A 112,724-nucleotide genomic window follows, 5' to 3' on the forward strand; every position below is an offset into this window, starting at 1 on the left:
CCTCAGAGGACCTAGCTGGCTCAGTCCTACTCTTGATTTCAGCTCCAGTCATAATCTTGGGGTGGTGGTATCAGCCTGGGTAGGGCTCCCACTCAGCAGGGAGTCTGCTTCTCTCCCTTTCTTTCTCTCAGATAAATAAATAAATAAAATACCTCCTCATAAAAGGTATATGAAACTAAAATGCTAAAACTTGAGAAGGTCATATCCTTGTAAAGGGCTTGGTTAAAAGAAAAGGAAACTTAAAATATCAGATAAAAAGTCCCAGCAGATGGGAGAAGTTTTGGAAAATCCTGTAGGCAGGACAGATGAAGTCTGTCTAGGAGAAAGGACCCAATCCAAAAATGCTAGTCTGATTACTAATGTCTGCGGTGGAAGCAGTGTTGAACCTCAAACAAAGGCCTATTATCTGCTAATTCAGCATCTCTGTAATCTCAGCTGTTCGTTCCAAGGCGCCCCTCCGCCTCCTGGATTTGGTGAGTAAATCCTGTGAATTAACCAATTCAATATAACATATCTTCACTACTTGCTTTAGAAATGGGTGGTGGCTTGTTTTAATTTTGTGGAATCTGTAATTTGGTGGAATTTTTGCAAAGATTGAAAAGATTGAGTATTGGAATGCACATGTATGTACATATATGTCTGATTATATTTATTGAGTTAAAAATGTTCATTAGCTACATCTAAGTGGACACCCCAAAGGGAAGCTACTGAGTCCATCACAGGGACCTTTGGGGCCAAGAAAGATGCATTCTGGGTGCTGTTTTGCCTATAAGATACTGTTTTTTTTTCTCCTACAGGTATGAGGGCTTGTCCTTAACCATAGAGGTAGGTAAGAAAGAGGATCCTTGCCTCTGCAACCAATACTCCTGGCTAGTATTATGCAAGGTCAGAACACTGATGAGGCTGTGTATCACCAAAGTGATCAACATCAAAGGCTGCAGAGACCTGCCCACAAGGGATCCCCTGGAAGCAGTGTATCTTGCTGGAATGTCAGTTAGTTGGTTGGTAGGTTTTGTTACATTTCAAAAGGAAGCCATAAATTTTTGAATACCTCTTCTCTCTCACCTGATACTTCTGTACTCACTAGCATACCATCTACATAATTAGAATGAAATGTCCAATTAATAAGATTGGTTGCACCTACATTCTTTTCTATTGCGTGTACAATCACTATATTGTTGTCTTGGGAATAGATACATACGGCAGAACTAAACAACTGCACAACTAACGTCTTTCAGACTTCCCTTGAGCTCACCAGCTCTCACATCTCGAGAATATACTTTTATTTTAATGAACTTCCCTGCTTGCAGTGTCCCTCCACAGTGTCTGGTCTGTCCTCAAATTCTCTCTTGCAATGAGACCAGGAGCCCCCAGTGACATCCCTAGGATCTAGGGCGGGGTGGAGGTCTCAGGGCCCAGGGTCTCCCCAATTCACCTGGGAAAAAAAGATGCTGTATAACTCAAGACTGTTCAAGAAAGATTTCTCTAAGATGTATTTTGAGCTGCATCTTGAAGGAAGGGTGAAAAAAAAATGTAGACAAAGAGAAAGCAAGGCAGGTGGAGAGAATGAAGAAACAATGAGACCAAGAAAAGAGTAAAGGAATCTACTGGGGGTGGGTAAGAGGAGCTGCATCAGGGACTTATTATGGGATGCTGTTTTCCTTTACCCCCAACTGGGAAACATGAGGAATGTGTCTTTAAGAGCAGGCATTTGAGCCAGATGGCCTTGTAAAAAATAACCCATTCTATGCTTTGGAATGTTCTAAAGTGGAAACCCATACCCAAGAATGGATTATGAAAAACAGTATTTTGCTATTTTTAGAGGCTAACGCCCTCTTTCTCTGAGTAATAAGCCTAATGCTCAGACTTATGAGTCAAGAACCACAGGCAAATGAAAACTGTATCAGATTAATATTTCCAAAATATTGTTCCTATTGCATTCGAAGTTCTGCTCGGGATGACCTTGCCAAAAAGGACATTGTGAATCATAAGCACACGATTTCACTTGCTGGATTTAGCAAAGAAAGAGGAGCAAGGGCCTTGTGGGTGGTGATGAAGGTAGAGAGAGCTCGCCAGCTGCTGGGCCAAGCTCTTGCAGCTAGAGAACGACCTCTGAGGGCTGGTGCCAGACCCTTTGCTTCCCAAACACAGCAAGGACAGTGAGAGACCCCTGGGCTGCTTCAAGGACACCTGTGCCTCATGAAGGTCCTGAGGAGAATTCGGGGTGGTTATGGTGAAGGGTTTTTGCCCCCTCTTGTCCCACAGGGCTGCCCGATACCAGAAATTGCCACATTTTTAGAATGTCCACATGATCATACATCTGGCTCTTGAGGCAGCTAGATTCAGAATAAAGAGTTTGATGGGAAAAGACAATAAGAGAGCAGTAATACTAACGGGTGCCATTACTTAAGCACTCAATACCTGTGCTCTTGTGATACAATAAGAAATATGTATTTCTGGAAAAGAGCTCCTAAAAACTCTCGAAATTTCCTAAGTGGTAAGTGCTATAAAGGCTAGAGGGGAACTTTTTGTTATATATAACAAGCCCCTTTCAACCACATCTGAGTTTATGTTAATCAAGTGATTCTTGGAAAGCCCAAGAGAAGGGGGCCGGTTGCCAAGGAAACCAACCTTGTGATTAGAGGGTTGGAACTTTGAGCCCCACATGATCCCCCCACTTCCTAGAAGGGGAGAGGAGCTGGAGATTGAGCTTAATCACCAATGGCCGGCGATTTCACCAAGCCTGCCTGTGTAATGAAGCCTTTGTTAAAATCCCTAAAGTACAGGGTTCAGAGAGCTTCCAGTTTGCCGACCATGGAGGTGCTGGGAGGGTGGTGAGCCCTGAGTGCACGGAAGCTCCACAACCCTTCCCTCATACCCTACCCTGTGCATCCCTTCCATCTGCCTGAGTTATATGCTTCTATAATAAGCCAATAATCTAGTTTTTCTGAGTTCACTGAGCCACTCTAACAAATTATCAAATCCAAGAAGGCCATCATAGGACTCTCAGATTCATAGCAAAAAGGCACAGATGATAACCTGTGCTGGTGATTGGCATTCCAAGTGGAGGTTAGGGGCAGTCTTGTGGGACTGAGCCCTTCACCTGTGAGATCTGACGCTGTCTCCAGGTAGATAGTGCCAACAGACTGGAACTGAGTTAAATTTGTAGGACATCCAGGGGGTGTCCACTAAGAATTAGAGACTTGCTTGGTATGGGGTAGGGAGGGAACCACACTTAACGAAAAAATGAGCAAAGCTCTTTGCTCTCCAGTAGTACCCTTAGGCCACGGAAGAAGGTATTCCCAGTGTCTACCTCTCTGGGTAACTGGCAAAGGACCCATGCTGAGAAACCCTGTGTCATTAACCAGTGGAGAAATTCAAACTGTTGGTCCTCTAATATCCCTGGCTGAGAGGGTTCTCTTTGGTTGTTTATAAAGATGATTATAAATTGGGTTTCCTCAAGCAAGTACCCACCTACCCAGAACCATTCTGTTGTCTTCACTAGCAGCTATGTGCATTGGGGGATTCTGTGTAGAGCCCCTCCCTGACGTTGCCGTGGGATGGCGCTTACTCTGTGACCAGCCTATGTGACAAGGGTAGTAAGAGCCGATTTCATAGCAGATCTTGTTTATGAGCCACTATCTATGCATCCATATTAAGTCAGCACTCAGCAGAACCAGAGTTGTCAAAGACCTGATTGTCGAAGACCAGGTCGTCAGGGAGCTTCCAGTCCAGTAGAGACAGCCATTATGGCAGAGACTTCTGGTTGAAGTCCAGTATTCATTCTTCCCTCCTTGTAGAGAGAGAGAAGTTGTAAGTTGGTACATGACTACCAAGGTAAACACTATTTCTCAGTCTCCCCTGCAGCTAGAGATGGCCCTGTAACAAGGTTCTGACCAACAGGATATAAGAAATGATCTGTGCAACTTCCCTGTTGGGCCTTTAAAAAGAATCAATGTCCTCGCCCTTTCCCCTTCTCTTCCCTCCCACTGCTTGGAATGCAGACATGATGGCAGGAGTGGGAGGTGCCATCCAGAACCATGAGATGAAAGCCACATAGTAAGGATGACAGGGCAGGGGTGCCTGGCTGGCTCAGTTGGTGGAGCCTACATCTCTGGATCTCACTTTTGTGGATTTGAGTTCCACATTGGGTATAGAGATCACTTAAAAATGAAATCTTTGGGGGAAAAAAAGTATGGGAGAGCAACAGCGTAGGAGGACTTAAGACCCTAATGATTACTGAGCTGCCATACTAGCCTTGGACCATCTCCCTGAACTTTTACCCATAAGAGAAATCAACTTTTCATTTACATTGCTGTTATTTATGTCTCTTTGTGGAAGAGGCCAATTTTATTTCCCAGTGACTATAGGTATGAACACAAATACATGTAAGCCAGTGTCTAATAAGACAGTAGCCCCGTCTGTGTAATAGTAGGACCTCAGCAGGATGCTCTCCATTTACTCCTGGGAGGCCTCAGAAGGGCTTCACAGGGGACCTACAATCAATTTGTTGATATGCATCCGTGGTCTGCTCTTCCCTTTCTGCTCCCTGTCATCTACTCTGCCTTCTGGGAGGCAAGCCTTGCCACAGTCACAGCCCATCACAAGAAGGCCACCACCCAGGTCAAGAATAGTGTCTCATCCACTTCCAAACCCTTCAGGCCTCTGCGTGAAGAGAGGTCCAGAAGTTCTTTGCAGAGGCCAGAAGGGACTCTTATAATTCTGGCCACTCTGTGTCTCCTGGGAAGCTCCACCCAGAACCCCCTCCACACACTCATATTAGCTTTGGATCCTCCCTCTTCCCCATAGTGCACCCTCAGTCCACAGGGCCAGCCCTAGAGGAACAGATACCACAGTATCCTTTCCAAACTTCTCCTCCTCTTCTCCCTGCCCCCAGCAAGGCTCTTCCTCCTCCATTGCTCACCGACCAAAAGCTCACAACCATATGAATAAAGGCAAATAGACCCCATGATGCATTGAGGGTGTGTGTAGGGGAAACACTGACAATAGGCCGCTGAAGTGAAACCATATATAAAGCCAAGATGTGTGTGTATGTGTATGTGTATGTGCATGTGCGTGCGTGCGTGCGTGTGTGTGTGTGTGTGTGTGTGTGTGTGTTGGGGTTGGGGATTTTGTATCAACAGGAGTAATCATGGAAGGTTTCATGAAGGAAGCATCATTTCTGATTCAGGCCAGTAAAGGGGCCTCAGAAAAACTTCCAATTTCCATCCTCTCTAAATTGTTTTGTTTTTTTTTTTGTTTTGTTTTGTTTTGTTTTTAGATTTTATTTATTTATTTGAAAGAGGAAGAGAGTGAGAAAGAGCATGAGTAGGACAGAGAGGGAGAAACAGGCTCCTTGCTAAGCAGGGAGGCCAACGTGGGGCTTGATCCCAGGACCCTTAGACCATGATCCGAGCCAAAGGCAGATACTTAACTGACTGAGCCCCCCAGGAGCCCGATCCTCTCCAAATTTTTAACAGGTATCCAGGTAACAGAGCCAGTAGGTAAGTTGATGAACAAACTGAAGAGTCTGTGTTTCCTTAATCCAGTTGTTTTGGTTCATTTGTCACGAGTTCGTAAAATAAAAGTGTCTAGAGGCACCATAAAGAAAATGTCAATGAGTAAAACATAAAACTGGGACACATGTGTCCCACCCAAGGGGACACTGGATGCTCAAATCCTGCTATTACCATGTAGGAACGGGGAACCAGACCAGATTAAATCAGAGTTATCAAAGAAAATGACCAAGAAATCTTAGTTTTTCATGTGAAATAACCCAATTTTAAAAAATTGTCTGAAATATCCCAGTTTTTAAATGCTGATCATTAAAAAATAAATAAATAAATAAATAAATAAATGCTGATCATTAACTCAAATCTTTTTAAGTCACCAAGTGGGCAAATTAAATTCATCTTCGGGCTTTAATCAGCCTGCATTCTGAGCTGAGACCATGTTTATATCTGTATTTAATGTTTGCTAAATATTGTCTTGAGCAGGGCACTGTGTCAGCTCCAGGTTGCGTGTGTATCTATGTGTGTGGGGAGAGGTATAAAAACAAGGTCTCTGCTCTCAAGGAATTTATACTCTCTAGATGGTCATTTATCATCTATCAGGACAGACGTGAAGATGTGACACAGACCCATGGAATTGTGGGGAGGAGGAAGTCACATGGTATTTTGGGAAATCAGAGAGAGCTGCCGGGAGGAAGCTCCACTTCCAGGAAGGGAAGCCAGAAGAAGGAAGGCATTCCGAAAGGGTGAGGGGGGTCAGCAATACCAAATGTGGCCCAGAGATTAAGGAGGACAAATCAAGGAAGTGTATTGGCTTTGACAATCAGGAGACCGCAGGTCACCAAGAGTAGGCGTTTTTGGAGGGTAATAGGACCGAGGCGACACCACTTGTTGGAGAGACTCGAAGGCTACAGGAAGGAAAGAGGAAGGCAGCTCAGGGGCAGCAAGACCAGAAGAGACAGGAAGTCAGTGAGATTGTGGGAGGGGACACTGGAGAGGGAGTCACGGGTGGGGATGAACGGAAGACAAAGAGCGGACTCGAGGGGGACGAAGGAGAGGATGGAGCCAAGGGCATGGGAAGGGGGTTAACCTTGGTCCGAGGAAGAAAGCGTCTGTGAAAGGAAGGAGGCTTTGCTCCGGGGAAATCACAGATGGCGAGACAGTCCGCAAACGTCCCGTTTCTGAAAACCAATCAGAACAGAAATCCGTGCAGAAGAGTTGTAGAGAAGAAATGTGTGTGTGTGGGGGGGGGGGGCTTGAAATGATCTCCGCGGGGTTCAGTGAAAGCCTACATCTTTTTGATCGCAGGAAACATCCTTGAGAAAATGGAAACTCAGTGACCAGTTTCAAGCAGAGTCGGAGGCAACACAAGTAGAGACGCGAAAACTTGGGCTGGGCCGCAGGACAGGTGCGGAGCGTCGGGCAGGTGCGCGGACCGAGGCCCTGCTCAGGCCTGTGAACAGGGGGGCAGGCGGCGGAGGCCAGCGGCGGCTCTCGGGGTTCGGCCGGGCAAGCAGAGGGCCCAGGGCCTTAGGTCGCTTTCGAAAGATGCGCGGCCGCCCCTTGCCGTCCCCTGAGGCCCCTGCCTGGCCCTGGGCACTGGGCCACCTTCCCGGCCCCGGAGCCCCCGCAGGTCCCGGCGCTGTTTGCGACCTGATGCCCGGGCGAGGGTGGCCTGGCGAGCGGGGTGGGGGCACAGGCCTCCCCTGCCCTCCGCGGGCCCGGCCCTCGGCCTCCCTGCCCCTGGCGGTGGTGGCGCCGCGGGAAGGGCCCGGCCCCCTCTTCAGCTTCTTTCTCATCAAGTGCAAGAGTAACAAGAGTCCACGAGGGCCGCCGAGCGGCTGCAGGGAGCGTGCGTCTCCAGCGGGCTGGGCACAGCGTGTGGCGCGGGCGCCCGAGCCGTGTGGTGGCCCGGGTCGGGGTCTCCGGGTCATGGGCTGCACGCCGGGCTGGCAGTGGCTCAAGTTGCCGTCTCTCGCCGCTTGTTCACTCTCTTTCTCTCTTCAACGGATAAACTTTATTTTTTTTTTGATACTGTTTGGTGTGCAGGAAGCTGCCAGGAAGCGTTGGGGGTTGTTACTCCTGAGGAGGGGCCCTTATTAGCCCTCACTGCACCGTGACGAGCCCGAGGCGCGGCGCGGCCTGTGGCACTTCCTTGCCTGGCGTCCACGGGGCCAGCTGGTAGGTGGTGTCGCTGCGGGACGCTAGCGGGCCAGCAGCTGGCGGGCTCCGCGCGGGGGCAGCCAGGGGCCAGGCGCTCAGGCGTGTCTGTGGACGGCAGCCCCGACGGGAGGCCGAGGCCCGGTGCCCAGGGCGCCGCCAGGCCCAGGTGAGCGAGCGGGTGAGTAAGACGGGGGGGGGGGGGGGGAGGCCCGAGAGGAGGCCACCAAGTTCCAGTCACTCGGTATCAGCGGGGACGTCCACGCTGCAGCCGGCCACGGTCCCCAGGACGCTCGGGTGCGGGCCACACAGCCCCCGAGTGCCAGGAGCTGGGGGCACCCTCCCCACCCGGCGCCGCTCCTCCACAGACGCTGACGACCACCCTCCAGATGCCCGCGACCTAACCGGCCTGGCCTCCAAGGACCTGGCGACACCTTGTCAACGGCCCACTCCTCGTCCCGCCTCCCCCTCTAGGTCTCGTCAGCGCTGCCGTTGGCAGCCCGTGGTCGTGCTGGTGGGGCGGCCCCTCAGACCCTCTCACGGGTCCCTGCTCGGCGGCCACATGTCGGGCGCTGGCCTGTTCTCCTCACCGGTCACCGGGGCCTGCGTGTTGCCCAGGGGACGGTTCCCGAGCAGCCCCGGGTGTTCACACCTTCGCTGGCAGGAGGTTTGCAGGCTAAACGGCTCCGGCTCCGGCTCTGGCGGGCCCGGGTTCCCAGGGTGGCCCAGGCGGCCCCGCCCGGCTCCCGGGGCTCCACTTCGCGGCCGTGGGCCAAGACCCGCGGGAGCAGCTGGGGGAAGAACGGCCGCTCGGCTCGCTCTCCTCTTGCCCCTTGGCTTTTGGAACATACGAGGGAGTTTACAAGTTGGCGACGTTCGTCCTAAATCTGCGGCCGGAGCACGATTCCAGTCAGTGATCGCGGGCCTGGACCATGTCGGAGCTTCTTCCAGGGCTCGACGCTTGCCCGCCCCGTGGCTCCCGCACACGCTGGCCGGTCCCCCGGGCCGGAGCCTGGACTGAGTCTCTCTGGAAAACTCCACACATCGCCAAGGGGTTCACAGGCCTTTTGTTTTCTTCAGACATTTTCCACCTGCTCTTAGGATCGGGCCTGGTCATGGTAACGTCCCAGAGACGGACGTGATCCCGGGTGGGGAGACAGTCCCGCCAACAGCCGCTGAGTGATCATCTGGGGGGGGAGCCTGGGCCTGGAGTCAGGGCAACGTCCAACATTCCTTCTGAAGACCCGACGGGGTTCTGGGGAGCAAGAGGATTCATGGAGAGGAAGCCACCTGAGCCACGGCGGTGGTGGACGTTACCGCTACCTTCCGCCGGCTCCTTAGGAATCAAGAAATGAAAAAAAAAAAACAAAAACAAACAACAACAACAACAAGGAATCAAGAAATGACAAGTAGTCCTTTGTGAATGATTCATGAACCTGAAGAAGACGGTTCTTGGCTAAGGTGAGAGCGTCTCGATTCTGGAATAAACGTCCCGTCGGCCACCAAGCTGACGCCCCCTACAAGTGTCTCGTTAACACAGCAGGCTTTCCCGGGTAGGCCCAGGGTGGGCGCCCACTCGCCCTCCACACACGCCTTCCTCCTACTTCTCTCCCCCTCCCCCTGAGCATTTGCCGTGCTTCTTTCACACGCTGCACAGGATTTTATCTTCAAAGCTATGAGCATTACTAACGTTAAGTTGTTTTAAAGAGCTGGACGTATGTCAAGAAGAAAACTATTCGGGGGAAGGGTTCCAGAAAATACATACCCAAGTGATTTCATTCCTAGCTCCGTCACATGGTGTTGTCCTTGGCCGAAACGTGGCGATTAATATTCCTCTCGAATTCCGAAATAGCTAGAAGCTTCTCAAAGGGTTGAGGTTTGCGGCGAAGAGTTTTGCTTAGACTTTTTAAGTTGTTGTTCCATTATGGCAGAAAGTTATTTTTAGCTCATTCTTCTGTATTCTTGTTCAAGAACGTCTAACACTGAGCAAGGAGAGGTTCCCCCAAAGGAAGTCACAGGTCGGTTAAGGCTAAAATGAGATTTCTAGGCCCTTTAATAGTCTTTGACAAGGAGGACACGGACCTTGGTTTGTATGGTTAACTGGTGACAACCTTGGGCTCGGGTGAATTGAGGCAAATGGCTCTGCTGAAAAGAGCAGAGAACTAAACTTCCAGAAGGTTTTGGAACTCCTCAGTTTAATTCCACTTTTACCAAGAAGTTATTTGATTGAAGATTCTTTGCTATCAGCACGAATACGACAATAATAAGACACGGTCTGTTGCTCTAAAGGATGAGTGTGTGCTGGGTGGGGTGGGGTGGGGTGGGGTGGGGGGAGGCAAACACATGAGGCGATAATAAAAACAAGACTTGATACTCCAGAGACATCCTTCTGGGCAAGTAAGATAAACAGGCGTCTGCTGAGCATCAGGCAACAGTGTACATAAAATGGTAGCAAGTCTTTTTTTTAATTTTTATTTATTTTTATTTTTTAAGTCTTTTTTTAAAATTATACTTTCTCTTTATTTTTCCCTTTATTTTCACACATAATATCATAATCTTAAATCCACCTTACTTTTTCTATCGTTCCTTCTAGCTTCCATGAATTCTATCTATAGTCTTTTTTTTAAGTTTTTTAATTTTAATTCTAGTTAGTTTACGTACAGTGTTGTATTAATCCCAGGCGAACAGTGTAGTGACTCAGCACTTCCGTCCATCACCTGGCGCTCATCACAAGTGCCCCCCTCAGGCCCCATCGCCTGTCCCATCCATCCCCCACCCACCTCCGCCCTGGTGACCATCAGTTGGTTCTCTGTAGTTAAGAGTCTGTTTCTCAGTTTCCTTTTCTTTATCTTTTTTCCCTCCTTTGCTCATTTGTTTTGCTTCTTAAATTCCACAGATGAGTGAAGTCATATGGTATTTATCTTTCTCTGACTGCCTTATTTTGCTTAGCATCATACCCTCTACTTCATCCACATCTTTGCAAATGGCAAGATTTCATTCTTTTTCATGGCTGGTAAATATATATTTTTTGTCTTTATCCATTCATCAGTCAGTGGACACCTGGGCTGTTTCCTTAGTTTGGTTATTGTAGGTGTAATGCTGCTATAAACGTTAGGGTGCACGCATCCCTTTGAATTGATATTTTTGTATTCTTTGGGTAAAATACCTAGTAGTGCACTTGCTGGGTCACAAGATAGCTCTATTTTAACTTTCTGAGAAAACTCCACACTGTTTTCCAGAGTGGCTGCCCCACTTGCATTCCCACCAGCAGTGTACGAGGGCTCCCCTCTTTTTCCGCATCCTCGCCAACGCCTGTTCTTTCTGTGTTACTGATTTTAGCCATCCTGACGGATATGAGGGGACATCTTATTGTAGTTTGATTTGTATTTCTCCGATGATGAGTGATGATGAGCATCTTTTCATGTGTCTGGTGGCCACCTTGATGTCTTCTTTGGAAAAATGTCTATTCATGTCTTCTGCCCATTTTTAAAATTGGATTTTTGGGTGTTGAGTTTTATAAGTTCTTTATATATTTTGGATACTAGCCCTTTACCTGATATGTCATTTGCAAATGTCTCTCCCATTCTATAGGTTGCCTTTTGGTTTTGTTGACTGTTTCCTTCACTGTGCAAAAGCTTTTTATTTTGATGAGGTCCCAAGAGTTCATTTTTGCTTTTGTTTCCCTTGCCTCAGGAGCTAATATCTAGAAAGCAATTGCTACAGCCAATGTCAAAGTGGCTACTGCATGTGTTCTTCTCTAGGATTTTTACGGTTTCAGGTATCAAATGTAGGTCTTTAATCCATAAGATGGTAACGAATCTTGGCTTTAAAATGTATGGTATAAAAAATAAAATAAATGAATAAAATGTATGGTATGGAAATCAATGAAATTCAAAGTTCTGCAAGTATGTAATTCAGTGAGTGAATCAAATTATGTACTCTATTATATCTACGTGTGGGGAAAAAAACAACCAGGAATAGCTGACTGAAGACACTGCAGTTGGTGGGATCTAGCTCTACTTCTAAAATTCTCAAAAGAATTCTAAGATATGGGCATTTGAGGTCTTTTCTGGATACTGGGAATCATTTGGTCCATGACATACAGTAAAAATGAGGACTGCATTGATGATGGCTTCCCTAAAACATCCCCAATCCTAGGCTGAGAAGCCATATGAGAGTTCAGTCCCAATATTGTGTTCAGTCTCCCAAGGGATCCCACAAAACCCCAAGGAATGAAGCCTGGACAACTGGCCATTGGGGCCTTAGCCTGTGTTCCAATAAGTAGAAGAAAGCCCAAGGGGTAAGGAAAGCTAGGATGATTCCAGATACTGAAAATGAAGGTGTTGCAAACCTGCAGGGAAGAGAAAACTATTTTTTGTTCTCCCACAGACTGGATTTTCTCCCCTCCGTCCACGGGTATTTCCTCCGGGGCCATCCCTCGGTGTCCGAGTTCTGTCCATCTTGTTCGGTGCATACAGCAGTCCCTCCATTCCCTGGGCAGCTGAGCAGCCAACTCTCTTCTGTGTCCTAGACATAGATCTTGGTTCCACAATCAGATTCTGGGCTAAGCCATTCGTCCATTCAGCAATGGAGCTTCTCCTCAGTGCCGGGCATCATGCTGATGACACGCTGGGACACAGCAGCCAACAAGGTCTCTGCCTTAAAGGAGCAGGCCAATAAAGGACACAATTATTACACTATGAAAAGTGCCAGGAAGGAAACGAACAGGCGTCAGGATAGAAAGTAACGGGGAGGGCAGCTCAGAGGAGGCCATTTTTACGCTGCGAGCCTAGAGCAAGAGCAAAGGGCAGCCGCACAAAAGGGGCCGGGTGGGGGGTGGGAGAACATTCCAGACAGAGGCACAGGTAAAGGAACCAAAGTGGAAGGAGTGTGGCCTCCTCGAGGAAAGTGCAGATGGTCAGTGTGACCAAAGCATGGTGAGCAAGAGGGAGGAGGCAGGAGGTGAGGCAGGAGGTGAGGCTGGAGGCCGGCGGAGGCCAGATCCCACAGGCCTACAGATGGACCCGACGTTATATTCCATGCATTCAACGTTTAGTGCTCAGTCTAGGACTGCCTTCGGCGATCCCCTTATATCCAGCACAGACCTGGAGGTTCATCAAATACTCGACAGTTGACCACTGGGCCCAGGCAGGCGCTAGTGTACTCTCCAGGGACATTGAGGTCCTACTCTCTTAGCAAATTTCAATTATGCAGTACAGTCTTCTCAAACTCATTGGCTTCTCCGAGGTGGTCCAGCAGCGCGGTTACGGCCTCCGACCTGGGAGCCAGGCTGCCGCAGAGTCTTACCCTGGCTCATTATCCACAAGCCGTGTGCCAGGGGGAATCAGGTCACCTCCTGAGCCTCGGCCTCCTTTCCTGTAAAATGGGCCTATGGAGAGTGCTTTCTCCTGGAGTTTCTGTGAGGGTTGAATGGCACGATGCATGAAAAGCCCTTGGCACGGAGCCTGGCACGTGATGGGCACCTAATAAGTGATTAGCTCTTGTTATTTTATTATTAGCCTTAGCATTATCAACCACGGTCCTTAAAATACCCCCAAGTTTCCCCAATTCCATCCTTCCGTTTTCTATTTGGAGAAACCCGGGGACACAGCTGGGTGCCACTGCCCCTGTGATGGCTTCTCAGACGCCTCGGGCAGAAGCACATTGACTCACCCCTCTCCCTGCTGCTGCAGGGATTTGTGTGCCCTTCTTTGGTGACATGATACTATCACCACAGAGCGTGGCAATCATCTGTCTCCGCCTTGTGACTGTGGAGTCATGAGCACGGAGGCCATGGCTTTGTGTAATAACTGTCAATTTAAGGTTCACATATTTTTTCACATCTCTGGACTCGGGGGTGCATCTTACTAGTCATGTCGTGGCCCAGTTAACTGACGGTGCTTTTCTCTCTTAGCGTCACATAAGACAGTAGCGTGTCTTCCAATGGATGGCCCCTCACATTGGGTAGCTAGGCCAGCTTTGGGCCTGGAGGAAGACGGCAGGCGTCTCGTGTTTGGTATGTTGCCCGGCCCGAATCGCGGGGCCTTTCTCTGGCACAGTTTCTGATCCGTGCAAGAGGCGCAACAGTGGCCTCCCCGACCCGGTAGCTGCAAGGACTCGGTGCCGTAACCCTTGGCTAAGGCATCTTAGAAGAGCGCCTGGCCCATTCTAACGCTGGAGGAAGGTTAGCTACTGCCCTTGGTGTTCCTCGTGCTCGGCTCCGTAATCGGCCAGACTGGGGGGCCCCGTAAATATGTGACCAATATGTGAACTAGCCAAAGAGCAAACCAACCTTGATGGGCTCCGCTCTGCCGTTGAGAGGCTCCGGGGCCCCAACCTGTACCCCCCCGCCTCGAGATCACACCCCCAGAAGCGGCCGGGACAGCAGGGCTTCCCGGGCCAGCCTGGGCTCCGACAGATGGACAGGGTCACTCTGGAGCTCGACATGGGCCCCAGACACTCAGGCCTCCCAGCGCAGGACACTGACGTTCCGCCCACCTTCCCTCCTTCCTTCTCTTCCTCAAGAGCTCTCCAACCTGCAACCCTTGGGGTTCCCCTGCACACCCTGCCCCCCGGGGGCACAGCCTGGGCTGGCGTTCCAGGAGCATGCACAGGCCACATCTGCTCACTGAGAGCCCATCCCCACTTGGAGGCCCCAGGAAGGCTGGGACCCCACCGTCCAAAGCAAAACTGAGTGGGGAACCTCTGCCAACCCTCGCTCCTCAGGCCCTGCAGTGGGCCTGGGACCCTGGAGAGTATCTCCCTGACTCTTTGTGTCCTCCGCCAGCCAGGCCACGCCTCCCCTGGGTGGTGTCTGAGCAGGGCCACCAGAAATCCTGTCCTTGGGATCTGTCCTCGGCCACAAGCCCGACAGGCCCAGTCTTAGACGCTGTTCCCAGGAATGGATCTTGTCTCCTCCCTCTGCTTGATTCAGGAGCCCCTAACACGCCAGGTGAACAACGGCCCATTTTCACCCCACCTCCCAGGTGCATCCCCCACTTCCCAGCAGAGCTCTTCCCACCCTCCATCCCACGTCAGCCCCGCGGTTGTGATGGGAAACCTGAACACGCTTTCTCTCAATGAGGTGAGCATTGCCCCCACGGCCTGCGCCTCCTTCCCTTGTGCGTCCGTCTGTCTCCCCATCGCCTCCCTCAGGACGAGGACCGCGGCAACCAGGAGGCTTCAGCTCCTGCCCAGAGAGGCCAAGGGTGCGTCCACAGGTAGCTCACGAGGCCCCAGGGACGGGGTGGCCCTTCCCCGTCACAGGGGTCTACAGAGGCCTCCGAGCCTCCTTCAGAGCCCAGTGGCTTACAGAGGACTAGCGGGCACTCAGGACACTGTAGTCAAATGTCAAATGGAGCCTGCACCATGCGTGGGTAAAAACAGAAAACCAGGAAAATGGAAAGCAGTTGCTTGTATTATGAGAAATGTTCTTTGTTTTCTCACATGGTCAATATACTCTCTAAGTAGCCGACTTCCCAAGCACAGACGCAAGAGGGTCACTTCATGCAGACGCGCCTTTTTAGAGTAACTCCTGAGAGATGAATCCGTGGTGAAAGCGCAGCATTGGCACTTCTTGCCCAGCTCCGGCCTGCAGGCAGCGCCGCTCTCGGCCCCTGAACCCGCTCCTCCCCTCGGGCCCCGTGTGATGGTGGAGTGGCCCGGGTCTGGACCCACCAGGCTGTTCTTAGTTGAAGGTCCTGTGGGCCAAGGACCGGCTCTCCCGCCAGCACCAGGACCCCCTCCTCCCTGAGCTCTGGGTCAGGGTCCGTGTTTGCACTTGGGGAGGGGTCTCAGCAGAGCCGGTTAGGATTCAAGGTGCCCAGAATGTTGAAAGCAATGGGGAGCCAAGGTTCTGAAGGAGGACCCTGGTACTGACTGTGCCCCTGGGGATTGTCTGGAATAAGGGCTCTCAGCTGGGGTCACACATTAAGATTCACTCAGAGAGATTTTTTTTTTTAATGCAAAAGTTAGAGTCCTCTCTGCCCATTAATGCTAATTAATTTGGGAACAGGGCCCTGGAATGATATTTTTTCATTTAAATTCAATTAATCAATATATATAGTGTATTACTAGCTTCAGAGGTAGAGTTCAGTGATCCATCTGTTGCATAGAGCACCCAGTGCTCATCTCACGTGGCCTCCTTCATGCCCATCACCCACTTACCCCATCCTCCTACCCCCTCTCCTCTAGCAACCCTCAGTCTGTTTTCTATAGTAAAGAGTCTCTCAGTTTTCATCTTATTATATTTTTTCCTCCCTTCCCCATGATCCTCTGCTTTGTTTCTTAAATTCCACATATGACTCAGATCATATGATAATTGTCTTTGACTGACTGATTTCACCTAGTATAATACCCTCCAGTTCCATCCATGTCGTTGCAAATGGCAATATTTCACATTTTGATGACTGAGTAATATTCCATCGTATACACACATCTTCTTCACCCATTCATCTGTCGATGGACATCTGGACTCTTTCCATAGTTTGGCTACTGTGGACTTTGCTACATTGGGGTGCAGATGCCCCTTCTGGTTACTATGTTTGTAACCGCTGGGTGAATACCTAGTAGTGCAATTGCTGGGTCGTAGGGTAGCTCTATTTTTAACTTTTCAAGGAACCTCCATACTGTTTTCCAGCGTGGCTGCCCCAGCTTGCATTCCCACCAACAGTGTATGAGGGCTCCCCTTTCTCCGCATCCTCACCAACATCTGTCATTTCCTAACTTACTAATTTTAGCCACAGAGTGAGTATTTTTGTAAAACTGCCCCAGGTGATTTTAACCTGCACCCACTGAGAACCCCTTTAGTAGACAGCTGGTCATCCAACACCTGGCCATACTCCTCGGGACTCAGCCAGAATAAGACAGGCTTTTCCGAGGAGAAATTTAGGAGTGATGCCAGGGAGTGTGGTGTTTGGGGAGCAAACATATCCATGATCAATTGTATGGATATCTTCACATGTGTGCAAAATGTATATTTAAGTGTATACAATGTGTGTGACACATATGAATACAAGCAAAATAAAAAATAGCATTAGTTTTGAGATAGTCTTCTCCTGAGATAACTTCTAGGTTCAAACTCTGTTTTCTTTTTTTTCCCGGTTACTATATTAAAACATTGATATTATGGACAAACATGGTAGGATTCCATTTATATGAGGCCCCTAGAATAATCAAATTCAGAGACAGAAAGTTAGAATAGTGGCTACCAACAACTTGCAGGGAGGAGGGGAGTGGGGAGTTATTGTTCCATGGATAGAATTTCATTTGGGAGGATGAAAATGTCCTGGAGGTGGATGTTGGTGATGGTGGCACAACCATGTGGATTTACTTAGTGCAAGTGAATTATATACCTAAACACAATTCAGCCTATTTTTTAAAAGTTGAATTGTAAGATATTGTATCTTTTTGGATAACTTTTAAGATTCCAAGTTTAATAAGATCCCATGATGCATATAGCATTGCACAGAATCCTGGAAGTGCATCGGTTCCTTCTTGCATTAGCTACATCAGAGGTCATCTCAGCTTCCTGCCTGTGGGTTGTTTAGACCGTGAAGCAATACCCAGAGATCTCTGCTCTTAATTTACTGCTTCCCAGAAATCTCTGAGACATTCTACAGAGCTGCTTACAAAAGTTGCTACCCATTCCTCCCATCTCCACCACTGAGACCCTCAGTCTCACAGCTATTTCTTAACCATGCAGAGATTCTCAGGGTTTTTTTAATTCACAGACCAGCCAGCTCTGAGGACATCTGCATGGAGCATCGAGATTTGTATATAGGGGAACAACGGTGGTGTCTTTGAGGATACAGTAAGTGAACACAAAGAATGAATTCATTCCAATTTTGTCAAATAGGTGGCACTTGAGTGACAATAGCATAAGCGACCAAAATGAATCAACTATTTTACTTATGCATTTTTCAAAAAACTATGGAGGAGCCACTATGAGCCAAGACTTGTCATAGTGGTGTTGAAAGGATTCTGAGAAGTCCCAGCCTAGTTGCAGAGCTCATATGGGCTCTAATTGCAGAACATGAGAGGGACCATATGCAAAGTTCGAATACCACTCTTCTTGCAAGGGCCAGAAATCCATTGAGGTTTAGGTATTAAAAAAAAAAAAAGGAATGTACTGACTCACAAGATAGAAAAGTTCTGGGCAAGATTGCCTTCAAACACAGTTGAATCCTGGTATTCAACATGTTTCAAATTTTCTCCTCTTATCTCTTGACTGTCTGCGGTCCTCATTCAGGGGCAGGCTCACCTTTTGTGGTGCTCAGAATGCTCTAAGCTTACTTCCTACTGGGTTAGCAAATTCCATTTAAAGAGAGCCATTTTTTGAGAGTTTCAACTAGAATTCTAGAAGTCTTAGTGAGATAAAGTGCCTATCTCTAAAGCTGGGAAGGAAACTCAGGGGATTGGCTCTACCCAAACTATACAGGTAGGTGAGGGGTGGATGAAATGTTTCCCAGTGGAAATAGAACTACTCTAACCAGAAAAGGAAATGGATTCTGGCCAATTTTTTTCACCACAGCATGGCAGGTTAGATGAGGTAATGGCCTGGTCTCCTGTAGGAAATCAGAGATGATTTCCCAGACGGACCAGTATTTAAAGTGGTCTTTAAGATCTTAAGAATGGGTAGGTTCCAGATGTGGAAGGAAGAGAAAGTTGAGAGCAGGGGTCCACCCCAGGGGGAAACAACAAACAAAAAACAGCAAGAAAAGTAGGATACTAATTAATCAATGATTTTAGATGAGAGATTCTGTGTGATCAGTCTATTTAATACTGGGTGGTATAAGTTTGTCCAGAGAGAACAATACTGAATTGAAGCAGGATAGACCCTTGAACCCACCTCAGCAGCTTTGCCTTGGAACTGCTTTTATCTTTCAATAATGATAATAAGATTTCTTAAAACTAAGCAGGGTAAGCAGTGATACAGTTTTATGTGTATGTCACATCATAGTCACTCTTGCTCAAAAACACACAAGTAGGGGTGTGGAGGATGGCTCAGTCAACTCCTGGCTTCGGTTCAGGTCATGAACTCAAGGTCATGAGATCAAGCCCTGTGTTGGGCTCCATGCTCAGTGGGGATTCAACTTGGGATTCTCTCTCTCCCTCTTCTGCCTCCTCCCCCATGCATGTGCTCTCTCTCTCTTTCTCTCTCTCTCTCTAAAATAAATAAAGCTTGGGGAATCTGGGTGGCTCAGTCGGTTGGGGATCTGCCTTTGGCTCAGGTCATGATCTCAGGGTCCTGGGATTGATCAAGCCCTGCACTGGGCTCCCTGTTCAGCAAAAAGTCTGTTTCTCCCTCTTCCTCTGCCCCTCCCCTCTGCTCGTGCTCTCTCTCTCTCTCAAATAAATAAAATCTTTTAAAAAATCTTAAAAAAAGAACCACACAAGTAAAATATCTATAGAAGATACTGAAAAAGACTATGCTTTAGGTTGAGGTATAATTTGTGAAATAAATTTGCTTTTGGTACTCTTGGATTTTGTTTTATTTTGTCTTTTAATGTACAGTGAGACAGGGAGAACCTTACCCATTATGAGACTCTCAATGAGCCTCATGTAAAAAAATAGGAAAAAGAGTCTGAAGCACAAGATATTAGACAAGAAAGCAATACTGAGGTCTTAGAGTTTGTACATTTTCTTTTGTTTTACTTTTTCGCCTGTAAAAAATATAATGGAAGTCCACAAAAAGGATTATTTATGAAAAACAGAATACCAAAAAAAAAAAAAAAAAACAAAAGAAAAAAAGAAAAACAGAATACCATGGCCTGCTTCAGCTGCCATTGTAAGAGTACTTTTTCAGGTACAAGTTCTTTTCTTGAAAATTCTGGGAAGTTTTGTGATGCCAAGTGTTTTTAAAGCTCAAAGCATGAGCCAGACAATAGCTCCAGATTTAAAAATGCTTCCAAATATCTAAGGTTCTCTTATTTAAAATATCTGTCTTGAGCCCAACCCATGGTCCTGAAAGCAGTGAATTTTTATTTCATTGCAGACTCCTCCTTACAGACCAGTTCTACATGGGATGTAATTCTGACCAATGGTAAGTAACTATTGTTACCCATATCTTTGGTCAACAAATGCAAAGAACCAGGAAGCAGAGTCGAAGAGCCCAAGAAACCTTAAACCACAGGCAACACTTATTCTTGATTTTTGTCACTACTTCTTTCATGCATTATTTTCTTTCACTGTTAAATATACAGAAAGTGAAATAAGTCAATCGGAGAAAGACAATGGTCATATAGTTTTACTCATATGTGGAACATAATAGTACAGAGGACCATAAGAGAAGGGAGGGAAAACTGAATGGGAATAAATCAGAAAGGGAGACAAACCATGAGAAACTCTTAACTCTGGGAAACAAAATGAAGGTTTGCTGAAGGGGAGGTAGGTGGGGGGATAGGGTAATTGAGTGATGGACATTAAGGAGGGCACTGGGTAGTATTAGCAACTGATTAATTATTGAACACTACATCTGAAACTGATGATATGTTGGCTAATTGAATTTAAATTAAAAAAATACACATAAGGAAAACATGTGCAGAACATACTCATGGTAGGTAGAATCTGCTCAGTGGGTGGTTTCTGCACCAGGATTGATTAAAGTGGGCCTGTGTGGCCTGCAGTAGGCTTGTGCCATTTCCAAGTGGAAGACTCTCAAATGAAGAGCAATATGAGCCACCATGAGCTGAAGAAGGCTAATAGCACAAAAGAGTTTCTGTTCACACTAAGGGACAGGCTTCTATTTTATTTTTTTCCTGAGACTTCATTGTGTTCTTTTCTCCAACACATGTTTTAAAATTAGTGCAATACCAAATGAGACATGAGGAAGGAGACAGAGGATAGAATCAGAGTTATTATAAATGGCATCCAGGAAGCTCTGTGGTAGATGACTGATATATCTTGATAAGGAGAAAATGAACAGAATATTTCATAAGCCCATCTTTCCCTAGAGGGAAAAAACACACACATTTTTTGTTTTGGATAAATAGCTAAAGCTTTTGCAGAGGGGAAAGAGTCATGGGAAAATGAAAATGTCTCTATGTCTATAACACACAAAATATCAAAGTAATAAAATATTAAAGGGCAAGAGGGTATATCTGTAAAAAATCATGGTACATGTTGGATAAAAAAGTAAAATTATGGGATTAAATGGTTGCGTTACTGAAATAGCACTTGGTACATAAACTCAAGCATTCCTTTTCAAATTCAGTTTCTCAGAGGCTGGGCTTCACATGCCTGAGCAATTTCGACATTATCTTTGCCTTCATTCTTCTTTATTCGGATAAACACAACTGCTAAAATTATACCTAAAAGAGAAAACTCAGGGTCAGGGAGATGGAATCTTATAATGTATTATCACATTCGTTTATAAAGCAGTATTCTGGTAGGAAAAAATGACTCATGTGACTTCATTTCTTTTTGTGGTTCAACAAAGTTTTGTTGTCCTGGTGAATAAGGGATTCTAGGCTTTGGCTTTCTTGGATTCGTAAGCTTATCATTTATCTTGTTGTTGGTAAGTGTGTGTCAAGTCCCAAACCATATCTAAACTGGTGGCTGGGTCTTTACCAAGGAATAGAGGACATAATGCATGCTGAAGACTAAGTGTGTAAGCATCTGATAGAGCTCCTGACATTTGGACATATTCAATAAATGTCTATTCCAGTCCTTCCTCTTCTCTAGAGGAAATAGCCCGATCAGAACAACTAGAAAGCTGTCCTCTGACCCGTTCACCTACCTAAAGTTTAGATGTGTCCACACCAGATACCACATTTCCTTTGGTGCCTTCCTCATGGCTCCAGCTCTAGTAGACTCCCTAACCTTTCTGGTTTCTCTTATCTCTGAACTCCTGCAAAATTACCTTGTGGTTTTAGCTCTAATTGTGTACTATAAACCAAAGACCGATGTGGAAAAAGGGAGTTGTTTTAAGGAAATCAATCTGGCTGTAAATTTATGGGAGGACTCGTGGCAAAAAAGATCGGATGCTCAAAGACTGATTAAGCAGCCCGGGTGGCCCAGCGGTTTAGCGCCACCTTCAGCCCAGGGCATCATCCTGGAGACCGGGATCGAGTCCCACATCGGGCTCCTGGCATGGAGCCTGCTTCTCCCTCTGCCTGTGTCTATGCCTCTCTCTCTCTCTCTCTCTCTCTCTCTCTCTCATGAATAAATAAAAATCTTAAAAAAAAGAAAAAGAATCTTGCCCCAATGGGTGCCTGGATGGCTCAAATGGTTAAGCATCTGTTTTTGGCTCAGGTCATAATCTCCAGGTCCTGGGATGGAGTCCAACATCAAGCTACACATTGAGCTCCACATCAGACTCCTGGCTCAGCAAGGAGTCTGATTCTTCCTCTTTATCTGCCCCTCCCCCCAATCTTGCTCTTTCTCTGTCTCTCTCTTTTTCTCTCTCTCAAATGAATAAATAAAATCTTTAAATATATATATATATATATATATATATATATATATATATATATATATATAAAGAATCTTGCATGAATCTCAACCCTATTTTGAAAAAAGTAAGGGTATAAAACTATAAGATTCTGTTACTTCTATCTAGATATCCCCAAATTTACCCAATTTTTATCGTGTGGCAAAATTGTGGGATTAAATGGCCATGGAAGAAAACTGCTATTTGGTGCATAAACTCAAAAATCCTTTCAAGATGGGAGGGCGAATAGATTGAGAAAAGGCAAAGAAGCAGAAGGGAGATTGGTAAGTGAGTGAAAACTCAAAAGGCCAGCTCAATTAGTATAAAAGGTGTGTACCAGCAAGTGGTCAGGGAGAAAAGAGATCTCCGTGCACATGTGAAGATGGGTAATGGCTATGTGACAAACGTCCCTTTCTGTTGTGATAATGAGGAATTTGAAAGAAGTGGTATAAGGAAATGAGAACCCTTTTAGACCTCTGAATCAGAGTCCAGTGTGACAGACTGAGTCATGGCTGAAAAAACCAAATGCCAAGAGAACAATTAAGAATTCTTAGAAGAATCCCAGCCCTCCTTGTCAAAGAGAAAGGACGTGAGGTGGTGTAAACCCCTTTAGTCAGGTGGATCTGACTTGATGAAGGATCTAGCTCTAATATTTTTTTTTATTTTTTATAAATTAATTTTTATTGGTGTTCAATTTACCAACATACAGAATAACACCCAGTGCTCATCCCGTCAAGTGTCCCCCTCCGTGCCCGTCACCCATTCACCCCCACCCCCCGCCCTCCTCCCCTTCCACCACCCCTAGTTCATTTCCCAGAGTTAGAAGTCTTTATGTTCTGTAGCTCTAATATTTAACTTATGGTGAGGACAGCAGTTGAAAGAAGACAATTACCACAGCAAGCACTGAGCTTTCCACAAAAAAGAAGATGGCTACACGTGGGGACTCTGCTGTGGAGCCTGGTCAGGGGTGAAGGCACTATAAGGCCTGTGATAAGATCAAATTGTTCTGGGGTAATAAAGAATCAGAGTCTAGAGTCATGAAAATATGCAAAGGAAAGTTCGGCAACATTCCAGGTGTATGAGCATCTCCACTGGAAGACTGATTGTCCCTGTTCCAACGATGGTTGACTACCCTGTAAGCTCCGTGAGTGTGGGATCTGTGTGTCTTGCCCATCACTGTGTCCCCATATCGACCATAGTGCCCGGCACGTAGCAGGGCACATCTACTGCACTTCTTTCTCCTTCATCACAAAACCTTGGTAACTAGGCCCGAAGTATAACAATGTATGCTTTAAAGCCCCTTGTGTTATATTTCCCAACTAACCAACAAGGCAATGATAAGTAAAGGCTGGTACGAAGGCAGCAGCTCTCAACTAGGAGAGATGGTTTGCTAGTGATCTATCTTCCTGGCTATTGCGGAGATTGCCAAATGAGCAGCCACCAGCCCAGCCCTGAAGAGAGATCCTGAGGTAAGGGTTTCAAAGGTCCAGAGCGGGAACCCTCGAATCTGAGAAATTATACTCACCAATAACCAAAAAGGTGGTCAAAAGTATGCCAACTGCCATGCCCACAGTGGGCATCCCAGACTGGTGACCGGCTGGCCGGAAACAACTTCCTTCCACACACTTGCAGAAAGTAACTGAAAAGCAGAACCGTATTCGGTAAAATACATTTTCAAGAAAACCGTTGCAGAATTCCTTATCAAAGACAAGAATTCTCTCAAACTACCTATGGTGACAGACATTATTCCAAGTTGCCTGTGGGAAAATACCTACCTGGTAACGAGACTGTTCCCTTCAGTTCTGGCTCACCGCCATCACTGATGTGGATTGGGACGCTGTAAACTCTCTCCTCAAAGTTCGTGTGCTTGGTGGAGAGTTTGGCATGAGATCCTGTAGGGGAAAAAAAAATGAATGACATGAAAACACAACCTCAGAACCATATATCAGTAAGAATAAGGCTCGTCTTAGTATATACTAAGGTTGACCAAGAAATGATTATGAGTTAAACTTTCCAAAGCATCACCACTCTTCGTGTACCTTCCATGGTGTCAAAGAGGATGCCAAAGCATCCTGAGATTTCCCGATGGTGATTTCTCTGTAGAATGAACACTACTGAATATAGCTGGTAATCATTATTCCCTGTAGCTATGTCCTATAAAGTTAAACTGAATTAATACAGAAAGAAATTAATTAATCAGAAAGAGAAAAACTATTTGAAGAAATAATTGCTAATTGTTTTTCCAAATTTGATGAAAACTCTAAATCCTCAGATCCCAGAAGATTAGTAAAGCCCAGGAAAAAGAAAAGCAAATAAAACTACATTAAGGCACATAATAATCAAAATGCTTAAAACTAATGGAAAAAAATATCCTAAAAGCATCCAAAAGGGGAAAAATATGTTACATTTAAGGGAACAAAGAACAACGCAATCCGGAACACAGTAGAAAAAATATCTTTAAAGTACTGAGAGACCAAAGTCCCCACAAATTTAAAAGTATTCCAGTCAAATGCTCTCTGGTCACTATGAAATTAAGTTAGAAATCAATAATCAGAAAGCAGTGGGAAATCCCCATATACTTGGGCACTATATCATACACTTCTAAATAACCCATGGGTCACAGAAGAAGTGTAAAGGGAAATTAGAAAATATTTGGAACTGAATGAAAATGAAAACACACATCAACCAACATGACACCGAGAGAGAAATTTATTGCACCAAATGTCTGTGTTAACAAACCAAAAATTTCCAAATGAATTGCCTCAACTTCCACCTTAATAAAAATGGAACAACAAATTAAATACAACATAAGAAGAATGAAGGAAATAATAAAGATCTGAGCTTTGAAACACAAAACCAAAAAATAGAGAAAAGTCTATGAAATAAAAGCTGGTTCTTTGATATTATCAAAATTAATAACCTCTAGCCAGGCTGATCAGGGAAAAAAGAGATAATTTTTCAATAACAGAATGAGGTGATGATACCACTACATATTCTGTAGATATTAAGAGAATAATAAAATAATAAGGTAAATAACTTTGTGCCAATAAATTAGACAAATCAAATGAAATAGACAAATTATTTAAAAGATACAAACTAACAAGTTCAATCAACAAGAAATCTATAACTTAAATAGCCCTGTATCTACTAAATAAATTAAATTTTTAATTAAAAGTTCCTATAAAGACAGCTCTGGGTCCAGATGGCTTCACTGGTGAATTCTACCAAACTTTAAGAGAGAAATAAAAAACAATTTTACACAAAGCATTTCAGATAATTGAAGAAATAGAATACTTCCTAACTCAGATTATGAGGCCAGCATTACTCTGATACCAAAACCAGACAAAGGCATTAAAAGGAAAAGAAAAATATAAACCAATAGGCTCAAGAATGTAGATGGAGAAATCCTTAAAATTTTAGCAAAGCAAATTCAACAATATATAAGAGTATTAATATTTCACCACCAACTAGGCATTATACCAGGAAGGGGGTGGTTTAAGATCCAAAAGTTGATTTGATAGAATTTATCAGTCAACAGACTAGAAAAAAAAATCAACCATACAATCATCTCAACAGATTCAAAAAAGGCATGTGAGAATTTTAGTATCTGTCCCTAGTTAGCAAAAAGAAAGAAATGCCTCTCTGCGAGTTAGCAATAGAAGATAAATTCCTCGATCTGATAAAGGACATGTACAAAAACCTAGAGCAAACTTCATACTTAATGGTAGAAGACTGAATGCTTTCTCCCCATATTAGGGACACTACTTTCATTCAACACTCTACTGATAGTTTCAGCCAGTAATAAAACAAGATAAAGAAATAAAAGGCATCCAGTTTGGAAAAGATATTGAAGTGATACTATTCACAGACAACAGGATTGCCCATGGAGAAAATCTATGGAGTAATTAAAAAAGGAAGAGAGAGCACAGCAAAGTGAGGTCAGCAGTATCATAGGATATAAGATCAATACACAAAACCATCAATTATATTCCCTTATCCTGGAATTACTTAAAGATTAAATTTTTAAATACCACTTAAAATATCATCAAATATATGAGATGCTTAGGGGAAAATCTGCAAGAACTACACCCTGAAAATTAAAACACTTTGCTCAGAGAAATTAAGGAAGACCTAAATAAATGGATATATATCATCTTCATGGTTTACAAGATTCCATTTTTTGGTTAAGATGTCAATTCTTTCCCAAATGCAGGTAGAGATTCATATGATCCCAAATCACAATCCCCATAGACTTTTTTGGTACAAATGGATAAGCTACTGTCTAACATTTAGATGGAATGCAAAAGACCTAGAATAGATGAAAAAAAAAGCTTGAAAAAGAACACAGTTGGGAAAATTACATTACCTGATTTTAAGTTTTATTCTAGTGCAACAGTCATCAAAATAGTGTAATAGGGTGAGGGAGGGGCAAGATGGCGGAAGAGCAGGGTCCCCGAGTCACCTGTCCCCACCAAATTACCTAGATAACCTTCAAACCATCCTGAAAATCTACGAATTCGGCCTGAGATGTAAAGAGAGACCAGCTGGAATGCTACAGTGAGAAGAGTCCGCGCTTCTATCGAGGTAGGAAGACAGGGGAAAAAGAAATAAAGGAACAAAAGGCCTCCGAGGGGGAGGGGCCCCGCGAGGAGCCGGGCTGAGGCCGGGGCGAGTGTCCCCAGGACAGGAGAGCCCCGTCCCGGAGGAGCAGGAGCTGCACCAACCTTCCCGGGCGGGCGGAAAGGGGCTCGCAGGGAGTTGGAGCAGGACCCAGGAGGGCGGGGATGCCCTCGGGCTCCCGGGGACACTAACAGACACCTGCGCCCCGGGAGAGTGCGCCGAGCTCCCTAAGGGCTGCAGCGCGCACGGCGGGACCGGAGCAGCTCGGAGGGGCTCGGGAGCGGCTCCAGGGAGGGGGCTGCGGGGCGGGAGCGCGAATCCACCAGCGCAGGCCCCGGAGCACCGGGCGCCGGGACACAGCCCAGGATCCGGCCTCCCCCGGGACAGGCAGAGGCCGGGAGGGCCCAGGACAGCAAGGACGCTCCTGCCCCGAGCTGAGCAGATCAGCGGCCCCGCCCCGGAGCCTCCAGGCCCTGCGGACGGAGAGCCTCGAGCCTCGAGCCCCGTAGTTCCTGCGGAGGCTGAATCCAGGCTTCCAGAGTTGCCATAGCAACTGCGGCTGTTCCTCCTGGGGCCCCACGGGGTAAACAACCCCCGCTGAGCCCTGCAGCAGGCAGGGGCAGAGCAGCTCCCCCAAGTGCTAACACCTGAAAATCAGCGCAGCAGGCCCCTCCCCCAGAAGACCAGCTGGACGGACCAGTGATACTCCCCCGTGTTCCAATACAACTTGTTTTTGGCCACTCTGCACTGAGCAAAATGACTAGAAGGAAAACCTCACTTCAAAAGAAACAATCAGAAACAGCCCTCTCTCCCACAGAGTTACAAAATCTGGATTACACTTCAATGTCAGAAAGCCAATTCAGAAGCACTATTCTACAGCTACTGGTGGCTCTAGAAAAAAGCATTAAGGACTCACGAGACTTCATGACTGCAGAATTTAGATCCAATCAGGCAGAAATTAAAAATCAATTGAATGAGATGCAATCCAAACTAGAAGTCCTAACGACGAGGGTTAACGAGGTGGAAGAACGAGTGAGTGACATAGAAGACAAGTTAATGGCAAAGAGGGAAACTGAGGAAAAAAGAGACAATCAATTAAGGGACCATGAAGACAGATTAAGGCAAATAAATGACAGTCTGAGGAAGAAAAACCTACGTTTAATTGGGGTTCCCGAGGGCGCCGAAAGGGCCAGAGGGCCAGAATATGTATTTGAACAAATCCTAGCTGAAAACTTTCCCAATCTGGGAAGGGAAACAGGCATTCAGATCCAGGAAATAGAGAGATCCCCCCCTAAAATCAATAAAAACCGTTCAACACCTCGACATCTAATAGTGAAGCTTGCAAATTCCAAAGATAAAGAGAAGATCCTTAAAGCAGCAAGAGACAAGAAGTCCCTGACTTTCATGGGGAGGAATATTAGGGTAACAGCAGACCTCTCCACAGAGACCTGGCAGGCCAGAAAGGGCTGGCAGGATATATTCAGGGTCCTAAATGAGAAGAACATGCAACCAAGAATACTTTATCCAGCAAGGCTCTCATTCAAAATGGAAGGAGAGATAAAGAGCTTCCAAGACAGGCAGGAACTGAAAGAATATGTGACCTCCAAACCAGCTCTGCAAGAAATTTTAAGGGGGACTCTTAAAACTCCCCTTTAAGAAGAAGTTCAGTGGAACAATCCACAAAAACAAGGACTAAATAGATATCATGATGACACTAAACTCATATCTGTCAATAGTAACTCTGAACGTGAATGGGCTTAATGACCCCATCAAAAGGCGCAGGGTTTCAGACTGGATAAAAAAACAGGACCCATCTATTTGCTGTCTACAAGAGACTCATTTTAGACAGAAAGACACCTACAACCTGAAAATAAAAGGTTGGAGAACCATTTACCATTCAAATGGTTCTCAAAATATATCCTAAAAACTATAGAACACTTCTGAAATAAATTGAGGAAGACACAAAGAGATGGAAAAATATTCCATGCTCATGGATTGGCAGAATTAATATTGTGAAAATGTCAATGTTACCCAGGGCAATTTACACGTATAATGCAATCCCTATCAAAATACCATGGACTTTCTTCAGAGACTTAGAACAAATTATTTTAAGATTTGTGTGGAATCAGAAAATACCCCGAACAGCCAGGGGAATTTTAAAAAAGAAAACCATATCTGGGGGCATCACAATGCCAGATTTCAGGTTGTACTACAAAGCTGTGGTCATCAAGACAGTGTGGTACTGGCACAAAAACAGACATATAGATCAATGGAACAGAACAGAGAACCCAGAAGTGGACCCTGAACTTTATGGTCAACTAATATACGATAAAGGAGGAAAGACGATCCACTGGAAGAAAGACAGTCTCTTCAATAAATGGTGCTGGGAAAATTGGACATCCACATGCAGAAGAATGAAACTGGACCACTCTCTTGCACCATACACAAAGATAAACTCAAAATAGATGAAAGATCTAAATGTGAGACAAGATTCCATCAAAATCCCAGAGGAGAACTCAGGCAACACCCTTTTTGAACTTGGCCACAGTAACCGGAGAAGGACAAACAGTGTATGTTCTCATTAATTTGGGGAATATGAATAATAGTGAAAGGGAATATAAGGGAAGGGAGAAGAAATGTGTGAGAAATATCAGAAAGGGAGACAAAACATAAAGACTTCTAACTCTGGGAAATGAACTAGGAGTGGTGGAGGGGGAGGAGGGCGGGGGGTGGGGGTGAATGGGTGACGGGCACTGAGGGGGACACTTGACGGGATGAGCACTGGGTGTTATTCTGTATGTTGGTAAATTGAACACCAATAAAAATTAATTTATATATAAAAAAAATAAATAAAATCTTTAAAAAAAAATAGTGTAATAGTCTATAAAGGTAGGCAAACGGATGAATGAGACGGAAAAGTCTAGAAATGGATCCATATACATGTGGTCACTTGATCTTTGACAAAGCTGCCAAGACAATTCAATGTGAAAAGGATATTTCCACTGTATAGTGTCAGAACAATTAAATGGTCTTATTAAATATGATGAAACTTGACCTTAACCACATACTACATGCAAAACTTAACTTGAGGGGCACCTGGGTGGCTCAGTCGGTTAAGCATCAGCTCTTGATTTCCATTCAGGTCACCATCTCAGGGTCGTGAGACCCTACCCCACGGCAGGCTCCACACTCAGAGGGGAGTCTGCTTGAGATTCCCTCTCTCCCTCTCTCTCGGCCCCTCCCACTGCATGCTCTCTCTCTCTCTCTTTCTAAAAACAATAAATAAGTAAACTTTTTTTAAAAAATTAAGTTGAGAATGGATCATGGAGCTAAATGTAATAGCTAAAACCATAAAACCTTTGTGGGGGGGGAGAATTAGAAAATTTTAGCAACCTTGGGTTTTGCAAAAAATTCTTAAATATCACAACAAAAAAGTCACAAATTACAAAAATTCTAAAAATTGATAAACCAGATGCCATCAAAACCTTTCAATTTGTTCTTCAAAAGACAATGTTACAAAATGAAAATAGAAGCCATGGTCTATGACAAAATTTCTGTAAACATACCTGACAAAGAATTTGTTCCCAGACTATGGAAAGAATGCTAGGAGTCAACAGTGAAAGCCAGTAGCCAGATTTTTCAGATGGGCACAGAAGTTGATCAGACACTTCACCACTGAAGATACATGGATGGCAAATAAGCACATGGAAAGATGCTCAACACCGGTAGTCTTTAGGGGGAAGCATAAATCAAAACCATAATGAAATGCCACTGCACTCCCACTAGAATGGCTAAAATAAAAAAAAAGACTAAGTGTAACAAGAGATGGGGAGCATGTTGAGCAACTAGGCCTCTCATGCGCCAGTGGAATGTAAAATGTCACAACCTGGAAGACAGTTTGCCATTCTCTTAAAAAGTTAACCACGTGGCTACCATTGGATCCAGCCATTCCACTGCTAGGTATTCAACCAAGAAAAATGAAAGCAAAAGTCTTGCTCACAAATGCTCATAGCAGCCTTACTTGTAAGAGCAAAAACTGGAAGCGACCTACACGACAATCAGTATGTGAAAAGCTAACAGACCGTCAGAGCGGCTGATCACGGAATACTCCCCGGTAATAACCAGGAATGAGGTATTGAGATGCACAATAACGTGGATAAACCCCAAAATAAATATGCTCGGTGAAAGTAACCAAACAAAGAAGGGTACACACTGTATTACTGTATTTAGATAGGACTCTTGAAAATGCAAACTGATCTATAGGAACAGGAGGCAGATCGGTGGTTACCTGGGGATGGGGGATGGAGGATGGGCAGGTTGGGGTGGCAAACGGGATTTGCAACTGGAGTGTGAGAAATCTTGGAGGCCACTGAAACTGTTCTTGTCCCTCTTGTGCTGATGGCTTCAGTGATGCCTACATTTATCAATCTTTATAAAATTGTACACTTTAAATATCTGCTGTCTATTGTATGACAGCTGTATTTCAATGGGGCTGTTTTTTTTAAAAAAATTATGAAATCCATTTCTCAGCTACCATTGGAAATTTTGCAAATGCTGTCTACATTGTTCGATTATCCAATCGTCCGACGTGTACTAAGGGGGATGCCGTGTGGTCATCTTTCCTCCCTCCAAAGCCCAGGGCTTTCTCCCCTCTAAAGAGCTCTTCTCTACAAGTTTTCAAAGCACGAACTTCCTGCCTGCAGCCTGGGAGCCCTGGGTTGATGCTGCGAGCACACCACGGCCCATAAAATCTCACTGTAACTTCTCATTGGCCAGGGTTTGTTCTATGTCTTTGGACAACTCACCATTTTTTGTTTTTGTTTTCGTTTTTTGACAACTCACCGTTGATTCGCTTAACTTCCCAGTCATTTTCTAAGACTCTGCTGCCAAGAGAAAATGTAAACCGTGGACCCCGAAAAGACTGCTGATCGTCATCAGTGGCTTCGAAAATGACACTTCCAGGTGCTTGGAGGGGGTGGCACAAAAACAAGTGTGGGTGGTCCGTGGCTAGCCGAGGGGGGTTATCGTTCACATCGGACAGGGCCAGGTGGAAAGTGGCTACGGAGCTCAGGGAGGAGCCACCTAAGGAAGTGAGGGATTGAAACATGGTATCAGCGTTCTCATTTTCTTCTTAACGTGAAATAGAGACTTCCTTGTCTTAATATATATATATATATATATATATATATATACACACACACACACAAAATAAATATTTATATATATATACACAGACACATATGCTTCAGGAAGTTGGGTATGCTGAGGTAGTAGAAAGATAATAAGCTTTTAGAATCAGACTTGTTTTCACTTCCTGGTTAAAAAGTCTTAGTGATAACAATAATAATTAAGATTTACACACTAATTTTTTTAAATTTAAATTCAAGTTAGTTAACATATGGTGTAGTATTGGTTTCAGGAGTAGAATCTAGTGATCTATCACTTACGTCTAACACCCAGTGCTCGTCCCAACAAGGGCCCTTCTTCATACCCATCACCCATCTAGCCCATCCCCACCATATCTCCTCCAGCAACCCTCAGTTTGCTTCCTATAGTGAAGAATCTCTGATGGTTTACCTCGCTCTCTGTTTTTATCTTATTTTGTTTTTCCCTCCCTTCCTCTATGTTCACGTGTTTTGCTTCTAAAATTCCACATATGAGTGAAGTCTCATGTGTCTCTTACTGACTTATTTCATTTAGTATAATACCCTCTAGTTCCATCCACCTCGTTGCAAATGGCAAGATTTCGCTCCTTCTGATGGCTGAGGAATCTACCATTGTATATATATGTACACACCTCATCTTCTTTTTTCATTCCTCTGTGGTGGACATCCGGGCCCTTTCCATAATTTGGCTACTGTTGATAGCGCTGCTATAAACATCAGGGCGCATGTGTCCCTCTGAATCAGCATTTTCATGTCCTTTGGGTAAAGACCCAGTAGTACAATTGCTGGATTGTAGAAAAGTTCTATTCTTAACTTTTCGAGGACCTTCCATACTGTTTTCCAGAGTGGCTGCACCAGTTTGCAACCCCACCAACCCTGCAGAAAGATTCCCCTTTCTCAGCATCTTTGCCAACACCTGTCTCCTGTGTTGTTAAGTGTAGCCGTTCTGACAGGTGTGAGGTGATATCTCATTGTGGTTTTGAGCTGTATTTCCCTAATGATGAGTGACGTGGAGCATCTTCTCATGTGTCTGTTGGCCAATGTATGTCTTCTTTGGAAGAATGTTCATGTCTTCTGCCCATTTCTTAATTGGGTTATTTATTTTATGGGTGCATGCATTCTTTTGAATCAGTGCTTGTGTATCCTTTGGATAAACACCTAGTAGGGCGGGGATCCCTGGGTGGCTCAGTGGTTTAGCACCTGCCTTCTGCCCAGGGTGTGATCCTGGAGTCCTGGGTTCGAGTCCCACATCGGGCTCCCTGCACGGAGCCTGCTTCTCCCTCTGCCTATGTCTCTGCCTCTCTCTCTCTCTCTCTCTCTCTGTGTATGTGTCTCTCATGAATAAATAAAAAAATATTTAAAAAATACCTAGTAGGGCAATTGCAATTGATTTTGATGAGTTCCTCAAAGATTCTGGATCCTAGCCCTTTATCTGATACATCATTTGCAACTATCTTCTCCCATTCCGTATGTTGCCTTTTAGTTTTGTTGATTGTTTCCTTTGCTGTGCAGAAGCTTTTACCTTGATGAAGTCTCACGAGTTCATTTTTGCTTTTGTTTTCCTTGCCTCCAGTGATGTGTCTGGTAAGAAGTTGCTGCAGTCAAGGTCAAAGAGGTTGCTGCCTGTGTTCTCCTCTAGGATTTTGATGGATTCCTGTCTCACATTTACAACTTTCATCCATTCTGAGTCTATTTTTGTGTACAGAGTAAGAAAGTGGTCCAGTTTCATTCTTCTGCACGTGGCTGTCCAATTTTCCCAACACTATTTATTAAAGAGACTGTGTTTTTTCCAGTGGATAGTCTTTCCTGCTTTGTCGAAGATGAGTTGATCATAGAGTTGAGGCCCATTTCTGGGTTCTCTGTTCTGTTCCATTGACCTATGTGTGTGTTTTTGTGCCAGGACCATACTGTCTGGATGATCACAGCTTTATTATACAGCTTGAAATCTGGGATTGTGATGCCTGCAGGTTTGTTTTTCCTTCTCAACATTCCTTTGGCCATTTACAGTCTATTCTGGTTCCATACAGATTTTGGGATTGTTTGTTCCAGTTCTGTGAAAAATGCTGGTGTTATTTTGATCGGGATTTCACTGAATGTGCAAATTGCTTTGGGTGTCCATTACCTCAAAATAACTCTGATCTGTGTCTACTGGTGACAAGATTGATGTTCAGAGAAGCTGGGTGGCTTGTTCAAGGTCACGCAGCAGTAGAGAGGCTTCCACCCCAGGAAGTCTGACTCTAGAGCCCACAACTTCTCCTCAACACTGACCTAAGCATATTAGTTAAGTGTCCTACACCTCATTTCTTCCACTGTGAAGCACGTGACTCTGTGAGGCTCCCACATGTGGTGTTGAAAATAGCAAAGGGCTTCACAAGCATCATTTACTCCGGTGGAGCAGTGAAAGCTGTGGAGTCTGTATGCTTCATATTCGGAAGCCATGTGATTCTGAGCAAGTTGCTTAACTTCTCAGTGCCTTGATTTCCTCGTCCATAAAATCTGGTCAATAACAGCACCTGCCCACAGTGTTGTATGAGGACTAAGTTATTACACTAGGTGCTAAAATCGGGGCTGCCAACGCAACGCAAACACTGACTCCTCTCACCCTCCCCGACATCAGTCACAGGTACCAGTTCCACAGTGTCCCATCCCATCTTGCTTCAATTCCAGTGAACCTGGTCTTCTCGCTTTGCTTTTCAACTGTCTGCTACGGCCCTGACCCCACACGACTAGAGGAGGAGCAGGCATATGCTCTCGAAGTCGTTCCATCCATCTGCATCATTTCAGAGCTGACAAAGGGCACAGAACTTCGAATCCTGGTTTTGATTCATGGAACTTCATGGAACTTCAAAAACGTGAGAGGTCCCTGGGACACATCCCATGTGGCACAAAGGCTCAGCCAGGAACTGCCTACTGATTATCCCGAGCTTTTAAATCAAGAGTTCAATGTATACAGTGTGATAGTGGCATGTGCTCCTCTGGAGACAAGCAAAGGAGACGAGGCGTAACCACTTGGGCACAACTGTCCCAAATTGGGGACACATCTCGGCATTTCTACCCTCATTGGCTTAACTCGACTGGGGCACTTTTGTTGTTCTTAATCCTTTCGCATGCAGGGACCATTTTGATGATTCCCATGCATTGGAATGGTCCCCAGTCTTCCCAATCTTGGGCCTCACATTTGGAAGTTCATTTTTTTTTGGTCGAGAACGTATTCATATAGTCCTAATTTGTTCCATTCTCATTTTTTGGTAAACCAGGCAGATATATTTACTGTTTAATTAGAGGCTTCAACTGGCATAAGAGCAACAGAATTTCTACGCTAAGTTGGAAATTTTCATTTAAACTCAAAGAAACGTAATGTTGGAAATGAAAGCTTTATCACTGGTAAGCATACTATTCCTATCGGTGTACGTTTATTTTAATATTTTAAGTTCCCTGGAACTCCACCTTCAAAGTCGGTGGGGGGATATATATCATCACAACCAGATTAAATGGGATGCAAAGATTATACAGGATGATTCAAACATCTTGGCTTGTCTATAAAAGAAATCTTTCCTTTCAAAAGCTCACCCAGTTTCAGCAAAACTGAGACACCCAGGCTGGGGGGGGGGCACCCAAACCTAGTGAATCAGAATCTCCAGAGATGAACTCCTCCTATCTTACTGAACAAGCTCCCAAGTGATTCTGGCTTAAGTTGAGAACATGGTATAAAATGTTTTCTGGATCAGACCCGAGCCATTGCAATTTTAGGCTGAAGGAGCAAGTAAGGGTCTGGGTCACCAGGGCCGTGGTTTGGCCCTGCTCTCAGGAGAAACCCACAACCACTTTGGAGGAAGGGGAGGTAGTTCAGTGGGGACAAGGAACCTTCCCAGAAGCCGTAGCGCCTACGGGGAAACAAGAGTGAGCAGCACCAGCACCCCCCAGCCCAGCCGGCCTGCAGGTGTGCCCCCACCTGAGAGGCGCCAGTGGGTCCCACCCTGCACAAAACCAGGGAGGTATGAGCACCTCCCTCCACTGTCGTACTCTTATCATCCTCCTGCTATTAGGTATTCTGACAATTGGACCCCGTAAAGTTTCCCACCCACCTCACCTTCCCTCCCGTCTCCACCAATGCATCCCCTAATAATATGTTCCTTTTTTTTCCTCACCTACTTCAGTTGCCACCACTTGCACCCGATACACACTTTCAGCTTCCCTGTCCATCGGAGCCATAGTAAAGATCTCGCCAGTGACGGGGTCAATTTTAAGCCAGCCTCTCTTGTTGTTTTTCAGGGAATAACTTCAGAAAGTGAAAAGAGCAAAAGAAAACTCACATTACTCTGTGTGAAAGCGTGGAGACAGTTTAAGATCGTTGTGCTGTTGACATCAGCCTTATCCCTTGCGTATCACTCACCATATATTTAAGGGATCATTATTTAATATTAGTAATGCTTTACTTGCATACCATCTATCTTCAAAAGGATTTGCTCACCCTTACAGAGTGGAGTTAGATTCGTTTCATTAGGAAAGGTATAGTTGAAAACTCCAGAGGAAAAAGGTTAGACTTTTCTGGAAATCAAAGGATTCCCATTAACACCACCTGGAAGCATCTTTTAAAACTGATAAGCGGACCACTCCCTCTAAGAAAACTTGAACCCCCAGGGGTGGGGATGTTAGGTGAGGGGGTGGATACTCCAACCCACTGGTGGCACCGTGAATTGCTCATTCTACAAACATCTATTGAGTGCTTAGCAAATATTAAGCAGTAGAACAAGAGAGGAGATTACAGGAAAGAAAAAAAAAAAGATGGGGCTCTCCGTGATGGAGATGGACACAGAAAGAGATCATCCCAATAAACTGTGGTAAATACCATGAGAGGGGCCCTGGGGTGTCCAAGAGAAGCCTTTGTAAAGCAGGAGATGTTAACTAAGGCAAGAAAAAGGATGCTTCAAGCAGAAGCAGTTGCATGAGCTGGTGCAGAAAGGCCCGGGAAGAGCCTGGGGGTGTGGGGCAGTCGGGCACGCCAGCCCTGTGGGATCAATGTGGGAAGCAGTGGATGGCAAAAGATGAAGCCAGGGAGGTGGAAAGAGTCAGAGCGCCAGAAGCAATGGGCAGTGGGACAGGACAATGCTGCTAAGCAGGAAGGTGATCCAGCCACATGTGTGTTTTCAACGGAACTCATTGGTAGGTGTGTGAGCAATGAATCCGAGACAAGCCTAGAACCACAACAGGTTCAGCCCTTTGGGAAGCAGCACAATGTGGCCATAAGGATGTCCACATCTTCAGACCAAAGAATACCACCTCTGGAAATCTTCCCCGGATAAAAACAATTTAATTGAAGTTAGAAAAGCATGACATTCATACATATATTCAAAGTATCTTATATAATAAAAATATGTATATACTGGAAACAACCTACATGTCTAGAAGCAAGAGAATGATTTAAAAAGTCAGAATGTGTTCATCAAATCAAATGTTTTCATGATAGTAGTATGCTCTCATATGCCAAGCCCTGCTAGGCTGGCTGTACGGGTGATGAAGGAGAGATCCTGTCCTTGGGATCTCATTCTGAGTAAGATGGGAACTCTTTGGAGGGTTTTCAGAGGAGTCCCATGATCTGATCTACTTTTTTAAAAGACCACTGAGTGCCAACAAATTATGAGCTTGCAGAGCTGAAAGAAAAAGAATGAATTCAGACCAAAAACTTTCCATTCATCCTTACTTCTTACCTGACATACTACTAGCACCAAAACTATTGATTCATTATTTCTTATTCTTGAAGCGCTCTTTTTACTTGTCTTCTTATAGGACACTCTCCTTCTCTGTCTTCCTCCTCATCTCCCTGATTCCAATTTAGTAGTATTTACATTACACATTTTACTTGATCCATGGAATTTTCTTTTTTTTTTTTCCCCATGGAGTTTTCTTACATGATTTTGTTTTCCCCACCCATATACTCAAATTTTTATTCACTCACCTTTGACTGATGATCTTCATAGCATTCTCATGAAGAAGACAGAAGCATTTGTTAAACAGCGAATGGTTGTAATGATCAACATTCTGTGCCCTATCATAACTTGTGACTGATGTATACAGTAGCATCTACGCTCAACCACACAGGGTAGCCCCCGCTGTTCTTTCTCTCTTAACATTTGTCTTGGGACACAGAGAGTGAAACAGTAGGTGGCAACTTGACAAAGGAAAAGGTCTCAGAGGTGATTCCAAGCGCCTGAAGGATGGCTCACTGGGGCGCAAGTCTCCCTTCCAATGTTTGGTGAAATTGAAGGAATTGTCATACAAAACCACATACAATGGTTTAAGCTATGCTGAAATATTTGCTATGCCTCAGACAACAGTGCTAATGTGATAAAAGCAAGAGATCCGGACTCAAGGCCCATCTATGTGCTTATTGACTATACATAACCTTAAGGAGGTTATAGATACTGATACAGATACGGCTATATACACATACTTATATATCTTGGGCAAATAATCATCACACATATTTAAGGCAGACCTGTGCAGGTCTTACTGCGCTGGGGAATAAAAGTGATTGAGAATTGCAAAGACGGACAGATTTGCACATTTTGTTTAATCCCTTCAGCCTGAGCACCAGCCTCTCCACAGGTGGGCTCTAGAAGGCGTTTTGTCGCCCCAGACCTGCTGTCTGGAGAGCCAGGGAATGTAGGCACTCTACATCCAGAAGATTCCCTTAACCCTATCAGGTGGGTGAGTCTGTCCAGTTGGCCTTTTGCTTCATTCTCTCTGTCTGGAAAGAACTTCAGTCCACCTCTGGACCCCAACTCCTGAACTCACCGGCTCTCAGTTGGGACTGGTGGTGAGTGGGCTGGAATGGAAGCTGACCTGCTTCCCACTTAGCTGAGCCTGGGTTCTCATTGATGTCCCCAGGGTACTGACAACAGTTGGAACCAAGGTCAAGTTCACCGTGTACCCCAATACAGCTTCAACCCCGGCTGCTTTCTTAAGGGAGAGCCCTGGAGTCAGACCAGCTTCTTTATTCCTCCCAGCCCCTCTCCCTCCCCACTGGCCATGGTCCCAGCACAGTGGGGCCTGCCCAGCACTGCTCTCCTTTACCTTATATCCAGATTTTCCGGATCCTTGGCAGTCACGTTGCCCACTTTAGTGCCTATAGCCACATCTTCTCGGACTTTTGCTTGGTATATGTTCTGGGTAAATTGGGGTGCTTCATTAACATTGGTCACAATAAGCTTGAATGTAGCAGAAGAGCTGCTGTTATAATTTACACCAGGCACCAGAGGCTCAGGATTTTCCGCTTGGAACACAAGATTATGAACGGCTACTGTTTCGAAATCAAGAAGCTGTGTAGGGGTGGGGAAAAAGAGGAAAAATTAATTTGGGGAATGATTAGTTCCCTCAAAAGATTCATTCCCAATAGTCTCTTTAAAACGTTCTTACAGGGGCGCCTGGGTGGCTCAGTTAAGTATTTGACTCTTGATTTCAGCCCAGATCATGATCTCAGGGTTGTGAGGTGGAGCCCTGTGTTGGGTGTGGAGCCTGCCTAACATTCTCTCTCTCCTTCTCCCTCTACCCCTTGCCTCTACTCTCTTTCCCTCTCTAGAAATAGATAAATAAATAAATAAATAAATAAATAAATAAATAAATAAATACTTTCTTATAGAGGAGCAGTTCCCAATTTGGTGTCAGCAAAAATCTACTTCTCAGGGTAACAGAGCCAAAGTCTTTGCTGCAGGACTCAACAGAGCTTTTAATATGCTATATGCATTACATATCCACTCCTAGAAGAGGAAATCAATGCAGCATCCCTTAAATTTATGTAACCCTGGGACACTTCATTCATTCAGTAGAAACTTACTGATTCTCTCAAGAAAATTCTCAGAAGACAGCTGGGGAAAGGATGGTAAAGAGATGTCCACACTGTATGGAGAATGATTTCCCAGGGACCTCAGGATCCAAATCCCAAAATAAAGGACTTACCCTCACAGAGAGGTTAGCAGAGAAAATTGAAAGATAGACGAACTGCTCTTGTTCCAGACCATTCTAGACAGAGGCAGGAAACCGATTTGAGTGTAATATGAGGAAGAATCTAACAGGGTCGTCCAAGACAGAAGGGGTGGTTTCAAAAAAAATAGTAAATTCCCAACTCTGGTAGCTTTCAAGAATAGGCTTAACCAACATGTGACAGAAAGGACTTGCACAGCATTTCAGCAACTGCTCTTATGTGACTTTTAAGCTGTCTCTCAAAGCACTGAGTCCATGATTCTACAAGGGGAGAGAAACTCTAATCCGAAAGGCCTGCTGAAGAGGACTAGCCCCTACAGTTGGGCTTCTCATCTGGGATTAAGAGGCTTCTGGGAATCTGTAAAGCCCTAGAAACCAAAATCTAAATATTTATATTATGTACGCATGTGAGTTCTTTCCTAAGGAGAGCATACAGTCACAGTCTTGATGGTACCCAGGACTTCAAAAAGAGAGGAACCAAAGCAAAGCCCAAAAGGTACACTATGGGTAATGGAAACTATCCTATTTGATTCACTCTTCCAGGCCTGGAAGACCCAGGACCTCGTGGGAAGCTATCAGTCTTTTAACTTTAGTTTATATCAGTTTCTCATCAGTTAAATAAAAATGGTAACATCCATTCACAGAGAGAAAAACTCATGGAGGGCTTGATACATGATTGCATTAGCTTCCCTGCCATCTCCTAACATCTGAAAAAGTTCTTCCCCTCAGTCAGGAGTGGGTTCAATGCTCTCCTCTCTACATCCAGTCCCTACCTGCTATCCCCAAATGGACAAGCTCGACGTCCTCTATAATCTCTCAGTATCTGATGCAGGAGTCTCATTGTTTGGTTACCTATTTTATTTATTTTGTATTTTTTTAATAAATTTATTTTTTATTGGTGTTCAGTTTGCCAATATATAGAATAACACCCAGCGCTCACCCATCAAGTGCCCCCCCACCAGTGCCCATCACCCAGTCTGAGCATAAGCTCTCTGAGAGGAGAAATTGTGTTGTACTCATCGTTGCTTCCCCTCTCTTCCTTGGCACACAGTATCGATCGTGGGTCAGTCAAGACATAGAAAGATGAGAAGGACTTGGTCCTTCCTGGGCCTGTGAAGGCCCCAGTACAAAAGAGTTTCTAGAGAAAATTCCCACTCTCCAGAAACCCCTCTCCTCCTTGCACACACAAACACACACAACATCACAACCCAATTTCTAGTTCAATAGAAAGTATGATAGAAAGGTTGTTCATATGAAAGAGAAAGAATTATGTATGAAGACTTAAGGCCACTCAAGATTGAAAATAAGAAGCAACAGGATATAATATAAAGGATAAAGAAAAATTTTAAGCCAGATGAGATGTAAAGAAGAGGTTGTTCACAGACATAAGCACCCACTGTCTGCAGGCCATGGCCCCATGATGACATTTGATCACCACCAAGCAGTCTGATCGGTCTCCCTGCCTGGGGATGGGATGCAAGCTGGAGCTTCTGACACTCAGAGACCCACTCCTAATCTCAGGGGGTGAAGGCAGGGACAGCAAACTGAGAAAGCCTGGTGGTTGGAACAGAAAAGCAACAGCCCCCAGAGCAAGACTGCAAAGTGGACCAAGGACGCACTCTTTGTTCCTTGCTGGTCCAGCCAAGCGCAGGTTCAGGCAGGCAGGACCACTCTCTGTGTGCTCACCCATCCTCACACCAAAGAGGCCCTCAGTGGCCTCCCTGGCTTTCCCATCTCATCACTGCAGCCCCAGAGGTTGGGGGGGATGGGTGGAGGTAAAGAAACAGGATACTATGTCTGCAGATGGGAAGCAGCTGGTGTTGTCAAGATAGAATGCACGAGGCTGAGAGTAGAGATAGATGACTGTGCATCCAGCTAAGGAGCTGGAACTTCATCCTTGAGGAGCAGAGGGTGGCATTAGGCACAAGACTGACAAGGGCAGATTTGAGTTTTAGGAAGATAATTCTGGGAGCAGCCATGTGAGGGTGCCCGCACCGGACAGGGAGACGAGTTAGGAGAGGGTGTCGTGGCCCTTAAACACGTACTGACTGAATGGAAGAGCAAACGAGAAAGGAGCAGCCTGCCATTGATCAGAGTGCTTAACTTTCACACCAGAAAAAGCACTGACCCAGATCTTCCAGGGGGAAAAAATCAGAAATGAAAGATGCTAAATTAGCAAATGATAATCAGCAAACCTTAATAGAGGACAAGCCTTATCAAACCCTGTGTATCGTCCTCCCTAACACGGAGCTGTGCCTGCAGAGCCAAGTCAAGAGACCTATCCTAGGCTCTTGGGATGGTCGTGGGTCCTGTCTGATGAAGCAGATTCATCAAATGAGCTGAAAAAACATGCTCAGGCCGCAGTTCCTTTTCACACAACTGCTTGAAAGGTCAAACTCGGTGAGTTAGATTCAACCTGGAAGCAGAGATAAAAGTGCCGAGGGAGAGGAGTTGAGACATGGGACATGTAACATTTTCACCGGTGATGGGTGACAAGAGAAAGAAGTCTGTGCGTTACTTTTCCAAATGACGCTTGAGCTAGTTAAAAATAGGTCAGGCACTGAGAATTCAAAAAGACCAGCATGATAGAGAAGGGACCACTTTTGCATTAAAAAAAAAATTAAAGCTGAAATGAAACCCTGAATTTCTAAAAGGGGATCCCAGGAGAATTATTGATAAGCCAGGCAGGACCCAAAGGAAGAGACTTCCTGCTCCGAACACTCTCTTGGCCCAAAGACTCTCATGTTTTACCACGAGAGACAGGCCAGAGCTTTGGGTGGCAGTGAATATAGAGGAGGATAGCATTTCCAAAACTTGCTTAATCCTCAGCATCACGTTGGCGTGTGAAATAATAGAAAATATATATGTTGCTCTCCACCGCTGGTTCCTGATTCCTGACACTGAGCCCCTAAATCCTTTGGAATTTCCTGGGTGAGAGGAGAGCCTTTTGTTCTAATGAAGCAATTCTTGATGGGCTCCTGGGTGGTTTCAAGAGGGAGGCTGCTCCCCAGAAAGATCAAGCCATAATTAGAAGTTCAGCACTTCCGGCCCCACCCCCAGCCCCCCAATCCTCCCAGGAAGAGGAGAGAGAGCTACAGATTGGGTTAATGATCAACCCTGTCTAGATGATCAAGCCTCCATAAAAATCCCACAAGTTCAGAGAGCTTCCAGGTCAGTGAACAGATCTGAAGTCTGGGAGAGTGAGTCACCCCAACTCAATGGAGCAGGAGCTCCTGCACCGGGCAACACTTCCAGAGCTGGCCCTGTGGCTCTTTTCGTCCGGCTGTCCACCTATATCCTTCATCATAGCCATGATACAATAAACTAGTAAATGAACGTTTCTCTGAGTTCCATGAGCTGCGTTAGCAAGTGGTGGCACCCAAGGAGGGAGTCCCATGGAGCCAGTGTATGGCCCGCCGCTCCAGAGTACAGGTGACAACCTGCGGTCTGCAATTGGCTTCTGAAGTCAGGGCAGGCCAGAACTGAGCTAAATCCTAGGACTTCAGGCTGGCATCAAAGAGTCGCTCGGTGTGGAAAACGCACACCGGTAGGGTCTGAAGCGCAGTGTGGTGGGAGTACGAGAGGGGAGGAGAGAAACAGGAGGCCTTCTCCACTTGGCCCAGCACATGTTGAAATGGGAGATTTCCAGGCCCTCCCCTGGAGAGGCTGAGTCAGCAGTGCCTGGTCTGTACCCCTGGACCCTTGTATCTGGCAGGTGTGGCCCCCTCAGCAAGAGGGGAAAGCACATCTGCCCACACACAGAATCCTGGCTTCTGTCCTGGCTCCAATTAATCAGAATTAAAATAGTGCTGGGCATGTTCGAAGTTTGCTATGTGCTGGGTACTGTGCTACGAGCTGTATGTGTGTCTTCGTGTTTAATCCCCCCCAACATCGTTATCAAGATGGTGCCACCAATTCATCAATTTTTCCAGATGAGAGAACTGGGCCTTTGGGAGGTGACCCCACTTGGTGGCAACACCAGAACCCGAGAGGAGCCAGGGGCCCCTGGGGTCAAGTCCCCAGCTCTGCCATCCTAGTCCCCTAGTTTTGCTCGGCTGGGGTTGGGGTGGGCACCTAAGGAGAAGGGGTGCAGCCACGCTCTGTAAGGTGGAGCTGACTGCATTGGGCGGGAGGGCCTCCGAGGCCAACTGTGCCTGCGGTTAGCATGTTTGTAATTCAGACAAACAGCTGCTGATGGAGACATCACTAAGAAACTTAGTTTCTGGATATGAGACCCAAAGCACAGGCTGTAAAAGCAAGAGTACATCAGTGGGACTACATCACACTGGTAGGCTTGGCAGAGCAGGGAAAACCAGCAGCAGCATGAAAAGGCAAGAATGGGGGAAACTATTTTACAAACCATATATCTGATGAGAGGTGATATGCATCCAATAAGAAGAAACTCCCGCAATTCACTAGCATAAAAAAAAAAAGTCACCCATGGCGCCACAGTGACTCAGTCAGTTAGGCATATGCCTTGGCTCAGGTCATGATCCTGGGGTCCTGACATAGGCCCTGGGTATCAGGCTCCCTGCTCAGCGGAGAGCCTCCTTCTCCCTTTCCCTTCTTCCTGACCCTGGTCTCTCTCACTCTCTCAAATAAATAAAATCTTAAAAATAATAATAACAACCTGATTTAGAACCAGGCAAAGTATTCAAATAGACATTTCTCCAAATAAGACACACGACTAGCCAACAGGTGTAAGAAAAGATGCTCAACATCCTAATCATCAAGGAAATGCAAATCAAAACCACACCTGTCAGGACGGCCGTTATAAAATTTAAGAAAAGAAATAAGTGTTGGCGAGGAAGTGGAGAAACTGGAACGCTCACACACTGCTGGTGGGAATGTAAAATGGTACAACGCCTATGGACAACAGCCTGGAGGTTCCTCAAAAACTTAAAACTAGAGTAACTATATAAACCAGCAATCCACCCCTGGATATTTACCCCAGAGAACTGAACACAGGATATTTGCACTCCCATGATGATGCAGCATCATTCACGACAGCCAAGAGGGGATACAACCACGGTGTCAATTGACGAATGAGCAAGGAAAACGTGGTATAGACACACATGATGGAAAATTACGTAGCCTTTTAAAAGAGAAGAAAATCCTGTCATATGCTGCAGCATGGAAGAAACTTGAGGACATCAAGCTATGTGAAATAAGCCAGTCGCAGACGGACCGATAATGCATGATTTCACTTCTTTGAGCTACCTGGAACAGTCAAATTGACAGGAATGGAAAGTAGAATGGTGGTCGCTGGGAGCTGCAGGATGGGGGAAACGGGAAGCTGCTGTTCAAGGAATGTAGAGTTTCACACATGCAAGCAGAAGGAGACCTAGGGAGGCTAAACGACAGTGTGCATACAGCTAAGGTACACTAGGAAACATAAGAGGATAGATTTCACGTTATGTGTGCTTTTTAAGAACTAGTTTTAAGCATTAAAAAATGATTAACACAATAGTTCAAAAGCAATGGTAGTCCCCTAGCAGCTTACTGGGGAGGGAATTAGAAGCCCAAGTCATACACAAGTAACCACAGGATAGAGCCTAATTGATTGAAAACACTAGCAACAGTACAAATACATACACGCGTCATAGTAAATACAGACATCTAAGGGCAGCTGGTTAATGTTTGGTGTACCCTCAACAAGAATCTACACCTTAGGGTTAGTTATTTAAGAGATCTTACTCAGAGATCCACATTCCAGAAGCATCTAGAATTCCAGGTCTGTTCTGTCTCTATCTACCATTGCTTCTCTTCGGACCGTCAGACAAAGCCTCTCACTAGAATACTGTTATCACAGTGCCCGAGGGACAGAGAGCTAGGACTTCTTGGCCTGACGCACAAGTTGGATGATTGTTCTTGTGCCTGGTGGACTGTTAATAACTGTACATAGTAGAGAATTTAATTATTTATTCAGCCAACCAATATTTATCCGACTCTACCCTATGCCAGGCAGTATTCCATGCACTAGGAATACACCGACAAAACAAGGATATAACAAAGACTGTGGTCAGGTGCCTGCTCGGTTGTAACGTACCTCCTCATGTCCAGGGTGTGTGCAAGGATACTCACAGCTCACTGCCACCCACTCACTAATCATTTGGGGTCATCTACATCTCCCTAAAGGTGCCCATTAGCCACAAATGGGCAAACTAACGTACGTTGGCTCACAACAAGCCACCACGAGGAAATGTTGACACGTGGGAATCATTCGTGCTGACATGGGCAGGTCTCTGTCTTCTCTTACAGGGCTAGAGAACTCTGGTCCTGGGAGAAACTGGGACCTGTCTGCCCTCCCTGCCAACCCCCCCAGCCCCCGCCCCCGCTGGGAAAGAATCCAATGTGCTGCCTGGACCACCCACCTCCAACTCTGAAAACTGCCCTTTCCTTTATCCAATCCTTCTCCATGTGGACATCCATGGACACGGCGTGGGGAGTCATCCCGACTCCTTTTCCTATGTCATATTGACACAGGATGCTAATGCTTCCAGTTGGTGCTCACGCGAACCTTGCTGCTGGATCCCCTAGAGGCCCTTTGTCCGAGGTAAAGTTCATGATAATAATAATCGGATCAGAATCCCTACACTCTACCCCCAGGGCCTGCTTTGGCGCTAGCACTTTTCTCCCCCTGCTTCTACCCATTTTCTGTGAAATTATTCTACTTTTGTCTTCCTCTCCAGCTTTCCTCGATTCTGGTCCAAAACTTTCCTCCTGAGCCTTTTTTGCAGCCTCTAGCACACCACACTGCAAACCGTCACCCATGCCTTCAAACATGTAGGCATGCCTACAGACCCACTATTGCTGTAACTCTGACCCCTTTAATTCCAAACATATCGGATGACATTCCTATCGAGTCATCTGGTAAACCATTTACATGCTCTAAAGCATCGATGAGGCAGCCATGGGAAAAAAGGTCAAGATTTAGGTGAATACAGTTGAGGGGGGTAGGGTATGAAGGTGGGGCGTAAGAGTAGATTGAGGGAGGGATGGGGAGATCCTGCACAAAGAAGCAGGTACCTTGGTAATCAAGACTTTGGCTCTAAAGACTTCCTTGTCCTTACAGAAGGAAAACTAAAGTGAGAGCCAGTGAGCTTAGCAATATCACAAAGGATAAAAGTAGGGGGTTGGCAAGAAGGATGAGATGAAGGATAAACTTATCTATTAAACCTTGAAAGGAGAGCTACCAATTCCCAGAAGAGTTTATGGCTGACATGTTAGAATAGAGGGTCCACAGCCGTAAGGGCTCACAGGGCCCACCCAGTGTCATACCCCACTTCTGCAAAGGGAGAGGTAAAGTCCTCAGCAAAACCTCCCCCTCCCAAGATTTAATAAATAAAAATATAGAACACCTAGTTAAATTTGAACTTTAGGTAAACAACAGGTATTTTTTTTTTAGCCTAAGTATGTCCCAAATATTGTATGGGACATACTTATTCTAAAAAAAAGTTTATATTTTATATATTGTAAATGGCAACGCTACCTCCCTCCACAAAGGTCACTTGCTCAGTTAGCAACAGACACAGAACTAGATCCTAGGCCTGCTGTCTTTCAGGAGGATGAGAACGAACGAGGACTCTAGAAGTTCCTCACCACACCGAGAGGCCACTGCTAACCTAGCGCCTCCACTTACATGGATCCTTGCACCATCATAAGAAACGGGGTTTTTAAAACAGAAAAATCCCATTCGAGGGGCTATTTACCTTTTTAATTATGACATATCCAGCGTTGGTTTGGGGATCCGTGTCAATCCCCAGCCGTCCTTCACTGTCTCCCTGTGTGATACGATACAGGATTTTAGAACTCCCGGTGAGTGGCTCATCACCATCTGTGGCCTGGATGGTTAAGATGGTGGACCCAACCGCTGTGTCTTCAGCAAGAGTTAGGTTTCCATACTAAGGAAAAAAAAAAAAAAAGAAACGGGAAGGAAATGAGAACATCCATTGTCATCAAGCATAACTGCCAAAGGACGAATTTGTCAGTGTGGGTTCACGATGAACACGGGTCATAGTTTGCGCCAATACTGACCACGCATCTTTTCCCACCGATAAATATGTGGCAGTTGATTTTGACATCAGTCATCCTCATAGACTGATATCCATAGCACCAAGAAACGCGTCTTGGGGAGCTACAGATCGGATTCTAGAACAGACTCCCCTTCCCACATCCAATATGTTTATTAACTCCAATTGCTATCACAGTGATGACATAAATAAGCAGCTACTGTGTATCAAATACCTCATGATGGCAGGCACTTTACATATATTATTTTCCTTAATCTATAATCCACCGAGGAAGAGAGGGTAAGAGCCTGAACTTTGGAGTCAAACAGCCTGGGGATGAATCCTCGGCTTGCCACATAGCAGCTGGGTGACTGGAGGTCAGTCACCTCATTTCCTCAACTCTCGGTTTCCTCATCTGTCTAATGGAAACGATAGCAATACAACCCATGTCCTGTTTGCTGTGGGGTTTAAGAGAGATAAAGCATGTAAACCCCCTGAATGCCCGACCCAGGATAAGGCCTCAGGAAAGATAAGCAACAAAGCACCCTATCAAGCAGCTCTACTGTCACCTCCATTTGGCAGAAAAGCAGAGGATTGAGGTAAACCCCACCCATGGGCACACGGCCAGTGAGTCACAGAATTGGGCCTCACGCCCACACTTGTCCAACTCCAAAGCCCATGTCTGTAATCACTGGCCCAGATCACCTCCCACCCCTCCACTGAAGCCCCCCCACCCAGATGATCTCTGCGGGCATCATGACCTTAAAAACGGTAGCAGGCAGAGCCTGGGCAAGGCCTGGGGCAAGGACAGACGCCCACACACTCTCTCTGGGGCGCTGTTCACATTTCCAACTCCCAAAGCAGGATGTTCTTACCCTCAGTGTAAAACCACCATCTAGATGGGACACAAGCAACCACAACCCAAGGAAGGTTTTGTGGAGACTGAGAGGGAGTGGGCTCCTCCTCCCACGCTGTTGGGGGAGTAGGCTCTTCCTCTCATTGTGTTCGGCCTACCTCTTGCCATCCAAACCCCCTCATTAACCACTCCCCTTTCTTCGCCACGGCCTCATTCCAATTTTGATTCGCGATCACCACCACAGGGCTCTGGGTTGTCCCACAACTGGCTTTAAACGTCACGTAACAATCTAGTCAAAAGGGCTTCTCTGTGCACCAGAATCCATACAGATGGATTCCCCTCTCTAAGGGAAGCAGTGGTCAAGCCACTCCCAGGTGCCAAGCCCACATCGAAACAGGTGGATGCTTTTCTTGATGTTCTCAACTGATCTTCTTTCCCCTGCTCTTTCTGCCCAGTTTTCCTAATTCTTGCAAATGTCTTAAGCACATTCTTGTCTGGCTTAGCCGAGAGGTCAGCTCCTCCTTTCCTTCCTCTTATCCAGTTATTGCAAAAGGAGTTTAAATCACCCCCATATTAAATCTTTGACTAAAAATGCTTGCTTGAGGGACGCCTGGGTGGGTCAGTGGTCTGCCGTTGGCTCAGGTCATGACCCCGGGTCCCGGGGTCGAGTCCCACATTGGGCTCCCCATAGGGAGCCTGCTTCTCCCTCTGCCTGTGTCTCTGCTTCTGTCCCTCTCTCTGTGTATGTCATAAATAAATAAATAAATAAATAAATAAATAAATAAATAAATAAAATCTTTAAAGAAGGTAATGCATTTAAATGCAGATGGGTAGGGACACCTGGGTGGCTCAGCAGTTGGGCATCTGCCTTCGGCCCGGGGCGTGATCCTGGAGACCTGGGATCAAGTCCCACGTCGGGCTCCCTGAAAGGAGCCTGCTTGTCCCCCTGCCTGTGTCTCTGCCTCTCTCTGTGTGTCTCTCACGAATAAATAAAATCTTTAAAAGAAAAGGTTTGTTTGAAACCTAGCAGTAATCCATTCATTGTCACAAAACACGTGATGGCAAAATGCAAGTAGCCACTCAACTCCTTCCAATTTGACAAAGATTGTGGTTGCAGCTTTTAAGCAAGCCCTTGGAAGAAATGAGCCATTGGCAGAAGTTTGTAACGGATGTTCCCAGATACGATAGCAGTGAATCGATGGTTCCCTGAGGATTTCCACTGAAGGTGGTGTCTGGCTTTGTCACCAGTGTTCTGACTAAAGCTACCTTTAAAGTCTGGGATGTTTCCTAACCGCGCGTTGCACCTTTATCCCAGAAGCAAGGGTCAGGGTCAAGTAATACGAACGAAGGGAAAACAACAGATGGAAACTACTCACGTCTGATTTTTCAAAGATGGGGATCTGATCATTGATATCAATAACGTGGATCTCCACCTGACACAGGGTGTTGAAGTCTGAAAATCAAAGTCACATCACAAACATTTTCGTTAAACGGCGTGCATGAAGAGCAGAAGCCTGCAAGAAACACCTTGGCAAGTGAAGCGACAGTCACGGCCACGATTCTGCTGACGACGTGCAGTTTTTGTGGGGATGTGGCTCTTTGCTCCCCACCTGCACCAACGGGCGGACCCCAAAAGGAGGCTGCAGAGAGCCCTGAAAGGAGCCCCTGGGCAACCCCTGTCCCCCAACTGCCCCCTCCCAGATAAGGCTTGTTCCTGCTCAAGACTGGATCTTTTTATTTTTGCCCCTGTGAAGCAAACTCTCTTTCCCAACTAGCAAAACTTACGTAGCCTTCCAAGCCTAGCACAAAACTACTTCCAGAAAGCCTCCCCGGAGTAGCGCAGCTGGCTCTTTCCTTCTCCGAGCGCTTCCACACTTACCGTCCTGCATGTCCTCTGTCCTCTGTGGTGGGAAGGTCGGGTGCGCGTCCCCTTTCCCCCAAATCAGGGAGGAAGTGGGACGGTTAGCCCCCTTCAGGAGGCCTGGCTACCCAGACCGTAGGAGGCAAGAGTGGGTCAGAAGTGGCTCACAGAACCCGGGGGAAGTGACACAGGCTTTGAGGGGTGGGTTTAACAATTCCAAGACGTGCTCTAGGTTGCAGGTGCACGCTGGGTCCAAGAGGGGCACAGCCTACAGTGGGGAGGGGGCGCCGGGGAGCCCCAGCAGGAAAACCGAGGTGCCGGGCCCTCTGCGCCGAGGCGTAGAATGGCTGGGCCTTGGGGCTCTGGAGTCCCACTCTTGAGGTCTGCCTCTGCCACTCATCGGGTGTGTCAGAGCTCGGCGTGCCACTCAAGGCCTCGTCGCCTCAGCTAGTTTATATACAAAGCCTGGCCAAACAGAGCCGCAGTTCCCGTCGGGATCCCACCCGCCACCCATGTGCCAGGCTCCAAGTGAAGGGCCTCACCTCATCCTCATTGACTCCATCTAGTTCGCCAATGAGGAAGCCACCAGGGACAGCAGTCAGGCAACCGGCCAAAGTCGCAGGCAGGGCGGGTACGGCCGGGCCTCCACCCCAGGGGCCTTGAGGCCTCACGGCCTGTCCCACCCTTCCCCTGCCCATCCCAGGGGGGCAGCCAGGAGCAGGGGGACCAGCAGGACAACAGAGGTGGGGCAGGTCCCCTGGCGGCAGCCTCACCTACAGACCAATGTGCAGGCCTTGCTCTTCGGAGTCTCCTGGGGATCGGTCAGTCCACCGCGCCCCACACGGTCCATTGACCCCCCCAGCCCCTGCCCACAACCTTCTGGGTCATTCTCCTTGAGGAGCTGAGCCCTCCGGGGTCCTGACGGCGCCCCCAGGCAGTCTAACCCCACAGAAGGCATCCAGCGCACCGGACGTGAGGCGGGCTTCTGATCTACCAACAACTGAATTAAAACAGTGGGCGCTTATTAAAGCCTCCGTCGATCCCCAGAGCATTTGCAGACAACAAGAATGGCCAACTATGGGGGAGAAGGGGTCCCAGGGCCTGAAATCACTGGCTCCCTGCTCTGCACATCTCACCTGGGCCAGTCGTGGCCTCCCGGGGAGCGAGCCCTCTCTGCTTTTATGTAAAACTATGTTAAGCCCAATCTCTAGGCTGCCGTAGAGCACGGCTGAAGGTTGAATTCCACTCGCACACATATACACACATATATCTGTGTGTAAATCTGCTCTACGATCTGCTCCGTGTTTTCTGTAGATGTGTCATGAGCATAGACAGTTTCTAACCTGATTTCCACCTGATGCTCTTACAGCCTTCGATTGCTTCAGGTCTCCGTGAATTTGCGGATGGAATCCCTTCTCCTTTCTAAGCCCTGCGCTATCTTGTGACGGGTCGTTATTCATCCTTCCAAATTCAGCTCAATGACAGCGCTTCCAGAAAGCCTGTTCTCTCTCCCTCCGCCCAGTCACTCATTTCCTTCATGGGCCACCTTGCACACGGTTCTTGTAATTTCTTTATTCACGCGTCCATCTCCTTCATCATGAACGCTCCTTGAGGACGGACACTAGCTCTCATTCACCCGAGTAGCCTCAGTACCTTGAATGGCATCTCATGCAAGGTAAGTGCTCAGTAACTGTTGGCTCAAAGAATGGATGGCTAATGGTGGGAAATTGCTAATTCATCACAGGGATGATTTGTTACACTCACTTCCATTGTACCTCGTAACAAAATGCTAGACATATATTAGCCCCTCAATATTTGCCAAATGACTAACCTCTTAAAGGTCTGTTTTTGGGGGCCCGTTAAACTCCAATCCTCTTCAGTATATCAACATCTTTACAAAGGGAAATGTGAGAGGCAGTGTGAAACAATGCTCTTTTCTTCTCTGTACCTATAAAATCTAGGACTCCTGGTGTAATGATTACTGAAGTCTTTGGTCATCTGAGATTGGATGCTAGTTAACTCAAAGAAAGATTCTTAACCTAGGAGTGTGTGTGCCCCTAAAATCAGTCTGATTCTGAATACGTTCTGAATGTGTTTTAGGGTGTCTGTGCACAACAGCCCAAAAACGTGTGCACTGGTTAGAGAATGCACAGTGTTCATCAGATTTTCAAAGGGTCTTGTGACCCAACAAGGATTAAGAATCACTGCTTTGAAATTGTATAGGTGTAAGGAACAATGTCTCCTGATGTCAAACGGCCAACCGGAAGCTGATAGAAAACAGAACTTTCCCAAAGATGCATTTCTTCTCCACTTTCATACAATAGAGTCCTTAGAGTCCAGAAGGGGGAATTGAAAAATACAATTAATATTCTGGTTCATGATCACAGTGGCCATGAGAGGCCTTGTTGAGGCTTGCTGACCTTTAACAACAAGGAACTCAATTGATGATGGCCCCACTGTGGTGCTCTGACATCCATCAGCCTGTTTGCACTGAGGTCTTGCTTCTCATGCTCAGCCAGTGACTGAGCAGGGCAGGCATGCCAAGACAGTCATGTTCTAGGAGAGCATAGACTCCTCCGATGGACTACTTTGGACCACCGTGACCTTGGCCGACTTGCCAACTTTTTTCTTGACTCTTAGTGGTCTATGGTACTCCCACCAGCCTTCCTTCACTCTGGTCTGATGGCTCTCCTGGGCTTCCCTGGACACTAGCCCACCCCCAACATTTTTTTTCTCATAGGCCTTTCCCCTAAAAAATCCTCATACATTTAATCTCCTCTTGGCATCTGCTTCTCAGAGGACTGGAACCAATATGATAATGTTGCCCAAGCTATAACTCTGGCCTCGGCCATGTTGGCCCAACTGCCTCTGTTTTCCGTGTGAGTCTTACAAAGGAAGCAAGAACTCTCAGACAGCATCCTGTAATACACCCAGGCATCAGAGCAGCCTAACAAAGCACATCTCGAAGGAAAATGGGTGTTTTCCCTTTTGGCAATGAGTGTGATACTAACCTTTGTCAGACACCTGTACTGTCAGGTTGTATTGAGGAGTGTCTTGCTTCTTCAAGGACTGCTTAGCCAACTGGAACACTCCTGTGTAGGTTTGGACCAGGAAGAGTCCTTCCTTGGGAAATGCAGGGATTTGATCCACAATTTTGTATGCTAAAACTGTGCTGGCAGTGTTTTCTTCATCCCTGTCGTGGGCAATAAGAGTCCCAATGTTGCTCCCTGTAGAGAAGGAATAAAGGGAATCCATCCATTACAGGTTCTATTTAATCTACTGTATTCAAAATGGCTTTAAGGGATACCCAGGTTCCTAGAAAGTACTGTAAATAACTTTGAGTAGCAGACTAAAGTTCTTTCATTTATTTGGTTCTTCTCTTTCCATAATGCAGTGTGTTGAGCAGTATATTAGTCTGATAGGGCCAGTATAACAAAGTACCACAGATTGGGTAGATTTAACAACAGAAATGTATTTTCTCACAGTTTCTAAAAGCTAAATATCTGAGATCAAGGTGTTGGTTTCTTCTGAGACTTCTCTCCTTGGCTTGTCGTTGGCTATCTTCACGTGTCTTCACACGGTCATTCCTCTGTACATGTCCGAGTCCAGATTTTCTCTTTTTAGTCACATCAGATTAAGACCCACACTAATGACAGTATTTTAACTTGAATACCTCTTTAAACACCTTAGCTCTATAATAGTCCCCCTTTGAGGTACTGAAGGTTAGGATTTCACCATATACTCTTGGGAGGGGAGACACAATTCAGCCCATAAGAGATAGTGTCCTACAAAAATTCATGTCCACCTGCAACCTTAAATGTGGCCTTATTTGGAAATAAAGTCTTTGCAGATGCAATTAGTTAAGGATCTTGAGATGAAATCATCTTGGATTTAGGGTAGGCCTATATATTGTGATGGGTGTCCCTATTAGAAGGAGAGAAGACACAAGATACACACGGAGGAGGTGGCCATGTGAAAGGGGAGGCAGAGACCAGAGCTGGGCCATAAGCTTCCAAAAAATGCCAGGAGCAACCAGAAGCTAGAGAAGACATGAAGAATTCCTCCTAGCTATCACTTTGATTTTAGACTTCTAGCCTCCAGAATGGTAAGAAAAGACATATCTGTTGTTTCAAGCCAAGTCTGTGGTAATTTGTTACAGCCATCCTTGGACACTAATGGACAAGACAAATGTAACTAGACAAGGACAAGCTGGCTTCTAAGCAACTTTATGCACCACCAACCACAGAGGCTGACTCCACCCCAAAGATAACACAGGGCAAAGAACACATCCCCTGCCTTGCTGTGGTTTATGACCCCATGTATTTTATTCCTGTGAGTGTTTCAGTCCAGGGAGTTCCAGAAGACAGAGGCTATGACTCACTACTCCCTCCAGTTCTGGGTGAGTTTTAATAGGTTCTGGATCATCTTGCTCTGCGAAATGAGAATTGTGGCTTTCCAACAGGCAACAAAAATCCCCCCCTTGGAGCTAAAACTAGACTACATCCCAGTTGTGGAGTTAGGTTCCACCCTTCCCCAATCAATTTGCAATTTGCATCCACTAACTTACGTGGAAATTTGAAGGCATTTTATGGAGTTAGACGGTAAGCCCCCAAAGGGCAGGGACATTGTTTTGTGCCTCTTTTAGGCTAAATATAAAGAATAGACTCAATCTCTATTATAAGAATTCCTGGTCCATTAAGTCTACTACCTGGCACCTTGTGAAATACTGTCACAAAACAGATTCTCAACTTTAGAGAGGCAAATAGCTCCCTGGGCCCCTGAACAATTTTTCTACCAACAATGACCCCTGGCCAGTTTCAGAGCACTAATACTATCCTCTTTCCAAAGGTGACAGCTTCTAAAAGCGTTCCTAACAATCCCCACCATACTGATGCCTTGGTGCAACCCCCTCCGTTTGAGTGTGGGCTGGGTCTAGTGACTCACTTCCAATCAATGGAATATGATGAGAGTGATGGATGCCGCTTCAGAGATTAGGTCATAAAAATACTGCCTTTCATCTTACTCACCATTTTTCAAGCTCTCCATGCTCTCCCAACCCCCACCCCCCAGTTTTCTCTCTGAATCATAGGTCATATCCAACTGAGCTGCACCCTGATTCCTGACTCATAGAAACTGTGATATAATAAGTGTTTGTTTGAAGCTGCAAAGTCTGGGGGGGTTTTGTTATGCAACAATTAGGCCATATACAAAGAGACTGAGGGACCATCTGGAAGGTTCTTCAAAGATCCTCTGCCTTCATTCAGCATCACAGACCAGAACTCTGTGAGGTTTTCAAAAAGGATGATGACACAAGTATTCCTTGGCTATTGTCACTCATTCCATTGTTACACAAGGTCACTGTTAGAAGATTCTTCCTTGTAATTAACTAAAATCCTTCATGCTGTCTTTTAACCCTTCTTGCTGCAGCAAGCATTAGAATAAATGAAAACAACAGGCCCTACACAGAACATACGGACGATAGGTCGCCTATACAGAATTTCTGGCAGCAAAAAAAAAAAAAAAAAAACCAAACAAAACATGCACATTGAGCAAACAAGCCACAGGAGCAGTGCTCATCATGCTGCCAGAATGGCACCCACTGTGTCAAAAATGTGTAGCAAGAAGAGTAGAGAGATCAAAAGAAAATGATGAGAATGTCCAAAATGTATGGGAGGACCTGCCTACAAGGACAGCAAAAGCCCTAAGAGCAGCAGGCGTAAGAGACTGCTGACCTTGTAAGCCTCTGAAACTTGCACAAAACAACAAACACATTTCAAGAAATGCCAGCCTGTTCAACCAATGGGCTCATCACCACAGAGTAATAGCCAAGACTTGTCCCGAATCCAGGGAAGTCATAAAGCTCCCAGAAATCCTAATGTTCTCGTAGTAGTTGCCCCTGTACGAAACTGAAGCCATCATTCAACACAGTAAAGGGAAATAAAGCAAGTCAAGAACAAAAGAACAAAAAAGTTAGGACTTGAACTTTATCAACCAGCTTCATGAACTATTATTTGATTCCTAGAGAGGGAGGATCAAAGGTCAAAAGTCAACTTCCATCTGTAGCGCTTACTTATGGCAGGGTATCTGATACTGGATGTAAACGTTTATCTAAATTCTTTAGCAAATTTGATGAGATTTTACCTGTTACTGAGATTTTTAGAAAGCAAATAAGAATCTATGGGAAAACCTTGCAAATGAGATAACCTTATGTATGTATATAGGATACTGGCATAAGCGGTTATGGTGCTAGTGGTGGTGGTAAGGGCGGAGAAGTAATAGTAGTTAATAGTAGCAGTAGTAGTAGTAGTAGTAGTAGTAGTAACCATAATAAGTGGTGGTAGTAGTTATAAAAGCTCCAGTTTAAGAACATTATACAGACCTTGTTTGAGTTGAAATACTGTACGGTGTGATTCCCAAAGTGTATTCAAATCTCTACGCTGTGCTAGACACGCACAAGTGATCCCCGCCCATGCTTACCTGCCCACCTCTTACCTGGTAGAGAGGAGAAAGGGATTGCAAAGGTAGCATAAGGAGGGCAGTTACCCAGCTTTGAACACCTCTCATTTCTTACCTATGATTTCATTCTCCTGGACCTCAAATACAGTCACGGCAGATGGACACGTAGGTGGATTGTCATTAATGTCTTTGACTTTCACACGAATTTGCAGTGGGATTGAAAGCAGTTCTCCATTCTCATCCTTTGCCACAGCATAAAAAACATACTACAACAGAAAGATCAGTATTAAGATAAGACTCCTCCATCATCCCCATTTAAAAGCGGAGAAATCAGCTATTTAATTTACCCCTTTATTTCCAATTTACTTAAAACAGGGAAACAAGACAAAATGAAACAGGTCTGGTCTGTGGGGTGCTCTCCTGTCTCCAAAAGCAATAATGTACTGGGGTTCAGAACACAGTTTGGCATTTGGGGGCATTGTTTTTAAGTAAAATCGAATCTGTGCTTGGTTGTCCGTAGGCACAGGACTCTGTCTTTGTTGCCTGTGAAACTCTGCCCAGATTTACTCACCGAATCCTTTTCTTCTCGGTCCAAGGGCTGAGTCACATAAATACTTCCTTCCTGGTCAATTGTAAATGGGATTCTTGGCAGCTTCTCCTTGTCAACCAAGGAGTATTTCGCACCTGGCTCATTCCACTGCACCTACAAGGCCCAAAGTGAATTGTCAGGAAAGATAGGTCAGGACCAAGAGAACTGGAAAGGCATAAACAATTTTCTAGTTCTCAGTTTGAAATTTCTGACAATCTTGCTTGTATGTTTGTGGTTTTTTATGACCACTTCATATTCAACCAAAAATAAGCCCTTTTTCTTCTTTTTTCCACCAAGTTACATTGCTCAGAAAAAGCACACACGGGTATTTTTCTCCTCTAAAGCAATTCTTTGTGAACCCTCTAAGGAGGCTGTGGGTTATTCTTTTGGAGTCTGACTGTGGAGCTTTCATATCCATGAAACATCAATTTGAGTAACAAAATGTACTTTGCAGCCGGTAGTATCTGAGGACAAAGCCATGATGGATGGCAGGCTTCTAAAACTCACCAGTGAAGATGGTAAGAGTAAGAGGAGACACTGTAACCTCTTCTCCACTCTGCATTTAAGTAAGACAAATAGTACATAAGATAAAGCACATTCCTCTCTTAAATACTTTTTTAATTTATTTTTTATTGGTGTTCAATTTGCCAATATATAGAATATTTAGTCTTAAAGACTTCAGAGATAAGAATAATTGCCAACTCCTACTGTTGTTTGTAAACAACCTAGCAAAAAAGAAATAAACTCAATAGTAAGACCAGTCCACTTGCTAGAGACAGAGCGCGGCCTCTCTGATATTCTAATACTATTAATAACACCTACTGGGGGGTTGCCACATGCCAGGTGCAATTCGAAACTCTTTCAAGTGTTATTTCATTAAATTCTCAAAGATTTCAATGAGGTAAAGCAGTGGAGACTATTGTTATACCCATTTATGAATGAAGAAATTAGGGCACAATGTTTAAGGGACTTGCCCAAGGTCCTATAGCTATCTGACATTTCCAGACTGAGCTATTCTCTTAGACCAGCTCAGGAAGGGTATCAAGGAGCCACCATGGTCCCTTGTTAGTTATTTAAGTACCAGCCTCTTGTCCAAGGTAAAGACCATGTTCTTAGTTCTAAAGGAGCTCCCCTGTGTCCTAAAAAATTCAGTCTGACTTCTTTTCTCTTGAGGTGTCCCCCTCCGTTTTTCTTCCTGGGCTTCAAGACACCCAAAGCACTTTTCCCGGGCCTGGGTATTAGGTGCAGCACACTAACATTTCTCTACTTCAACAGCCCTGAGAGCAAATAAGTATGTATATTCTTTTTTTAGCATTTATAAGTCCTTATGGGGATAACCTAAATAATAAATAAGACTTTGCTAAAGGCCTAAGTCTGAAATTCTCCTGGTTGTTGGTCCTGACACATTTTCTTAGCTGGAAAAACAGGATACATCTTGCTTTCATTCTTTTTTTGTCCTCCCTGAAGGTGAAGTTCATTAATTCAGCATTTCAACAATTAAACATCCTTTTAAGATAGACAATAGATACAATGGGATGGGCCATTCCAATGCCTCTTAACAACAACACTCATTCAGAAAAACCTTATGGAAACTACAAACTGAGACTCGTAACATTAATACCTTTTATCCACTTTCACAGATACTACCTCTGAGTTAATCTCTACAACAACCAGAGAGGTGTTATTATCCCCATTTTATTGATGAGAAGTTGGGGCTCAGAAGAATTAAATAGCTTACTCATGATCGATCATTAAAATAATGGAGCAGGCACATGGGTTTGGTTATCTGCTTCCAAATCCAGTGCTCTTGCACTAAACCCACAGCTTTTGTGTCAAGCAACCTCCTGATCTTCCAGAAAAGGTAGAGCTGAGTGGAGCCAAGGGCAAATTTTCAGGATCTAAGGTAGGAGGAGATCCTAGGGTAAAAGCTTCAGCTGTGGGTGGAAAGAGGGGGATATGTGAATGAAGAAGAGAGGCACATATAGGACATAGAGTTGCTGGAGGGTGATCTCCAAGGGTACAGGTTGCCTGCTTGACTCCTACTCTTAGCCAGTCCTATGTCTGTCCCTCAGTCTGTGATGGGATGAGTGTGCTGGATAAAGATTCTCTCACAAGAAAAAGAAGCAGCTTTTCAAAAATATTTACTATTCCTATTCAAAGCACGTACTTACACATGATCTGTGCATCATATACAACCCTCTCCAGTACAGCCATATCCTGTTCTACTGACAGTAACAAACATTAGTGGTATCTACTGGGAAAGGGAAGGCGAACAAAGTTCTCTTTTAAAGCTCGTGTGCGTGTGTGTATCTGAATCCCAGCTGGTAAAGTCCAGAGCCTGCCCGTGATAATAAACTAATAAACTCCAACACTTGAGGCCAGAAACTTTATCTACTTAGTTTGCCTTATAATTATACTGTGTAAAAATGTACCAAATAAATATATTAGTGAAGACCAGGAGGGTGGGCCTCTACAAAATGAGGCCATTTATCTAGTAGTCTCAAGACATGCTTTGGGTACTACCTGAGTGATTTTGAGGGGGTGAGGATCAGTTGAGTTTTCTACAATCTCCAATAGTTCTGGTGCTTTCCAAATATTCTCCTTCACCATTATATCCACAGATGTGCTGTCACTGAAAGAATTCTCATTCTGGCCTCCCATGTCCTTCACTGAGACCACCAGATTGTAGTTAGAATTCTTAGTGGGATCCAATTCCCGAGCTCCTATGGGAAGTAGGAGAGAAGAGAAAAGGAAATGTCTCCAAAGCTGACACAGTTCTAGGTCCCTTTTTTCTGACTCAGACAGTCCTGTGAGGCCATCGCTTGACTTACCATCACGGGTAAGTGAAATTCCCCCCGTTTTGTTGTTGATCTGAAAGTACATGACGTTGTTGATCTTGGGGAGCTGGATGACAATTTCATAAACAAGCTGACCATTGGGTGTGGCTGGATCATCCAGGTCTGTAGCATTGACATACATGAAGGGCTTTCCTGTTTAACAAAATATACCCAGAGGGGGAAAAAAGGGATATTAATTGAAGTCCAAACCAACCATAGCCACTTTTATCTTCTACAAGGCAGAGAGAGAATGGAGGAATTTATACCACTGGAGAAATAAATCTTTATTCTACTTCCTTCAGCTAAGATGGTGTTTCTCAAAGTATGGTCCAGGGACTTGTAGGGGTCTTAGAGATTATTTTCAGGTTGATAGAGTCAAAACTCATGCATGTATAAAAGATCCACTGAAGCACAAGATAATTCAATGGATTTTAGCATAAAGGAGTATCATAAAAGATATTGATATAGTTTCAGGTCTCATATTGCCACCAGCCTTTAGGAAACCACCACTTGTGAAGTTCTGGTGTACTACCAAAGAATATCCACAATTATCTGAAAATTCTATTACAATACTCTTCCCTTTTCCAACTGCATTTCTGTGTGAGGCCAGTTTTTCTTTATATGCTTCAACCAAAATGACACATGGCAACACAATGGATGCAGAAAAAGACACAAGAACTCAATTATTTTCAGCTAATTGATCCAATCATTAAAGAGATGTGCAAAGATTAAAACAAACTCATTCTTAATTATTCCTTTTGTCTTTGGAAAATAGCTAGTTTTCATTAAAATATGTTTATTATTACTTACAATGAATTAAATTTTTAAAACTCTAATAAAATAAATATTGATAGATATAATCAATGATGCACTGGAGCCAATTCATGAGAGCCAATGGTTGCATTTCTAAAACTTTGTCAGCTAATCATTAACACTATTGATAGCTTAAAATAAGCCATAGGAGAGCATTTATACTACATAAATTGGAAAATCCTACAAATCAGAGTTTTTCCCCTCAGGGAGATAGCTATTAAACATTTATCAGCACATCATTTGGTAAAACCCATATTTTTAAAAGAACACAGGAGCCCTGAGACCAAAATGTTTGGGAACCACTGATCTAGAAGAGATCTAGTAGAGAAAGAAAGTGTAAGACTTGGAAGATTTTTACTTCGCAGAATTCATAAGTGAGTCTCTGGTTGTAATCTCAGGGACAGAGATGCTCCAGGTAATAAAGTGGAAGGAATAATCTTCCTGAGTTATTGGAAGTGGGCATTGAAGAGAAAGAGAGAGAGAAGATTAAGTAACATGGAGGGAAGTTTGACAGTGAGTTGGTAGAAATGGCCGAGAATCTTTCTGAGAACTCAGAAATCTAATATTCACATATATCATATTCATATTATGACATAATGCTCCTTTGTCTCCCCAGATCTTCAATAAAGCCATACGTATACCTATGTCTTGATGAGGGACTCTTATGGAAATGAAGGATAGAAGCAAAGTGAAGGGATGAGCTGTAAGCAGAAGTTGCAAGTAAGAGAAGAAAAGGTACTGGGAGCCAACAGTGACCATGAGCATGAAGATTTCTGAGAGAATTTAGGAGAATGTGCTCACCTTTCCAGAGTATTCTTCAGTGTCCTAAAGCTGTAAGGTGTTCTAAAGCTCTTTCTAGAATCATAGTTCTCAACTGGGGTGACTTTGCCCCCACTTCCCCCCCAACAAGTGACATTTGGCAATGTCTGGAGGCATCTTTGTTGTCACAGCGAGGGGGTAGGGGTGGCCACTGGATCTGGTGAGTAGATGTCAAGGATCCTACTAAACACCCTACAGTGCACAGAACAGCTCGCGACAAAAAGAGAATTATTGGGTCCAAGATGTCTATAGTGCCAAAGCTGAGAAGCCTTGTCTTAGACCAATGAGGATAATAAACTAACTCCTGGAGGACTGCTGTGAAATTTAAGCATGACAGGAAGTACTTAATGAATGATGCTGCCGCCCTCGGCGCCACAAATCTGCCCCTTCTGCCTCACAGTCCTGCACCTTGCCACAAGTATCTCTGGACTCCTGCCGCTTACCTGGCCGAGAGTTCTGTCTTACTGAGCCTTCATACTTTAGCTGGAGAAATGTGGGTCGATTATCATTGATGTCTTTCACTTCTATGGTGATGGGAACTGGGCCCTGCACCGTAGCTCCTTGAGCATTCAAGGCTGAGACCTGACGTAGAAAGGAAAAGGAAACCACCTTGAGAAGTCTGAACTTCATATCCGATGCCCAAAATCAGTTGAAGGAAACGAGAGCTCCAAGATCCAAAAACCTGGTGACTGTAGGGGAGAAAGACACCTATAAAAGCCCCATATTGGGAGCTACTAAAATAGGGACCCAATCAGTTAAACCCCACTAATTATGGCCGCATTTTCCCAGTAGTAGGGTAATGCCTGACACTGGACATGCTTCTTTTCTAAATAGTTAGAGTCAGTGAAATAAGAACACTTCGACCCTTAAGGGTATGGAAGTGCCATGTCCTCCTACCGAGCAGTTTAGTGGCCAACTTGCAAAGCCAATAGAAGTTACCAGGTGGGAAGCTTTTGCTTGCTCTTCTGTCCTACAATTAGCTCTCTACTATTGCTGTGTGTTCAGACACCAACCATGAAAACCTAAGGAGGGCAAAGAGAGAGGTCTCTTTAGTCAGAGCCCATGATTGTTGATTACTTCTGCTTCTTGAAAGGCCCATCCCAGCACCTCTGCTGCCTTCTCTGTGGGTCCAAAGTCCACGCAAGAGCCACAGGCAGATACCACCGAAATATCAGAGAAGCATTGGCTTGGTTTGATCCAGGTGCTTACGCATGGCCGTACTTAAACAAGTAATGCCAGCTGAGGGCCTGGGTAATTTAAATTGGGTTATGCTGCTTAAAAAGCCTGAGGAAGAGGGTATCTTTGCCATACCCAAAGGGGCATCCCTTTGGAGTTGGTAAAAAATGGACAAATGAGGTTTGCAAAGTATGTCATTAACATCAAGAGAGCCGTAACAGGATTCTGTGACAGAGATGAAGGTGCCAGTGACACTTCCAGGACGAAGCTAAAGGATGCTCAGAGAGGTTGGAGTTCAGTTCACCTGGAGTTTGTGAACAGCTCTTGTTTCTCTATCCAGGGCTCCATTATGATACAGAAGTCCATCTGGTTGTATCTGAAATATGCCATCTGTCTCTCCAGTTAGTTTGAAAGTCATAGCAGGAGGACTGGCCTTAAACTGGGAAAAAACAAAAATCAGATTAGGTTGTAAGGACAAACAACGTTGTTTGTAGAAAGTCACCAATTTCAGGTAACATTTTCATTTGTTTAATCATTAAATAAGATCCGAGTTTTAAACTTTAAATTCTAGGGGCACCTGAATGGCTCAGTCCGTTAAGCATCTGTCTTCTGCTCAGGTCATGATCTCAGGGTCCTGGGGTTGAGCCTCATGTTGGGCTCCCTGATCAGCGGGGAGTCTGCTTCTCCCTCTCCCTCTGCCCCTCCCTACCCCCATGCTCATCCTCTCTCTCTCTCAAATAAATAACTAAAATCTTTAAAAAAATAAAGTGGTACCTTCTAAAAGTTTGCTCAAACATTAACTATTTAACCTTTAAAATACATTCCCCTCAAGAAACAATGTATGATATAATTTAACACATTGACAAAAGCCGACCGATCTTTAAATTGTAGCTGGAGTTAGATGAGATTTTTCTGAGAATATCTGAGAGCTTTAATGTTGCTAGCTTCTAAGGAATATTAAAAGAGATAACTTTATTGCTAGGATAAAAAAAGATGTCATCCAGTACTTCTAAACATTATGACAAAGATTAAGAGCTATTTTAATATTAAGGAAAATAATTTAAAAGTAGCTTTACCTTGATTAAATTCTATATTACAATCTCTTAATTACATTTTCAGAAGTGAAGAAAATATCAATAATTATTCATGGAATAGTTATAGCACTTTTAAGACCACAAAAACAGAAAAGTCATATATAAAAAGCAGATATTAAAAAAGCATATATAAAAGTTTGTTCAACCTCATTAATAATTTTAATATATATTTTTATATCTTTATTGACGAATTAAAAATCAGTAACAGCCAATATTGTAAAGGATGTAAAGAAACACATGTATGGAAATTAACACAAATTTCCCTTTGGAAATAACTTGAGGCATAGAATGTAGCCTCTGATAGCAAACATCACTAAACAGAATTTATCTGAAGGAAATATTTTTCAAACAGTAAACTTCATGTGTGTAGTACTAAGTAGCCTTCTTTACAATACTGGAGAGTAGAAAACTTGTAAATGATAAAAAATTAAAGATGATAAAATGATTACAGCACATAAAGTTGACAGAACATTAATCACTAAAATGTTCATTCTATAAATTATGAAGCAGCATGAGAAAAAAAATGATATTATGGAAAGTAACAAAAGGAGACTGTAACAGCAAACCTAAACTATGATTGTAAAGTACCAAAAGGTTTCATGTCAGTGGGCAAGATATGGAAAAAAATAATTAGTATGTTAAGTGGGTAGAACTGTGGGTGAATACTTTTTTGTGTTTGCTTGTTGATATTATGTTGGTTATATAACAAATGAAAGTATTACTATTTTGTGTTTTAAGGATATCAGTGGGAAAGTTGGAATGAGGATCTGGAAAAAAAAAAACTTTCCCTCCATATAAGCAATGAGAAACTGGAAAAAATTGTAAATAAATATCAACTTTTTCAGAACCTTGGAAAGTAACCAAATGCTTGCAAAATCCAAGGAGTGTTTATTTAAGAAAATTACTACCAGTAAGAACCAAGCTGTGTGATTACATTGACTTGCCCTAATTCCATAGTCTTCTCTTAAGATATGCAGTAGCCTTGAAACCCAACAGCCTCACAGCCAGAGTATATGGAGGAGGAAGAAAGGGTTTGGAGTTCCCCCAAACCCCCATTCCCAGACAACTGCTATTATCCAACTTATTTGGAAGTTCCCTGGAAACACCTACTCAAAGGGCTTGTCTCTATTTGACCTCAGAGTTCACGCATTGCAAGCAATTTTTCTCTTGGGGAATTTGTCAAAAATAGTCTCAGCAATTGTTTAACATTGCAGCTACCTGAGGCAGTGGTAACAATTGCTGCAAACAAGAAACTGACCACTGACCAAAATACTTAAAAGAGTTAACCTAGGGAGTAAGATGACCCTAGGGGGCATTGAAAATGTCCAATATAGGGGCTCTTGGGTGGCCTCGTTGGTGAAGCATCCAACTTTTGATTTCAGCTCAAGCCATGATGTCAGGGCTGTGAGACTGAACCCTACATCCATCTCCACAGTCGGCAAGGAGTCTGCTTGAGATTCTCTCTCTCTCCCTCTCCTGCCTATCCCCCCTGTTTGCATGCACTCCCCCCCTGTTCTATGTATAAAATAAATAAATAAATCTTTAACAATAATTAAAAAATAAGAAAAGAACAAGATCCAAGTAACTGAAATCAGGAATGTAAATGGGATATCACTACCAACACCACAGAGATAAAAAAGGGTTAATGAGTACATGATAAGTAATTATTTCCCCCACAAATTAAACAACCTCAGTGAAATGGATGAATTCTTAGACAGGCAGAAATTATCAAAACTGACTAAAAAATAAATAGGAAATCTGAGTAAAACTATAACAAGTAAAGAGATTGAATTAGTGATCAAAAAACTTTAATACAAAGGAAGGTCCAGTACCAGTTGGTTTTTATTGGTAAATTCTACTTAACACATAAAGAAAAAAAATAACACCAGATCTTCACAGATGCTACCAAAAAGTAGAGTAAGGAATACTTCCCAATTCATTCTAGGAGGACAGTATCATCCTGACATGCAAATCAGAAGAGACAACCCAATAACGCTGCCGACCAATTTTCTTATGAATATAGATGCAAAACTCTTCAACAAAATACTAGCAAACTAAATTTAGCCACATAGAAAAACAATTATATACCATGACCAAGTGGAATTTACACCAGAATATGAGGCTGATTCAACATATGAAAATAAATTAATTTAATACTCTATGTTAATAGAATAAAGGACAAAAACCAAATGAATATCTCAACAGAGGCAGAAAATCATTTGACAAAATCAACATTATTTCTTGATTAAAAATAAAATACCCAACAAACTAAGAATGGAAGACATCTAAGAAAAACCCCACAGCTAACCTTATAATTAAAGACTAAAAGTTTTCCCCAAATGATTAGAAATAAGAAAAGAATGCCCAATCTTGCCACTTCTATGTAACACCACACTCAAGATCCTAGGCAAGAAAAATAAAAAGGATCTAGATTAGAAAGAAAGAAGTAAAACTATCTCTATTCATAGATGACATGATCTCATATATGGAAAATCCTAAGGAATCTAAAAAATTTAATAGAGCTAATACAGAAGTCCAATAAGTTTGCATAATAAAATATTAATATGAAAAACCAATTATATTTCTATATGTTAGCAAAGAACAATCTAAAAATGATATTAAAATAAAATAAAAATGATATTAAGAAAACAATTCCATTTAAAATAGGATCAAAAATAAAATAACACACTGCGGGATAAATTTAACCAAAGAAACATAATATTTGTGAAGTGAAAACCATAAAACATCGCCAAAAGAAATTAAAGAAGATCTATATACATAGAAAAACAACCCATCAAAATTAAAAGCTTTTGCGCTGCAAATGGCACTATCAAGAAAGTGAGCCAATAATCCATAGAATGTCAGAAAATATTTGCAAATCATATATCTGATAAAGAGCTTGTATACAGAATATAAGGAGCTCTTACAACAATAAAAGACAAATGACCCAAGTAAAAAATAGGCAAGAGGTTTCTCCAAAGAAGATACACAATTAGCCAATAAGCACTTGAGAAGCTACTCAACATCATTCGTCATTAGGGAAATGCAAATCCAAACCACATACCCCCAAAGTACTATTTCACCCCCACAAGGATAGCTGTAATAAAAAACACAGATAATAACAAGTATTGGCAAAGGTGTAGAGAAATCATAATATGTAGAGAAGTCATGGAGAGAAACCTGTATACGATGCTGGTAAGAATGTAAAGTAGTTCAGTTGCTCTGAAGAAGTTTTACAGTTCTGCCAAAAGTTAGACTCTGAATGAACTACGATCCAGCAATCCCACTCTGAGGTACACATCCAAGGGAATTGAAAACATACATGTCGTCACAAAAAGTTGTACGTGATTGTCGCTGATGGCATGATTCATAGTAGCCATAAATGTCTAACGATTGATAAACGGCTATTCAAAACGTGGCATATACCCATACAACGGAATATTATTCAGCTACACAAAGGGAATGAAGTGTTAACATCTGCTACAATATGCATGGACTTTGAAAAACAGGCTTAGTAAAAGAAACCACACACGAAAGATCACATGCCTGACTTGATCTACGTTAAATGTCCAGGTATGCAAGTCTACAGATACTGAATGTAGATTTGGGTTTGCCAGGGGCGAGGAAGGGAGGAGAACAGGAACGGCTAATAGATACAGTTTTTCTTTGAGGCTGATGAAAATGTTCTAGAACTAGATAGTGGTGATGCTTGAACATCTTTGTGACATATTAAAAATCAACAAATTGTGGGAAATATCAGAAAGGGAGACAGAACACAAAGACTCCTAACTCTGGGAAACGAACTAGGGGTGGGGGAAGGGGAAGAGGGCAGGGGGTGGGGATGACTGGGTGATGGGCACTGAGGGGGGCACTTGACGGGATGAGCACTGGGTGTTATTCTGTATGTTGGCAAATTGAACACCAATAAAAATAAATTTATTATAAAAATAAAAAAAAGAACGCAAAAAAAGTTTGTATATTTTAAAAGGATGGATTTTATGTGTGAGCTAAATCTCATGACAAAGAAGAAAAAAAAAATGACCTGTCTCAGATTTGTCTTCTACTGTCTTATGACCTGGAAACCCCTAGACTGCTGAGCTGGGGCTGGTTGCAAATCCTCAATGAAACAAGTTTACGGCTCTTTAGTTCTTTAGGTCTTTTTGTTTGTTGTTTGCTTGTTTGTTTTTAAGATCTATTACTAGGCCACAGACCAGCCTCATGAGGCAGTGAACTTGCTTTGCGGCTCCCAAGCCCTGGCCCCGAACACTCCAAGGGGCGCTCAGCGAAGGGATCTGCACAACTCCTCCTGCCACCGCAGCACAGAGCCCCCAGTGCACCTTCCCGTGATGGGGTTTGCTCCCTCTTCTCCCCGTACAAAGATAGAGACCTGTTTTCTAATCTCTGCTCTGCCACTAATTTATTGAAGCCTCAGTTTCCTTATCTGTAAAGCAAGCCGTGGGTACCAAAAGTTCTAGGGCTTTTCTAACGCAGAGTTTCTGGGATCTCAGGAAGGACATCCCCTTCATCCCCAACTCCTCTGCTCCCCATAAATAAGAAATTAGAAACAATAATCCCATAAATAAGAAATGTTCAGCTGCGGCAACAGAGTTGGCCAGAAAGATAGGCCCTGTAGGGTGGCTGCCAGACGAAGAACAGAAGAAGGAAAGCACCCCAAGGAATGGGATCCTCAGAGACTTAGCTCACGCCACCCAGGCAGTCTTTAGGTCAGTGGGGTTGGTAACTCGGAGGCTGCGTCTCTATGGTCCCAACTTGGTTTACTCGCTCGGGACCTGGGCTCTCCGGACACCTCTGCACTCTCCGTCCTCACTACACGCTTCCCTCCGGCAGCTCAAGCAGGTGTCCGTGCTGTGAAGCCTGAAGCCTCTTGTACCCTCCCGGCATGACCTCCTCCGTCTGCAGAGCTCTCAGAGCATTTGCTGTCCTGCGTGCATGACCTCTGTGAGCGGGGGGGGGGGGGTGCTCAGGGCCTCTATTGCCCCCCACCCAGCCGGGGGTGGGGATAGAGATCCACGGCCCCGCTGCGGCCCACGCTCTGCAGCCTCCTGTCTCTGCTCTGTACACAGGGACTGTCCCACGAAACAAATGCTTGGCAGCTGACGGAAAGCATCCCCCCCCTCGAGGAAGGAGTGCAGCAACCCTCCTCTGCTCCCCCAGCACGTGGAGGGGGGGTCACGGGCGTACCCCAAAGGGGACCATCTTCAACCACTCCAAGGTCAATGGGCTTCCCCAGCAGATTTCTGGTAAATTCAGGAGTATTTTCTCCCTCCACATGGTATTTCCAGAATGTTTTCAGTGTCCTTTATAGCTGGAGTCTCCTACTCCCATCTACAGGCCTCCCCTCAATCCAATGCTCTTCTCAAGGACCCCCCTATAGGAGATGGCCACCTTGCAGTATGGCCTGCCCATAGGCAAGGGCCCAGGGGTGGCTTGGGAGGAGGCAGCCAGGAAAAGCCCACATTCCAGCGCCACCCCAGAGAACCGGCTCCTTCACGGGTTTCAGGCAGCATGCTCATTGGAGACGGGCAGTCAGAGGGCCTTCTGCTACAGAGGCTGGTCCCCTCCCTCCCCTGTGGGAGGCGCTGAGCTCTGGGCACCACACGCCCCACCCCAGGGATGGGAGTACTACCCCCCGCCTCCAAACACAGATAAAGAAGTCTGGCCGAGAATGTCCTGCACGCCCCCTCGCAATGCCAAGGCCACCCATCTCTCTGTGTCTGACTTAGCTTCTGAAATAATTCTCGACAGTGAGATCTGCTGTGCCTCTATTTCATTTCCTGCTATCCGGTAGATGAAGGAGTAAAGTCCACCGAGAGAGCCCATAAAATCAAGATAACAGTGATCAAGAGGAGCCCTTACCTGGAATATGACTTGACTCCCTTGTTGGCCTTCGAAAACAGAAAATGTCATGGGCTGCAGGGGTCCACTAAACTTCCCCTCGTGGCTATATCCAGTTGCCTGTCGAAAAGGGAAAGAAAAAGAGAAAATTGGCACACCCCTCATCACGAACCCGTACGTGCCTCTTGCTGGGTTTCTTATGGCTTTTCCAGGACTGACGCGCGAAACCCAGGATTCTAACCTAGCTCGGAGCAAGGCTAATCAGACTCAAAGCAGGGAGGAAGGCATTTTTGATAGTTTTGAGCCTCGACTATGTCAAGGTGGCTCACCGTGAGCCTCACACAGCTTTTCTCACTTGACCATTCAAGCAACCACCCCGTGGGGAGAACATGAACACTCCCGTGTCGCAGATGAGGCTCACTGAGGGGAGGCTGCTGGCCCAGAGCAGGGCACACACGCTGGGATCCAACTGAACGAAAGCTTCTACCTTCCCGCAATGCCATCGAGCCTTCCAGGAACCACACGGGTTTATACCAGCTTCTCAAAACACCTGTCCTCTACTCCCAGCATTTGTAAGGTCTATGGAAGGTTCCCAGCGCCCTACAGTTCACGGTCACTTCAAGGACAACTGAATTCATAAGGAAGAAAAATACGTGGCTGTGTTGAGTACGGTGCCTACCTGGCACCAAGGTACATGACTGAGATTTGACTTTAGCTCTCCGAACCTGCATTTCGACTCTGACTTCCAGAAACGCTCACTATTTTGACATTTGATTAGCATCTGTACTCGCGGGGGACAGAAGAGAACAAAACGTTTCCTTCGAGCAGGAGTCCTGCGATGCTTCTAAAACCCAAAGGCCCTGAACCTGGCAGGCGAGCAGGCTCCGCAGACGCCCAAACCCAGGCTGGAAGAGCAGCGCGGTGGCCGGGACAGTGAGGACCAGAAACTGCCACGTGCTGAGCTCGGTCCTAAGCACGGTCAATCCCGACGACATCCTGGGGGCAAAGTCTTACCCGCAGCTCAGTTTCACAGGCAATGAGACTACGATGCTGCACTCCAATTTGGCCAGGTAGTGACAAGAAGCAGGACTCGAACCCGCGACTCTGCAATGGGTGTTCTCAGCACTATGCCCCACTACCCACCACAGGGACCAAAACTGGCCGAGGCAACCTGGCAGGAAACAGGGGCACCAAGGATGTGCAGGAGGGCATGAGTCCCACCATTCCCAACCTGGGAGGCCACAGCAACCCCTGCCGTCTCTCTGTCCTTCCAAAGCCAGGCAGGGCACCAGAGGTGGCACACAGGGTGACGGCCAGCCACCAGCCCACCCATGGAGGGTGCCCTCTAGAACGAGGGATGCAGCACCCACACATGAGGCTGGTGTCCCCTCCTTGTCACATGGTCCTTCGGGTCTCCTCCTTGTGTAGAAATCAGAGGTGTGCTACGGTAGGATCGATGTCTGGTAAGTACGAGCAGTAGATGGTATGGGGGGCTGGGGAGGCCCATCCGAGAAAGTAAGAGAACTGGGGGGCAGAGGACTTGTTTTCCACTCCCTCAGGAAGTGGGAGAAGCAAGTACGCTCTGGGGATGGACAAACTGAGAAAACCCCAAAAGCCAACCATGTAAAAGTGTAGGGGAAGGGCTTCCACCAACCCCCTTGGTTCACTGAGTCTGGACTAACTTGATGCTGGTTGTCTGGCAAGTGAAAACCCAGAGGGCTTTGGGATTTGGCCCCGCCTACCTCAGGGCCCCGCTGCCCCCAGCCACCGCCAGCCTCCCTCCTCGGCCAGAAGCTATGGGGTCTCTTTCCCGGACTCCCTTGCAACTATCAGGGAGCCAAGTACTCCAGCTTCGCCGCATGAGACTAATGCGGGGGCTGCTGGGGTGGGGTCTGCTCAAGCTTTCCTTCTTCCTGGTGAGAAAGGCCAGAGGCGCTGGCAGGGCCGCCCAGCTCCCTGCTCATGCCCACCACGGAGCCCCGAGGGGCCTCAGGCTGCCCGCATCAGCCCCTTGGTACCTGAGGAAAGCGAAGCTGGGCCTACTGGAGCCACCCCAGAGCTGCACTTGCTACCGCCCGTCCCGCAAGCATCCTTCACCCACGGAATAACCTCACAGGCTTCTCCTAGCTCATCACCTCCTTTTCTTAGGAGTATCTTCCTCTGGGGGCTCTGTCTCCCTGCACCCCTGTCGCACATCTTCTCCTCCAGGGAGCCGGACACAAGGACAGGGCACAGATGTCCAGCCATTGCCACGGTTGGTACAGACGCGGGCGGTGCCTTCTGCGTAACAGCAAACTGCTGTCGTCCATCTTCTGCTCCCTTCAGCCAGCAGCCAGCCTTTGAGCTGCTCACACGGGCAACGGCACCCAGACGACACCCCCGTTAGTCAGTGTATCTCGGTGCCAAGGTTCAAAGTTGGGTTCTCATAACAGGTCAGCAACTCTCGCTTTGGGTCCACTATCATGGCTCTGTGGGCTACAAAGATCTCAAATGCACGTGTGTGTTCTGACTCATCCAGCCATACTCCCAGGACTGGGTAGGTGATGGGGGGGAGCTTGTGAAAGGAAAAGAGGGTCCAGGGACGCCTGGGTGGCTTAGCAGTTGGGCGCCTGCCTTCATCCCAGATCGAGCCCCACATTGGGCTCCCTGAATGGAGCCTGCTTCTCCCTCTGCCTGTGTCTCTGCCTCTCTCTCTCTCTCTATGTCTCTTATGAATAAATAAACAAAAATCTTTAAAAAAAGAAAAAGAGGGACCCTGCAGGAGTTGGAGGGATAACACCCACCATCTTGCACAAAGAATAAAGGAAGGGGAGGGAACTGACACTTTTAATGCTTCCTGTGCAACAGCTGTGGGACCAGACCCCCCACACACATGAGTTCTTCTGATCCTCAACAAGATCAGAAAAGTATCTCCAGAGAAGTCCCACGGTAGCGACGTGGATAATGTGGGGCCAGCTCGGCTAGGCCACCAAGCCCCAACTCTGAGCCACACTGCTCCTGTGCCTTCCAGCAAGGACACATGCGGCAGCCAGATCGGCCTGCCCGGCGTGGCGCTATGTGCTGAGGCTACAAAGGTGACTCAAAGGTCCACGTGAGTGTAGACACTGAATATTTAAGACGCTATAGCAAAGGGGTGTCTGGGTGGCAAGTCAGATAAGTGTCTGACTCTTGACCTCAGCTCAGGTCTTGATCTCAGGGTTGTGAGTTCAAGTCCCACACTGGGCTCCATGTTGGGTGTGGAGCCTATTTTTTTTAAGGTAAAAATAAAATGAAATGCCGTAGGAATAATCATAATAACCAACAACAATAATAATAATAGCCAATATTTATCCAGTGCTTAGACTGTGCCTGTCACTGATCCAAGTCACTTTATCCTCAAGATAAATGCATTATCTCATTCAATTGCCAAAATAACCAATAAGGCAAGCCCTCTTATTAGACCCATTTCACAGGGCAGAAAACTGAGGTTCAGAGCTTAAGTAGCCCACCCAAGTTCCTATCACTAGTAAGTGGGAGTGCCAGGTTTGTACCTCGGTCTGACTTCACGTACAACCCTGAGATAATATAGATAGCAAAAGACATTTGACAGGATAAGAAGAGGAGACAAGTCAAGAGGAGACGTTTGACTTGTCCTAGTGACAAGCTTTGAGGCCTCTGGTCTGTGCAGAGGCACCTTGCTCATAAAATTTGACCTGTGGCTTCCTTCCTTCCCCAGGAGGAAGGCTCTAGTGCGTTTACAAGTGTGGCTCTATTTCATTCCGTAAATATTCTGAACTGTGATGGCTCTCGGGGGGCTCTCAGGAGGTTAGAATTCAATGTCATTTTTGGGTCCCAGAAGAAAAGAAACAAGATTTTGAGGTGTGAGGACCTAGTGACGTCCTTCCAAGGAGAAAGCCAATGCTTCCCCATAATCTTCCTTCATAATACAACAGATTGTTAGGCAAGTATATGAGCCTTACTAATAAAACAAAAGTCGGCCCCCCACTATGTACCCAAGATCGAGGACTGGGCCTCTCCAGATGCCACCCGGCAACATCCTCTAGAAGCCTGTCAGTTGGAGAGGGTTGGCTCACCAAAGGCCTAAGACAACTTTGACCAGAAAAGCCCAAATCTTATACTGGGGGGAAAAACGTACAGAGGAGAGTTGAAAATAGAGAAAATGATTTTCTTAATATTTCAGTGGTAATTTTTCGTGGTCAAAGTAAAAAGTCATGATTAAGGGACGTAGACTAATATATACATGCACACATAGACTATATATACATATAGACTATATGCACACAGTAATATATGCCTCAGGATACTTTTCTTTCCAGATTCCCCGAGCTATGCATGAAGGCCTAAACATGAACACGCGGAATTGTTTTAACACTTGCCCACTAAGTGGTATTGGCTTTTAACAGCTGGGGAGAAAGTACCTCCTTGGTTGAAGGGTAGACATCTGACTTGTAGCCGTTTCATTGAGAATATCACCTTAGGGCAAACTATGTGTCCTTCGTATACAATTTAATTCTGATAGACTTTTTTTTTCAAGTCATGATAATCATTGTTTCCCTGGTATGAGGTAGAAAATGGCAGAAAATAGTCTAGCAAATAAATAAAGAACATCCTCTTACCAAATGAAGTGTAAGGAGACACAAGCAACGCAGTTGGGCTTGCATCATTGTGGTTTTCTATATTGAAACTCCTGTAAATAAACCAGAGAATAAAAGTGATCAGTTAGCAGTCTGTTAAGATCTTGTCTTTCCAACCAGGAAGGATCATTGGACAATATCCAGCCATAAACCTAGTAGAACGGAATCACTGAAGGACAACTTCTCTGTAGGGAACAGCCCAGTCTTCCAGAAGTTTCAGGGTACCTCATCCACAGCAACATACAAGTCAACATCTCAAAAAGAGGCTCGTGGTAATTCCATGTCTTTAACTGCTTCTCTTTATTTTCCTCTTCTCCACTCACGGGTCTTAAATTATAGAAAATAAGTATAGTTTTCACTTGTATTACCTGCATGGGAAAGCTAGGTCTTGGCATACGCCGGGGTCGCTAGATACTAAAATTTCAATGGTTCTGACTCAAAGCTGCAAAGACACAAGATTCCTCAAGCAGAAAGAACCCAAGAATGCTCACAGTCCTTCATTCGGAGACCTCACGAGCCCCATTTGGTTTTCTAAGCATTGTTGCTAAAGGGGCAGTATGCCTAGGGGAAAAGTGTACTTCTTACTATCCCAAAAGCAACCAAATAAAAATCCAAAGTCTTTCCTTATTCTCTCCTGTTCAGTATTATGTTTCCTTTCTTTCTTGTGCCTTCACTTTTTTTTTTTTTAGAAATTATGACTTTCACCCTGAGACACATCATGACTAACTGATTTTAAGATGTGATATAAAGTTTCCGCGTGGTCTGTAAAGCAGGGTTGTTGCCTGTCACAATGCTGGACTGCTAAAACAATACCAAAAGACTGACGAAATGAAAAATGCATTCATTTCACTAAAATATTCCAATCACTTCATAATCGCTGGGGATTAAGGGCGATCCTGGTTTGCTGTTTCATCTTTTCTTTTTTTCACATTTTTCTATGTTGAATTCACATCACTAACAGAATCAGCATGCATGAAAAAAATGGTTATTGAAATTCTAACCACTCTAAAGAGGTAGCCCCTGAAATTTCTTAATTTCTTACATTTAGATAGCTTGTATTTGAACTTTAAAAAAGGTAAAAAAGGGATCCCTGGGTGGCGCAGCGGTTTAGCGCCTGCCTTTGGCCCAGGGCGCGATCCTGGAGACCCGGGATCGAATCCCACGTCGGGCTCCCGGTACATGGAGCCTGCTTCTCCCTCTGCCTGTGTCTCTGCCTCTCTCTCTCTCTCTCTCTGTGTGACTATCATAAATAAATAAAAATTAAAAATATATATATATATAAAAAGGTAAAAAAGCGCGGGATGAGCACTGGGTGTTATGCTATATGTTGGCAAACCAAACTCCAATAAAAAAAAATATATACAAAAAAAAAAAAAAGGTAACAGCGTGGTCCCATTTTAGCCTCACAAATGCCACAAAGGCCCCGCGAGATAAAGATAGAAACAAGCATTTATTAAGTAACATCTGGGAGGTAGATTTGGGGAGGGGCCTTTACAAACAGAGTAACAGTGACGTAGACAGCAGACTCTGAGTCAGAGAGCCTGGACCGGAAACCCAGATCTACCTTTTACTAGTTGGGCTGCCATAGGTATATTACGTACTTTCCCTGTGCCTCAGTTTCCTCAAACAGAAAATACACAGCAACTGCTCAATAATAAACGCGTGCTCTTAGGAGTTTCTCACCGACATAATGAGTTAGGAAATGTTATTTTATATAGGAGGGTGTGGAGGTTCGAAGTTAAGCCATTTGCCTAATACCTAGTGTGGGAACTGCAGAGATACGGATGTGGGCACAGAGATAGGTAAGGTGCATATATGGTTTCTACTCGCTGAATCAATGAAGCAAGCTTTCTCAAGGTTCTCTAGCTATCTTAAGGAAAAGCTAGAATTAACGCCCTTCAGGGCAGGGGTCCCTGGGTGGCTCAGGTCATGATCTCAGGGTCCTGGGATGAAGCCCTGCATCGGGCTCCCTGCTCAGTGGGGAGTCTGTTTCTCCCTCTCCCTCTGCCTCTGCCCCTCCTCCTCACATTCGCTCTCTCTTCTCAGATAAATAAATAAAATCTTTTTTTAAAAAACTTTCAGGACAATCAGATTCATAAATTCTGTGAATGTGTAGAAATTAGCTATTGCAACAGAATTAATTTGGTCTTTGTGTTCAAACATCATTTTAGAATTGACTCATTATCTTAAACGCAAACAAGGCATTTTTCTACTGCCTTAGACTGCTTATGTGGTTTGCAAACGTGGAAATAAATAACCATGCCAGGCTTAGCCTATTGCAACATGAAATATATAAATGAACAAATTATCAAGTCTAACTAGCTTTTTGTTGTTGTTGTTGTTGTTGTTTTTAATCTAGCAAAATGCACATGATCAGCTTGTAAGAGCAGTAGAAACATAGACGGTAATGGCACATTTGGGGATCGTTCTCCTCAAGCTCCCTGGCATTCAAGAGCTTTCACATACTGATCCCCAATTTACTCTTCCAGCCTTATCTCCCACTCCCTTCCTACACTCGGTGACGCTGGATACCGGGATGGACTCTGTACCCTGAGCCTTCCTGCCTCCGTGCACTTGCTGCCCACCCCACCCAGCACAAGGCCGGTTGGCCTAAATGGACGGTCAATATTTGCATCAGGAAATTAGACTGAGAGTGTCCTTCCTCATCTCTGCTTGTCCCCCTTGTCATACCCTACCATCCAGGTCCAGCTTTTTCACTTATTTTAAAAGCACTGAGTTATCACAAGAAGCTTCTCCTCTGTGCCGGATCCTGCGCTAAGAAGTGGGATGACCAAATAAGGGGTACGGAGTCTGCCTTCCTGGAGCGAGAACCAAAACCCCACTTCCTTCATGAATCCTTTCCCGATTTCCAGCCGGAAGTGCCTTCCTCTCGAAGCCCCTCCTGCCTGCATTTTAGTTTATTTACACACCTGTGTTATCGCCTATACTAGGAAACAAAATCTCTCCAGGCAGAGGCCTTATTTTTTTTTAAATGTGTTTGACGTCTCACAGCTTGTCACGTGATGCCTTGCATATATTATGCCCTCAACCGATGGTTGTTAAATTCAAAAACATTCTAATTGTCTCACAGCGATACCCCATGAATTTGTCCAATCTGTCAGAGCTTCCAGAGAAAACACAAAACGGTAGAGGAAACGGATTTGAGATTTCAAGATCTGTTTTGATGCAAAGTAACACGTTTTTATTGTCCATGAAAAGAGCTGTTTCTCTTTTAAATACACTAACAGATTTCTGCTCAGTAAATAGGTCAAGAACCGGCTGATGCACACCATCTCTCCTGGAACTTTTAGTGCTTTTCGTCTTCCGAAGGCATATAAGGTGAATGATAGAAAAGCAAAAGAAAATGAAATAAATGCCTTATTTAAGTCCGATGCTCAGGCCACCACCTGGGATGTTTTAAGGAGTCGGAAAAGTTCAAAGCAGCAAAGCGCTTATCCTTAATTTTGTCGTTTAGTTAGTCCTGTCCCTGTCACAAAGGTTTCCAGGGGGACAGAGGCATAGTGGCTTTCTGCTGACCTGCCTAGGGCTCTGTGATTCATTCGCAGACCAGTCTACACCACAGTGCAGGTGTTGGGAGCACAGACCGGAGTCGCCCGCTGGCTCCTCTGGGTTTGCGCCTACCCACCTGGAAGCAGGGATGATCACAGCACCTGCCTTTGAGATATAAGGGCTCCAATGAGTTAATATTTCGAATGGTGCTTGTTAAATGAAACCTCACGGGGCCACGTGCCTTCCTGCCCCCGGCACGAGGCCGCTCAGGAAGCCGCCTTCGCAGCAGCACCCTCGACCAGGCGAAGCCTTCATTGCAACGTGGCCAGGCAGGCCGCACGGCTGCCAGGATGATGCCAGAAGGGACGTCAGCCCCGCAGACCGGTCCTGCCCATATGTCCTCTTTGCATGGACGCAGCGCTACTAACGAGCATCCCGTCCTCAGTCACGACCTGGCCGCAGGGGAGCGCAGCCTACGACCGAGGCCACCAAGACCCCAGGCCGCACCCACTTGCCAGGCTTCCTCACGGGCACCACTGGGGAAAGGACTGGCGTATGTGTCTAGATAATTCCGTGACATTTTACCTGAACTACCTGCAATGGTTGACCCAACCATCTGCCTGGAACTTTTGCTATTTGTTGGGGTTTCCCTCAAGCACAAAGACTAAATTCAGACAGTTTCCATGGCAACTATCTGAGAGGCCAAGCACATCCTTAGCAACACAGGTCAAAGGATTTTGGGGGGATGGGGGAGGAATTTCGAAAAGCCACCACCACTTGCTTTAACCATGGACCATTGACTGACAAATCTAGAATGGGGCAGCTGGCCTTGCAGCTGAGGGCTGATGCCTTGATTCAGCACAGCCCACAGAGCAAAATCCTTCCACACCTTGAATCTGTGTCCAGCCAGAAGAACAACACGAGGGCAGCTAACGCTTACTAAAAACAAATTTGCCGTGCATGTGTCAAAACATCTGTACGCATGACCTTACTGATTTCTCATAAGGACCCTATGAAGCAGTTACTATTAAAACCCACCTCTTAGAGATAAAAAATCGGAGGGTGAGGGTCAGAGAGGTTAAGAGACTTGCCCAAGATCGCACCGTCTGGGTGATTCTACACCTATGCTTTCATTCAGAAACATAACAAGACACCTAATATCACTTCACCCACTATGCATCTTCCCAAAATTCAAAAAAGCTTTTCTTTTTTTTTCCTTTCTCCCTTTTTTTTTTTTTTTTGAGAGAGAGAGAGAAACAAATAATGCAAGTAGGAGAAGGGCAGAGGGAGGGAGAGAATTTTCAGGAGACTCCACATTCAGCGCAGAGCCCAACACAGGGCTCAATCTCATGCCCCTGAAATCATGACCTGAGCAGAAATCAAGAGCCGGGTGTTTAACCGACTGAACCACCCAGTCATTCTTTTTTAAGATTTTATTTATTTATGAGAGAGAGAAAGAGAGAGAGAGAGAATGAGCAGTGGGGTAGAGGGAGAAGGATAAGCAGACTCCCCGCTGAGGAGGGGAAATTTGGACATAGAGACACACCAGTGGGGAAGACGACGTGGGGCCAGCTGGCCATCTACAAGCAGGAAGGAGGAGCCACAAACAGGCCCTCATGGTCCTCGGAAGGAACCAACCCTACTGATACCTTGACTTCGGATGCCCAGCCTCCAGAACTATGAGTCAATAAATTTCTGTTGCGTAAGCCACCCCGTCTGTGGTGCTTTGCTACACCAGCCTTGCAAACCAATACACCAAGGAACTCTGGTTTTGACTGAGGAAGGCACTGCCATTCCACGAGAGAGGTGGGCTATGTTCAGTTATTAAACATGCAGTGCCCAGGGCATCTCAGGGGCCCACTCACAGCTTGATTAATTCTCCTGCTGGGTTCCAATTCCTCCCAGAGGCATCTTAGACACTTGTCATTTCCCCATCTGTCTGAGTAAAAAATTTCTATCTCCGGGTCTCCAAATCTTCAATAACTCAACACATAAGCATTGATTTTTCTCCCCCTTGCAAAAAAAGCTCAGGGATAGGCAGATCCTATATGGAGTCAGTCATCTCTCATCCATTAAAAAAAGAAGAAGAAGAAGCATTAAGAGCTTTGAATTCAATTAATTTACCCTGCTCAGAGGTTGAACTATGCATTTCCAACGAACAAAGAAGGTGCAAGAGGAGAGGACTAGGAAATTTGTTTTCAGATATCATGGGTGATGTGGACAGGAAAGGATGTGACTAGAATGCATAATACCACCAGGACCAGACAGCACCACATGCCCTGCACGCCACTTATTGCACCTCTGCACTGTACACTGCTAAGAGCGGCATAAATCATGAAGCAAGGCCAAAAATGAATAAAGATCAGATTAAAAGCCTGCTTGCACCGTTGTTCATCAAGTGATGGTCAAATCAATCATGCCCATCTTTTTGGCCTCACTCACAAACCTCTGGCACCAATTACATCTCTTAGGGTTTAGAAAAATTACAAGATGATCTGACCGATTTGCCCTCTTTACAAATTAAGGACCCAATTAATGTGGTCATTAATAAGCTAGAAACAAACACGTAGGCATAAAAGCAGGGCTGCTGCCTCACACTTCAGACTGATTCAGGAGGAAGGAAGGAAGAAAAGGCGGGATGGACGTCCCCCATCCCAACACACAAATATAAGCACGTTTATTTCTCACTAAGCTTCGTAATACAGATATGCCAATCTCTCAGTATATGAAAACCTGGATTTACACATATGCAAAATTGAGGGTGGTTATCTGTTGTATCAATAGGTTCATGGTCAGATAAGTGGGTTCGTGAAAGACACATCCCCTCCCCCGAGGACTTAAAATGGCTTAAATTTATATGATCAATTTAAATACAAATTACTACCATAATTATTCTTATTAAAGAAAAAATGAGCTCTAAGGAATGTTTGGAGACATGTGCTGATGCTTATTCCCGGCTAGCTCTCCTTCCACCCCACACTCCCCAGAGAGAGTAAGGGGAGGGGAAGCTCCCCTTAGAGCCTTGCACAACGCCCAGCTCTGGATGAAAGGGTAGTCAGGGTCGATCAAAAGGAAGAGAGGCAGCCTCACCGGAGCAGATGGATGTCTAGCCAGGGTGCTTCTCCGACGTCTCAAGCAGGTTGGCAGTAGGACGTCGGTGCTGATTTCCCCGGGGTATGCAGGTTTCCAGCTCAAAACCCTAGGAGGCAAGACAAGAATTTGTTTGCTTTCCCTCATATCTGGCAGGACATCATAAGGGCCTTCCTTGGCCTGAAAAGGAGGCTAAGAATCACCATTTCTCATAAAAGATGGCTTCATTATTTTTGACAAAGTGTTTCCTCATGTCTAACAGTTGTTTGTGTATCATAAAGCATCTGGAGGAGCACTTTGTCAAGAAATTAAAATCACACATCCTGGCCTTAGGAATCCAGTAGGAGGTAGATCTAAATTAGATTTATCCCATCAGGTTTAGACATGGAGATTAAAAAAAAAAAAAAAAAAAAAAAAAAAAAAAAAACAAGACAAAAATCCCCAAAACACCTGCTGTCACACCAGCGCATTTACAAAGTGCCCGGAAGCACTCATGACAAAATCGTACAGTCATACAGTGTGGCAGGTTCACATTCTGAGCCCGTAATTAGATTATAATTGACAACTGGGATGGGCAAGAGAGTAAAGGAAAAATGAATTTAATTCTAAATAAAGAATACCATGCCACTGTGATATCTCCCTCATGAGTTAGTTTTGGATAGTTGGGAGGGGTTTTTTTTTTGTTTTTGTTTTTTGTTTTGTTTTGTTTTGTTTTGTTTTTTAGTTAGCTAGCATTTTATGAGCATTTACTAAGTTAAGCACTTTGGACAACTAATTTCATTTAAATAGCACAGCAATCCTGGAAGGTAGGGCCTGTTGTCATCCCACAGGGAAAGAAAGTGAGCTCAGAGATGTTGAGGAAGGGATGCCAATCCGACTGCAGAGACCAAGCACAGAGCCCTCCCTCAGGAAGACACGTTCATCCTTAGTTTAAACATTTTTTTATGAGCACAAATCTACCAGTTTGGCCTCCCTTTGTCTCTTTCTCAAGACCACAAGTCTTACTGTTCAAAGATAATTAAAATTCTGTAAGAAATTATTGATTCAGAATATCATGGATGAGAGAATTCAGTATGTCAGGCTTACAAAATCTTCTAAAAGAAATTAAGTTTTCTTTGTGCCTTCGACACAACAACCAGACATAGCTTGGGCTGTTATATATGCTTAAGTGAAAAATAACCTTTTTATATACTTCAACCACTAAGTAAACATGTTTTTATTACATTCATATTTGTTGTACCTCAGTAAACACTACTGTTTGTTCTCGCAAGTAACAAATAAGTGGACAGATATTCCTGTAATGAGCTGAGACTTTTCTTTTGTTGAATCAATGAGGAGACCACAGAATGAGCCCCAATCTAGCTTTGAGACCAGGGGTTTCTGAATGAATGCAATATTATGCCAACAATTAAATCTGCATATGTCTCTCCATGTAAACTTAAGACCCATTAAAGCACTTAATTGTGGGCCTTCGGAGAAAGGAGGATGATGATTCAGGCTCAGCTTTACTTCTCAGAGTCATCTCTCTTCACCTGGAAGGTAAGTGGGGGCACATTGTCCTTTCCAGAGAGTTCTTTTGACAACAGAACAGGAAGTTGAGTTTCTGCCAGCATGTATTTTGCTTTTTTATAAAAGAACGGAGGAGGGGGCACCTGGGCATCTCAGTCATCCCACTCTTGATTTCAGATCAGGTCATGATCTCGGGGTCCCGGGATTAGTCGGGCTCCACGCTCAGTGGGGAGTCTGCTTGAGGATTCTCAACCTCTCCCTCTGCCCCTCCTCCCCCTTACATGCTCTCTCTCTGTCTGTGTCTCAAAGTAAATGAATAAATCTTAAGAAGAAGAAGTAGAAGGAGAAGGAGGAGGAGGAGGAGGAGGAAGAGGAGGAGGAGGAGGAAGAGGAGGAGGAAGGAGACACAGAAAATGCAACCTTCACCTTGAACAACAATGACTTTTCCTGGGAGTCATCTAGGGAAGTTTCAAAGGACGCCACACCCAGGCTTCGCCAGAAGACTTACACAGTTGACCCTTAAACAACTCTGGAGGGTTAGGGGCACCTAACCTGCATACGATTTCTGGCTCTCCAAAACCTTAATGACTAATAGCTTACAGTTGATGGGAAACCGTACCTGATAACATAGCCAGTCGTTTAACACATATTTCCTATGTTATACATATTATATATCGTATTCTTACAACAAAGCTGGAGAAAAGAAAATGTTAAGAAAATCATAAGGAAGGGAAAATACATTGATCCAACTGTGTTGCATTTATTGAAAGTATTTGCTTAGAAGACCTGGGCAGTTCAAACCCATGTTGTACAAGGGTCAACTGTATGTGAAACATCAGAGAGCCTTTTAAATGCCTCTTAAGAAAAAAAAAGCCGAACAGTTTTATCATTTTCTTACATTGTTGGATTCCATGTCTTTAGCACAGAGTCTGTTGCTCTCTTGCACAACGGAAGATGCGATTATTGTAACATTACTGTTCTTTCTCCCTAGAAAATGAAACAACTTCTCAGTCTGACCTAAGTGACCTATTTGAACTTTCTTCCTTTTTTTTTTTTAAGATTTATCTATTTATTAATGGAGAGGGAGAGAAGGTATGCTCATGAGCGTGTGAGCAGGAGCCGGGGCAGAGGGAGAGAGAAAGGGAGAGAAGCCGACAGCCCGCTGAGCCTGGAACCAACGCGGGGCTCCATCCACCTGGCATCCCTGAGATCATGACCTGAGCTGAAATCAAGAGTCGGAAGCTTGACCAGTTGAGCCACCAGGTGCCCCCGACCCTTGAACTTTCTAATGGAGAGGAGAGCTAACGTTCACTGAACGTCTACTGCGTGGCAAGCAATAGACCGAAGACTTTACAAGCGTATCTAATTTATTCTCACAAGGGCTTGGTTAGGCGAGTATCTCCATTTTATAGATGAGAAAATTAAGATTCAGGGAGCTTAAGCAATCTGTTCGGTGCCCGCTGGCTGGTCGATGATGCAACTGGCCTAACCCATCTGCCCAACCCTGAAGACTCATAAACTCTACACCCTGCAATTCGCAATAAACCCTCACTCAGCAAAAGACTCACTCCGTTTCCTGGTGAGAGCTGAATGTCATCCATTTTCCTTGCCACCTAAACATGTGTCTTCTTTTTCTTTTAAACTACTTTTCACTTGCTAAGTTTTTGAAGAAAAATTAAAACAAGAACATATCAGAGAATGGATGGCCCTTCCAACTCCTGCTGAGCATCCCCCATCAACAGAGGGGCCCCTGTCCCCAAATAGTCACCCATGGTACAGAAACAAACCAAGGCCGAGGCAGACATGGGACCTCTGAAGACGCAATAAGCTGTACACGACTTGACGTCTCAAAATGGGCACGGCCAGCAGATGACATCCCCCAACGAGCGGGAGAGAAGCACCCAACACCAACCAACACACCCGGCAAGTCTTGCTCTCCCCATCGTGCAGGCAGCTCTGTCTCTCTTTTCAGATTCTATTCTCCAACACTTTTAAGAAAAGGGTTTCTTTTCTCCTATGCCTTTCCCCTCCCCTGCTGTATCCCAGACCGTCCTAACGATCCTAAATCGAATCTCATTCTCCGAGAAGCAGATAAAATGCTCACTTGTTGAAGCCCCCATCTGAGAGGTGACGCGTTATAAGATTCTAACTCTGATTTCTAGAATACAAGAGCCCCAGAGCATCTCAGGACGAGGCACTCGCATATTTTAATCACAGAGAACAGGTGTCATACTCACTTAAACACCCCACACCTGCATCTTCCCTTTAACTCCACTGTCAACCTTGATTCAACCGGAGCTGCTTTATTAAAAAAAAAAAAATTTATAAAATGGGGACGGGTGAAAAGAAACCGAAAAAGAAACTCTGCTCTGTAAGCAAAACCTGTCCCACCAAGAACAAACTTCCCTTCCCTTCACAGCCCCGCAGCTCCCGTCACGGGGGAAGTCTGTCCCGCAGCCTCTCAAGTGCTCTCCACCCGCCACCTACTTTGTCAACCTTGAAGAAGCGCATGACACAGTTGAGACAGGTCAACCCTTACCTTTCTGTAAGTAAATAACAAAAAGGCTTTCAAAAGTTATTTTCTTCCATTCAGCTGCGGAGACTGTTGCTGGGGCTCGAGAATCTCCCCGGAGCACACTCCCTGCGCCCCGCTCCGCTTCCCCAGCCTCTCCCGTCACCTCCAGTCAAACATTAACCATCGACTGGTTTTATTGTCCCCGGGACCCATCGGATGTCATGAAAGGCACCGTGACGTGCACTCCAGAAAGGCAGTGGCTTTGCACCAGAAGTTCGCTCGCACCCAACCCGTCTCCAGGCAGGTGCTGAACTTCTAATGCGGAGAAGTAAGGAGACGGGAAGGAGTTCAAGTGGACTACCTCGGCGCCGGGGTCCTGGCTGGGGCTCCTGGACCCGGATGGGGCTCCTGGACTGGCTGGGGCTCCCAAGACCTGGCTGGGGCCCCTGGACCTGGATGGGGCTCCTGGACCCGGATGGGGCTCCTGGACCTGACTGGGGCTCCTGGATCTGGATAGGGCTCCCAAGACCTGGATGGGGCTCCCAAAACCTGGATGGGGCTCTCAGACCTGGATAGGGCTCCAGGAACTGGATGGGACTCCTGGACCTAGATGATGCTCCTGGACCTGGATGGGGCTCCCGGACCTGGATGGGGCTCCTGGACCTAGATGGGGCTCCTGGACCTAGATGACGCTCCTGGACCTGGATGGGGCTCCTGGATGGGGCTCCCAAGACCTGGATGGGGCTCTCAGACCTAGATAGGGCTCCGGGAACTGGATGGGGCTCCTGGACCTAGATGACGCTCCTGGACCTGGATGGGGTTCCTGGACCTGGATGGGGCTCCCGGACCTGGATGGGGCTCCTGGACCCGGATGGGACTCCTGGACCTGGATGGGACTCCCAGACCTGGATGGCTCTCCTGGATCTGGATGGGGTTCCTAGACCTCGATGGGGCTCCTGGACCTCGATGGGGCTCCCCGCCCTGCACACCTGCCGCTCGGTCCAGCATCTGCTAAGAGGGCCCCACTGACCTGGCTTTGGTCATTTCCATCTCACGCACGGGGCCAGGGCGCCACCCGTGACCCATTAGCCGCCTGGAGACCCCTAAGGAACGACTCAGAAAGCGCAGCCCGCGGTGCACCCCGGCAGCACCCGCCCTTAAAGCTCGAGGGTCCTCCCTGCAGCCCCCACGAAGCGACAGGTGGTCGCCTCCCCCCAAACACGAACACGCCCTTCACGATCCCCAGAGTCCATTTCCAAAGAAGCAAGTAACTCCCTGCCCTCGAAAACAGGCCTCCAGCTAAACCATCAAAGCCAAGAGGCCCAGACGTCCTGAGCCAAGGTGTGTGGGACTGACTCGGGTTCCCCGCTCACATCCTCCGGACATCCACGGGGGCATCCGTGTCACTGGTGTTGAAGCGGGGCCCACTTGGTCCTGTTTCCCTTGAACCTTCTGATATTTATTCCTTTCTGGGCTGTGCTGTGTTTTCCGTCTGTCCCCGGGTGTGCGTGTCGCGGTGAGAGGCCAGAGCCAGGCCCCGGCCTTGGTGGCCCCCTCTTCCCCGCTGGCCTTGGCCTCAGCCGCCCTCCAGGCCCCTGGGAGCCAGGCCACCCGGCCACATGCGGCGGTCTGCCTAGTCCGTGCATCGGCGGGTCTAGGGGAGCCGCTGCCCGTCCCCAGCCAACAGCTGTCTAAGGGGAGGGGGGTCAGCGGGGCCAAGCAACCCTCCAAGCCCTAATGCCTCTGCCCTCCCATTAGTCAAATAAAATGCCCTCGTTCTACAAAATCAAATAGCTTCCACTGTGCGTTTCATTTCCTGAAATGAAAGACCAGGTCTCGCTGGCATTGCTCTAAAAGGATTTTGCTTCTTTAGGAATTTTTAAATAACGTATGTGAAAAGAACTTTTAAATCTGTAACATGTGGGGTTTTTTTTTTAGATTTTATTTATTTATCTGAGAGAAAGTGATTGCACACGCTCGCACAGGCAGGAGCAGGGGCAGGGGCAGGGGTGGGGCTGGGGTGGGGGTGGAGGGGAGGAGCAAGGGGCACCATGGGGACAGGAGGCTTGATCCCAGGACCCAGGGATCCTGACCTGAGCTGAAGGCAGGTGCTTATCTAGCTGAGCCACCCAGGCAACCTTTTATAAAGTGTTTTCTTAATGGATATATATATATATATATATATATATATATATATATATATATATCACTTTTAGTCATTCCTTTTTAGCAACATTATACAACTATGTTCACGGCATATTAGTTTTCAGTTTGAAAATATGTTTTCTCACCTTATCTTTACCCGTTCACAAAGTAGATTCCATCTGATAGAAAACCAAAGTTTTACCTTTTGCCCAAGTCACACACAGCCTGTGATTACAGAATTAGGGCTCCAGCCCCGGCCTGTCTGATTCAAAGTCCAAACTATTCACCACGCCTCTAGAATCTGCCAAATTATTTTCCTTCTAGCTTCATGTGGGTAATAGAATCCATAGGAAGAGAGGTGTGACACCTTTCCTGATGGAAGGTAGCCAAGTTCCTAGATTGGGTTTCCCTGTACATTTTATGCTACTTCCAGCCTCTAGCTTTCAAGTCAGAGAATCAGATTGATTAAACTCTAAAAAGCCAAAACCACCCATCAGGAAAATCAACAGGTGATTGAATCTTAGTATAAAAATTTTTATATTATAAATTATAATTATAATATAAATTATATATAAATATAATATAAATTATAACATAATTAGCTTTCCCTGTGCTCTCCAGGATGACAGGTTCTGAGAGCTGCATGTTTTATCATTACTAAATCATCTACTTATAATTTTTAAAAGCGTCTGGATTTTATCATTCCACGTGTTCCGTCCTGTGTTTCAGGATGAGCACCACTGCGCCTTAGGAATTCGTTCTCATGCAAAAATGAAGCATTGTTAGTTCAATGGTTTAATACTGACTCAGTAATAACAGGAATAAAGAAAATTTAATTGATAAATTACTGATTCCTTTTATCAGAGCGAAGGAGATACGAATGATTTACATGATGGAAACAAATGAAGAATTGAAAATATTTGGGCAGGGACGCCTGGGTGGCTCAGTGGTTTAGCGCCTGCCTTCAGCCCAGGGCCTGATCCTGGAGTCCCGGGATCGAGTCCCACGTCGGGCTCCCTGCATGGAGCCTGCTTCTCCCTCTGCCTGTGTCTCTGCCTCTCTCTGTGTCTCTCATGAAGAAATCAATAAAATCTTTGAAAAAAAAGAAAGAAAATATTTGGGCAGATACATCTAACTAACAGATTCATAGTGTTTAAAACACCTTAGCACTTCTGTCTATCATAATGTCTTCACCATTCCTCCAACATTAGCCCTAGAAAATGTACAAGTAATGGTGTAACTTATCAACAATGCTAGTTAACCAGGGGTAAAGTTAGGATTCCCCCCACCCCCAGATAAAAGTTCCATGAAAACTTGGAATTATTCTTAAAATTCGAAGTATGTTACATTTCTATATTTTTTCTCCTCAAACCTCAAAGTAAATGAAATCTATGAATGCTAAGATTTTCCATTTTTCATGCAGTGGCATTTTAACATCTACTTTGTGTGTTATGCAGCATGTATTTTGAGAACATTTTATCATGAGTTTATCAACACATGAGCCTCACTGAACAGAAGTGTACAAAAGTTTTCTTAATTACTTATTTACCATCTGTCTTGCTCTTGTTAACGATGGCACAAACGTTGTCTTCCACGGGCACCCGGTGAACACTGTTTAGAATCAAACTCATTTCAGTTGCTTAATTCAATAATTCCAAATAGTCAGGATTACATGCAGGCTGCGCCAAGGCTCACGGGAACCCAAACAAGTAAGTGATTTTGCAGCCTCTCAAACCAATATTTTACACCTTTGTTTCTAATTTATTGAGTGGAACGGGGAGAAATTGATATTCTGTTAGTGAATGTTTTAGGTTGGAGCCAGATTTTGCCTGGTTACTGTCACCGGCCAGGTAGCAACCCTTTTCTGACAAATTTAAGCCACACAAGCTCTCTTCGATGTAGAGCTCTTACGCTTGGCTCTGGGTTTGTTTTTGAGTCCGGGTTTTTGTGTTGTTGCTGTCGACAGTGGTGCCGGGTGGGTGGCAATTTTCCAAAGCAGGATACTTTAAGGAACTGTTAAAAGACTCAGCTCAAATAAATACGAATTCCCAGAAAGAAACGTTAAGCCGTACGTAATGGCTTTGCAACACTTAGCTCACAGCCACGTATGCTCATCCTCAGCATATTCCAGAGAAGACAGTGGAGGCTAACAAAGGTTGGGGGTTTTCCCCTCGCTGCTTTGATAGACGTGGACCAGGTGTGCAGTTGCTTCTTCCCAGTTACCTTAACTCCATCTGTAGGTGGTTGCTCCAGACGACTGCCCAGTAGGCGAGGTCCCTAACCTGGCCCTCGTTATCCTTGTCGGAGCCCGTGAATGGAACGCTTGGTAAGTATCCCCATCACTGGCCATACAGTGGATAAATGTCTAAACATGGGGAGTTTATTCAAATGGGGCCTCACACCATGAGATCCTAGCTCAGGAGGTCTGGGACGCATCCCAGGAATGACCATTTTTAAAGCACTCGAATTCTGATGCAAGAGATGACACGAATCCTTCTGTGAGAAACACAAGCTTAGGATTCTGAGCTTTATCTGCCAGTAAATATTCTTTAGCAGAGCTCATACTTGAGATTAGATTTCCCTCACTATTTAGGGTCCATTTCTGCAGGATCTGTCTAATACAACAATGCAATGGGTTTGATGTTCACGCAGATTGGATCCAGCAGATCCGAATAAGCACATCTTCCCTCAGACACTTTTTCTCAGTCTATAGAACTTACTATTTGATCTCAGATGTTCTATAAATTCCAAGAAATTGCAATAATCCTGTTGGTTTCCTAAGACCTGTCTCTATCTCTCTTACCAGATTTCACCGACGTGAGTCTTCAATCACATTCAGTTCACTATTCAGACGGCGGAGGCCGGCTTCCACTTCCCCTATCTCACTGAAATGCACTCGCCGAGGTGGCCAAGAACTTCTTCCTAATAATCAGGGACACTCTCCAATCCACATCTTACCAGATTTCTCCCAACATTTGATACTCTCAACAGTTTTCCCCGAATCACCCTTTCCCTGTGGTTTCCCCACCAGGACTCTCCCCTGGCTTTTCTTCTTTCTCTCAAGCCAGTCCCTTCCAGTCCCACTTGGGTGCTCATTGAACATCCTCAGGTCAATCCCAGGTTATCCTGCCCTGTCACTCCCTCCAGAGGGTTGGACCTGTTCCCCTCTATATGCCGAAGTCTCAAGTGTCTCTCCCTTTCTGGCCCTTGACCTGGACCTTCATATCCAACCACCTATTACCACCCATGTACACAACAAACTCAACACTCACTGTATTAATTCCTCCCAAACTGATCCTCCCAGGACACCACTCCTTTGTGTCAACCCTGGCAGTCATCAAGGTTCAGCCAGACAGTGCTGTGGTTGATCCGTAATTTCTGTCATAGGTACAAATGGGAGACTGGCAATGGATAGGCCTGGGGCTCACCAATCTTGTCTGGAGGACTCGGTGTCTAGGACACTGGGGGCTCAGTAAATATCAGTGTCCTTTCTCTGCTTATAGGTCTCTCATTAAACACCAAAATGTTGGGGCTGCCTCAGACAATTTTGTCCTTGTAATGGAACAACTGGATATTCACATGCAAAAGAGTGAAGTTGGACCCCTACCTCACACAAGTCAGAAAGATTAAACCAGAATGGATCAAAGAACTAAATTTAAGAGCTAAAATTGTAAAAGCCTTAGAAGGAAACAGTGGTAAACCCTCATGACATTGGATTTGTCGATGATTTCTCAGATATGACATCAAAAACACAAACAACAATAGAAAAAAACAAATTGGGGGATCCCTGGGTGGCACAGCGGTTTGGCTCCTGCCTTTGGCCCAGGGCGCGATCCTGGAGACCCAGGATTGAATCCCACATCGGGCTCCCGGTGCATGGAGCCTGCTTCTCCCTCTGCCTATGTCTCTGCCTCTCTCTCTCTCTCTCTCTCTCTCTCTCTGTGTGACTACCATAAATAAATAAAAAAAAAAAAAAGAAAAAAACAAATTGGGCTGATTCAAAAGTAAGAACTCTTGATTCAAAGAACAGTATTAAAGTGAAAAGAACTCACAGAATGGGAGAAAATATAGCAAATCTCTTACTTAAGAAGGGAATGGTATCTAAAATACACTTTAAAAAATCCTACAATAAAAACCCAATAAAAAATGAACAAGGGGGCAGCCCAGTTGGCTCAGCAGTTTAACACCACCTTCGGCCCAGGGCGTGATCCTAGAGTCCCAGGATCGAGTCCCTCATTGGGCTCCCTGCATGGAGCCTGCTTCTCCCTCCCCCCTGTGTCTCTGCCTCTCTCTCTCTGTCTCTCATGAATAAATAAATAAAATCTTTTAAAAAAAGGACAAAGGAGTTGAACAGACCTTTTTTTTAAGAAGGTATCAAATAGCCAGCATGCACATGAACTGAGGCTCAACATCATTATGCATAAGCAAAATGGAAATCAAAACCACAATAAGATCCTAGTTCACACCCATGTGGATAGCTGTAATGAGGAAGGCGGATGACACTAAGTATGGGAAAGGCCATGGAGAACTCAGAATCTTCATACACTCCCAGGGGGATGTAAAATGGTGCAGCAACCTTGGAAAACAATAACAAGTGTTTCCTCAAAAACTTTTTTTTAAGATTTTATTTATTTATTCATGAGAGACACACAGAGAGAGAGAGAGAGAGGCAGAGACACAGGCAGAGGGAGAAGCAGGCTCCATGCAGGGAGCCCAAGGTGGGACTTGATCCCGGGACCTAGGATCAGGCCCTGGGCCAAAGGCGGCGCTCAACCCCTGAGCCACCCAGGAATCCCGTTTCCTCAAAATTTTAAACATGAATTTGGCATATTCACTCCTAGGTTATCCATCCAAGAGGGATGAAATCGTATGCCCACACAGCATCTGGTACACCAGTGTTCACAGCACCATTTCTCAGAATGGTCAAAAGCCAGAACAACCCAAATGTCTGTCAACTGATGACTCTTAAATAACATATGGCACATCCAAATAATAGGATATCATCACCCACAAAAAGGAATGGAGTAGTGACATGGGCCACGATGTGGATCAACACTGCAAACATTGTTCTGGGTAAAAGAAGCCAAACCTTCCAGAATAGGCAAGTTCATAGAGGTAGAGGGTACATTAATGGTTGCACGGTTGCTCGGGGCCAGGAGGCAGGGCATGAGCTTGGAGGGTTATAACTAAAGGGTTTGGGGTTTCCTTATTGGTGATAAAAATGTTCTAAAGTTCTTTGCAACGATGGCTTCACAACTCTGTGAATATACTAAAAACCACTGAATTCTGGGCTTTAAATGGTGAATTTTATGGCATATGAATTTTATCTCAATACACACGTTACCCAAAGAAGGAGGTATCCTCTGCAACCCATCCCACCGTGATCCCGATATTCAAACAGAGGCTAACCATTACCTCACTTCAATCCAATCCCTTCAAAGCAGATCCTTTGTGTTCTATTATCTCCGATACTTTGGGATTTTTTTTAGGGGGGGGGGAGGATTTTTTTTTAAATCATTTTATTTTCTTTTAAATAGATCTGTTTTACTTATTATTTTATCTCCTCTTTTACATAAAGTCTTACTTTCCGAAATGTGAATAAGGGACGCCTGGCGGGCTCAGTGGGTGACTGTCTGCCTTCAGCTCAGGGCATGACCCCGGGGTCCTGGGTTCAAGTCCCGCATCAGGAAGCCTGCTTCTCCCTCCACCTGTATCTCTGTGTCTCTTATGGATAAATAACATCTCTAAAAAAAATAAAATGTGAATAAAAGCATTTCACTACTTGAAGATTATCTCAGCCCTGAGCAGAGCAGAAAGAGGCCCGCCGCAGCTGTACCTCCCCGAGGTCACCGCCCGGGGCAAAAGAAAACCAGTAACGGTGAACAACCCAGGGCTGGACACAGAGTCAGCCGAAACCCTCCATTCTTTTTTACTTCCTGAATGACATTGCTGAACACAAGAAAGGAATTTGGGGGGGGGGGGGCGCCTGGGTGGCTCAGTCGGTGAAGAAGCCGACTCTGGATTTCAGCTCAGGCCATGATCTCAGGGTCCTGGGGTCACGCCCCACACCAGGCCCCAGCTCCGTGGGGAGTCTGCTTCTCCCTCTCCCTCTGCACCTGCCCCCCCCAACCCCTGACTCTCTTTGTCTGTCTCTCAAATAAATAAACAAGTCTTTTAAAAGAAGTTGACAATAATAAACTTGTAGTGCACGGGTTGGTTCTCAGACCTGGCTGCATAGAACTGTGGGGAATCTTGTTGGTTGGCCTTGGGTGAAACCTGCCAGCAATGGTTTCTAGAGTTCTCCGTGGGGCCAGGGCACAGCCAAGGTGGAGCTCCACAGTCTCAGGTCTGCCACTTGCGGGACCTTCCTTTCCTAATTGTTTTCTCTCTCTCTCTCTCTCTCTCTCTCTATATATATATATATATATATATATATATATTATCTCACGTAATCTTCACAACAACCCTGAGGTGGCTGTTGTTATTATTTTACAAATAAAAAAAATGGAGGAACAGAGAAAATAAAAATAGACTCTCCACAGTTTGAATCCAGATAAGAATAGAAAAAAAAATATATATATATATATATGCATATGCATCTGTCCAAGCACTAACAGCTGCCCTGGGCCTACAGTGCAGCCCGCAGGCCCCACCCCGCACGGCTCTACTCACCCACAAGGTACAGCAGTCAGACGGGGCGGCTCACGGTCACCCAGCACCTGATCAGCTCACAGGTCCACAGCCAGAATAGCACCCCTTGCACCCCAACACAGCTCCCACCAGCCGGCCCCGCCCCACGACCCTTCCCGAGGGTGGCTTTGGAGGGAATCCTGTCCCAGCCCAGCAATCCTGCCCAGGGGTCAAAGCGCTGCCCCAAACCCTCTGCCCTCAGATGGCCTCTCTGGTTCTTCTTGGCCCCCCTTGTCAGGGAGCAACGGGGAGCCACAGCATCACCCCGCAGGCTGGGACTCAGTCGCTCCCTCTCCGGCTGCTCTGGGGGAAGGGTCACCGTCTCCCAGAGCTAAACAGGAAGTGGTTAGTTTTGCTGCAGCTCGGCCCACGAGCCAGGCCTACTGGCCAATACTGCTCAAGGACTTCCGTGTAATGCCAGGCACACCTTGCCCCCAGCAATACCTGAGCTCTCCCTGACTCGGTGGGCTTCCTGAAATATACCCTCCCTTCCATAACTGAACATTTCCTCCATCACTGGGCTGTTGTGTGCTCCCACTACGACCATGCTGACCTGTGGTCCTTGGTTCTGGAATTTAACATTAGTCTGCAGGGACCTCAGACTTCAAAAATTAATTTCCTTCTATCTTTAGAATATAAAGCTCTTTGATCCTTTGCTTTATTTTTCTTTTTATTTTTCTTTTTTTTTTGGTCATGAAACAAAGGAATGTGGGGAGAATTAGCAGGGAGTCTGTCCTGGGGTCACAGTGCCGGTGGCACATTTCCCAAGCCTGACACAGTGAGAAGGTACTTCTCCCCATCTGTATCCAGCTCCATGATAAATTAGGGCATTATTCTTTAAAGCAGAGTGTTTAAGGCCATCTGGAGATTGGCAAATTGGGATCTGAATCCCAATTCCAATGCTATTCTTTGACTTCTATAGGTATCACCAGCATGAATTTGGAAATCTTACACCAGACCCTTGAGACCACACCCCCTACTCCATGCTCATCCCTGCAATGGCCCACTCAAGGGAGGGTGGGGGGAAATGCTAAAGTGCATGACAGGTCTTTGCAGAGAGCTCTGAACTCTGTCTAAAAATGGTACCATGATATTTAAGCATATACTGAAAGTGGAAAGGGGAGATTCCCAATATTTTCCATTACTTACTTTTCTGAAAAGGCTTTCAACTCTACTCCACCTGCCTTAAGCATCTGCTCCTCCCAACCACACTCAGACCAGAAACCAAGAACAGCCTCATCTGTCACAAACCTAAGTAACTAGGAGCCTAGCCACCTTATCTCACAGTATTACAGAGGCTGCTAGACAACTAAAATTAAAACCTGGTGTCTTTACCACATCAAACCAAATACAAAGGAAACCACAGAAAGTTAGGTTCAAAGCCTCATGTAAGTTTCTGTTTTAAAAGCTAAACTACAAAAAAAGCACCTAGCTAACCTACAGCAAACATCATAGAGAAAGCTCGAGATGTATCGTTAGATGTCATAGTGGACACAATTTGGACATAGCATCTCTCACCAAATGATTTCTGGAAGTATGGCAAGAACTCTGGCTTCTTTTGGTAGCTGACTAGATAGTTGCCCTGACTCTAGGGCCCTGCAGCAACGTCTTCATCTTCATGGAGCCTTCAATTCTCCCCATCAGGAGCTTTGCACAATTTTCAAGCATAACCCATCTGATTAGTCCAAAAGTTATTTTGCCACATGAAGTGTTCATCTACTGGGTTTAAGGATGAGTCCTGATTCTTGTTCAACTATTTACTCTGAGAAACAAAGTTAATTTTAGTTATCTCTATTTAGTGAATTACCTATTCTGTGCCAGGCACTGGGCAAAGTGTTGGGCCTATGTTATCTCTCGAATGTGTGCAAGTCTGAAAAATAGACCACACTCTCCAATCCCCGTGTACAGATGAGGAAATGGAAGCTCAGAGACATCAAATATCTTGTTCAAGGGCACAGAGCTGGTAGATGACCAAGCTAGGATTTGAACTCAGACATGGTAACTCAGGATCTTTGCCATTGCGTACACTGCTCCTGATTTATAGGGATGGTCTAGCTACAGCTTCTACTCCAGACATCACGACCACTCTCTTTCTCTTAACACCTGGCCTTGCAATGGTTTTACTGCCACTAACCAGAAGAGGCCTCAGTATACAACCACCTCTGTTTTATAACAATGTAAAAAGCAGCTCTGGGGAATTATGCCAAAACCAGAATTATTGCTTTTGGCCAACTCTCTAATGTTTAAGTAGGTGATGTTAAGCCAGTCCTATTTATTCATATGCTCCTATATTCTGTCCAAGACATACTGATATAAGTTCATCCAGAGCCTTCTGTCCAACTTCAGAGCTCTCCATCTTGGAAGACGCCTGGGCTCAGTAAGATCCTCCTGAGGTGGTAGCAACTGGTGGTTGCTTCCTTTCGCGTTTTCCAAGCCTAAGTCATGTCTGCCATGCTGTGCAGAGAAGAATTCTAGGGTCACAAGGTAAAGTTTCTCTTATAGACACCTTTAAACCAGTAGATGAAGTGAGAAGGGTAGATTTCGAATGCGACCATTTTTCCAACCCTACCGAAATAATGCATGTAGCCTAAGACTATCAATGGTGCCGCATCACAAGTAGACAAACTGGTCACTATGGGGCCCCTGGTAGAAGTATGCAACACTGTCTGTGCAGGATTCCTGTTGGAAAAGAACATACCTGAATCAGATCAAACCTCCAACATTAGAATGTAGATCCAACAATGTAAGATCTCTTTGCATTGATTGTACAGAAGATGCAGAAACATCCCTGTAATGCCATTTTTATACCACTATTGATAAAAGTAAAGGATATAACATTAAAATGTAACTTAATAAAGGCTTTTCTACAGGGGTTTAAATTAACGAAATCCATCTAAGAACTTTCTGCTAGTGATACCAATACAGGAGTATCTGCAGTCTGTACTGAGATACCAAATGCTTCATCCTGGCCACGTGTGTGTGTGTGTGTGTGTGTGTGTGTGTGTGTGTGTGACTTGAGTTTTCTCACTTTAACATTTTGTAATCTCAAACATAAACAGAAGTAGAGAGAATAATGTAATGAATCCCATGTACCATCACCCAGCTTCAGCAGTTATCAGCTCATGTCCAATCTTGTTTCATCTACGCCTCCCTTGGACCCCACAATGCCCCACCCCAGAGCATCCAAATTGGCTTTGTAGAAGAAGAAAATGGTGGTCTTGGTCTGAAAGCAGCCCTCTGGTCAACTCTGCTGAAGGTATGACAATCCTTCCTTATCTAGATCCTTCCAAACCTAGGCCAGTCTTGTCAATTCATAAAATCATGTCATCTTTGCTCTCTGTCTATTAGCATCTGAGGTATAGAAGCTCTTCTGCTCACAGACAATTTGGATGCTTGGAGAGTTTTTCCAACTCTATTTGTGCTCAATACCATACCAATTACTTTTAATATCTCTAGTATGTGTGGCAGACAATTTTGAGGAATCTTTGCTCCCTTAACTGCAAACATTCGTGATTCTGGCTCTTAACCACAGAAGCTTGGGAGTTTTGACTCTGAACCACAGCAGTTCCTGAGCTGAAAAGACTGTATCTAGGACTTCCTCTTTCAATCAACAACTCAGAATCATCACCTTTCAATTCCTATCCAAATAGCTGAGTCTTTGCCTACTGCTTTGCCTACTGCCCACTTCTGATCAAAATTCTGCATAAATGTGAGAAAGATCCATTCCTCATACCACACACCAGAATACATTTCAAGTAGATCAGAACTTTCTTTAAAAAAAAATTTTTAGGGGAACCATACAAGTACGAAAAGAGGAATTCCTGTCTACAGCCAGGGAATGGAAAAGTTTTCCTAACTCAAAACCAGAAGCAACAATTAAAGCATTGAGAAACTTAATAATATTAATTAAAAAATTTTTTTGCGTGGACACGAGCACCAAGAGCAAATTAAAAAGAGATGATGAACTAGAAAAAAAAAACTGTAATAGAGGGTCGATGTGTTTAATGTATAAGAGCTGCTAAAAATAGAAACGAAAAAGACCAAAAAGAAGTAGACAAATGGATGAGCAATATGAACAATAGGTCCTAAGAAAGGAATGCAAATGGCCCTGAAACATATGAAGAAAAAAAAGTGTGCCTCACTAAAAATGAGAAAAATGTAAATGTTAAAAGGAATGGGGATGATTCCTTTGGAAACTATGTGGAATAAGCTCTAAGATATATAACGTGAAAGCAGCAATAGTTTTAAATAGTGTATATAGTACACTAGTATTCATCTAATGTCTAAGAAGGAGAAGATACAAATATATATATTTGTATGTGTGTAAACTTATGTACATCTATAAAAATATACACGTGGCATTTGGTTATACAGATCTTCTTTGATTTATAATGTGGTTACGACCTGATAAACCCATCATAAGTTACAAATATCGTTAAGTGGAAAATGCACGTAATACACATAACCCACTGAATACCATAACTTAGCCCAGCAGACGTTAGACACGCTCAGAACATTTACATTGGCCTACAGCTGGGCAAAACCATCTCCCATGAAGCTTAGTTTATAATAAAGTGTTAATATCTCATGTACTTTATTAAAGATAATACTAAAAATGAAAAACAGAAAGGTTGTATGGGTACAGAATGGTGCGAGCATATTGGTTGTTTACCCTCACGACCTCCCGGTTGACTTCCCCTACTCAGCAGCATGAGAGGATAGAACCACATATCGGGGTAAAAATTCCAAATTCAAAGTGTGAAAGATGGTGTCTACTGAATGTGTATCGCTTTTGCACCATTGTAAAGTTAAAAAGTCATTAAGTTGAACCATCACAGGTCTGGAACCGTCTGTACTTTAGGAAATAGAAGAATAAACCACATTTGTTTAACAGTTACCATGGTGGGCGTGGGGGTGCACCCCGCTGGCTCAGTCGGAAGAGCATGGGTCTCTTGATCTCAGGGTCATGAGTTCAAGACCCACATGGGGTGTAGAGATTACTTATAAAAAATTTTTAAAGCCTTAAAAAATTAGTTACCACTGGGGAGGAGAAAGTCAAATTAGAGAGGATGAGGACAAGAGCTAAAAATTTTTCTCAATGTAACCTAGTGTATAGATTTGACCTCAGAACCACATCAGTTCTTTACATAGTTAAAAAACAATCTTAGATCAAAATGAAAAGAAAGCAATTCCTAAAAACTGAAAGCCAAAGAAACAAATGAACTTCACTATGTATTGAGGTAGCAGCATAAAACTGAGGGGAATTAATCCAACTAATTTTAAAACAGTGATTTGACTGTATATCCCTGGTGGGATAGAGCCTAAGGACAAAAATAACTTTAAAGAATCTTAAACTGTTTCAGATATCATACTGTTAGAAATGATATTGTCATTTTTCTGAAAAATAGCAGAGCAGAAAGTAATTATGTTAATATTGTTTGGAACCAGGATTTTAGGCAGACTATAGAAAATATACAAATACAAAATCAAAGAAGTTAAATAAAAAACCTTGCATCGCTAAATCCAAATTCAAAATATTAGCTGAAACTCATGATGTATTTTATCCTAAATACTTTTTTTAATCAATCTGTCCACCAAAACAGCCTGGAAGCAATGACCAACTTGTAAGCAATGGGCAGCCCTAAAACCAGTTTGTGATCTTTAAATATTGTTTTTCCCAAAAGGAATTAAGCCTCCTTGGAGAAATTGCTGATTCTAGGTCTGCAGAGGAAATCTACAAAATGTGCCTAGAACATTTGTCATACCAGACAGCAAGGAAGCTATCAGAAACTACTGGACTTGTATCAAAGATTGAGAAGACAACAGGAAGAGGCTCTCACAGGCAAAAGATGGAAAATTTTGAGAACCAGTAAGAATAATGACCGCGGTATGAAACACAAAATATGCGAGATCCGTGAGGTCACAATTATACTCTATGACAAAATGCACTCATCACCTTTGGAGGATGTAAAGAGCCAATCTATTATACTGAAAACACATAAATAGAGGGGAAGAATCAAGGCTTTAACCTGCCCTTCCTATACAAATTGAATCTCAGGTTAACCAAATAATTTGTAAGGAAAAGTTTCTCTTTAGAGAAGTCTTCCAGTGATTGGATGAAGGAATGTGATCATTTTGCAATCCACACTGAAGTAATGGATCTCCACAAAGACGATGAACTAGAACAGACACCTGGTCCCTATATGCCTCCTCAGAGAAGCTGTACAATCCACTTACGAAGAATTCTTGATGAAAATTTGTACCTGCATCAGATCAAATCTTTAATTCTAGAATAGAAGTCCAACAACTCGTTTATGGGAGATGCTGGTCAGAGGAACAATTTGTGGATGAAATGACACCTCAGGTTGCAAAATATGAAATGTGAGACGCCGCAGGACAAAAGACTCTGGTTCTCCCATATATACGTTGAAAAGGAGGGAGGTAAAGGGAGCTCCGGAGTTGGCCTGTGTAACTGGCCAGCTTCCAGATGCCCCAGAGGGCTGAGACAGCAAGAACTCTCCTACCGCTGGGTGCCCTTCAATTTGTGCAGATCAGGGCCCCCACACCTGCCCCTGGGAGCACCTGGGTCAGTGTGGATGGGGAGACTGCAGTTCAGTACTCAAGGGGAGCTCTTGGCTCCAGAGCTGGAGACCTGGCCCCACCAGTTTTACTTTTTTCTTCTTTTCACCTTGCATCTGGGAGAGACAGGACCTCTAGGGAAGAAAGGTCTCCCAGGACAAACAGCTCACACTGAGCCTGGCACCCGGCAGGGGGCAGGGCATCACTACTCAGGCACCGACACCTGAGAACCAGCACAGCAGGCCCCGCCCCCAGAAAAACTGGGGAAGAGCAATTTCACTGACCAAGTAGCGCTGGAAAGTTCCAGGACTAAGGGAAAATAGTATATAGAACAAGAGGATTTTTTTTGCTTATGATTCATTTATCTTTCAGGTTAAATATTTCCAATATTTTTTCTCTTTTCCCACCTTCAATATTTTACCAATTCTTTGTTTTTAAGTTTTTTTCCTTTTTGACTTTCATATTTCTACAATTACATGTCTTAGATATATTCTTCATTTTTTGATTCCTCTCAATGTATTCAATTTAATTTTGGTAGATACATGAGTTATAGGTTTTTGCTTTTTGTTTTTTGTTGTTGCTGTTTCTCTCGTTTTATACTGGTGGAAGTTAGTACCTTCTAACACACGGACCAAAACACACCCAGAACCAAGTAGAACACTGTGTTGGTTCATTCTGCAAGACTATAATCTCCCTTCCTTCCCATTCTGCCCCCCTCTTTTATCTTTTTTCTGTTTTTGTGGTCAATGTTGGGTCTCTATATAAGTTTTGCTGATTTATATAAATTTGAAATTCAGCATCTTCTAACACAGAGAACAAAATACACCCAGAACCAAGAGGATCACTCTCTAGGTCCACTTGGTGAGCCTATCTCTCTCCACCACCTCTTCCTCCCTACCCTTTTTTTACTCTTACTTTTTTTAAATTTGTTTTTCACTTTCATGGTCCTTTTGTTTTATTTTGTTCTGTTCTTTTTCTTTTACTTTCTGGTCTCCAACCTCTTAGGAATCGTCTAGGGTATATTTTACTTAGGTTGTGGTTGATATTTTTGACTCTGCTTGCTCATACAGCCACTCTGAACTGGATAAAATGACTAGAAGGAAGAATTCACCACAAAAGAAAGAACCGGAAGTAATACTCTCTGCCACAGACCTGCTAGATATGGGTTTAAGTACTTTGTCAGAGATACAATTCAGAAGTACAATTATAAAATTACTGGTGGCTCTGGAAAAAGCATAAAAGACTCGAGAGACTCTCACTGCAGAATTGAGACCTAATCAGGTCGATATTAAAAATACTTTAACTGAGATGCAATCTAAACTGGATGCTCTAACTGCTAGGGTTTTAATGAGTGAGAAGAGAGAGTGAGTGACATAGAAAACAAGTCGATGGAAAGCAAGGAAGCTGAGGAAAAGAGAACCATGAGGAACCATGAGGAAAGGCTTCAGGAAATAAATGATAGCTGGGGAAGGAATATTTGTCTTATTGGAATTCCAGAAGAGGTAGAGAGAGAGGAACACAAAGTATAATTGAAAAAATCATAGCTGAGAACTTCCTTGATCTGGGGAAGGAAACAGACATTCATATCCAAGAGATAGAGAAGATGCCCCCATCCAAATCAACAAAAAACAATCGACACCCCAACATATAATAGTGAAACTTGCAAATTTCAAAGATAAAGAGAAAATTCTAAAAGCAGCTTGAGACGAGGATTCTTAACTTATGGGGAGAAATATCAGATTAACAGACCTATCTACAGAGACCTGGCAGGCAGAAAGGGCTGGCAGGATATATACAGGGTACTAAATGAGAAGAATATGCAGCCAAGAATACTTTATACAGCAAGGCTCCCATTCAGAATAGAAGGAGAAATAAAGAGCTTCCAGGATAGATAGAAACTGAAAGAATCTGTGACCACCAAACCAGCTCTGCAAGAAATACTAAAGGGGACCCTGTAAGAGGAGGAAACCCAAAGAACTGATCCACAGAAAAAGGGACTGTAGAGGTAATATGGTGACACTAAATTCATATCTTTCAATAGCTACTCTGAACATGAATGGGCTAAATGATCCCATCAAAAGATGCAGAGTATGGGACTGGATAAAAAAGCAGGACCCATCTATATGTTGTCTACAAGAGACTCATTTTAGACCTAAGGACACCTCCAGCCTGAAAATGAAAGGGTGGCAAACCATTTACCATCCAAATGGTCCTCAAAAGAAAGGTGGAGTAGCAATCCTCATATCAGATAAGCTAGATTTTATACCAAAGACTGTAGTTAGAGATGAAGCGAGACACTATATCATACTTAAAGGGCCTATGCAACAAGAAGACCTAACAATTGGGATGCCTGGGTGGCTCAGCAGCTGAACATCTGCCTTTGGCTCAGGGCCTGATCCTGGAGCCCCTGGATCAAGTCCCACATCGGGCTCCCTGCACGGAGCCTGCTTCTCCCTCTGCCTGGGTCTCTGCCTCTGTGTGTGTCTCTCATGAATAAATAAATAAAATCTTTAAAAGAAATACCTAACAATTATAAATATTTATACCCTTAATGTTGGAGCAGCCAAGTATAGCAATCAATTAATAATCGAAGTAAATAGACACAGAGATAATAATACATTAATGATAGGAGACTCCAACATGACACTCTCAGCAAAAAAAACAGATCTTCTAAGCAGAACATCACCAAAGAAACAAGGGCTTTGAATGATACACTGGACCAAATGGATTTCACAGATCTATACAGAACTTTCCATCTTAATGCAACTGAATACACATTATTCTCAAGTGCATATAGAACTTTCTCCAGAATAGACCACATACTGGGTTACAAATCAGGTCTCAACAGATACCAAAAGATTGAGATTGTCCCCTGCATATTTTCAGACCCAATGCTTTGAAACTAGAACTCACTCACAAGAAGGAATGTGGAAGAAAATTAAAAAGGAATGTGGAAGAAAATTAACATGGAGGTTAAAGAGCATCCTGCTAAAAGATGAATGGGTCAACCAGGAAATTACAGAAGAACTAAAAAGATTGATGAAAATTAAACTCCAACTGCTCAAAATCTTTGGGATACAACAAAAGTGGTCCTAAGAGGGAAATACATTGCAATACAAGCATCCCTCAAAAAATTGGAAAAAACTCACAAACTAACCTCACACCTAAAGGAACTGGAGAAAGAACAGCAAATAAAGCCTAAACCAAACAGAAGAGAAATAATAAAAATTAGAGCAGAACTCAATGAAATAGAGACTAGAAGAACTGTAGAACAGATCAACAAAATCAGAAGCTGGTTCTTTGAAAGAACCAATAAGCTAGATAAACCCCTAGCCAGCCTTATTAAAAGGAAAAAAGACTCAAATTAATAAAATCACGAATGAAAGGGGAGAGACCACAACCAATACCAAGGGAATACAAATGATTTTTTAAAAGTATTATGAGCAGCTATATGCCAGCAAATTAGGCAATCTGGAAGAAGTGGATGCATTTTTGGAAACACACAAATTACCAAAACTGGAACAGATAGAAATAGAAAACCTGAACAGGCCAATAACCAGGGAGGAAATTGAAGCAGCCATCAAAAACCTCTCAAGACACATAAGTCCAAGGCCAGATGGCTTCCCAGGGGAATTCTATCAAACATTTAAGGAAGAAATAACCTATTCTACTAAAGCTGTTTCAAAGAATAGAAATGGAAGGAAAACTTCCAAACTCGTTCTATGAGGCCAGCATTACCTTGATTCCAAAACCATAGACCCCACCAAAAAGGAGAATTATAGACCAATATCCTTGATGAACGTGGATGCAAAAATTCTCACTAAGTTACTAGCCAAGAGGATCCAACAGTATATTAAGAAGATTATTCACCATGACCAAGTGGGATTTATCCCCAGATGCAAGGGTGGTTCAACATTCATAAAACAATCAATGTGATAGATCACATCAACAAGAGAAAAAGCAAGAACAAGAGAAAAAGAAGATCCTCTCAATAGATGCAGAGAAAGCATTTGACAAAATACAAAATCCATTCCTGATTAAAACTCTTTACAGTGTAGGAATAGAGGGAACATTCCTCAATATCATAAAAGCCATTTATGAAAAGCCCACAGCAAATATAATTCTCAAGGGGTAGAAAACTGAGAGCCTTTCCCCTAAGATCAGGAACACAACAGGGATGTCCACTCTCACCACTGCTATTCAACATAATACTAGAAGTCCTAGCCTCAGCAATCAGACAACAGAAAGAAATAAAATTCATTCAAATTGGCAAAGAAGAAGTCAAACTCTCCCTCTTCTCAGATGACATGTTACTGCACATAGAAAACCCAAAGACTCCACCCCAAGATTGCTAGAACTCGTACAGCAATTCAGCAATGTGGCAGGATACAAAATCAATGCCCAGAAATCCGTGGCATTTCTATACACTAACAATGAGACTGAAGAAAGAGAAATTAAGGAGTCAATCCCATTTACAATTGCACCCAAAACTGTAAGATACCTAGGAATAAACCTAACCAAAGAGATAAAGGATCTGTACTCAGAAAACTACAGTAACACTCATGAAAGAAATCGAGGAAGACATAAAGAGATGGAAAAGCATTCCATGCTAATGGATTGGAAGAATAAATATTGTGAAAATGTCAATGCTACCCAGGGCAATTTACACATTCAATGCAATCCCTGTCAAAATACCATGGACTTTCTTCACAGAGTTGGAACAAATAATCTTAAGATTCGTATGGAACCAGAAAAGACCCTGAATGGCCAGAGGAATGTTGAAAAAGAAAACCAAAGCTGAGGGCATCACAACGCCTGACTTCAAGCTGTGTTACAAAGCTGTGATCAAGACAGTGGGGTCCTGGCACAAAAGCAGACACTTAGATCAATGGAACAGAATAGAGAAACCAGAAATGGGCCCTCAACTCTATAGTCAACTAATCTTCAACAAAGCAGGAAAGAGTATCCACTGGAAAAAGGAGAGTCTCTTCAATCAATGGTGCTGGGAACATTGGACATCCACATGCCGAAGAATGAAACTAGACCACTCTCTTACACCAGACACAAAGTAAAACTCAAAAGGGTTGAAAGATATAGATGTGAGACAAGATTCCATCAAAATCCTAGAGGAGAACACAGGCGACACCCTTTTTGAATTTGGCCACGGCAACTTCTTACAAGATACATCCTTGAAGACAAGAGAAACAAAAGCAAAAATGAACTATTGGGACTTCATCAAGATAAAAGCTTCTGCACAGCAAAGGAAACGATCAACAAAACCAAAAGACAACCTACAGAATGGGAGAAGATATTTGCAAATGCCTATCAGATAAAGGGCTAGTTTCCAAGATCTATAAAGAACTTATTAAACTCAACAGCAAAGAAACAAACAATCCAATCATGAAATGGGCAAAACACATGAAGAGAAATCTCACAGAGGAAGACATAGACATGGCCAACATGCACATGAGAAAATGCTCTGCATCACTTGCCATCAGGGAAATACAAATCAAAACCACAATGAGATACCACCTCACACCAGTGAGAATGGGGAACATTAACAAGGCAGGAAACCACAAATATTGGAGAGGATGCGGAGAAAAGGGAACCCTCTTACACTGTTGGTGGGAATGTGAACTGGTGCAGCCACTCTGGAAAACTGTGTGGAGGTTCCTCAAAGAGTTAAAAATAGACCTGCCCTACGACCCAGCAATTGCACTGTTGGGGATTTACCCCAAAGATACAGATGCAGTGAAACGCCGGGACACCTGCACCCCGATGTTTCTAGCAGCCATGTCCACAATAGCCAAACTGTGGAAGGAGCCTCGGTGCCCATTGAAAGATGATGGAGAAAGCAGCTGTGGTCTATGTGTACAATGGAATATCACTCAGCCATTAGAAACGACAAATACCCACCATTTGCTTCGATGTGGATGGAACTGGAGGGTATTATGCTGAGTGAAGTAAGTCAGTCGGAGAGAGACAATCAGCATATGGTCTCACTCATACGGGCAATATAAGAAATAGTGAAAGGGATTATAGGGGAAAGGAGGGGAACTGAGTGGGAAAAGTTAGAGACGGAGACAAACTATGAGAGACTCCTAACTCTGGGAAACAAACACGGGGTTGTGGAAGGGGAGGTGGGGTGGCAATGGGGTGACTGGGTGACGGACACTGAGGAGGGCACGTGATGGGATGCGCACTGGGGGTTATACGATATGTTGGCAAATTGAATTTAAATTAAATTAAAAAAAAAAAGAAAGAAAAGAAAATATTAAGGTGAGGAGTGCCTGGGTGGCTCAGTCGGTGAAGCGTCTGCCTGCAGCTCAGGTCACGATCTCACAGTCCTGGGGTTTAGCCCCACGGGCTCCCTGCTCAGCAGGGGGTCTGCTTTTCCCTCTCCCCCTGCCCCTTCTCGCTCTTTCCCTCTCTCTCCCTCTCATTCTCTCTTGGGCACTCTCTCTCTCTCCAATAAATAAATAAAATCTTATTTAAAAAAAGAAAGAAAGAACATGTTACAATGAGAAAATTCAAGTCACACCCGCACACCCTGACCTTCCCCAACTTCTGGTTCTGGAGCAGAGGATCTGCGTCAATAATGGGGTGGGTGGGTTTGCTTGTTTAAATAATCAAGAACTTTAGTTCCTTAAAGACCCTTGTGAGTACATTGTGCTGGGAAAGCTGCCCTTGCAGGGACTATTCAACCCGGGACCTGGCCTTCCAGGAAATTTAAATGAAGCCTCCTGAGCCAGAAGGTAGAGGAGGAAGTCAAGGTCCTACATATTAATATTGACAGTAACCACCCTTCTCCCCTGTTAGCACCTAAAGTTCAAAGGCTGTCGCGGGCAGGCCGGTGACCTGGGGCTCAGGCTGTGCTGCGGGGTAGCCTGTCCCCGGAGACCACTGCAGGTGCATCGTAGGCCTCCTGCGGCTCTGTGATTTGGTGCTCTGTGTCCCCAGCGGTCAGGGACCCGGGAGCTGGAGGCCAGGGGTGCAGAGACCTGGAGTCACTCTCCCAGGGTCACACAGCTGGGAAGGGACTCAGCTTGTCCTCCAACCCGGGGGAGTCGGCCTGCAAAAGCCTTGCCCTGCTGTCCGGGTCCGGGGCCCTTCACAGAGCATCTCCCGGGGAAAAATCCTAATCCTTGAGCTGAAGGTAACGGCCGGCTCTGGGACAGGGTGAAGGCCTCGTTAGAGAGGTGAGGGAGGTCCCAGGAAGCCTCAGGCCTCCCTCATTTCTCTGGGCAGCACGTCATCCAGTGCCAGTGCTGGTGGCCAATGAGTACAGAGGAAGCGGATTTCCAGCTCCTGGATCCCATCACTTCGTATCACTTTTAAATAGATCACGAATGATATTTTTATAGACAAACGCAGTCCCTTTTCCCCTGTGACAACTAACACAATCAGAGCTCGTTTATTTAGCATCCTATTGATTAGAAAGTAGCGATGCAACACAATGAGTATTGATGGCCCGAAAGAAGGACCCAGAGGCAGCGAAATATCCTGAAGAGGTTTGTGACTCATCAAAATGCAATTTTATTCCAGAGAGGCAGAGCTTCAAATATCTCTTATTGAATTAAATGTACCTGATAAATGTTCAGCGGCCGAGAGCCACGCGAGATCGCTGTCACCAGAACGCTTGCTTACCCCATGATAACACGCTCTCCGAGCACGCTGGCTTTCCTGCCACCAGATCCGGATGGATGGGACCTCTGCCAAAATATTTACTCCATCACATGAAGACTCTGGAGCAAATAGGCTTAAAACTGAATTGGAAAGAATATGGTAGAAAAAGATTGCCCCGTATATTGGGGGAGGCATGCTGCTATCATGTGCAAGGAACTCATTAATAAACGCCAAGTCCAACGTATGCCAGGAATCAGTAAGGGCGCCTAGGTGGCCCCTGTTGTCATTATTGTCGTGTTATAATGATGAACATCATACCCCATACCCCACACCTTGTTGGTCCTTAAAATAGAACTACGTTGATGCAAACTGGGTTGTGTCCCCCGAAGAGGAGTTGGGGGTGTGCCTTTGGTCTCAGATTCAGCTCGGGTTCACTTGAACACAGTGCAATCTAGTAACCATTGTGCTATTCCTTGTTTAGTGCTTTTAATGTATCCCAGGTAAGCAAATACATAAAACTCCAGCACGAGACAAAAAGACTATCCCTAAAATGCAAAGTCTTCCTGGAAATATGCTGTGAGCAGGGTTGTCAAGTGAAGTCCCTCCGCTGACAGAAAGTTGCAGAGAACACCGATGTTTTTGCTGTTACTCCTACCCCTGTATTAGTCAGGGTTCTCCAGAGAAGCAGAACCAACAGGATGTGCATCTATACAGAAAGAGATTTGTTTTTAAACAATTGGCTCATGCAGTCATAAAGGTTAGCATGTCCAAGATCTGCAGGGTGAGCCAAAGGGCTGAGAGCCAGAAAGAACCAATGTTGCAGTTCAAGTCCAAAGACCATCTGTTGACACAATTTACTTTTGCTTGTTGGGGGGTGGAGGGTGGGGGGAATCAGTCTTTTGTTCTCTCCAGGCCTTCAACTGATTGAGCGAGGCCCACCCACATTAGGGAGAGCAATCTGCTTTATTCAAATCTACCTATCTAAAGGTTCATTTCACCCAAAAACACCCTTACAGAAATATCCAGAATATTGTTTGACCACATATCTGGGCATCATGCTCAGCCAAGGTGACACATAAAATTAACCCTCACAACCTCTCTCTCTCTCTCTCTCTCACACACACACACACACACACACACATTTCTCTTACATCTTGAGTAAGGTCCATCAATGAGGTGAGGAAGGACACATCTAGGTTGTGATGCCAAGCACCAGGGTTATTGTAGAACCCTTCAAAGAAGCCACATGCCCAGTGAGAGCATCACTGCATTGATTCCAAGGTATGATTTTTATCTCTTCTTCTCTAATGAGAAAAATAATCCATTGATTGAGAAAATAGGCATTATTTATCTAAGAGGCTATTTGTCAAATCTGTGAGCTAAATATTGTTATATTGAAACTATTGTTATATTCCCACCTACAGATGGAGGCCTTCTTTTCAGTTAAGTGATTTGCCTTAACCTCTATCAGCTAATACAAGACACAGGTCTTCAAATTCCATATTACTCGTAACTTCTCGTTATGCTGTGCCAGAAAGAGGGAACACACGAAGTCCAGACAACATGCCTATGACAGAAGAAACCTCTGACAGTAAGTCTGTAATACTGCGTGCTCTTCTGTGGTTTCATCTGTGATCGGGAATTGCGGAGAGGACTACCCGTGCAGATATACATCCAAGCTGATATGCTGCAAACCATACCTCCTCTTCTAAAGAGGCGTGGGGATGCTTTTGGTAGCAAGACAAACCCATATTTCCCGATCCATCACACCCTATCACACCCTCTTGATGGTCATCACTTGGTATCTCTTCTAACCCCAAACTTAGACTGGTGGCAACTCACAGTTTGTGGGAGAGAGCCACTGAGATGCAGGCAGTCAGTACCGAGGCTCCACTTTGATCTCTAGCAGGTCCCTTCTAGCACCCTGAGTGACCTACTCCAGGGCTCCCCTTAGGGAACCAGGTCTTTGGCTCATGCTCAGATCCACCCTTGCTTATGGCTGGGTGTCTCAGGAGTGGAAACGCTGGGCCAGAGAAACACAAGAACCTAAGAAGACTGTAATAGGATCCCTGTGCCATTTGCTTTTAAAGTTTGCATTAATACTTGGGTTAGGGGAAAAAAATCTATTTCTTCCCCCCATACCCCCCACCAGATAACCCTACTCTTATTTAGTTAACTGTCTGATCTCAAGTAGGACCAGGAGCCTGGGGAGTGGGCAAGAGGCTGAGTGCTTGGCAGAGCCACAGACATGCCCACCAGGTGCAGAGATGAAAAACAACACACCCGTCCATAGGGTATCACCCAACGGGCATGTCCGGGACAAGCCACATCTGCCACAGCCAACTTCTGGAGAGAGTGACCAGGAGAACCTGCCTTTCCTTCCACGGGGCCTCCTGCAGCAAATGGTGAGCCACTGAGTGCACGTTAGCCAAAGCTCTGAAAATCATGGCTAGTTTGAAAAAAGCAATGCAAGAGCAGTCAGTCTAAGCCAGGGCAGCCACGTGCAAATAGTAAATAAGAGTAGGCGAGACTGCCCTGTGCAAAGACAATGACCAGAAACCAGGAAAGTGTTTGCCTTAATTCAAAAAACATATTACTAGCGATAAGGTAATACGTGGAGAGGATTCCTATAAAGAGAAGAAAACAATCCATTAACACATTCAGATCTCAAAATGACACTAGGAGGTACATCCATAGTCGTTCCGACTATTTTTCTAGGTAAGGAAATGGGCCCAGAGCCGCTGAGTAAACTCACACAAAGTAACACAACTAGTGAAGTGGTCCCACCAGGGTTCGAACCAGGAAGCTTGCCTCTCCCGAGTTGAAAATCATAACCAACCATTCGATTACACCGCAGGCTACCTTTGTAATTGTTTTGTGCTTATGAGACAGTTATCAGGATTGTTGAGATTTATCATTTTTTAATTCTCACATTTTTGCCTAATAATATCAAGTACATTGGTTTATAATAGAGACCATAATGAAATTGTGCATTTTCTAAGCATTTCACAAATTGGACTTTTTTACCTCCCCCACCAAATAAGATCTTGTCCGTGTCATTCCTCCAGCATTTTCCATATACGGGGGTGGGCCAAGTTTTAGGCCAAAATGGTTATTTAATATGCGATCATGCCACCATACTACCTTTTTCATTCAGGTCACATTAAATTTTAGGTTCTTTCAAGAATGATCCCATTTTATGAAATTAAAACCTTACATTGAGCCCTAATCTCTTTTCCACATATCCATGAGTAAGATGACAGGAAACCGAAGTGAGATTTGGGTTTTCTGATTTTCATTTTCTGGAAAGATTTTTTTTTTAAATTTATGTTACTTAGGGTCATCCTAAAACCATACCATGGGGATAATCTCATTTGGTGTCTGGTGACAGGTGAGTTATCTGTTTCAAAGTGAATAAGACTTTTATGGGAGTTTTTTTTTTTTTAATGTCATTCCAATGCCTTAAACCATTCTTGCGATGTCACAGGTCGTGCTGTGACCTAACTTCTTAGTTACTGTGACGTCATAACTCCTTGAAGACTGTTCTCTCAACTGCAGAAAGGAGCCCAAAGCCCTCCTTCTTGGAGTTATGAGATACAACTAAGTAGGAAAGATAAAGACCAAACACAGCCTCGCACAAGGAAGAACACAGTGACAGTTAAAATCCCCATGGATCCCCCAGGTCTGAGCTCCCCCAGTCACCGGTCCTCACGGTCCATTGTCATCACATTTGATTTGGAAACTGGGCCAAAGAGAAAGCAGATTGAGGGTGAGCTTAGCAAACTCCGGGGGCGCTGAATGAATCCAACGATGACTACATACTATCCGCCACTTACTGAACACTTACTTTGTGTCTAAGTACGATCATTAAGACATATTAAATAATACCCATGACCATACTGCGAGGTAGGTGGTATTTATGAAGAGGAATTTTAATTATCTTCATTTTACAGACAGGAAAACTGAGGCAGAGAGGTGAAGAGCTCTGACTTAGAGCCCACGTTCCTCACCACCACACTGCGTTGCCCGGGATGGAACATGTGCAATGCACTGGACACTTTACAAATATAACACAAAGAGGGAATTTGCTTATTTAAAAAAAACAGCTTCTAAAATGTCCACATTTTAAGGAAGGAGCAAAATTCATTTCAGAGATACATGGTATTGTTGTTTATTCCAGTGGTTTCTCTA

The 112,724-nt window shown here is 44.6% G+C and overlaps 1 protein-coding gene across 1 annotated transcript; it reads right to left on the minus strand.

Annotated features, from left to right (window-relative positions):
- Nucleotides 1-19,910: 19,910 nt before the first annotated feature.
- On the minus strand, nt 19,911-83,236 carry CDH17 (cadherin 17). Its single transcript, XM_055303419.1, has 19 exons — nt 83,122-83,236; nt 81,470-81,578; nt 74,852-74,922; nt 70,257-70,355; nt 63,590-63,724; nt 62,553-62,691; nt 60,472-60,630; nt 60,164-60,363; nt 57,623-57,754; nt 57,167-57,317; nt 53,607-53,822; nt 50,111-50,187; nt 47,579-47,770; nt 38,961-39,205; nt 36,035-36,165; nt 31,564-31,803; nt 23,877-23,993; nt 23,627-23,740; nt 19,911-20,980 (listed from the first exon to the last, which is right to left on the minus strand). Exons 3-19 carry the CDS (start codon nt 74,897-74,899, stop codon nt 20,880-20,882), a joined length of 2,496 nt encoding a protein of 831 aa, XP_055159394.1. The 5' UTR covers nt 74,900-74,922; nt 81,470-81,578; nt 83,122-83,236; the 3' UTR covers nt 19,911-20,879.
- Between the last annotated feature and the right edge of the window lie 29,488 nt (nt 83,237-112,724).

This window comes from Nyctereutes procyonoides, unplaced genomic scaffold (assembly GCF_905146905.1).
Source record: "Nyctereutes procyonoides isolate TBG_1078 unplaced genomic scaffold, NYPRO_anot_genome, whole genome shotgun sequence".
Classification (NCBI taxonomy): Eukaryota; Metazoa; Chordata; class Mammalia; order Carnivora; family Canidae; genus Nyctereutes; species Nyctereutes procyonoides.

Bases quoted from the DNA above. Each gene is read 5' to 3' on its own strand.
- CDH17 (XM_055303419.1), bottom strand. From the start codon at position 74,899: ATGATGCAAGCCCAACTGCGTTGCTTGTGTCTCCTTACACTTCATTTG. The intron at 36,166-38,960 runs GTAAAGGAGAGC...CACTTTCTGAAG, and splicing joins CCGGAAAATCTGGATATAAG to TTATTCCCTGAAAAACAACA. The intron at 31,804-36,034 runs GTGAGGAAAAAA...TCACTTCCTTAG, and splicing joins AGTGGTGGCAACTGAAGTAG to GTGGCTCCTCCCTGAGCTCC.